The 126428-nt window shown below is 52.7% G+C and overlaps 5 protein-coding genes, 1 long non-coding RNA gene and 1 pseudogene across 7 annotated transcripts; 1 reads left to right on the top strand and 6 right to left on the bottom strand.

Annotated features, from left to right (window-relative positions):
• Nucleotides 1–7272: 7272 nt before the first annotated feature.
• On the bottom strand, nt 7273–7944 carry LOC130255445 (uncharacterized). The gene is made up of 4 exons (XR_008840935.1): nt 7765–7944; nt 7568–7672; nt 7435–7470; nt 7273–7315 (listed from the first exon to the last, which is right to left on the bottom strand). It is a non-coding gene; the product is annotated as an uncharacterized LOC130255445 (long non-coding RNA).
• Nucleotides 7945–8293: 349 nt separating this feature from the next.
• LOC130255593 (class II histocompatibility antigen, B-L beta chain-like) lies at nt 8294–11729 on the bottom strand. The gene is made up of 5 exons (XM_056496477.1): nt 11600–11729; nt 10856–11125; nt 9947–10225; nt 9213–9392; nt 8294–8427 (listed from the first exon to the last, which is right to left on the bottom strand). Exons 1-5 carry the CDS (start codon nt 11673–11675, stop codon nt 8294–8296), a joined length of 939 nt encoding a protein of 312 aa, XP_056352452.1. The 5' UTR covers nt 11676–11729.
• An 11335-nt stretch (nt 11730–23064) lies between these two features.
• On the top strand, nt 23065–95755 carry LOC130255591 (zinc finger protein 883-like). Its single transcript, XM_056496475.1, has 6 exons — nt 23065–23101; nt 24124–24179; nt 36454–36943; nt 73969–74437; nt 91012–91020; nt 95127–95755. The coding sequence occupies exons 1-6, from the start codon at nt 23065–23067 to the stop codon at nt 95581–95583; spliced, it is 1518 nt and encodes a 505-aa protein (XP_056352450.1). The 3' UTR covers nt 95584–95755.
• Nucleotides 53223–54658, bottom strand: LOC130255444 (class I histocompatibility antigen, F10 alpha chain-like). 2 transcript variants are annotated; one of them, XM_056496130.1, is made up of 5 exons: nt 54484–54658; nt 54287–54391; nt 54153–54188; nt 54002–54033; nt 53223–53475 (listed from the first exon to the last, which is right to left on the bottom strand). In XM_056496130.1, the coding sequence occupies exons 1-4, from the start codon at nt 54653–54655 to the stop codon at nt 54008–54010; spliced, it is 339 nt and encodes a 112-aa protein (XP_056352105.1). In that variant the 5' UTR covers nt 54656–54658; the 3' UTR covers nt 53223–53475; nt 54002–54007. The 2 variants fall into 2 exon arrangements, with proteins under 2 accessions (XP_056352105.1, XP_056352106.1); XM_056496131.1 differs by having other exon boundaries at nt 53223–53472.
• Nucleotides 55725–58472, bottom strand: LOC130255442 (class II histocompatibility antigen, B-L beta chain-like). Its single transcript, XM_056496127.1, has 5 exons — nt 58337–58472; nt 57592–57861; nt 56683–56961; nt 56002–56108; nt 55725–55901 (listed from the first exon to the last, which is right to left on the bottom strand). The coding sequence occupies exons 1-5, from the start codon at nt 58410–58412 to the stop codon at nt 55893–55895; spliced, it is 741 nt and encodes a 246-aa protein (XP_056352102.1). The 5' UTR covers nt 58413–58472; the 3' UTR covers nt 55725–55892.
• A 13135-nt stretch (nt 95756–108890) lies between the features above and the next one.
• LOC130255443 (class I histocompatibility antigen, F10 alpha chain-like) lies at nt 108891–109564 on the bottom strand. Its single transcript, XM_056496128.1, has 4 exons — nt 109391–109564; nt 109194–109298; nt 109060–109095; nt 108891–108940 (listed from the first exon to the last, which is right to left on the bottom strand). The coding sequence occupies exons 1-4, from the start codon at nt 109560–109562 to the stop codon at nt 108915–108917; spliced, it is 339 nt and encodes a 112-aa protein (XP_056352103.1). The 5' UTR covers nt 109563–109564; the 3' UTR covers nt 108891–108914.
• Nucleotides 109565–110795: 1231 nt separating this feature from the next.
• Nucleotides 110796–113360, bottom strand: LOC130255590 (class II histocompatibility antigen, B-L beta chain-like; annotated as a pseudogene).
• Between the last annotated feature and the right edge of the window lie 13068 nt (nt 113361–126428).

Below are 126428 nucleotides of genomic sequence, written 5' to 3'. Positions count from 1 at the left end.
GGGATGGGATGGGATGGGATGGGATGGGATGGGATGGGATGGGATGGGGCCAAGCTGGCTGTGAGCACCAGCCCCGCAGCCTTGGCTGCCAGCTCTGCTCTGTGATGGATTTCTACCCTGCCAAGATCCAGATGAGGTGATTCCAGGGCCAGCAGGAGCTCTCAGGGCATGTGGTGGCCACCGACCTGGTCCCCAGTGGGGCTGGACCCACCAGCTCCTGGTGCTGCTGGAAACACCAACCCCTCAGCGTGGGGTCACCTCCAGCTGCCAGGTGGAGCACGTCAGCCTGGAGCAGCTCCTCAGCTGGCACTGGGGCATGGCCTGGATCCCACAGTACAGGAGGGAGGGGGGGAGGCACTGGGGGGCTGGGAGAGGGATTGGGGGGTGCTGGGAGTAACTGGGAGGGAGTTTGACACAGCCTGGTTCAAACTGGGAGAGGGGTTCAGGGGTCTGGAAGGGCTGAGAAAGGGTTGTATGCATGTTGGGGAGAGTGGGATGGGGTTTGAGGGGTCCTGGTGGGCACTGGGAGGGAGTTTGGGGGTGCTGGGTGTAACTGGGAGGGATTTGAGTGAGCCTGGAGCGGATGGAAAAACACCAGGGATTGGAGATCAGGGGTTGGAATGAGGTTGGTTGTGCTGGGAAGAGACTGGGGGGATCTTGGTGACTCCTGGTGGTGCTGGGAAGGGACTGGGAGAGGGTTTGGGGGTCCTGGGGTAGTAGGGAGCAACGGGGAAGGGGTTATGGAATCCTGAGAGAGACAGGAGTGTCTTTGGTGGGTCCTGGGGAGGCTGGGAAGAGATTGGGAGGAGCTTTGGAGGCTCCTGGCTGGGCTGGAGATGAGTGGGAGGGTGCTTGGAGGGGCTTGGAGTGTCTGTGAGAGGTTTTGGGGGGTCCTGCCCTGTGGACTCCCAGAGGTGCTGCTGGACGCTGCCCGCAGCCAGGTGCTGATGGGTGTTGGGCATTGTTTTCCTGGTGCTCGGGCTCGGCTTCCACCTGTGCAAGAAGGTGAGGGGGGTCCCAGAGCATGTGTGCTCCCCCTGGGGCCCCCAGCTCGGTGTCACTCACCTTCCTATGCCCAGAGAGCTCCTGAATCAACAATGGCTGCAGCCTCTTCCCGTGGCCTCAAATCCAGCCGGGATCCCCGGCTCTGTCCCCGCGCTGATTTTGGAGGAGGTCGAGTGTCCCCTCCAGCCCAACTGTCACTCTGCCCCCGCCCAGCTGCTCCCAGTGCTCCCAATAAAGCTTCCCAGTGCGCCCCGGTCCCGTTTATTGTGGGGCGGGACTGGGGAGGGACTTGGGGGGGACCCCGCGGGGGGATCGTGGTTGCGCGGGGAGGGCGGGGTCCAGGTGGGGAACACTGGGTGCTGCGGGTCTGCCCGGCAACCGGGGAGTCATCACTGCTGCTCTCCCTGATTGGCTGAAACTTCTCCATCGCATTGTCTGATTGGCTGAGGAGAGGCCCGGGAGTTGAGAGAAGGGACAGGAGAGATTCCACCCCGAGCACCGAACGGGAACAACAGACCCAGCCTGGGCACAGGAAGGGAATTTATTATCAACCAAAACACAGCAGGACAAGGAGAAAGGAGAGAAATCTCTCCAACCCTTTCCCCCCACCCAACACAGATTACCACGGCCACGGATCACCAGGGCTCTGCCCAACAGGGGTCACTGGGGATCATCCAACACCGATCCTCCCATGGGGGATGGAGCTGGAGCAGAGCACGAAGCTCTTCCCACACTCGGGGCACTCACAGGGCTTCCCCTAGTGATGGCTCCGTTGGTGTCGGGTCAAGTGAGAGCTGTGTGAGAAGCTCTTCCCACACTCAGGACACTCGAAGGGCCTCTCCCTGGTGTGGATGCGCTGGTGGCTCCTCAGTTGAGAGCTCAGCCCAAAGCTCTGCCCACATTCCAAGCAGGTGTAGGGCTGTTCTCCAGTGTGGATCACCTGGTGCTACATCAGGCAGTGGCTGTCTCTGAATCCCTTCCCACATTTCCCACACTCATAGGGCTTCTCCCCAGTGTGGATCCTCTGGTGCTGGATCAGATGGCAGCTCCAGCTGAAACCCTTCCCACATTCCAAGCACTTGTGGGGCTTCTCCCCTCCATGAGGCTTCTCCACCAGCTCTGAGCTCTGCCTGCATCTCCAGCTGCCTTCCCGGCTCAGGTAGAGTCCTTCCTCTTCATTGCAGCTCCCTGGGCTGGGTTTGCAGCCCCTCCTTGGGAGGGATCTCCAGGGCTTTTCCTCTTCCTCCATCTGCGCACGCCTTGGGAATGAAAACTCCTGGTTTGGAAGAAAAAAAACAAGAGGAGAGGGCCTTGGGCTGGGGGTTCCTCCTCGCCCAAGTGCAACTCAGGAAGACATTGGGCATCTTGCATGTATAAGAACATCCCAAACACCAAGATTCAGCCCAAAAATTCTCCAAAAATCACAACACAGATGAAAAACCCACCAAAAAACAAGATATGGCCAAAAACCCCTCCAAAATATAAAAATTCAGCACCTAGAAGAAAAAACAAAAAACACCAACATTTAGCCCAATAAAGCTCAGAAACACCAAGATTGACCCCTGTGAAAATCCTGGATCCCCCTCTCTGGTCACCTGCTGCATGTGATGGGGACAACGCTCCTGGGCTTGGGCAGAGGCTGCAGGTACAGGGAGGGATGGAACTTTGTGCCCCTTCCTGTTTCTGTTCCTCCTCCTCCTGTGTCCCTACCCTTCCTCACATTCATCTTCCTCCTCCTATTCCTCCTTCTCCTGCACAATCCCACCTGTTCCTCCCACGTGAACGGTTTGACCATTTGCATTGGGATTTTTTCTGTATATATCTGTGCGGTTCTTAGTGATGGCAAAATTTCGGTATGGGTTTTTCAATGTTCACATTTAGGATGGATTTTGCAAAACTGGAAGAGCCTTAAAGGTGACACTTGAACAGATAAAAAGTTAATAGAGTATTGTTAATAAGAAAAAAAAAAGCAGATTGTGGGGCAGCCACATATGAATCATCCAATGGCTGCTCTACAAGAGAAGCAGGGTTCCAGACAGCCAGGAGAGGAGCTTTAGAAATGCAAATTAACACTGCTGGGGCAAAGTGTGGGCAAGCCACCAGGGTCTCCTTGCCTGGCGGGGGAATTGGGCTGATTCCCTCTGGCCCTCACCCCAAGCTCTGCCTGCCTGCACAGATGGAATTTGCACAGCTAAAGGCAGAGCCCAGAGTGAGGATACCTGACTGCAACAGAAACTGGTTAAGCTGCAAAGGGAAACAGCAAACAGAGAATTTTGTGAAAACTTTATTAAAAAAACTGCGGAGGAATCATCCCTCTCCCCACTCCAACATGTGCTCTCACTGTCTAGGTTATATAGGGTGTATTAGAGCACTGGGGTGTTTTTGCTAGTCCAGAGAAATCAGTTGGGAACCCAAGTAATTGATGATTTAATTAGAGAAAACTGGTCAATTGATGCAGCCCTGGATGGAAGGAGCTCCCAAAAATGTGGAAAAGATGAACAAACACCACAACAAATCCCAACAAATCCTACAACACCATGGACCAGTCCCTGGGAACCCTAAGAAATACATATCAGAGACAGAAAATTCACCCATAATTTGAGTGGCATAATTAGGTTAAAAAACTAAATATTATTATAATTATTACTACTATGATTTATATTCATGATACTATAACTACTGTTGCTATTATTATTAATGCTGTTATTGTTATTATTATTAATAATAATAATATTATGTACTATAGAACGTATTATCAGTCCTTGAAATAATAATCAATTCGAGAGCACCAGCTCATATTATTGTTATTGTTATTGTTATTGTTATTGATATTTTTATTGTTATTGTTATTGTTATTTACTAAATATTTACTATTTACTAAAATTTACTATTGTTATTGTTATTGTATTTTACTAAAGAACGTATTATCAGTCCTTGAAATAATAATCAATTCGAGAGCACCAGCTCCTGACTTTCCTGCCGACCAATCCAGAGAAAGGAAGAACAAGACATTTCACCATGGGATGGAATCAGATTATCTTTCAACAGAAGGAGGAGAAGTTTGTGGAAAATTAAATGACTCAAACTGCTGTTTGCAAATAAGTGATAACTCTAAAGCGGTGAAACAGATAACAAAGGAAATAAGAAATTTGTTCATATTCTGGTCCAAATGTACAGAGGATGGGAATGGGAAACATTTTCGTGGTTCCCTGGTGGGCCATGACCACAAACAAATGCTGTTCCTCCTCTGATGTGCTTCAGCAACTCTCATCTTTTTCCCATGCACGACACCTTGCTGAGTGCAGCTCATTCAGCAGCTGAGCAAGGGGATGCAGGTGGCAGCCAGGCCTGATCCAGAAACGGCTACAAAGGACAGGGAGTGAGGGCACTGAGAATAATCCCAAAACCGAAGAGGAACCAGGAGTGGACTCATGGCAACAGACTTAAAGGCCCAAAAAAAACCCCTGAAGAATAAACTATAATACCCAGAGTGGGGGGGGATGAAATTGGCTCCCAAGCAGAGACTGAGAGATAACCAAAGAAATAGGAAGACGTCCAAAAAGAGGGAGAAGCTTCCACCAGCCAGCTCAAAGATTGTTTTAACAACACTTTGAGAAGGGGTTTGAACCATATCAGTTCTTAATGTAATTGTCCTGTTTTAATGGATGGAAATTACAAACATCTCTTGAGGGGAAGTACACAGGGAACCATAAGAGGTGCTGGGGTGGTTTCCTTAGGAACCAACAAGTGGAGTCAGACAAGAAATAGAGGGCAAGGCTGGGTTGGCCCCTGTGCTCACCACTGAGAAGATTGTACAGCCCTGCTGTGGGCAGCAGCCCCGTAGGCATGGTAAGGTGGGGGCAAAAAGGCCATACCACACTTCCATCATTCCTCATTGGTGTTTAAATACACCTGCTATGGGCAGTAACCCCATCAGCATGTTAGACGGCCATAGCAGTGCTCTGTGATTCCCTTTTGTCCATTGTGAAGAAGTGGGCTAAAAGAAAATCTTAGATTTTACTATTCCCACTGTCCCCAACCACCTGAACAGATGCTAGTATGATAAAACTCAATTTTGAAAACTACGAGTGAATTATCAGAATAAAACAAAAAAGTGATCGTTTGAGCCACATGAATTAGGAACAGGAAAGGAGAGGATGGCTATAGATCAGTAATGCAATGGTTGGCCCCCACAACTAAAGAATGAACAGTGTGTGTATGTTCAAGATAAGTTTTGTGGATGTATAATGATGTTATTGCAATATATCCTCCCACAGTCCTCTTTCCCCCCTCCCTTGTATTGTTGTCAGACGTGGCTTAGGCAGTCGGGGCATTTGGGCAGGGCCGGCTTGTTCCTACACCTGCCCTGCAGCCAAGCTGTGAGAAAGTCTCCAGCCATGGACAGAGAAGGAGCTCAGCGACAGGACTTTGGGAGGGCCCGGGGGCACAAAAGGCAGAACATCCATTCTGTAGGTGAGCACGTGGGGGTTTAGTCCTGTGCTCCCTGCGCTGATATTTCTCCTTATTCAGACTTTTGTTGTACTTTCATCCTAGAGCTTAATAAACCTCTAAAATTTTTAAATGGGAGCATCGTTTCTCACACGTTGCACTTCCGAGTAGGAGGTGCAGCTGGAAGGAGGGAGGGGTGGGGGAAAGCTGGTCTTAAGGGTCTTCGTTTACTTCCTATTATCCTTTTTTGAGTTTTTTAGAATTTTCTGCCAGAAATTTTCCCGTCCTTCAGTCATCCAGAGGGGTTTGGGGCCGTTTTCCCGTTTTGGGGGAAATCAAAGCCATGCACTGATGCTCCATATTAGGGGTAGGAGAAGTGAGGCTCAAGGGCTTCCCGCTGAGCCGGAGCCAGCGAACACGCAGGGCTGGGAAAGGCGTGCCGGGAGCTGCGGAGAACTTGGTTTGTGTTTCCAGGCCAATCCCGCCTCGGGCCCGGGCCCGTTCCAGGTTGTTCCTCATCTCCGGCTTTCCCCTCACACAGCCCGGGGGCCCTGAGAGCGCGGGCCGAGGCTGCTTCCGGGTGCGCAGCCCGCCCCTCGCTGCCATTGGCTGATTCTGCCGTCACTCCTCGTTCCCGCGCGCTGATTGGGCAGAGCGGGACAAGCCCGGCCCCGGTGCTGCCGCCCGGAGCGGGATGCAGCCGAACCCTCCTGGGGACACCTCGGACATGGGATGCAGAGCGGGAAATGAACACGGGGCGTGGAGTCAGGCGTGGCTGGCAAGTCCCCATTCCAGTTCTTTTGTCCCCATGCTGCTCCTGGTGTCCGCATCGTACTCCTGTTGTCCCTATTTCCATTCCTGCTGTTCCCATCTCTGTCCCTGCTGTCCCCATGCCATCCTGGTGCCCCCATCCCTGCTCACAGTTTCCCCATCCCCGTGCCCAGTGTCCCCACCCCCATTCCTGGCTCCCAGAGAAGAACTGCCAGCCACTGGTAGAGTGAACCCGGATTTAATGCCCCAAGCAGGATTTATTTCCCAAAGCAGGATAATTGCACATCAGAACTAAAGCATCGGGAATATTTGTGGTTCTTGGCGTTAAAGCACTGGAAAATGAGAAACTGATCTGTTAGCAGGAGCTGTGGGTGGGTGGGAGCAGCGGGGGTGAGTTCTGCTAGCAGCTCTCGGCTTTCCCAGGAAGAGGGAAGGACCAGATCCAACTCCATGGATTGCTCAGGCGGTGATTGCTGCTGGGATGAGAGAGAGTCACGGTGTCATCCTGTCCCTGTCCCCATCCCACATGACGGACCTGGGTGGAGCCCATGGAGAGCGGGAGCTGCTCCAGATCCCACCTGATCCTGCCCACTCCTGCTCTATCCATCCCACCCATTTCTGCTCTGGTATTCCAACCTGATCCTGCCCCAATCCTGCTGCAATCCTGCTCCATGCAGCCCAACAAATCCTGCTCTGGAATCCCACCCTGATCCTGCCTCATCCATCCAACACCAATCCTGCCCCGTCCACTCATCCATCATGCATCCATCCATCCATAATCCATCAATCACGCATCCAGCATCCATCATCCAACCATCATCCATCCATCACTAGTTATCCATCCATCCATCCATCCATCCATCCATCCATCCATCCATCCATCCATCCATCCATCCATCCCAACTGATCCTGCTCCAGAATCCAGCCCCGATCCCATGCCACAATTCCATCTGGTCCTGCTCTGCACTCCTGCTCTTATCTGGAATCCCTCCCTGATCCTAATCTGTCCATTCTGCCCCAATCCCCCTCTGGAATCCCACCCTGATCCCGCTCTGTACCTCTATTCAAGCCTTTTTCCCCACATCATTTCCTTCAAAAAGAGAAGATCCATGAGTTTCCAGCACGGATCACACACCAGGATTAACCCCAGGATCCATCCTGGGATCCACACGGAGGAGATCCAGAGCTGGATCTGCCACTGGTACTCACCAGCTGCCATGCTATATTTATTCCTGTCCCCCCTCCCTGTGGAAAAACAGTGGAATCAGCGTTGGTGGCACAGGGTTCCCAGACGGTGCTGGGTGGATCCGTGCCCCTTCCCAACCCCCATCCCGTGTGTTACCGGATTGGCGCCTCCAGACGACGAATCCAATGAGGGCAGTGAGGATGATGATGGCAGCGATGGACACAGCGACCACCACGGTGAAATTCCCGCCTGATGTCGGCTCTGGGAAACATGGGATGGTGAGGAGGAGGAGGGGAATCCCCATTTGGGAATCCCAAATCCCCAATTCCCACATTCCACCTTCCCAGCCTCACCCCAAGGGAAGATCCCGGGCTCCGACATTCCGGGATGCTCCACCCGGCACCGGTACTGCTCCCGCTCCTCCGGCCGCGCCTCGATCCTGGCCCAGGTGTGGAAGGTGCCGTCGCTGTTGGGAACGACCCCGCCCTACTCCGTCTCCTGACCCCGGATTTCATCCCCCTTCATCCATATGAATTTTGTGGCCGGAAGACACCTCCTACATTCCAGGAGGAATTCTAAGGGAAGCCCTGTGAGTGCCCCGAGTGTGGGAAGAGCTTCGTGCTCTGCTCCAGCTCCATCCCCCATAGGAGGATCGGTGTTGGATGATCCCCAGGGACCCCCGGGGGGCCGAGACCCGCTGACCCCATTCCGGGCGATCCCCGCTGGCTGCGGGAAGGACTCGCAGAGTTTTCTCTCCTCTCTCCTTGTCCCGCTAGGATTTGCTCGGTGCTGAATTCCCTGGCCGTGCCCGGGCCGGCTCTGTGGGGGCCGTGCCAGAGTTTGCTGAGGGATCTCTCTTTGCTGAGGGATCTCTCCCGGTCCTTATCCCCAGCCAGGAACCCTCGGTTCCATTTTCTGTCCCCTGTGCGGCTGCCGGGGGCAGGGACAGAGCGGCTTTGGGGGGTTCCTGGCATCGGGCGAGCCCTCGCCATGGGCACCGCTGAGATCTCGCGTACCTGGGGACACATTTCTGGGCACAGCTGAGCTCTCACCTGCCCAAATCCCCAAACTCCTTGGAAAAAAAGAAATTTGGGAATGCCAACGTCCCCAAATTTTGAGTCCCTGGGTTTGGGTTTTTGTAGAGCAGCAAAATCCTCGAAAAAAAACCACAATGGATTTGGAAACTCACATTTCCCCAAATCTTTTGTACAGCGGATTTTGGACACTCCCAGACCCCGGAATCAAGGGAAAACAGGATTGTGGGAACTCTCACTCACTAAAAATCCTGAATAAACGGGATTTGGGCACCCCCAGAGTCCCAAAATCCTAGGGGAAAGGAATTTAGGAATGTCCAGACACCCGAAGTTTTGGTATAATGGGCTTTGGACATTTCCAGCCCCCCAAAATTTCTTAAAAGAGTGAGGTTTAGGAAATCCCAGACCACCAATTCCCACCAATTGTGGGAAATGAGGAATTTGGCCACAGCCACCCCTAAAATCTCAGAAAAGGAGAAACCTCAGCCCCACCACTAAAAAATTGGGCAATGACCTTTCACCAAAAATCCCTCAAAACCCCCAAAATAACCCAATAAACAGAGCCAGATCCAACTCGGAAGCCTTATTAGGAACACTGGGAGCAGCCGGGCGGGGGCAGAGTGACAGCAGGGCTTGGGGTACACACGACCCCCCCAAAATCAGCGCGGGGACAGAGCGGGGGATGCTGGCTGGGCCTGAGGCCAGGGGGAGGGGCTGCAGCCCCTGCTGGGTCAGGAGCTCTGTGGGCAGAGAAAAGGGGGTGACACCGAGCTGGGGGACCCGCGGGGAGCGCACACGCTCCGGGACAGGGGGGACACGACCCCCGGCACCCCCCCGAACCTTCTTGCTCAGATAGAAGCCGAGCCCCAGCGCCAGGAAGACCGAGCCCAACACGAAGGCCCCGATCCCCGTCAGCACCTTGCTGCGGGCGGCGTCCGGCGCAATCTCTGGGGGTCCGCAGGGCTCAGCGCCCCCCAAAACCTCACAGGGACACCCCGAGCACCCCCCCAGCACCGTCCCGATCGTCCCCAGCCCACCAGGACCCCCTGAAGCCTCCTAGTCCCTACCCAGCCTCCCCAGAACCCACCAAAGCCCGTCCTGTCCCTCTCAGGATCCCACAGAACCTCCCAGTTGCCCCCTCGCCTCTGCCCCAGGACCCCCAAACCTTGTCCCAGTCCCTTCTCAGCCCCACCGGGATTCACCCAGACCCCTCCCAGTCTCATCCCAAGCCCTGCTTTCCCATCCCAAATCTCCTTCCAGCCCCTCCAGGCTCACTCAGATCCCTCCCTGTAACACCCAGCACCTCCAAACTCCCTCCCAGTGCCCACCAGCACCCCCGCAACCCCGTCCCACCTTCCCCAGCATCCTTCCCGGCCCTTCCCAGCCCTTCCACACGCCCGAGCCCCTCTCCTAGTTTCAACCAGGCTCTCTCCAATTCCCTCCTAATTACTCCCAGCACATCCCAGTGCCTCTGGCAGCCCCCCCAGTGCCTCCCCCGTACCCCAGTGCCGGCTGAGGGGGCGCTCCAGGCTGACGTGCTCCACCTGGCACGTGTAGGTGACCCCGCGCCAGGGGTGGGTTTCCAGCAGCACCAGCTGGTAGGTCCAGTCGCCGTTGGCCGCCACGTCGGTGGCCACCACGTGCTCCGAGAGCTCCTGCTGGCCCTGGAACCACCTCACCTGGATCTCGGCAGGACAGAAATCCATCACGGAGCAGAGCAGGCGGCCGGGGCCGGGCTGGGAGCTCGAGGGCATCAGCGAGATGGATACGCTGGGGGGCACTGGGAGAGAGTGGGGACACAGTGGGATCAAAGGGGGGATCTGGGAGAGAGAGGGGAGGGGTGGTGTGGAACTGAGAGGGGCAGGGAATGGAGTGGGAGTCACTGGGAATGAACTGGGAGGGACAGAGAATGGACAAGGAGAGACTTGCTGGGAGCGATCGGAGGGGACTGAGGGACACTCGGAGAGAGGGTGGTGGTCCGGGTATGAACTGAAAAGAAATTGTGATCAGACTGGGAATGGACTTTGAATGAGCTGAGAAGGAATGGGAAGGACTGGGGCCGAACTGGGATGAACTGGAAATGAAGCGCACGGCACTGGGAGGCCGAGTGCAGAGCGGGGCACCCAGCTCTGCGGATCTGCCTGGCAACAGATGAGTCATCACAGAGACGTGCTCTGATTGGCTGAAAAGTGTCATCTCCAACCACGCGTGACACGGATGCGCTTGGGGAAACCGAGATGGACTGGGATGGACTGTCAGAAACTTTCGGGTCACTGAGAGGGACAGGATGCCCAGGGGAAGAGCCCAGGGACGGCTGCGGGCTCTGGGGTGATTCTCAGGGAGGTTTTGAGGGGCTCCAGGGTCATTGCCAGGGCAGGGCCCGAGGGGACACGCTCTGCTCCACGCTCACCTCTGCGCTCCACGAGGAAGCGGGATGAGATCTTGTAGTTGCGCCTGCAGTACGTGTCCACCTCAGTCCGTCTTCTCTCCATCCATTCCGCGTCGCTGTTCCTGGTCCGGGCACGTATCTTCCCGTGGGGGGTTAACCCCACATACACCCCGACGTCGCTGTCGAACCGCACGAGTTCCTCCCGGTTGTAGAAGTCTCTCACCACCAACCTCACTTTCTCCGTGTCGTTAATGAAGTAACACTCGCCCTTAAGCATATGCTGGAAAACTCCTGTGTGTGCAGGACACAGGTCAGAGGATGACCCCGCACACCCCCCAAAAACTCCCCCTAATTTTGGTGGCCACCCCTGATCCCCATCCCTCACCCCCTGTGCCCCACGGCCGCCATGGGACGCTCCTGCGTGCGCTCCCACTTCCTATTTTCCACCCTTCCCCCATTTCCCATTTTACATACTGCCTCCTCTAGCCACAAGCCGCTTCCCAGATGAGTTTTGGATCACATTCCCTCCCATTTCCCCTTTCCCACCCGTTTCCCACCATCCTCCCGCTATGTTTTGGGATCCCACCCTCCCCTTTTCCCCAATTTCCCACCCTCTCCCACCCGTTCTTCACCTTCCCCCAACCCTCAGCCCCTCCCTCTCTTCCTTTGGGGGGTCCCCTTCTCCTCCTCCCCTTTCCATTTCGGGCTCCCCCCGCCCCCTTTTCTCCCTTCTCCCCCCGTCCCACCGCCTTCGCCCCCGCTCACCCGGGAGCTCCGCGCCCGCCCCAGGGGGGGCTCCCAGTGCCACCAGTGCGGCCGCAGCTGCCGCCACTCGCCCCATGGCCGGCGCCGGGCAGGAGCCGCAGCCCCAAAGCCGCCGCTGGGGCTGCGCTGGGAGCCCCAGGCCGGGGCGGGGCCGCTCATGAGCGCCGCGCTCTCATTGGCTGAGAGCATTTTGGGGACCCGTTTTGCGCGGGCTCTGCCCGGGAGGTGATGACGCAATATCGCTCCGCGCTCTCATTGGCTGCAGCGCGCTCCGCCTGCTCTGCCATTGGCTGAGGCGTTTCCGGACGCTGCGGCCCCGGGTGGGGATTTTTGGGGAGGGGGAACCTTGGGGCGCTGGGCAGGTGGGAGCGGGGATGGAGAGACACGGACTGCGCTCATCCCGGCACAGAAAATGCAGTTTATTTCACAGCTTTTCGGTATTTACAGGTTACCCAATTTTCTACTCGCAGCTCTGTAATTCTCCGGGGATTCTGTGTCCCTAAAAACCCCGAACCACCAGGATTCATCCCAGAAAACTCTCCCGGCGTTCTTCCTCTCTGATCTCCCCACTTTGGGGTTATGGGTGTCCCCCTTCCCTGGGCTCCTGGGACTTCTCCTCCTCTCCAGTGTCCCGCTCAGCGACGATCTTACGGGATTTGGGATCCCAGGGGTCCCCCTTATGCAGGCACCCCCCCTCTCCAGGCTGCCGGGGGTCCCCCAGCTCCGTGATCCCCCCTCTCCCCTCACCCTATCCCGGGGCTCTCCCCGTTCCCCTCCCCCGCTCTGACGGGGGAACCCCAAGCCCGACGTCCCCTCTTACACAGAGACCTCAAAACATCCCCCAAAGGGCATTTGCGGCTCAGCTTTGGGCTCTAGCAGGATCCAAAAATACCCCTCCCCTAACTGAAACCTTCCCAGGGACCCCCAAGTATATTTGGGGCTCCATTCCGGAAGCTGCGAGCTCCAAACACCCCCGAAGGAAAAATCCACGCTCAGGGACCCCCGGAGAGATTTGGGCAGATCTTCCCCTCCCCGCTCAGCTATGGGGTGTGGGGAGGGGGAGATGCTGGGGGGTCGGGGCCGCGGGTTTGAGGGAGGATGTGGACAGGGGGAATCGCGTGGCTCTGGAGCTGCTGCTGCTCTTCCTCCTCCTCTTCCTCTCGGTTCCTCCTTTCTCCCGCTGCTGTTCCGTTCTAATCTCGCCACCTCCTCTTCCTCCTCCATCCCTTCTCCCGCTCTCACCCTTGGATCCCCCCCCGTTTTCCCAACGCCGTCGCATTCCCCGCCCCGCCCCCTAAATCCCTCCCCAGTGCCCCCCAATAAACGGAATGGGATCCAACTGGGAAGCTTTATTGGGAACACTGGGAGCAGCCGGGCGGGGGCAGAGTGACTGCAGGGCTGGGGGGAACAAACGACCTGCCCCATAATCGGCGCGGGGACGGAGCGGGGGGTCCCGGCCGGGCCCGAGGCCGCGGGGAGGGGCTGCAGCCACTGCTGGGTCAGGAGCTCTGTGGGCAGAGGAAAGGGGGTGACACCGGGCTGGGGGCCTCAGGAGAAACACAAACGCTCTCGGACCCTTCCTTCTTGCGCAGGTAGAAGCCGAGCCCCAGCGCCAGGAAGACGAAACCTGACACTTAGCCCCTGATCCCCATCAACTCCTTGCTGCAGGATCTGGCATTCGGGGATCCGCAGGGGTCAGGACGCCCCAAAACCTCTCACAGACATTCCAAGCCCCTCCAAGCACCCTCCCAATCTCCTCCAGCCCACCCAGAACCCCCTAAAACCTCCTCCCAATCTCTATCCAGCCTCTTCAGGACCCACCAAAGCCATTCCTGTCCCTCTCAGGGTACCATAACCCCCTCCTATTTGCCCCCCACAACCCCAGGACCCCCCAACCCTCTCCTAGTCCCTTCCCAGCCCCACCAGGACTCACTAAGACCCTCCCAGTCTCTTACCAGGACAACCAACCTCATTCCAACCCTGCTTTCCAATCCCTGATCTTTTTTCATCCACTCCAGGCTCACTCAAACTCCATTCCAGTTCTACCCAGCACCCCCAATCTCTCTCCCAATTCCCACCAGAACCCCATCCTACCCTCCCCAGCATCCTTCAATCCCCTTTTCAGCCATTCTAGACCTCTGACTTGTACTCCCAGTTTAAACCAGGCTATCTCAAACTCCCTCCCAGTTACTCCCAGCACACCAAAATCCCTCTCCCAGCCCCTCGCGTGCCTCCCCCACTCCCTCCACACTGCAGGGTCCAGGCTGTGCCCCAGTGCCGGCTCAGGGGGTGCTCCAGGCTGACGTGCTCCACCTGGCAGCTGGAGATGACCCCAGCACCTGGGGAGGTTTCCAGCAGCACCAGGAGCTGGTAGAAATCCAGTTTCTATTGGATACGAGGTCGGTGGCCACCACATGCACTGAGAATTCCTGCTGGCCCTGGAATCACCTCAGCTGGATCTGGGCAGGGTAGAAATCCATCATAGAGCAGAGCTGGCAGTCAGGGCTGGGCTGGGAGCTCGAGGGCTACAGTAAGATGGACACACTGGATGACACTGGGAGAGATGGGAGAGGGCTGGTGTGCCTCTGAGAAGGACTGGGAATGAAACTGGAGAGAGTGAGAGAACACTGGGAGGGAGTGGATTGGAATGGGGCAATGGGAGAGACGGTGGAGTTGGGATTGGAGTGGAAAGCACTTGGCATGGACTGGAGGGACTGAGGATGGGGTACTGGGAGTGAGGGGTGAGATTTGGAGGGGCACTGGGAGGGCACTGGGAGAGAGGGTGGAGGTCTGAGAGTTGACTCTGAATGGAATGGCTGTGGACTGAGAGGAAGTGGGAGGGACTCTGGTGCCACTAGGAAGGATTGTGAGGACACTGGGAGAGACTGGGATGGATTGGGAGAGCCACCAGAGCCATTTGGGGTGAGGGGGCAGGAGGCCACAGGGATGGGTATCTTAGTTTGAGAGACGATTTAAAAGAGAGCACTGTGGAGTGAGTGTTATTTCCTCTGCAGGGCTCCAATTGTCTCTTCCCACCAATAGGAGATTAATATTAATAGCTGAAAGTGAAAAAACTCCAACAATTTATTAACAAACAATAACCCACAAGGCAAGAAAAAAACAGGAAATAACTTTTAGATATTAAATTGTTAGACCTTACCCCCCACACACCTGGGACAAAAGACCCAAAATGCCAGAGAAAAGAGAAATCCCCGCTCAGAAGACACGGTACAGGTGGCACCGGCTTCTCCCCAAGAGGAAAAACCATCCAGGGGCGATCCCGAAGGAGATGAAAGCCCCGGGCTCGCCCGGCCCTGAACTCCTCCCCAGCTGGGCTCTGCGGGCACGGTCCCGGCAGCCGAAGCAGCGGGGCTGAAGCCTCGGGCTGTTTTCTCTCCCGGCTCAGCCCGGCTCACAGCGGCTTTGGGCTGCAGCAGCACCGCTCTGCTCCTGCTTGCACGGAGCCCCCGGGCTCCAACAGAGCAGCTGCTCCGTTCAGCTCCAGGCACAGCAAGGCTCGGCACTGCAGCCTCTGCGAGCCAAGAAAAGGGAGAAAAATACTTCGTCTGTCTGCGACAAAAGCGCTCTTCAACCAATGTTGTCCTGTTCCATCAGGAGAAGAAGAAAACCTCGGCCTAAGGCTGTGGGAAAACCCTTCGTAGTCAAAAAAAGCAAAAGGCTCACTCCCAAGATCCCCCTGTTCAGTTATGTAGATTGTTACTAGAGAGTTCTCAGGTCTCTTTGTAACTATTGGTTACTTTTCACTGCAGAAATTATAATATTGTTTATCGCTCTTTCCCATTGGATCTCTCCCTCAGACCCTGCCTTAATCCCTCCCTGCACCCAAGAGTATAAGTATCCCTGATGTACCCTGGACCCTGCTTTTTTACAGCTCAGGTCCTAGGACAGTGGACACCTTCCTGTTTTTGTTTTCACCTCATTAAAGTTCCTTGTCTGAACAATCAGATCAAAGCGTTCTCTCTCCATAAAAGTCCCCACAACCGTTTCCCGGAGAAGCCACTGGTCACACTGTCCAGGCTTGGACCAGGGGATTTGAAGCCGAGTGAAAACGCCACGGTGCACAGAGAGAGCCGCGGAAAACCCGAGCAGCGAGGCTTCAAAACCCACACACAGAGAACAAGGAGACTCTCCCTGCCCCGGCCCCACACACATCCTGTCCTGGGCTCCCGGGGTTAAGATACAAAACCATTCCTTGGGCACAAAGCAGAGCATCATGGAATGTACCGTCACAGTAACTCGCTCCAAGAGAATCGTGTATACAATAATCACATGTATCTATCCATCTATAAAGGCAGGTACTGAACTCTGGATCCAGCAAATAGGACAGGAGTGGAGAGGCTGAACGGACACCAGGAGAGATGTGGAACGTACGGACAGAACAAACCCTCCAAGGGCATTAAACCGATTCCCAGCTTTTCCATGTTTCAAGGACTTTGCTGGATTTGAATGAACTGACATCTCACCGTGAAAACCAGACACTGCTGCTGGAGTCAAAATCTACACTTATCACATCTCAGTTTTAAAAATACATTGAATAAAAAACTCCATTACCCAAAACCTTCCCCAGCCTATCCCTCCTCACACATTACAAAATAAAATGGAACTCCTTCTAAAGGGCAAAGCATAAAGTAAAATGAACCATTGTCTCAATCTCTTTTCCTGGTTCCTCTTCGGTTTTGGGATTATTCTCAGTGCCCTCACTGCCTGTCCTTTGTAGCCGTTTCTGGATCAGGCCTGGCTGCCACCTGCAACCCCTTGCTCAGCTGCTGAATGAGCTGCACTCAGCAAGGTGTCGTGCATGGGAAAAAGATGAGAGTTGCTGCAGCACATCAGAGGAGGAACAGCATTTGTTTGTGGTCATGGCCCGCCAGGGAACCACAAAAATGTTTCCCATTCCCATCCTCTACATTTGGACCAGAATATGAGCAAATTTCTTATTTCCTTTGTTATCTGTTTCACCGCTTTAGAGTTATCACCTATTTGCAAACAGCAGTTTGAGTCATTTAATTTTCCACAAACTTCTCCTCCTTCTGTTGAAAGATAATCTGATTCCATCTCATGGTGAAATGTCTTGTTCTTCCTTTCCCTGGATTGGTCGGCAGGAAAGTCAGGAGCTGCTGCTCTCGAATTGATTATTATTTCAAGGACTGATAATACATTCTTTAGTACATACTACTACTACTACTACTACTACTACTACTACTACTACTAGCTGGTGCTGTCGAATTGATTATTATTTCAAGGACTGATAATACGTTCTATAGTACATAATATTATTATAATTATTATTATTATTATTATTATTATTATTAATAATAATAATAATAATAATAATAATAATAATAATAATAATAATAGCATCAATAATAATAACAGTAGAAATAGTATAATGAATATAAATCATAGTAGTAATAATTATAATAATATTTAGTTTTTTAACCTAATTATGCCACTCAAATTATGGGTGAATTTTCTGTCTCCTGATATGTATTTCATATGGTTCCCAGGGACTGGTCCATGGTGTTGTAGGATTTGTTGTGGTGTTTGTTCATCTTTTCCACATTTTTGGGAGCTCCTTCCATCCAGGGCTGCATCAATTGACCAGTTTTATCTAATTAAATCAATTACTTGGGTTCCCAACTGATTTCTCTGGACTAGCAAAAACACCCCAGTGCTCTAATACACCCTATATAACCTAGACAGTGAGAGCACATGTTGGAGTGGGGAGAGGGATGATTCCCCCCCAGTTTTTTTAGTAAAGTTTTCACAACATTCTCTGTTTGCTGTTTCCCTTTGCAGCTTAACCAGTTTCTGTTGCAGTCAGGTATCCTCACTCTGGGCTCTGCCTCTAGCTGTGCAAATTCCATCTGTGCAGGCAGGCAGAGCTTGGGGTGAGGGCCAGAGGGAATCAGCCCAATTCCCCCGCCAGGCAAGGAGATCCTGGTGGCTTGCCCACACTTTGCCCCAGCAGTGTTAATTTGCATTTCTAAAGCTCCTCTCGTGGCTGTCTGGAACCCTGCTTCTCTTGTAGAGCAGCCATTGCATGACTCATATGTGGCTACCCCACAATCTGCTTTTTTTTTTCTTATTAACAATACTCTATTAACTTTTTATCTGTTCAAGTGTCACCTTTAAGGCTCTTCCAGCTTTGCAAAATCCATCCTAAATGTGGACATTGAAAAACCCATACCGAAATTTTGCCATCATTAAGAACCGCACAGATATATACAGAAAAAATCCCAATGCAAATGGTCAAACCGTTCACGTGGGAGGAAAGGGTGGGATTGTGCAGAAGAAGGAGGAATAGGAGGAGGAAGATGAATGTGAGGATGGGTAGGGACACAGGAGGAGGAGGAACAGAAACAGGAAGGGGCACAAAGTTCCATCCCTCCCTGTACCTGCAGCCTCTGCCCAAGCCCAGGAGCGTTGTCCCCATCACATGCAGCAGGTGACCAGAGAGGGGGATCCAGGATTTTCACAGGGGTCAATCTTGGTGTTTCTGAGCTTTATTGGGCTAAATGTTGGTGTTTTTTGTTTTTTCTTCTAGGTGCAGAATTTTTGTATTCTGGAGGGGGTTTTGGCCAAATCTTGTTTTTTGGTGGGTTTTTCATCTGTGTTGTGATTTTTGGAGAATTTTTGGGCTGAATCTTGGTGTTTGGGATGTTCTTATACATGCAAGACGCCCAATGTCTTCCTGAGTTGCACTTGGGCAAATAAGAACCCCCAGCCCAAGGCCCTCTCCTCTTGTTTTTTTTTTTTTTTCCAAACCAGGAGTTTTCATTCCCAAGGCGAGGGCAGATGGAGGAAGAGGAAAAGCCCTGGAGATCCCTCCCAAGGAGGGGCTGCAAACCCAGCCCAGGGAGCTGCAATGAGGAGGAAAGACCCTCCCTGAGCCGGGAAGGCGGCCGGAGATCCAGGCAGAGCTCAGAGCTGGTGGAGAAGCCTCATGGAGGGGAGAAGCCCCACAAGTGCTTGGAATGTGGGAAGGGTTTCAGCTGGAGCTGCCATCTGATCCAGCACCAGAGGATCCACACTGGGGAGAAGCCCTATGAGTGTGGGAAATGAGGGAAGGGATTCAGAGACAGCCACTGCCTGATGTAGCACCAGGTGATCCACACTTGGGAACAGCCCAACACCTGCTTGGAATGTGGGCAGAGCTTTGGGCTGAGCTCTCAACTGAGGAGCCACCGGCGCATCCACACTGGGGAGAGGCCCTACGAGTGTCCTGAGTGTGGGAAGAGCTTCTCACACAGCTCAACCTTGACCCGACACCAACGGAGCCATCACTAGGGGAAGCCCTGTGAGTGCCCCGAGTGTGGGAAGAGCTTCGTGCTCTGCTCCAGCTCCATCCCCCATAGGAGGATCGGTGTTGGATGATCCCCAGTGACCCCTGTTGGGCAGAGCCCTGGTGATCCGTGGCCGTGGTAATCTGTGTTGGGTGGGGGGAAAGGGTTGGAGAGATTTCTCTCCTTTCTCCTTGTCCTGCTGTGTTTTGGTTGATAATAAATTCCCTCCCTGTGCCCAGGCTGGGTCTGTTGTTCCCGTTCGGTGTTCGGGACGGGATCTCTCCTGTCCCTTCTCTCAACTCCCGGGCCTCTCCTCAGCCAATCAGACAATGCGATGGAGAAGATTCAGCCAATCAGGGAGAGCAGCAGTGATGACTCCCCGGTTGCCGGGCAGACCCGCAGCACCCAGTGTTCCCCACCTGGACCCCGCCCTCCCCGCGCAACCACGATCCCCCCGCGGGGTCCCCCCAAGTCCCTCCCCAGTCCCGCCCCACAATAAACGGGACCGGGGCGCACTGGGAAGCTTTATTGGGAACACTGGGAGCAGCTGGGCGGGGGCAGAGTGACAGTTGGGCTGGAGGGGGCACTCGACCTCCTCCAAAATCAGCGCGGGGACAGAGTCGGGGATCCCGGCTGGATTTGAGGCCACGGGAAGAGGCTGCAGCCATTGTTGATTCAGGAGCTCTCTGGGCATAGGAAGGTGAGTGACACCGAGCTGGGGGCCCCAGGGGGAGCACACATGCTCTGGGACCCCCCTCACCTTCTTGCACAGGTGGAAGCTGAGCCCGAGCACCAGGAAAACAAAGCCCAACACCCATCAGCACCTGGCTGCGGGCAGCGTCCAGCAGCACCTCTGGGAGTCCACAGGGCAGGACCCCCCAAAACCTCTCACAGACATTCCAAGCCCCTCCAAGCACCCTCCCATTCATCTCCAGCCCAGCCAGGAGCCTCCAAAGCTCCTCCCAATCTCTTCCCAGCCTCCCCAGGACCCACCAAAGACACTCCTGTCTCTCTCAGGATTCCATAACCCCTTCCCCGTTGCTCCCTACTACCCCAGGACCCCCAAACCCTCTCCCAGTCCCTTCCCAGCACCACCAGGAGTCACCAAGATCCCCCCAGTCTCTTCCCAGCACAACCAACCTCATTCCAACCCCTGATCTCCAATCTCTGGTGTTTTTCCATCCGCTCCAGGCTCACTCAAATCCCTCCCAGTTACACCCAGCACCCCCAAACTCCCTCCCAGTGCCCACCAGGACCCCTCGAACCCCATCCCACTCTCCCCAACATGCATACAACCCTTTCTCAGCCCTTCCAGACCCCTGAACCCCTCTCCCAGTTTGAACCAGGCTGTGTCAAACTCCCTCCCAGTTACTCCCAGCACCCCCCAATCCCTCTCCCAGCCCCCCAGTGCCTCCCCCCCTCCCTCCTGTACTGTGGGATCCAGGCCATGTCCCAGTGCCAGCTGAGGAGCTGCTCCAGGCTGACGTGCTCCACCTGGCAGCTGGAGGTGACCCCACGCTGAGGGGTTGGTGTTTCCAGCAGCACCAGGAGCTGGTGGGTCCAGCCCCACTGCGGACCAGGTCGGTGGCCACCACATGCCCTGAGAGCTCCTGCTGGCCCTGGAATCACCTCATCTGGATCTTGGCAGGGTAGAAATCCATCACAGAGCATAGCTGGCAGCCAAGGCCGCAGGGCTGGTGCTCACAGCCAGCTTGGCCCCATCCCATCCCATCCCATCCCATCCCATCCCATCCCATCCCATCCCATCCCATCCCATCCCATCCCATCCCATCCCAGCCCCTGCGGACATGCTCCCCCTGCATCTCCCCTGGGGCCCTGCCACACGGACACCTCGGCACTGAGCGCTGCCTCGGGGTGCTCTGTCTTTTGCAGGAAACTCTGGTGCTGTGGGTGACTGTCCAGGTGCCCGAGTGGCACCACACAATGGTCTCTTATTCTGCCCGTGTGTTCGTGGCTCTGCTCTTCCAAATTTTTGGCACCACAGAGCAGATGCCACAGGATGCTGAGAACTTCTGGACAGCGTGCTGGGAGGAGCACCACCTTCCCAGCAACCCCAACAGGTGCCAGTCGCCCTGTCCTTCCCATGCCCTTGTGGCCAGGGCCAGAGCTCCCAGCGTGACCTGGCCTTTGCTCTGCACACAGGTTTGCAGTGCAGACCATGAAGGCTCTGCTCTGCCGCCTGGGCCGCGATGAAATGCTGGTGGCTCTGGAGCGCAGGCAGGTCTGGGACACCCTGCTCTGTGCTGACACCAAGCACTGTGCAGTGGGGCTGCTGGCCAGGTGAGACCCCCTTCTCCCCGCTGCCAGCATTGGTGCCCTGAGCCCAGAGTGCCCCACACAGTCCCCGTGGTTGTGGCCGAGAGCCTTGGCACCGAGGGACGGCCGAGCAGACTGGAAAAGGCTGGGAGAGGAGGAATCCCAGGAGCAGCCGCCTCCCCAAGGGCCCACGTTCCCTCGCAGGGTGCTGGGCAAAGGTCATTCTCCTCTGTGAGTCAGTCCTGGCAGAGCTTTGCCCGCCCGGCTCAGAACCTCAGTGCCTTTCTCCCCTGCCAGGGAGATGCGCCGTGGCTTGAGCCCCTTGTGTTCCTGCATCGCCACGCACCTGCTCAACCTGCCCATCTGGGGGCAGCCTCGCTGGGATCTGCCGGCGCTGGCGTTCTTTGTGGAGCTGAGCCTGAGGGCCAGCGCTGCCTGGCTGAGCTGCCTTCCAGCTCTCTGGCCTCTGGGAGCCGCAGCCGCCTGACACGGTGCGCACCCGGTGCCGCTGCCTGGGCCCGGCCCTGGGCGGTTCCGCGCTCCTGCCGGCCGGGTCCCTGTCACTGCCCTGTGCCTTTCAGGTCCTGCAGTGTCTGCACTTGAGCAAACACGGGCACAGTGCCCTGTCGGTCATGTCCAGGCAGCTGCCGAGCGAGAGCAGGGACAGGCTGTGCCTGGAGCTCAGAGGCCTCGTGGTGCTCAGCAAGGAGCCCTCGCTGGTGAGAAGGCGGCAGTGGCTGAAGCTGCACTGGCAGCTTGGGGCTGGGCAACACAGCCCCTTGCACTTGCCTGGGATTCGGCAGCTGAGGCAGCTGCTCCCAGCTCTCCTGCCTCCTGCTTCAGCTGCCCGAGTGCCTTGGCACAGGCCTCTGGCCTCTGGGCCCTGAGGCAGCTGGGTGGGGGTGCAGGGTCAGGTCCCTGTTGGTGCTGCAGCCCTCCAGGGCTTCACAGCACAGCCTTGTGTTGCACACAGAGCGGAGGAATATGCGGCCTGTATCAACACCTGGTGGAGCAGCTGGCTGATCCAGATCGAGAGATGGTTGGGATGACCCTCTCTGTGCTCGCCCATATGCTCCAGGGGAAAGACCTCAAGATACCCAGCGCCAGCACCCCGAAGCTGGCTGAGCCACTCCTGCCACACCTTGAGAACGTAAGGCTCTGTGCCCACGGGCACTGGACACTGCCCGGAAACTTTGTGCCCTGGGCAGTTTTGGGCCTTTGCCCTCCTGAGCTTGGACTAGTCAGTGCTGAGCTCTTCTCCTTTCCTCCAGGACAACAGCCATGTGCAGCTGCTCTCCATCCAGCTCTTCTGCAAGGTGATGGAGCTGGTAGTGGAAGAGGGGAAAAGGCTCTCACGAGAACTGTGAGCCAGAGCCTGCTCCCACTCTTCTTGCGCTGGCACGACGAGCACGGGTGCCTGGCGAAGGTGAGGTTTTGTGCCGTGCTGCTGCATCCCTGGCAGGGGCTCGGCTGCTCCTGCTCTGGCGCCTCGCGGGCTCCAGCCTCGCCCTGCCCTTGGCACAGGGACGCGGGTCCCGTGCCCCGGGCTCTGGTGACACCTCTGGCTCTCTGCTGCTCTCCAGGCCTCTGGCGAAACCCTGCTTCGTGCGGCACGCCTCCTGAGGAGGAGGGATCTCGAGGAGCTGCTGACCCAGGAGCGGCGCACGAAGGTCACAAAGTGCCTGGTAAGGCTGGCCTGGAAGCCCCAGCTGCAGACTGGAGAAGCCCCCTGGCCCCGGAGGTCAGCGTGCGGGGCCGGCAGCTGTGGCCCTGCCCAGCGCCGCAGCCAGAGCAGCCACAGCCTGCGCCCCACACGGGGGCTGCTCCCTTCGCTGGGGCTGCACGGGCTCTGTGCTGCCAGGGCTTGCTGGAACACTCCTGATGGGAGAGAAGGAGGAGCTGCAGGCCCTCAGTGAGGGTGAGTGAGAGCAGCCGCCCTCGGGGCAGCGGGGGCCGCCAGGGGCAGCTGCAGGTGCCGGGCACGGAGCTGCAATCGCTGCCCGGGGTGCGGAGGGCTCTGCTCCCTGTGCGGACGAGGGGCCGCGTGGGCAGAGCACGGAGAGCTCTCAGGGACACAGGGGGATCCGTGGCCATGTCTTGGTTTGAAGGACAGGTGTCTGCCGATAAAGGCAAAAGCTTTTTTTTGAAATGGAGAATGTAAACCCCCTTCTTCTAAATTATTATTTTAATTTTGAAATTAAGGGGCTTTCATGCAAAGATATGGGAATTAGGAATAACCGTTACTAGGAAAATTAAAATAGAAATGCAGTATTACAAAGAACAATTCCAACCCTGACAGAGTCAGAATACAATCTGACACCCTGTCAGTCAGGGTGTTGGTAGAAGTCTAATTAAATGGTGGCTACAGTTTTCCTGCCTTGGTAGATGTGCTTCAGTTGAAGCAGTGGTTCTGTAGAAAGGTGCAGTTTTCTTTTGAAGGTTTAGGGATGATGTGGAAAGATCCGGTTTTCCTCTGGAATTCAGTGGAAAGACGGTATCTTGGCCAAATTTCAGGTTTCTTATCGACGTAGGAAAGACTTGGCTCCTCCCCCTCATGGGAGGGTTTCCCAACGGGATATTGTGACTTTATTAGTCATACAGTGGAACTTAGTGGCTTATCAGCAGATGATATGTTCCTGGAAGGAGGATGGGTTGTAGAAAAGATGATTGCCCCACCTGCTCTTAAAGATGGCCCATTAGCAGATAGTATGTGCCACAGAGATAAGGAATCACTACTCCACCCGGCTTTAACAGAGGGTGATAGAATACACATTTCTGGCCACATCAACCCAACACAGGTCAGCACCTTCCAGCCCGTGCCCTGGTCTCCCGCTCCCTCCTGGCCATGGCAGGAGCCGGGTGGGATGGCCCTGGCAGGAAAGTTTCCTTGGATTCCCGCAATCCGGCCTCTGACTATGGCTCTGTTCCTCTCTCTTCTAGCCCTTCAGGCCCTGAGGGAAGACGAGAGCCCCTCCTTCATGAGCCAGGTTATCCAGGTTGCATCTGACAGAAGATCTGCCGAACTTCATCTGCTGGATCAGAAGAACCAGTGTCCTTCAGCGACCTTCCCATTGAAGATGGGACCAGCTGCAGAGCAGAGGGGACCCGCTGGAGCTCCAGGCACAGCTCTTGCTGGTCACAGCTGAGCCTGTGGCAAGCTCCACGAGCTCCTGCCATCTCCCTTCCTGCTGGCAGCTCCCTCCCTCCATTCCTCAGGCCCTGCCCATCCCCTGTTTTGCCTCCCAGCTCACCCCTTTGCTTCGCCTTCCCTTCATAAAGTTTGGTTTGTTCACTTTACCCACGTCTCTGTGGAGCCTGAGCGGCGCCAAACCTGAGCCCTGGGACACACAGGGCCCTGCTGCCATTCTCTTCTGTGCTGTGCTCTGTGCACGGACAGAGAGGAACAATGGCAGCTCATGCTGCAAAGCTCCCTGTCCAGCAGGTCCTCTTGCACAACACCGTGGGGTTAAAGGCTGTGCTGAGCACGCTGAACGGGACAAGGAGCCTGGCTTTTAGAAGAGCCAGCTTGAGTATGCTCTGAGCCCAGCCTTGAGGGATTCCCTGGCAAGAATCCACGGAGGGCAAAGGAGCTTGCAATGCTGGAAGTGTTCACAAAGAGCTTCCTGAAAGCACAGCAATGCTCCATCCCCACACAGGGACGGGAAGAGGGCAGAACCAGAGGCCATTGTGCACTAGCAGTGAGCTCTGGGTGTGCTAAAAGCAAATGAAGCAGCAGCAGCAGCAGTGGCAGAGTGGCTGAGACTCAGAGCGCGACCGTGCACACACTGGGTGAGGTTCTGGGGGTCCTGGTCTCCCCACAAGTGAGGAATGGCAGCCCCTGCCTCAGACCCAGTCAGAAACCCAAGCAAGTGAGACCAGAGGCAGGGGACTGTCACAACAGCCAGAGCTGCACTCACTTTGCCACTGCGGCCCCGTGCCCAGGACTGGTCACGCTCCTGGAACAGGAGGCTTTAGATGTGGCTCAAGCAGTGGCTCCATGGCCTTTTGGCTCTCAGATTGCGTTTGAAGCAGGCAAGGAGGAGGGAAAGGTCTTTTGCATAGGATAAAAAGGATTTATTACGTTGAAGAATCTGTGGAGCAAAAACAAAAATGGCAAAGGTGCAATAACTTAAATATGGGGGAGGTTCAAAGGGAAGGTAAAAATTCTTAGAAATTGGAGAAATTCTGAGGAGGGATTAAGAGTAGGGTTAACAAAGGCACTGTCCAGTGAGGGAGGTAGGGCGGAAAACTGGGTCATAGGGACTAATGAGACCTGGATTTTAGGGGATTTTTAAAGAAGAATTCCAAGCAGGGGGTTGGCACAAAGCAGGATTGACAGGTAATTCAGGACAGATTGACACGGTGGGTAGAGGGTATAATTTTGGACTAAACCATTAACTTGGGCAATAACAGAACACACCATTAACAAGAAGCAGACTACAACAGGTGTCTGTGCAAGCTGGGGATCCTCATGCTTAGGAGGGAGGGAAGTATCTTTTTTGGAGGGGTTTCCACCTCACTGTCTCCAAAATCTTGGTCTTTGCCCCAGTTCATCAGCATTTGGCTGTGCAAGACACCCTTGGGCAACAGGAAATCGAAATCCTGGAATCACTGAGGTTGGATGTAGTAGTTTTGGTTTACTAATTTGAAATTTTTTTGTTGTGAGACAGAATTAGGAGGAAGATAAAAAACAGGTTTAACTTTAAATGCTCTAAAGAGAAACCTTATTCCTAAAAACTATAAGAAAAAATGTAGAATAAAACTTTAGACTACTTTTTTAATACGAAAAATGTACAAAAAACTCAGTTAGTTTACCATCTTTGAAACAGTTTTTTACTAACTTACTTGAAAGAAGAGACGTTTTTCAGTCTAAGAAGATACCTTCACAAGAAAGTTTTCTTTCAGTTTTGATATTACAGTGGTTAGCCGCCGGGAAAATGGAAATCTGATTACTATCTAAAAACCGTTTTTCAGACTAACAGTTTTCCTCATAACTTTTACTGAGGATTATATTAACTTATGAGGCACACTTTAAGGATTATATAAATTTAAACAAAAATTTACTTTATTTTTGAGAACAGAAGGCTTTTTTTCTTTTTTTTTTTTTTTCGGGAGGGAACAACTGTGGCTTTTTCATTATTTAAACATAGGGGACTACAGCAATTTTAACATTTGTTTACTTTAATATTAATGCCTTTGTTTATATTGGCCGTTAGAACAGTCATATTCATTTCATAAAATTTTTATGCCTTATAGAGGAAACAAGAATTTTCCCCCATAGTTTAAAAAAAGAGAGAAATTTTACTGCAGGACTTTTCTTCTTTCTTTATTTGGGATTTGACTTTTCTTTTTGTTTGATTTCAGTGTTTTTATATTGTTTCTGTGTGTATTACTATTTTGTTTTTGTTTTATTTAGGAGAGAGAATAAAGTATCTGTAAAGTTTTATTCTGGGCACTGTAAGAATTAATACCTTGCCCGGGCAGCAGAGTTTTTTGTGATTTTTTCCAGGTGGAGCAGTCAGAGTTATTTACAATAAAGAGCCTTTCAAGGCCACGCTGGGGGCTGGGTGAGGACTGCAGGGTTTAGTCAGAGAAGCGGTGATGAGTTTCTGGTTCATGGCTGTTCTCCAGCACCCGCTGCACTCAATCCCAGCCGCGGGCCGGGGGTTCTTCCTCCACCCTGCCCACAGACAAGGCTGTGCGGCCTCGCCAGAACGGGGCTCAGCTGTTTCTCCCCCAGGCCGCGGGGGCAGCGGGGCGGGCCCGGCCGTTCGGAGCCGCTCCGGGCCGGGGCAGGGCAGGGCTCTGCCGAGGGGCAGGGATGTCAGCAACGGGCCTTTCCTTTCCTTTCCCTGGATATCGGGGGCCCGGCAGCTTCCTGAGCTCTGAGTCAGAGCCCGCCTGCCCCTGCCCGGCCCGGGCCGCGAGGAGGGGGCCTGGGCTGATGTGACTTTGTGAGAGGCTGCAAGGGAAAGAGAACTTGCCCGAGGCTTTTTATGTGTGTATTATAGATGCATAAACTTCCTTATTGCTGTAACAATGTGTCAATGCGTCAATATTAAAAATCCAACACTGACTGGTTCTTGTCAGATAAAAGGGAGACTGCCCAGATCTTGACAGGTAAAAAATTTCAGGAAATCTTTACAAATCACCACATAGAAAAAGACCTCCAAGACTATTCAGTATTCCTGGATGCCTACAGGAGACAGGACTGAACACAAAAGATTTGCCAGGGTTGAAAGTCAACAAATCCATTCTCCCCAAGGAATTCCCAATGTCGGTTTGCGTTCTGATGGAGGTTCCTGTCCCTGTGTTCATCCAGGTGCCCACAGGGAGACAGGATGATGCAGAGCTCCTCCCACCAGGTGTCTTCCCAACACAGATCACCAGGACCAAGGATCATCAGGGCTCTGCCCAACGAGGTCACTGGGGATCATCCAACACTGATCCTCCCATGGGGGATGGAGCTGGAGCAGAGCACAAAGCTCTTCCCACACTCGGGGCACTCACAGGGCTTCCCTTAGTGGTGGCTTCGTTGGTGTCGGGTCAAGGTTGAGCTGTGTGAGAAGCTCTTCCCACACTCAGGACACTCGTAGGGCCTCTCCCAAGTGTGGATGTGCCGGTGGGCACTGAGGGTGGAGTTGTGCTTGAATCCCTTCCCACAGTTGGGGCAGTGGAAGGGCCTCTCCTCTGTGTGAATCCGCTCATGTAGGAGGAGATGGGAGCTGGTCTGAAACCTCTTCCCATACTCAGGACACTCACAGGGCCTCTCCCCAGTGTGGATTAGCTGGTGTTTTCTCAGATTGGAGCTGACCCCAAAGCTTTTCCCACATTCCAAGCAGGTGTAGGGCTGTTCCCAAGTGTGGATCACCTGGTGCTGCATCAGGTGGGAGATGTTCCTGAAGCTCTGCCCACATTTCCCACACTCATAGGGCTTCTCCCCAGTGTGGATCCTCTGGTGCTGGACCAGATGGCAGCTCCAGCTGAAACCCTTCCCACATTCCAAGCACTTGTGGGGCTTCTCCCCTCCATGAGGCTTCTCCACCAGCTCTGAGCTCTGCCTGGATCTCCGGCCGCCTTCCCGGCTCAGGGAGGGTCTTCCCTCCTCATTGCAGCTCCCTGGGCTGGGTTTGCAGCCCCTCCTTGGGAGGGATCTCCGGGGCTTTTCCTCCTTCTCCATCCACCCACACCTTGGGAATGAAAAATCCTGGTTTGAGGGAAAAAACAAGAGGAGAGGGCCTTGGTCTGGGGGTTCTTATTTGCCCAAGTTCAACTTGGGCTTCTTGTGTCTGTAGGAACCCCCAAAACACCAAGATTCAGCCCAAAAATCCTCCAAATATCAAGACACAGATGAAAAAGCCCCGCAAACAGAGAGATTTAGCCATAATCCCCTCCAAAATATAAAGATTCAGCCCCTGCAAAAAACCAAAGCAACAATGCTTAGGCCAATAAAACTCAGAAACACCAAGATTGACCTATGTAAAAATCAGAGATCCCCCTCCCCTGTAACCTGCTGCATGTGTGGGAAGCAATGCACATGGGACTGGGGGAGAGGCTATAGACACAGGGAGGGGTGGAACCTTGTGCTGATTCCCATTTCTGCTCCTCCTTCTCCTGTGTCCCTGCCCTTCCCACATTTGTCTTCCTCCTACTATTGCTCTTCCTCCTGCACATCCCACCTTCTCCTCCCACATGCATCGTTTGACCATTTTGTTCTTCAACCCTGCTTCTCCTTCCCTTCTGCTGCTACCCCCAAACCCAGCACCCACTGCCGGCTCCCTCTTCCCCCCAAACCCACAGCATCCCAGCGCAGGGGCAGGGATGGAGCTGGGACAGCTCGGGCTGGGGCAGCGCTGGGCTCTCGGCCGCTCCCGCTGCACTCGGTCCCCACTGCAGCCGCTCCCAACACGACAGCGCGGGGGGGCCCGGCCTTGGCGCTGCCCCCTCCCACCTCCCCAAATTCCCCTCGGGGGACGCTGGGCCCGGGGGGGCGCAGGTGGGGTCCAGGTGGGGAACGCTGGGAGCTGCGGCTCTGCCTGGACCCCCATGGAAGGAAGACGAGGAAAGTGTCTTTACAAACAGATGCTGGGAATCCCCTTGGACATAGGGCCAGGGACGGGTACATAAGGAAGTGACCGCAGAAGCCATCGGGTTCAGAAAATGTTGTTAATTGACCACACAGACTGCTGCTCAGCCAACGTCCTGATAAATTCATAAACTCTCAGAAGGAGAACAAAGACCTAACAGAGCCATGAATATCGTTAGCTATACAAAAGTGGGGTGCATATTAAGGGGAGGATGCAGTGGGTGCATTGAGAAGTCTGTACCTCTCAAGTACTTCAGCCAAGTAGAAGAAGCCTCTGTGAAATGGCTGAATGCTCAGGCTAAAAAGCATCTTTCAGTACTTACTTGGGGGAAAAAAAACCACATATAGAAGGGAAAAGGTTAAATATTTGCCACATGTATTGACTGAAGGTTTGTTCTGTATTAACCCAGAGAAGGACCTGGGAATCTCACAAGTAACGTTACCCAGCAATAAAATGGAGCTGAGACAATTCTGAGAACTAATAAGGAATTGCAGGACCTGGATTGAGGATTCTCTGTTTGAGCCAGAACACTGTATGAGTTTTTAAACCCAGACAGCCTCAATGTTGTGGTATGGATTCAAGAAACAGCATAACTTCAGAAAATTAAATAAAACCAAAATGTTTGGTGCCCCAGTCATGGCTCTTCCAGACTCAGAAAAGAAATTGGAATTGTGTGTGTGTTATGGTACTGTCCTGGCTGAAGGGCAGGTGTCTGCCGATAAAGGCAGAAGTTTTCCTTTGAAATAGCGACTTTAATTCCACTCCCCCCAAGTATTATAATTGTTTGAATCAAAGACTCTGAGGCAGAGATAAGGGGGTAGGAATAACAGCCCTTTTACTAATATCTCTAACCGTACAAGCAGAAACAACAGCAGTTGTTAAAATTACCAACAAAACAGAACAGATTACTCGGTTCCAGTCCTTTCTTTAGCTGTGGGCACACTCTCTCTCAGCAGGAGCAGAGGTGGGAGGAGGTGGCAGCGGCCACACCAGTCTCGGGTGGGAGCGGCTGGAGCGGGCAGCTCTTCGCTCACCGTTTGGGTTCTGGTGCTCAGCTGTGTCCGCAGAGGCAGGAGGCTGCAGGGGGCAGATGCAGGGCAGGTGATCGCAGAGGGTCTGGCTCTCCTGCGTTCCACCGCGTGGCTCCAGACCGGGGGATCCTCCTCCGAGCTCCCGGAAGCACGAGTGCCCGTCTCCAAGCCGATCCCACCTACCCCTTTTGTCTAGAGTCCTTAGAAGGGCCTGGGTGTAACCCGGCCAGTTCCATTGGCATGATAATGGGAAAAATTCTTTAAATTGACACAGTAATAGAAAAACACTCAACCCCCAACATGTACATATTATATTATTGCTTTTGGTAAATATTAAAAGTAATGCTACACGCATAATGTTGGAAAACTTGCTGTATTAATAAAATTTCATTTAGTTTTGCTATTAACCAAACTTATAAATAGTACAGCTATAAATATATTTTTCTTGGACTATAACATGGTGAGGTAAAAAGCTTTTGTTCATGTAATTAAGTCCGAGAATGGTAGAAAAGATAATCAAGAAATGTTTCACATTCTTGGATTATGGGACACCAGACCTCCAGGGAAGGAAAAAAATGTTGGTTTACAGGTTGGAGGGAATGTGTTTGAGCAATGCATGAAAGACCAATGAATATGCAAGAGGTCGATGCATTTAAGGAAGTGCTTTCTGAGTTAGGTAGGCTCTTGTCTAGAGGCCAAGTACCCTGTGGGTATAACTTTTTACTTTATTCTTTGTCTCTTTTTGTGCCTTTTATTAAACCTTTAAATACTTACAAGGAGAGTCCATCTCGCTTTTAAAAAGTGGATGTTAACCAGGGCCATTCCAAAGGGATTCTTGTGATAAAATGTTTAACCCAGAGTGGCCAGAGTGGCCTCATTGTCTGCAGAATTGTGCAGCCACAGCTTTAATGGGACCTGAGGCACAAAAACTGATGGCAGGAGGATCTCCTGGTGTTCAAGTTCTGGCACCAAGTTAAAGCTTTGATAACCAAAAGAGCCTCTGCATGGATGAGCAGTGCTCAGTTATTACAGAATGAAACTTGTTCAGTGGCAGAGGAGGATTTAGAATTGAGGACAGGGGAAGGGTTTAACCCAGCCTCCTGTTTGAACAGCCTGCACAGGGGCTGGGAACAAACCCATGGCTGCACTCAAGTGACAGAGCTCCAGAGCCAGGCTGGGAGAGATTGAGAAGACATTCCCTGGCCTGAGGGACAAAATGTGTTCATGGATGGGTCTGCAAGGGCAGGAGAAGGGAAAAGAGTTCCAAGACACGCTGTGATTAAGGAAAGGGAATTAGAGCAAGACTTACACTCTGCCTAAGGAGTGCAGAGAAGCACCACTGGTGGCCAAGTGCCGTGGCCCATCCCAAGTGTCCCTGAGCACAGAAACAGCCCCAGCACAGCTCAGCACGGGGGGACCCCTCACCCTGGGCTCAGGGGCTCTCAAGCCCCGCAGATTTGCACTTCCCGGCTGCAGCACCAGCATGGGAGGCCCCACTGAGCCTGCACTGAAGGCAACGCAGCAGCAGCCAGGGCTCCACAGCGGGGGAAGCCCCTGGGGCTGCCCACACATCCTCTGCTCAAATCCTCTGCCTGGGCACCCTCCTTTGGCATCTCCAGCCACTGGGGCCAATCCCTGCTGCCACTGCTGCAGCTTCGCTGCTTTCTGTGCCTGCACTGCCACAGCTGCTGGGGAACACACCGGCACAATTCCACTCTGGCTCTCCATTACACTCACACACTGGCCTGCCTGGGATTCGATTGCTGGAAAATACACAAAATCTAAAAAAAAAAAAAAAACCAACCAAATCTTAATTCTGGACTCGAGCTTGGTTTGCCTTTGCATTGAGGAAAGGAATTTCGAAGGGTTTTTTTAAGGAATGTTATAGCATTCAACAGAGATGAGTTTAACATCCCAACAAACTGGGAGTAGCCCAAAAGACACCCACAAATGTAACGACCATTAACAAAACATCAACGGCCATTAGCAAACATCAAGGAACACCCACCCCAGACACAGCCCCGGACAGTGCTGGAGACACCTGGTCTGGAAAAGGCTGAGAAGGAAATCCAGGAGTGGGACCAAATTAACATCAGAAGGACAGAATCAGAGGCAAAGAAATCCGGGTCCTATAGTAAACTAGATACTAAAATCTACACAATTTGGAAGGAATGAACATCAATCCAATGTATTTCATTGGATTCTGACTGTATGAAATTTCGGAAAAATCCAGTGCAATTCCCGTGTCATGGAATGATTTTCTCTGCACACCCGGGCTATGTGTGGAAGAAATTATTTCTGTTGCACATCTTCGCAAGAATCAAATAATGTCTTGACTCTCTAACACTAAAGATGTCAATTAAAAAGCAGATTGTGGGGGCCATATGTGAGTCATGCAATGGCTGCTGTGCAAGAGAAACATGGGTTCCAGTTAGCCAGGGGAGGAGCAAGAATCAAATAATGTCTTGACTCTCTAACACTAAAGATGTCAATTAAAAAGCAGATTGTGGGGGCCATATGTGAGTCATGCAATGGCTGCTGTGCAAGAGAAACATGGGTTCCAGTTAGCCAGGGGAGGAGCTTTAGAAATGCAAATTAACACTGCTGGGGCAAAAACATCCATTTATCATTGGAATTACAGAATTAGGTTACAAGGACAGGCAGTGAGGTCACTGAGAATGTCAGGAAAATTAATCCAAAAACACCAGAAGTTTATGTCCAAAAAGGAGACAGAAGAGTTCTGCTTTGCTTTATTTGAATAAAGGGAGAGGCCATGGGCCATTCCTCTGTGATCTCTCAGATTTTTGGAGGACGCAGCCTCCTTTTTACCCTATTTTCCCGGCCGTATTTCTCTATCTCCTTTTCCATTCACTGAGATACTTGAGAGGTACAGACATCCCGCAACGCCTCACACACATGATTCCCTTCTAATTATAACCCCCCCTTTTAATTCTTAATTCTTAAAGAAGTCACAGCTTTTCCCCATTGCTTTTTTCTTCTTTCAATATCCTGTTTCACTTATCAGCAAACCTACACTATGTTTGTAAAGGCAATTGTCTTTTTCCATTCATCAATCAGTGGAATCCATCCCATTGTTTCTTTTATCCCTCAATGCTGGTCTTATCTACCAGCAGATCCACAGCTCATTTGTAAAAACAAAGCCAACATTCCTTTCAAGAATAATCCCAAAACCAAAGAGGATTCAGGAAAAGAGATTGAGTCAATAGTAATTAAAACATTGCAAACGCAATTCTTGAGAAAATGAGGAGGGAGTGAAAGCAGGAAGACTAATATCGTGGGAGGGGTGCACATTAAAGGGGACATGCAGTAGGTGGATCAGGAAATCTGAACCTTCCAGGTACCTCAGCCAGGGCAAAGGGAGAGGCAGATGCAGATGGGACAATGAGGACAAAAATGAGGCTATGTTTTAGAGACATATTCAAAGTTTTTAACACAGTTCCTCCCCCATCTCACCTTTTTCAACCGAGTGCAGTTGTCCCAGTCCTGATAATTTTTTACTTTGTTAAAATTTCTTTTACAGAAGTAAACCTTATAAAAGACATCGTATTGATTCTAACAATTGCTAAAGCCAACACTGTAATATATTTATCACAGTGGCCTTGAGCTTAGAGCCAGGCTTGGGCTAGGGAGTGCAACAGGGGCTGCCATAGGGCTTAGGTGCAAGAATAGTGTTGGCCTTAGGGCAGGAACTGGGGCTGAGTTTGGGAGTTCAAGCTAAAGCTGGCATTGGACTGTGGGCTGGTGCCCAAAGCTGCACTTAGGGCTTGAGACTGCCATGGAGGCTGGGCTTAGAGTTGCAATTGGGTTGGCTTTGGGTTTAGGGCTAAACGTGGCATTTGGTTTAGGGCTGAGCATTTGGCAAGGGGCTGGAATTGGGGCTGGGCTTTAGATTAGAGCTGGAATTGGGGTTAAGGCTAAATGTGCCATTTGCCTTAGGCCTGGCCTTGAGATTGGCTCTGAGGCTGCAGCAGTCTGGCACTGGGATGAGGTTTAATCCGGGAGGGTGAGTGTGTCTCACCATGGAGCTCAGGATCAGGGTGAGCTTTGGGACCGAGCGCACGCCCAGACGGACAGGGGAGATGTCGCTGCAGGATGTCCCTGGCATTGTCACAGCCCTGCTCAGGCACCACCAAAAGGCAGCAGGGGCTGGCTGGTCCACATCCAAGTGCTCCCAGCACCCAGAATATCCCTCTGTCCAGTCTGTTCAGCTGTCCTGGACATGCTCCCTCCAGGCTCTTTGTCACCTCCTTGACCCAGAGCATGGGATATTGAGTGGCTGCACACAAGTGGCTCCAGGACACTTCCTGCTGGGACACTTGCCTCTGGGAACATCTTCTTGTACATGGCTGGGCTCCCCTTTATACTTCCAGGCATTTCCTGCCCATCTGCATCCTCAGGGATGAGGCTGTTTGTCTCACAGCCGTGGCTCTGAGGGAGCAGGGACGCCTGTGCAAAGGGCTGCCTCCCTCTCACCGAGGCTCTGCCAGGGGTGAAGGCTCTTGCAGAAATATCCCAAGGCTGCAGATCTTCCTCATCCTGCTCCTCCACTGCTGGTACCACAGAGTTCCCTGCACATAGGAACACCACCTTTTCCTCTGGAGGATCCTGTTCCAGCACAGCACCGAGGGTCTTCTGCTGTGGAACCACCACAGCATCCTTAAAACCGTGGGCTGGGAAGTGACAGCTCCTGGCAATGGCTGCTGTGTGTCTGGCTGGAGGGAACCCTATTCTGCAACGGCCTTGGCTTCCACTTTTGCTTTCTGGATTTTCCTGGCCAATCTGCATGCTCAGGAAGGAGCAGGTTACGGTGACACCTGTAGGGAAAAAACCAGAGGATGTGGAATAAAAAGAGAAGGCACACCATTGAGTCGAGGCAGGAGAAATATAAAAAGGTTTCTAAAATGGAGTCAGTAGCAGATGTAAGGTGGTGTAGTGGTTTTGATTTGTCAATTTCCATACACTCATTTCCTGCTGTGAGATGGGATTAGGAGCAAAAGCAAGGCAGGCTTAAAACTTAGAGAGTGTAAAGGAAACTTTTATTAACAACCTAAAAGAATAATAAAATTCAGAAGAAAACCTTTTCTTAGGTCTCAATACAGGATGTGACCAAAAGTCCGCATTTTATCAGCATCTGTTGAATCCAGGTGGGGCAGTGTTCCTTATCTCTGTGGGAGATATTATCTGCTAATGAGTCATCTGTTGAAAACAGGTGCAGCAGTAATATTTATCTTTTCCACAACCCATCCTTCCTCCAGGGATATATCATCTGCTAATGGGCCATTGAGTTCCACTGCATGACTGATAAAATTACATCATCCCATTGGGAAATGCTCCAGCCAGGGGAGGAGCCGAGCCTTTCCTACCTGGATAAAAACTGAGATGATGAACACCAAAGCAGCCTTTTTCCCCTGGATTCCAGAGGAAAACCAGACCATTCCACATCATCACTGGAGCTTCAGAGGAAAACTGCATCCTTCTACAGGATCACTGCTTCAGCTGAAGCACATCTGCCACTCCAGGAGGACTGCAGCCACCATTTAACGGGACTGCTACCAACACCCTGACTGACAGAGTGTCAGGTTGTGTTCTGACTTGGTGAGTGTTTTGGGTTTCTTCTTTGCACTTTGTAATACTGTATTTCTATTTTAATTATCCTAGTAAAGTACTGTTCTTCCTATTCCTGTCTCTTTGCCTTTGAGCCCCTTACATTCAAAATTATAATAATTTTGAGGGAGGGGGCTTACGTAATCCCTTTTAAAGAGACAGTCCTACCTTTCTTAGCAGACCCCAGCATTTCAAACCCAGACAGGCAGATTTTGGGTCTGAATCTTAGTGTTTGGGAGCTTTATACAGATGCAAGTTGCCCAAAGATTTCCTGAGTTGAACTTGGGCAAGGAGGGATTCCCAGTCCATGGAGCTCTCTTCTTGTTTTTTTTTTTTCCCCAAACCAGGATTTTTCATTCCCAAGGCGTGCAAAGACAGAGCAGGAGGAAAAGCCCCAGAAATCCCTCATGAGGAGAGGGAAACCCAGCCCAGGGAACTGCGAGGAAGAAAGACCCTCCCTGAGCCGGGAAGGCGGCCGGAGATGCAGGCAGAGCTCAGAGCTGGTGGAGAAGCCTCATGGAGGGGAGAAGCCCCACAAATGCTTGGAATGTGGGAAGGGTTTCAGCTGGAGCTGGCATCTGATCCGGCACCAGATGATCCACACTGGGGAGAGGCCCTATGATTGTGGGAAATGTGGGAAGAGCTTTACAACTATTTCTTATCTGCTGCAGCACCAGGTCGTCCACACTGGGGAACGGCCCTACACCTGCTTGGAATGTAGGGAGACCTTTAGGTGGATGTCTGGCCTGAATAGACACCAGCGCATCCACAATGGGGAGAAGCCCTATGAGTGTCCTGTGTGTGATAAGAGGTTTCACACCAGCTTCGAATGCCTCCTACATGAGCGGATTCACAGAGAGGAGAGGCCCTTCCGCTGCCCCGACTGCGGGAAGGGATTCAAGCACAACTGCACTCTCAGCAGACACCGGCGTATCCACACTGGGGAGAGGCCCTACGAGTGTCCTGAGTGTGGGAAGAGCTTCTCTAGGAGCTGTCACTTGACCCGACACCAACGGAGGCTCCACTAAGGGAAGCCCTGTGAGTTCCCCGAGTGTGGGAAGAGCTTCGTGCTCTGCTCCAGCTCCATCCCCCATGGGAGGATCGGTGTTGGATGATCCCCAGTGGCTCGTTGGGCAGAGCCCTGGTGATCCGTGGTCCTGGTGATCCCCGTTGGGTGGGGGAAGGTGTTGGAGAGATTTCTCTCCCTTCTCCTTGTCCTGCTGTGTTTTGGTTGGTAATAAATTCCCTTCCTGTGCCCAGGCTGGGTCTGTTGTTCCCGTTCGGTGCTCGGGACGGGATCTCTCCTGTCCCTTCTCTCAACTCCCGGGCCTCTCCTCAGCCAATCAGACAATGCGATGGAGAAGATTCAGCCAATCAGGGAGAGCAGCAGTGATGACTCCCCGGTTGCCGGGCAGACCCGCAGCACCCAGTGTTCCCCACCTGGACCCCGCCCTCCCCGCGCAACCACGATCCCCCCGCGGGGTCCCCCCAAGTCCCTCCCCAGTCCCGCCCCACAATAAACGGGACCGGGGTTGTGCGCTGTCGCTCTATAAGAGGGGCGGCACCCGCAGCTGCCAGAGAAGCCGCGATGGGACGCGCCGGAGCCACGAGTGACGGTGACGGGCTGACGCTTGCGCTTGTCCTGCTGCTGGCCACTGTGGCTGCCTGCTGGCCCTTGGCCGCTGGAAGCCACGGGGGCGGCAGACAGGGAGAGCAAAGCGCAGCAGGCGCCCCGCGGTGCGGCCCAGAGGCTCCGGAGGGAGCCTGGGGCCCCTGTGGCTCCCGAGCCCTGCAGGCCTCGGGCGGGCCCTGGCAAGCGGCCACGTGCTCCCGCCAGCCCCCTGGGCAGCCCCTGCAGCTGCGGCCCCTTGGTGGCCGTGGCCCAGGAGCTGCAGGATCTGATGCGGCTGCTCTGGGATGTGGCAGGAGTTGTGGAGGGAACTGTAGGAGCTGGTGAAGCGGGGCCACCTGCCCCGCTGTGGCTCGTCCGGCTCCACGGAAGCCCCCATCCCTTGGAGAGGCCTCGCTCCACCCCAGGGAGAGCCTCAACCCTGCAAGGATGGCACAGCAGCGGAGAGCCGCCATCCATGCAGGGGCCTCAGGCTGTCAGAGAGCCTCCATCCTGCCAGGAGCCTCTGCTATCTCTGACAGCCTCCATCCCTGGCAGAGGCTCAGTGAGACCTGTCAGGCTGCGGAAGGTGCAGAGCCCGTGGAAAGGTCTCCCAGCTCCCTTGGACTCACGGGCATAAGCCTGACCATCGATGTGGCCAGGGAAAGCCCAGAAGTCCAAATGGGAGCCCAGCCTGGTGCAGAGGAGCCTTGTCAGGAGCAGCTGGGGGAGCAGCAAGTGTGCTGGAGCCGGCTGTTGCTGGCCCACAGCAGCCAGGACGCTGTGCCAGTTGTGCCAGCTGGCAACAGCCCCAGCATGCTGGTGGAGCCGACCCTCTAGACACCAAGAGGGTTCCTCCATCTTCAGGAAGCTGGCCCAAGACAGCCCTCGAGCAGCACGAAGGCCTCTCTAACAGCAGGTGAGATCTGGCCAGGAGCTGTGTGAGGCTGCTCCGGGGCTCTTGAGGGGCATCCCCAGGCCAGGCCAGAGCCCCTGAGAGCAGCCTAGTCCCTGGGCGCCTCCAGTGCCTCTGATGCCAAAGGCTTCAGAGGCTTCAAAAAGCGCTGTGTGCTTTGCAGCTGCTCCTGAGCGGGCGCGGGCTCAGCAGCGAGCCGGGGCATGGCGGGCCTGGCGATGCCACGGACCGGTGGTGGGGCCGGGCAGGGGGCACCTGCCGAGCATCCCCTGGGGCCGGGCAGGAAGCCCAAGCAGCAGGGAGGCTGCCCGGAGGGGCGCTGGGGCATCCCAGGCAGGGGCAGGGCAGCAGCCACAGGGCAGCATCAGGCCCGCTGCAGGCATTGTCTCCTCCTCACAGCCCGACGGCACCCGTGTTCCCATGGAGATCGTGCTCATGGAGAAGGTGGGCTCTGGCTGCCGCTCCATCATCCAGCTCCTCGACTGGTTTGAGCTGCCAGACAGCTTCCTGCTGGTCATGGAGCGCCCGGAGGCATCTCGGGATCTCCTGCAGCTCCTGCTGGAGCACGGTTCCTGAGCGAGGAGGTGGCGCGCTGGCTTTTCCGCCAGGTGCTGGAGGCCGTGTGGCACTGCAGCGCCTGCGGCGTCCTGCACCGCGACATCAAGCCGGAGAACCCCCTCGTGGAGCCGGAGAGCGGCGAGCTGAAGCTCCTCGACTTCGGCTGCGGCACCTTCCTTCAGGAGCGCGCCTTCCCACGATTTGCCGGTGAGCCCCCAGCCCGGGCCCTGCTCCCAGCGCCAGGCACTGCACGGCCCCATTCCCTCCTGCCTCGGGGCTGCGGCCTCCAGCCGGCTGCCGGCTCGTGGGGCGCGGCATCTGCCCCGTGCCGAAGGGCAGCCGGCAGCCGGCCCCGCCGACAGACAGGGGGCTGCAAAAACCGGGATCCGGCCCCTCGGTCTGCCTGGCCCGCAAGGCCGTGGGCTGCTCCGCTGGCTTTCTTTGCCTTGCAGAACGGTGTCTTGCCTTTGGCCAGTTGCCCGGGGGACGTGGGGTGGCTCCGGGGGCAGCGGGAGCCGCCGGCGCAGCCCCTGCCTCAGCCAGGAGCCGGCGCCGGGCTCTGCAAGGCAGCGGCTGCGCCCGGACAGCGCCGCCCGTCTCCCCCAGGAACACGCGTGTACAGCCCACCCGAGCGGATCGGCCTCGGCTGCTACCACGGCCATTCGGCCACCGTCTGGTCCCTGGGCGTGCTGCTGTACGAAATGGTCTGCGGGAGCCTCCCCTTCTGGGACGACCGCGCCATCGTGTCGGGGCAGCTCTTCTTCAGGCGCCAGGTCTCTCCCGGTCGGTGTCCGGCCCCAGGAAGGCAGCGGTGGCAGGTGGCGGCGCACGGCAGCCGGGCTGGCCTTCACGCAGCTCGGCGGGACGGCGCTGTGCCCTCAAGGGCCGGCCGCAGGAGGCGGCCCGTGCCGACGGGCCGGGCGCGGCACGCGTGGCTGAGGGGGATGGCCGTGTCCCGCCGCGCCGCGTCCCGCTCGGGGCACAGGGGCTCTGGTGCTGCGGGCGCCGGGGCGGCAGCCGGGCAGGAGCCTGCTGCCCGTGACCGGCGCTTCCTGGCTTCTCTCCCCAGAGTGCGAACTGCCCGCTGGTGCTTGTCCAAGCACCCCGCGGACAGGACAGAGCTGGAGCAGATCTTCCGGCACCCTTGGGTGTGGGATGGGCGTTTTTGATGCCTCGCCGGAGCCTGTGCAGCACCCAGTGACCACGTCCCACGCAGGACCCCAAAAATAAAAGAAGCACAAACCTATTGTGGGCTGTAAACTCTGGTCCTTATCAGCAGCCTCAGCTGAAGAAATCTCTTGGCAAAAGGGGTCATCCGAGTGCTCCCTTCAGCCTTCTTCAAGCTCTCCATACCTTCCTTCGGCATGGGAATTTTGTGTCTTCCAGCACCGGAGGGCTGGGACGGGCTTTAACAAGCCGAGAAACGCAACAGTGAAACAGCCGCTGACCTTTCGAGCTCAAGCGGCGCCTGGCGTCTCCTGAAGGGAAACAATGGGTGCATTCCGAGGGCCAGCGGGTGGCAGGGGCACAGACCTTGCTCTGCTGGCAAAGCTGGGAGAAGAACCAGAAGCACCAAAAGGTCATTTCCCGTTGAGCCCTGATGAAATCTTCCTCTTTCTTTCCCTCCATTGAGCAGCAGGCAAACGTAGGCCAGGCCTCGTGGCTCATGGCAGAGCCTTTTTCCTCCCCAGGGAGCCTCCTCACAGAAAGGGGGGAGCCCCCACAGCCCAGGACTCACCAGCTCAGCCCCCAGAGCCCCCCGCGCCCTGAGCCAAGTGGGGATTGGCGCCCATCCCGGCCACAGCCACAACAGATCCATCGAGGTTCACACCTCTGACAAGAGGAAAAGGGCCAGCAAAACCTCCGCTCGGGCCATGAGGAGAGCAGACTTCAGGCTGCAAGGTCCCAGGGAAAATGTTTTTAAAGGTGCTGGGGTCCATCAGTGCTGGTCCCTTTTGAAACATGTTGTGTGACGACCTGGTTCAAGTCCGGCACGGCGGCCCTAACCCAGAGCCACTCGGTCCATCAGCTCCAGGACACCAATGTGGTGGACAGCAAATGGCGTTTATTGAGGGGTTGCAAGGGTCTTTATAGCTTGGGCAGTCAGTGTCATTTCCTCTAGCTCACGTCCGGCTGTGAGCTCAGGTCCGGAGCAGAGGGTCTGACTGTGAGGGGGGGCGGTTCTATCTAACCGTACAGCCCGGTGTCTTCCGCACGCCTGTCCCTAACTCTCCACAGAAACGTCACCTCCTAAGGGCACAGGAGCCAGCGATTCCCAGATGCTGGAAGCCAAGGAGGTGAGGCACAAGGCTGGCTTGCCTGAACAGGTAACTTCTCTGGGAAAGAGAAGGGAAAAGGAAGCTGTGTGCCCTGTGGAATCCAGGTCAGGAGAAGAATACACAGTTGCTTCTTGCCACTGTAGGGAGAAATCTGTTACGCTGAAAGCTCAACTTGAGACGTAGGCAGCCAGAAATAAAAAGAGGGGGGACACAATAAAAAGAGTGTTTTCAAACACATTAATGGGAAAAGCAATGTGGAAAGAAAATCATCCCCTTCCAGGAAGTGGGTGGTCACTTCACAAACAGGGACAGAGACACAGTACAGGTGTTTCATGCATTCTTTGCCTTTGTTTCATGTGTTCTTTGCCTCTGTCTCCAACACTCATCCCTGCCTTTGATGCCTTAAGTTTTAGCTTTCCTATTTTTCAAGTTCTGCACTGCCTTCGTCTGAACATCATATCAAGTTCTCTTCCACAGTTTCATTAGACAAAACAATCCTTTTCTAGCCTGAGAACCAAGGACACCGTTGCAGCTTCAGCCCAAATAGTTTATTTTTCCTCTGCTTTTGAATAATGAGAGATAAGACTGTAATGAGAAAGACTGTTCACAATCTGACAGAAAACAAGATGTCTGTACAGCTAAAAAAGTTCGGGCTTCTGGTATTTGCTGGACGAAGGAAAAAAAAAGAAAAAAAAAAAAAAAAAGGAAAAATCCAACCAGCCAACCAACCAAAAAAACCCCACAGAACTGTGTTGGTTCCCTGGGCTGGGAGGCCTCCCCGGCTCCTCAGAGCTCTTTTGCCTCCCCGAGCCCTGTCCCGCTCGGCTTCCTCGGCGCGGTGCAATCCCTCCTCCTCACCCCCTCCCTCCCCCTCCTTCTCCCCCGGCGCTCGCTGCAGAGCAGCCGAGCAGCTCTGAGTGCTGGAGCTGAGCTGCACTGTTCCCAGACTGTCTGAGAGACGCATTGAAATACGTTTGTTAAAGTCAACCTTGTCCTTTTAGTGATTTGTGATTTTAGTAGGACTGACTAGAGTGATTTAGAGCTACCTGTGTGTATGTGACATGGCAAGATTTAGCTTTTAACAGAAATGTTGATAAAATTCACCATATAGAATTGCACTAACTTGATACTGAGTTTTTTGTTAGGTTATGATTTAGAGACTTATATACGTAAAAATATTTATTGAGATGTTTTACTCGGATGCTAGTAGAAGATCAATTAATTTTCGTGCCCAGACTGCAGAGCAGTTATCTAGGTTCTGTAACTTTGAATTTTATCTCCCACAGTTATTTAAAGCTTAGCTGTAATTGGTACATGGAATTCCACAGCATAGCCAGATGATACTGTGTTATTTTGTTTGCTTGCTTTTTATCTGGCAGCTTTAATAAGATAATTTCATCATGTATTTTGCTATAGTTTTGTTTTAACTTGTACAATATAGTGTATTTCAGAACACCTGGAGACAGCTGAGTGAAAGGCTTTAGAGAAATCTTACTAATTCGGATTTACAGACCAAGTGAGATCCTTTGGTCTTGGCACAGCGCCCAGATAATTATGAACAAAAAGTAAAGCCTAAGATAAACCCAGGCAGTTCACTGAATTGTGAGGCTCTGTAGGAGTTGATATATTCATTGCAGACAGAGTGACTATTTTGACAAATCTAATATGTAAGGTTATGGTCCCATAGGGGAGAATTTAGGTGCCCTTTTAGTAGGAAGATCTGGTAGTACTATTCAGGGTATTAATGTCCATTTAGGTGTTATTAATTCTGATTATTTGGAACAAATTTATGCCATGGTATTGGTTAGTGACCCTATTGTTATAGCTGGCTAAATGTTCCGTTCTAAATGTCAGCCAGACAAAATATATTCTTTTATTGTGCTGTTTTTCTGAAGATTAATATGAAATGAATAGAAAAGGAACCTGTATTGTTCAACTGACACCTTTTGTGAGTTGTGTTCCAATTGTAGTGGACTGGAGTCGTGGCACAGGAGGTTTTGGGATATGCAGGACCATCTCTGGTATTTTGGACTTAAGAAATGATAGAACATCATCTGGAACAACAGTGCATTGTCACAGCCAAGGGACATCGTCCAGAGACTATAATTATCACAGCTTTGATTGACACAGGAGCAGATGTGACTGTCATTTCACTGCTTTTTTGGCCTTGGTCATGGCCCCTCACTGGAGCAGATTTTGGAGTTGTAGGATTGGGTGATGTGACTGTAGGTGGTCTGTCTGCTGTTGTAATGAATGTGAAACATGCTGAGGGCCAACAAGCTGACATCAGGCCTTGTGTTACCAATGCTCTGTATAATTTATGGGGACAAGATTGTTTATCTCAATGGGGTGTAGAAATCACTGTGGGCTTTTAGCAAGGGCCACTGTGCTGTAGGATCCTGAATGATGGTTGTGACCTTGGCATGGTTTACAGATAAGCCTGCCTGGGCCCTCCCTATTGAAAAGCTTACTGCCCTGCAAAAATTTAGTAGCAGAACAGCTGCAAGCTGAGTATATTGAAGAATTCCTCAGCCCATGGAATACCCTAGGTTTTGTGATAAAAGGAAGTCAGGGAAATGGAGATTTTTGCAGAGTTTATGGCAGATAAATGCTGTGATGGCCAAAATGGGAGCTTTGCAAGCAGGTCTCCTAACATCCACTATGATTCTACAGAGATGGAAAATAGTTATCATTGAAATAAAATATTGTCTTTTTATTATTCCATTGACTGAACAAGAGAAAGAAAACTTGCTTTTACTGTGCCCTCTTTAAATCATGCTGAACCTAGGAAATCATTGCATGGATGATATCTTCTTGGCATCTGAAGATGAACAACAATTGTCAGCTCTTGAGCAATGTGCTGTCACAATTTTGGGAACTATTGGTTTAATTATTGTCCCAGAGAATGTACAGAAACAAATGCCTTGGAAATATTTGGGGTTGATAATGGCCAATACTCAGATTATGTCTCAACTTGTCAAATTGGACACTAAAGTTAAAGCTGTTATTGATGTATAAAAATTGGTTGGTGCAATAGGTTGGATTAGGCCATATTTAGGGATAATTAATCATTAACTATTACCTTTATTTGAATTGCTATCAGGGACTACTTTCTTTACTGATAAGATATATTTGACTGCTGCAGCAGAAAAGGCTTTAGAAGAAACTGGACTGGCTTTGACGTGTAAATCTGTTAACAGGATAGATCCTTGTGTTGGAGTGTTATTATTTACCTTAAAAGATCATGAAGTGCCATGTGGAATATTGGGTCAATGGAATGATGAGTGGGGAGATACATTGCTTATTTTGGAGCGGATATTTTTATCTTTCACATCCTGGAAAACAGCTCCAGGGCTTTATGAACTTTTTGCAGACATTATCATCAAAGGTTGCAGACGTTGTCATGAGATTTTAGGCCATGATCCTCTAACTGTTGTGATAGCTGGACAGCAATGATACTTTGAACGGTGTTTTCAAAAGCCTTATGAATTGTAATCTGCTTTGTTTTATTTTACAGGCTAAATAACATATCATTAGCTTTCTCACCCTATTTTGACTTTAACCAGGGATATTAGCTTTCAGGGGAAAAATTTATCATTTTTTCCTTGTCCTGATTGTCAGATGACTCATATTTCAAAATATTACGGTACTAATCCCAGGGGTCTACTCCCTTTGCAAGAATGGCAAACTGATGTTACAAGAATGCCTGAATTTGCTCATTTAAAGTATATTCATACTATGGTTGATACTTTTTCTCATGCTATAGTTGCATCAGCATTTGCAGGTGAAACAGCTCAAGATGCTATTCATCATTTTTGTCATGCTTTTTCTATTTTAGGTGTTCCCTTGCATATAAAAATGAATAATGGTCCAGCATATTATTTCACAGAAATTGCAAATATTTTTTCATGTCTGTGGGATTGAACACTCTATGAGTATCACCCATACCCTGGCAGGCCAAGCAATTATTGAAAATGCTCATGGTGAAGTGCCAAATTCAAAAGCAAAAATGGGGGAATGTAAAGGGGAAGCACCTCACATGAGATTGGACAAAGCTGTTTATGTCTTAAACTTCTTGTGTCCTTTGCCTGATTCACAGATGTATCCTATATTTCATGATTTTTCTTCTTTAAATTCTAAACAGCCGAATTTTCATAAGGATGTTAAGGTATGGGTTAAGGATTTCATTACTGGAATATGGGCTGGCCCAGTGCAATTAATAACATGGGGGAGAGGGTATGCTTGTGTTTTGGCAGAGGATGGCCCTCGTTGGGTTGCTGCTCGCTGTGTTAAGCCGTACTTGGAGCACACCAGAAGGAGCAGGATGGATGATTCCACAGCCAAAGCAGAACGTGTGGGAGACACCGACCATCAGGTGGATTGAAGTGTGGACTCTGAAAGAACACCGTGGGAAGGTGATCACTCAGGGCAAGTAAAGGGGGACATCTGACTCAGGCTGAAAACACAAATTTAAATTGGTGGATGTTACCTTTACTTTGGGTTTTGTTCTCCTCCACAGAGAGGTTGGCAGGACTGAGTGATGTGTCTCACACCATTTCCTTTCACACAGCATTTACTACCCCAAAAGACAGGAACTCAATGTACCTAGGGGAAAGGTATTGCTTTTGTATAAGGGTGTTGAATTAGTAGCTGAAAGCCCACACTTTAAGCAACTAGGTTTGCTTGCATTATGATAACAGCAGTCAGTTGTAAAGTGGATGCTGCTTAGCTCTAATTGGTGACTGGACAGATGACTTGGTCTTTTGGCCACAAAATGTAACTCTATGTGGAAGAAAATTTATTGAACTAAGAGTGAAGGTGTCATTCTGCCACAAATGTGTCATCAAGGGATTGTGAAGTCTGTAACTCTATTTGAAAGTTCATTTTCTATGTGTCTTCTTAATGTAATTTTTATTGATAATGCAAAGTTATGGATGCTGGGATTCTGAGAGTATGTATTGTATGGATTTACCAGATTGCAATGAGTCAGTTTATGGGAATATTTTAATTTTGAAGATGAGAATAATTAAATGGTTTCCTTGATAGTTGAGGTATTGCTTTGTCTCCCAGCTGTCTGCTTGGATTTCTGCAAGTGCCCTGCAAAATCCTTAGTAGCTGCACTCTTGGTTTAAATAAAAAAAAGGGGGCGGGGGGGGGGGGGGTTGGATTATGGAAGGGGATTACAGCTGGTCTGTGAGCCAGAGAAAGGTAATTAATAAGGTTTACTTCTGAAAGTAGTTTGGCCATTGGTATGGAGACTGAGAAGAGAAGAATAAAATAAGCAAGAAGAAATAAACCTGCAGCTGGGAAAAGTATTTTGAGAAAAGTTTTGTGAGAAACAGAGGTGGAGATGGTTTTACACCAATGAACTTTGTGTTGATCTACTGTAACCAATGAATAAAATGTAAACTTTGTAGAGTGTATGAAAGACAGCATGCTGTTCTAGTAAACAGATTTTACCCTTCTGAAATGCAGTGCATCCTTTCATGTGTCACATCCGCCCCCACAGCGACACCCCAGTCCATCCCAGTCTCTCCCAGTGCTCCCCCACCTGTGCATCTCGGCCTCCTCAGAGCCTCCCCAGGCCCTCCCAGTGTCCTCACAGTCCTTTCAGTCTCACCAGTCTCTCCTAATATCTCTCAGTCCACAGCCATTCCACTCCCAATCCACTCCCAGTCCTTCTAACTCCACTCCCAGACCTCCACCCTCTCCCCCAGTGCCCCTCCAGTCCCTCCCAAGTCCCTTTCAGTCCAATCCCAGACTGACATCCCCTCTCCCAGTACCCTGATCCAATCCACTCCCTCCCAGTGTTCTCCCACTCTCTCCAGTTTCATGCCCAGTCCCTCTCAGTGCCACACCCCTCTCCCATCACTCCCAGTTCCCCTCAGCTGATCCCAGTGTATCCTCACTCTCTCCCAGTGTCCCCCAGTGTGTCCATCTCACTGTGGCCCTCGAGCTCCCAGCCCAGCCCTGGCTGCCTGCTCTGCTCTGTGATGGATTTCTACCCTGCCCAGATCCAGCTGAGGTGGTTCCAGGGCCAGCAGGAACTCTCAGGGCATGTAGTGGCCACCGACCTGGTCCCCAGTGGGGACTGGATTCTTTCAAGCTCCTGGTGCTGCTGGAAACCCTCCCCAGGTGTGGGGGTCACCTCCGGCTGCCAGGTGGAGCACGTCAGCCTGGAGCACCCCCCTGAGCCTGCACTGGGGCACAGCCTGGACCCTGCAGTGCAAGGGCAGTGTGGAGGTACTGGGGGGGCAGGGAGAGGGACTGGGATGTCCTGGGAGTAAGTAGGAGCAAGTTTGAGAGAACCTGGTTTAAACTGGGAGAGGGGTTTCAGAGTTTAGAATGACTGACAAGGGGTTTGAAGGATGCTGAGGAGGGTGTGATGGGGTTCAGTCGGTCCTGATGGGCACTGGGAGGGAGTTTGGGGGTGCTGGGTGTAACAGAGTGGGATTTGAGCGAGCTTGGAGGGGCTGGAAAAAGATCAGGGATTGGAAAGCAGGGTTGGAATGAGGTTGCTTCTGCTAGGAAGAGACTGGAAGGAGTCTTGAGTCACGGAGAGGCTGGGAAGGGACTGGGAGAGGGTTTGGGAGTCCTGGGGTTGTGGGGGGCAACTGGGAGGGGACTGTGGGATCCTGAGAGGGACAGGAAAGGCTTTGGTGGGTCCCGGGGAGGCTGGTACAAGAATGGGAGGAGGTTTCAGGGGGTCCTCGGTGGGTTGGTGGAGATTGGAGAGGTGCTTAGAGGGGCTTGGGCTGTCTGTGAAGGGATCTGGAGGATCCAGACCCTGCGGAACCCAATGATGTTGCCGCCGGACGCCGGGTGCAGCAAAGTGCTGACCGGGATCGGGGTCTTCATGTTTGGCTTCGTCTTCCTGGCGCTGGAGCTCGGAATCTATGCAAGAAGGTGACGGAGAAGCCGGGAGCGTGTGCGCTCCCCCTGGGGCCACCAACCCAGTGTCACCCCCTTTTCTCTGCCCACAGAGCTCCTGATCCAGCAGTGGCTGCAGCCCCTCCCCGTGGCCGCAGGCCCGGCCAGGACCCCCCGTTGTGTCCCCGTGCTGATTTGGGGGGGGGATTGTGTGTACCCCCAGCCCTGCTGTCACTCTGCCCCCGCCCAGCTGCTCCCAGTGTTCCCAATAAAGCTTCCCAGTGCGCCCCGGTCCCGTTTATTGTGGGGCGGGACTGGGGAGGGACTTGGGGGGACCCCGCGGGGGGATCGTGGTTGCGCGGGGAGGGCGGGGTCCAGGTGGGGAACACTGGGTGCTGCGGGTCTGCCCGGCAACCGGGGAGTCATCACTGCTGCTCTCCCTGATTGGCTGAATCTTCTCCATCGCATTGTCTGATTGGCTGAGGAGAGGCCCGGGAGTTGAGAGAAGGGACAGGAGAGATCCCGTCCCGAGCACCGAACGGGAACAACAAACCCAGCCTGGACACAGGAAGGGAATTTATTACCAACCAAATCACAGCAGGACAAGGAGAAGGGAGAGAAATCTCTCCAACACCTTCCCCCACCCAACGGGGATCACCAGGACCACGGATCACCAGGGCTCTGCTCAACAGGGGTCACTGGGGATCATCCAACACCGATCCTCCCATGGGGGATGGAGCTGGAGCAGAGCACGAAGCTCTTCCCACACTCGGGGAAGAGCTCAAAGGGCTTCCCTTAGTGATGGCTCCGTTGGTGTCGGGTCAAGTGAGAGCTGTGTGAGAAGCTCTTCCCACACTCAGGACACTCGAAGGGCCTCTCCCCGGTGTGGATGCGCTGGTGGCTCCTCAGTTGAGAGCTCAGCCCAAAGCTCTGCCCACATTCCAAGCAGGCTGTTCTCCAGTGTGGATCACCTGGTGCTACATCAGGTAGTGGCTGTCTCTGAATCCCTTCCCACATTTCCCACACTCATAGGGCTTCTCCCCAGTGTGGATCCTCTGGTGCTGGATCAGATGGCAGCTCCAGCTGAAACCCTTCCCACATTCCAAGCACTTGTGGGGCTTCTCCCCTCCATGAGGCTTCTCCACCAGCTCTGAGCTCTGCCTGCATCTCCAGCTGCCTTCCCGGCTCAGGGAGGGTCTTTCCACCTCATTGCAGCTCCCTGGGCTGGGTTGCAGCCCCTCCTTGGGAGGAATCTCCAGGGCTTTTCCTCTTCCTCCATCTGCGCACGCCTTGGGAATGAAAACTCCTGGTTTGGAAGAAAAAAAACAAGAGGAGAGGGCCTTGGGCTGGGGGTTCCTCCTCGCCCAAGTGCAACTCAGGAAGACATTGGGCATCTTGCATGTATAAGAACATCCCAAACACCAAGATTCAGCCCAAAAATTCTCCAAAAATCACAACACAGATGAAAAACCCACCAAAAAACAAGATTTGGCCAAAACCCCCTCCAGAATACAAAAATTCTGCACCTAGAAGAAAAAACAAAAAACACCAACATTTAGCCCAATAAAGCTCAGAAACACCAAGATTGACCCCTGTGAAAATCCTGGATCCCCCTCTCTGGTCACCTGCTGCATGTGATGGGGACAACGCTCCTGGGCTTGGGCAGAGGCTGCAGGTACAGGGAGGGATGGAACTTTGTGCTCCTTCCTGTTTCTGTTCCTCCTCCTCCTGTGTCCCTACCCATCCTCACATTCATCTTCCTCCTCCTATTCCTCCTTCTCCTGCACAATCCCACCTGTTCCTCCCACGTGAACGGTTTGACCATTTGCATTGGGATTTTTTCTGTATATATCTGTGCAGTTCTTAGTGATGGCAAAATTTCGGTATGGGTTTTTCAATGTCCACATTTAGGATGGATTTTGCAAAGCTGGAAGAGCCTTAAAGGTGACACTTGAACAGATAAAAAGTTAATAGAGTATTGTTAATAAGAAAAAAAAAAAGCAGATTGTGGGGCAGCCACATATGAATCATCCAATGGCTGCTCTACAAGAGAAGCAGGGTTCCAGACAGCCAGGAGAGGAGCTTTAGAAATGCAAATTAACACTGCTGGGGCAAAGTGTGGGCAAGCCACCAGGGTCTCCTTGCCTGGCGGGGGAATTGGGCTGATTCCCTCTGGCCCTCACCCCAAGCTCTGCCTGCCTGCACAGATGGAATTTGCACAGCTAAAGGCAGAGCCCAGAGTGAGGATACCTGACTGCAACAGAAACTGGTTAAGCTGCAAAGGGAAACAGCAAACAGAGAATGTTGTGAAAACTTTACTAAAAAAACTGGGGGGGAATCATCCCTCTCCCCACTCCAACATGTGCTGTCACTGTCTAGGTTATATAGGGTGTATTAGAGCACTGGGGTGTTTTTGCTAGTCCAGAGAAATCAGTTGGGAACCCAAGTAATTGATTTAATTAGATAAAACTGGTCAATTGATGCAGCCCTGGATGGAAGGAGCTCCCAAAAATGTGGAAAAGATGAACAAACACCACAACAAATCCCAACAAATCCTACAACACCCTGGACCAGTCCCCGGGAACCCTAAGAAATACATATCAGGAGACAGAAAATTCACCCATAATTTGAGTGGCATAATTAGGTTAAAAAACTAAATATTATTATAATTATTACTACTATGATTTATATTCATGATACTATTACTACTGTTGCTATTATTATTAATGCTGTTATTATTATTATTAATAATAATATTATGTACTATAGAACGTATTATCAGTCCTTGAAATAATAATCAATTCGAGAGCACCAGCTCATAATATTGTTATTGTTATTGTTATTGTTATTGTTATTGTTATTGTTATTGTTATTGTTATTGTTATTGTTATTGTTATTGTATTTTACTAAAGAACGTATAATCAGTCCTTGAAATAATAATCAATTCGAGAGCACCAGCTCCTGACTTTCCTGCCGACCAATCCAGGGAAAGGAAGAACAAGACATTTCACCATGGGATGGAATCAGATTATCTTTCAACAGAAGGAGGAGAAGTTTGTGGAAAATTAAATGACTCAAACTGCTGTTTGCAAATAGGTGATAACTCTAAAGCGGTGAAACAGATAACAAAGGAAATAAGAAATTTGTTCATATTCTGGTCCAAATGTACAGAGGATGGGAATGGGAAACATTTTCGTGGTTCCCTGGTGGGCCATGACCACAAACAAATGCTGTTCCTCCTCTGATGTGCTGCAGCAACTCTCATCTTTTCCCCATGCACGACACCTTGCTGAGTGCAGCTCATTCAGCAGCTGAGCAAGGGGCTGCAGGTGGCAGCCAGGCCTGATCCAGAAACGGCTACAAAGGACAGGGAGTGAGGGCACTGAGAATAATCCCAAAACCGAAGAGGAACCAGGAGTGGACTCATGGCAACAGAATTAAAGGCCCAAAAAAAACCCCTGAAGAATAAACTATAATACCCAGAGTGGGGGGGATGAAATTGGCTCTCAAGCAGAGACTGAGAGATAACCAAAGAAATAGGAAGATGTCCAAAAAGAGGGAGAAGCTTCCACCAGCCGGCTCAAAGATTGTTTTAACAACACTTTGGGAAGGGGTTTGAACCATATCAGTTCTTAATGTAATTGTCCTGTTTTAATGGATGGAAATTACAAACATCTCTTGAGGGGAAGTACACAGGGAACCATAAGAGGTGCTGGGGTGGTTTCCTTAGGAACCAACAAGTGGAGTCAGACAAGAAATAGAGGGCAAGGCTGGGTTGGCCCCTGTGCTCACCACTGAGAAGATTGTACAGCCCTGCTGTGGGCAGCAGCCCCGTAGGCATGGTAAGGTGGGGGCAAAAAGGCCATACCACACTTCCATTCCATTGGTGTTTAACAGGTAAAATACACCTGCTATGGGCAGTAACCCCATCAGCATGTTAGACGGCCATAGCAGCGCTCTGTGATCCCCTTTTGTCCATTGTGAAGAAGTGGGCTAAAAGAAAATCTTAGATTTTTCTATTCCCACTGTCCCCAACCACCTGAACAGATGCTAGTATGATAAAACTCAATTTTGAAAACTACGAGTGAATTATCAGAATAAAACAAAAAAGTGATCGTTTGAGCCAAATGAATTAGGAACAGGAAAGGAGAGGATGGCTATAGATCAGTAATGCAATGGTTGGCCCCCACAACTAAAGAATGAACAGTGTGTGTATGTTCAAGATAAGTTTTGTGGATGTTTAATGATGTTATTGCAATATATCCTCCCACAGTCCTCTTTCCCCCCTCCCTTCTACTATTGTCAGACGTGGCTTAGGCAGTCGGGGCATTTGGGCAGGGCCGGCTTGTTCCTAATCCACTAATCCAGAGGGTTTTGGGGCCGTTTTCCCGTTTGGGGGGAAATCAAAGCCATGCACTGATGCTCCATCTTAGGGAGTAGGAGAAGTGAGGCTCAAGGGCTTCCCGCTGAGCCGGAGCCAGCGAACACGCAGGGCTGGGAAAGGCGTGCCGGGAGCTGCGGAGAACTTTGTTTGTGTTTCCAGGCCAATCCCGCCTCGGGCCCGGGCCCGTTCCAGGCTGTTCCTCATCTCCGGCTTTCCCCTCACACAGCCCGGGGGCCCTGAGAGCGCGGGCCGAGGCTGCTGCCGGGTGCGCAGCCCGCCCCTCGCTGCCATTGGCTGATTCTGCCGTCACTCCTCGTTCCCGCGAGCTGATTGGGCAGAGCGGGGACAAGCCCGGCCCCGGTGCTGCCGCCCGGAGCGGGATGCAGCCGAACCCTCCTGGGAGCACCTCGGACATGGGATGCAGAGCGGGAAATGAATCCTGGGGCGTAGAGTCAGGCGTGGCTGGCAAGTCCCCATTCCAGTTCTTTTGTCCCCATGCTGCTCCTGGTGTCCGCATCGTACTCCTGTTGTCCCTATTTCCATTCCTGCTGTTCCCATCTCTGTCCCTGCTGTCCCCATGCCATCCTGGTGCCCCCATCCCTGCTCACAGTTTCCCCATTCCCGTGCCCAGCGTCCCCACCCCCATTCCTGGCTCCCAGAGAAGAACTGCCAGCCACTGGAAGAGTGAACCCGGATTTAATGCCCCAAGCAGGATTTATTTCCCAAAGCAGGATAATTGCACATCAGAACTAAAGCATCGGGAATATTTGTGGTTCTTGGCTTTAAAACACTGGAAAATGCGAAATTGATCTGTTAGCAGGAGCTGTGGGTGGGTGGGAGAAGTGGGGTGAGTTCTGCTGGCAGCTCTCAGCTTTCCCAGGAAGAGGGATGGGCCAGATCAAACTCCATGGATCGCTCAGGCAGTGATTGCTGCTGGGATGAGAGAGAGTCACGGTGTCATCCTGTCCCTGTCCCCATCCCACATGATGGACCTGGGTGGAGCCCATGGAGAGCGGGAGCTGCTCCAGATCCCACCTGATCCTGCCCACTCCTGCTCCATCCATCCCACCCATTTCTGCTCTGGTATTCCAACCTGATCCTGCCCCAATCCTGCTGCAATCCTGCTCCATGCAGCCCAACAAATCCTGCTCTGGAATTCCACCCTGATCCTGCCTCATCCATCCAACACCAATCCTGCCCCGTCCACTCATCCATCATGCATCCATCCATCCATAATCCATCAATCATGCATCCAGCATCCATCATCCAACCATCATCCATCATCAATCCATCCATCCATCCATCCATCCATCCCAACTGATCCTGCTCCAGAATCCAGCCCCGATCCCATGCCACAATTCCATCTGGTCCTGCTCTAATCTGGAATCCCTCCCTGATCCTAATCTGTCCATTCTGCCCCAATCCCCCTCTGGAATCCCACCCTGATCCCGCTCTGTACCTCTATTCAAGCCTTTTTCCCCACATCATTTCCTTCAAAAAGAGAAGATCCATGAGTTTCCAGCACGGATCACACACCAGGATTAACCCCAGGATCCATCCTGGGATCCACACGGTGGAGATCCAGAGCTGGATCTGCCACTGGTACTCACCAGCTGCCATGCTATATTTATTCCTGTCCCCCCTCCCTGTGGAAAAACAGTGGAATCAGCGTTGGTGGCACAGGGTTCCCAGAACGCTGCTGGGTGGATCCGTGCCCCTTCCCAACCCCCATCCCGTGTGTTACCGGATTGGCGCCTCCAGACGACGAATCCAATGAGGGCAGTGAGGATGATGATGGCAGCGATGGACACGGCGACCACCACAGTGAAATTCCCGCCAGATGTCGGCTCTGGGAAACATGGGATGGTGAGGAGGGGGAGTGGAATCTCAATTTGGGAAACCCAAATCCCCAATTCCCACATTCCACATTCCCAGCTTCACCCCAAGCGAAGATCCCGGGCTCCGACATTCCGGGATGCTCCACCCGGCACCGGTACTGCTCCCGCTCCTCCGGCCGCGCCTCGATCCTGGCCCAGGTGTGGAAGGTGCCGTCGCTGTTGGGAACGACCCCGCCCCACTCCGTCTCCTGATCCCGGATTTCATCCCCCTTCATCCATATGAATTTTGTGGCCGGAAGACACTTCCTACATTCCAGGAGGAATTCTAAGGGAAGCCCTGTGAGTGCCCCGAGTGTGGGAAGAGCTTCGTGCTCTGCTCCAGCTCCATCCCCCATAGGAGGATCGGTGTTGGATGATCCCCAGGGACCCCCGGGGGGCCGAGCCCCGCTGACCCCATTCCGGGCGATCCCCGCTGGCTGCGGGAAGGACTCGCAGAGTTTTCTCTCCCCTCTCCTTGTCCCGCTGGGATTTGCTCGGTGCTGAATTCCCTGGCCGTGCCCGGGCCGGCTCTGTGGGGGCCGTGCCAGAGTTTGCTGAGGGATCTCTCTTTGCTGAGGGATCTCTCCCGGTCCTTATCCCCAGCCAGGAACCCTCGGTTCCATTTTCTGTCCCCTGTGCGGCTGCCGGGGGCAGGGACAGAGCGGCTTTGGGGGGTTCCTGGCATCGGGCGAGCCCTCGCCATGGGCACCGCTGAGATCTCGTGTACCTGGGGACACATTTCTGGGCACACCTGAGCTCCCACCTGCCCAGCGCCCCAAACTCCTTGGAAAAAAAGAAATTTGGGAATGCCTACGTCCCCAGATTTTGAGTCCCTGGGTTTGGGTTTTCGTAGAGCAGCAAAATCCTCAAAAAAAAAAAAAACCAAAACGGATTTGGAAACTCACATTTCCCCAAATCTTCTGTACAGGGGATTTTGGACACTCCCAGACCCTGGAATCAATGATAAACAGGATTGTGGGAACTCTCACTAACTAAAAATCCTGAATAAACGGGATTTGGGCACCCCTAGAGTCCCAAAATCCTAGGGGAAAGGAATTTAGGAATGTCCAGACACACAAAGTTTTGGTATAATGGGCTATGGACATTTCCAGCCCCCTAAAATTTCTTAAAGAGTGAGGTTTAGGAAATCCCAGACCACCAAAATTATGGGAAATGAGGAATTTGGCCACAGCCACCCCTAAAATCTCAGAAAAGGAGAAACCTCAGCCCCACCACTAAAAAATTGGGCAATGACCTTTCACCAAAAATCCCTCAAAACCTCCCAAAATAACCCAATAAACAGAGCCAGATCCAACTCGGAAGCTTTATTGGGAACACTGGGAGCAGCTGGGCGGGGGCAGAGTGACAGCAGGGCTTGGGGGACACACGACCCCCCCAAAATCAGCGCGGGGACAGAGCGGGGGATCCTGTCTGGGCCTGAGGCCAGGGGGAGGGGCTGCAGCCACTGCTGGGTCAGGAGCTCTGTGGGGAGAGAAAAGGGGGTGACACCGAGCTGGGGGCCCCGGGGGGAGCGCACACGCTCCGGGACAGGGGGAACACGACACCCGGCACCCTCCTGAACCTTCTTGCTCAGGTAGAATCCGAGCCCCAGCGCCAGGAAGACCGAGCCCAACACGAAGGCCCCGATCCCCGTCAGCACCTTGCTGCGGGCGGCGTCCGGCGCAATCTCTGGGGGTCAGCAGGGCTCAGCGCCCCCCAAAACCTCACAGGGACACCCCGAGCACCCCCCAGCACCGTCCCGATCGTCCCCAGCCCACCAGGACCCCCTGAAACCTCCTAGTCCCTACCCAGCCTCCCCACAACCCACCAAAGCCCGTCCTGTCCCTCTCAGGATCCCACAGAACCTCCCAGTTGCCCCCTCGCCTCTGCCCCAGGACCCCCAAACCTTGTCCCAGGACCCCCAAACCTTGTCCCAATCCCTTCTCAGCCCCACCAGGATTCACCCAGACCCCTCCCAGTCTCATCCCAAGCCCCGTTTTCCCATCCCCAATCTCCTTCCAGCTCCTCCAGGCTCACTCAGATCCTTCCCTGTTACACCCAGCACCTCCAAACTCCCTCCCAGTGCCCACCAGCACCCCCGCAACCCCGTCCCACCTTCCCCAGCATCCTTCCCGGCCCTTCCCAGCCCTTCCACACGCCCAAGCCCCTCTCCTAGTTTCAACCAGGCTCTCTCCAATTCCCTCCTAATTACTCCCAGCACATCCCAGTGCCTCTGGCAGCCCCCCCAGTGCCTCCCCCGTACCCCAGTGCCGGCTGAGGGGGCGCTCCAGGCTGACGTGCTCCACCTGGCACGTGTAGGTGACCCCGCGCCAGGGGTGGGTTTCCAGCAGCACCAGCTGGTAGGTCCAGTCGCCGTTGGCCGCCACGTCGGTGGCCACCACGTGCTCCGAGAGCTCCTGCTGGCCCTGGAACCACCTCACCTGGATCTCGGCAGGACAGAAATCCATCACGGAGCAGAGCAGGCGGCCGGGGCCGGGCTGGGAGCTCGAGGGCATCAGCGAGATGGATACGCTGGGGGGCACTGGGAGAGAGTGGGGACACACTGGGATCAACGGGGGGATCTGGGAGAGAGAGGGGAGGGGTGGTGTGGCACTGAGAGGGGCAGGGAATGGAGTGGGAGTCACTGGGAATGAACTGGGAGGGACAGAGAATGGACAAGGAGAGACTTGCTGGGAGCGATCGGAGGGGATTGAGGGACACTCGGAGAGAGGGTGGTGGTCCGGGAGTGAACTGAAAAGAAATTGTGATCAGACTGGGAATGGACTTTGAATGAGCTGAGAAGGAATGGGAAGGACTGGGGCTGCACTGGGATGAACTGGGAATGAAGCGCACGGCACTGGGAGGCCGAGTGCAGAGCGGGGCACCCAGCTCTGCGGATCTGCCTGGCAACAGATGAGTCATCACAGAGACGTGCTCTGATTGGCTGAAAAGTGTCATCTCCAACCACGCGTGACACGGATGCGCTTGGGGAAACCGAGATGGACTGGGATGGACTGTCAGAAACTTTCGGGTCACTGAGAGGGACAGGATGCCCAGGGGAAGAGCCCAGGGACGGCTGCGGGCTCTGGGGTGATTCTCAGGGAGGTTTTGAGGGGCTCCAGGGTCATTGCCAGGGCAGGGCCCGAGGGGACACGCTCTGCTCCACGCTCACCTATGCGCTCCACGAGGAAGCGGGATGAGATCTTGTAGTTGCGCCTGCAGTACGTGTCCACCTCAGTCCGTCTTCTCTCCATCCATTCCGCGTCGCTGTTCCTGGTCCGGGCACGTATCTCCCCGTGGGGGGTTAACCCCACATACACCCCGACGTCGCTGTCGAACCGCACGAGTTCCTCCCGGTTGTAGAAGCATCTCACCACCAACCTCACTTTCTCCGTGCCGTTAATGAAGTAACACTCGCCCTTAAGCATATGCTGGAAAACTCCTGTGTGTGCAGGACACAGGTCAGAGGATGACCCCGCACACCCCCCAAAAACTCCCCCTAATTTTGGTGGCCACCCCTGATCCCCATCCCTCACCCCCTGTGCCCCACGGCCGCCATGGGACGCTCCTGCGTGCGCTCCCACTTCCTATTTTCCACCCTTCCCCCATTTCCCATTTTACATACTGCCTCCTCTAGCCACAAGCCGCTTCCCAGATGAGTTTTGGATCACATTCCCTCCCATTTCCCCTTTCCCACCCGTTTCCCACCATCCTCCCGCTATGTTTTGGGATCCCACCCTCCCCTTTTCCCCAATTTCCCACCCTCTCCCACCCGTTCTTCACCTTCCCCCAACCCTCAGCCCCTCCCTCTCTTCCTTTGGGGGGGTCCCCTCCTCCTCCTCCCCTTTCCATTTCGGGCTCCCCCCGCCCCCTTTTCTCCCTTCTCCCCCCGTCCCACCGCCTTCGCCCCCGCTCACCCGGGAGCTCCGCGCCCGCCCCAGGGGTGGCTCCCAGTGCCACCAGTGCGGCCGCAGCTGCCGCCACTCGCCCCATGGCCGGCGCCGGGCAGGAGCCGCAGCCCCAAAGCCGCCGCTGGGGCTGCGCTGGGAGCCCCAGGCCGGGGCGGGGCCGCTCATGAGCGCCGCGCTCTCATTGGCTGAGAGCATTTTGGGGACCCGTTTTGCGCGGGCTCTGCCCGGGAGGTGATGACGCAATATCGCTCCGCGCTCTCATTGGCTGCAGCGCGCTCCGCCTGCTCTGCCATTGGCTGAGGCGTTTCCGGACGCTGCGGCCCCGGGTGGGGATTTTTGGGGAGGGGGAACCTTGGGGCGCTGGGCAGGTGGGAGCGGGGATGGAGAGACACGGACTGCGCTCATCCCGGCACAGAAAATGCAGTTTATTTCACAGCTTTTCGGTATTTACAGGTTACCCAATTTTCTACTCGCAGCTCTGTAATTCTCCGGGGATTCTGTGTCCCTAAAAACCCCGAACCACCAGGATTCATCCCAGAAAACTCTCCCGGCGTTCTTCCTCTCTGATCTCCCCACTTTGGGGTTATGGGTGTCCCCCTTCCCTGGGCTCCTGGGACTTCTCCTCCTCTCCAGTGTCCCGCTTAGCGACGATCCTACGGGATTTGGGATCCCAGGAGTCCCCCTTATGCAGGCACCCCCCCTCTCCAGACTGCCAGGGGTCCCCCAGCTCCGTGATTCCCCCTCTCCCCTCACCCTATCCCGGGGCTCTCCCCGTTCCCCTCCCCCGCTCTGACGGGGGAACCCCAAGCCCGATGTCCCCTCTTACACAGAGACCTCAAAACATCCCCCAAAGGGCATTTGCGGCTCAGCTTTGGGCTCCAGCAGGATCCAAAAATACCCCTCCCCTAATTGAAACCTTCCCAGGGACCCCCAAGTATATTTGGGGCTCCATTCCGGAAGCTGCGAGCTCCAAACACCCCCGAAGGAAAAATCCACGCTCAGGGACCCCCGGAGAGATTTGGGCAGAGCTCCCCCTCCTCGCTGAGCTATGGGGTGTGGGGAGGGGGCGATGCTGTGGAGTCGGGGCCGCGGGTTTGAGGGAGGATGTGGGCAGGGGGAATCGCGTGGCTCTGGAGCTGCTGCTGCTCTTCCTCCTCCTCTTCCTCTCGGTTCCTCCTTTCTTCCGCTGCTCTTCCGTTCTAATCTCGCCACCTCCTCCTCCTCTTCCTCCTCCATCCCTTCTCCCGCTCTCACCCTTGCATCCCCCCCCCCGTTTTCCCAACGCCGTCGCATTCCCCGCCCCGCCCCCTAAATCCCTCCCCAGTGCCCCCCAATAAACGGAATGGGATCCAACTGGGAAGCTTTATTGGGAACACTGGGAGCAGCCAGGCGGGGGTAGAGTGACTGCAGGGCTGGGGGAACAAACGACCTGCCCCATAATCGGCGCGGGGACGGAGCGGGGGGTCCCGGCCGGGCCCGAGGCCGGGGGAGGGGCTGCAGCCACTGCTGGGTCAGGAGCTCTGTGGGCAGAGGAAAGGGGGGTGACACCGGGCTGGGGGCCTCAGGAGGAACACAAACGCTCTCGGACCCCTCCTTCTTGCACAGGTAGAAGCCGAGCCCCAGCGCCAGGAAGATGAAACCTGACACGTAGCCCCTGATCCCCATCAACTCCTTGCTGCAGGATCTGGCATTCGGGGATCCGCAGGGGTCAGGACGCCCCAAAACCTCTCACAGACATTCCAAGCCCCTCTAAGCACCCTCCCAATCTCCTCCAGCCCACCCAGAACCCCCTAAAACCTCCTCCCAATCTCTTCCCAGCCTCTTCAGGACCCACCAAAGCCATTCCTGTCCCTCTCAGGGTCCCATAACCCCCTCCTATTTGCCCCCCACAGCCCCAGGACCCCCAAACCTTCTCCTAGTCCCTTCCCAGCCCCACCAGGACTCACTAAGACCCTCCCAATCTCTTACCAGGACAACCAACCTCATTCCAACCCTGCTTTCCAATCCCTGATCTTTTTTCATCCACTCCAGGCTCACTCAAACTCCATTCCAGTTCTACCCAGCACCCCCAATCTCTCTCCCAATTCCCACCACAACCCCATCCCACCCTCCCCAGCATCCTTCAATCCCCTTTTCAGCCATTCTAGACCTCTGACTTGTACTCCCAGTTTAAACCAGGCTATCTCAAACTCCCTCCCAGTTACTCCCAGCACACCAAAATCCCTCTCCCAGCCCCCCGAGTGCCTCCCTCACTCCCTCCACACTGCAGGGTCCAGGCTGTGCCCCAGTGCCGGCTCAGGGGGTGCTCCAGGCTGGCACCTGGCAGCTGGAGATGACCCCAGCACCTGGGGAGGGTTTCCAGCAGCACCAGGAGCTGGTCGAAATCCAGTTTCTATTGGATACGAGGTCGGTGGCCACCATAGGCACTGAGAGTTCCTGCTGGCCCTGGAATCACCTCAGCTGGATCTGGGCAGGGTAGAAATCCATCATAGAGCAGAGCTGGCAGCCAGGGCTGGGCTGGGAGCTCGAGGGCTACAGTAAGATGGACACACTGGGTGACTGGGAGAGATGGGAGTGGGCTGGTGTGCCTCTGAGAGGGACTGGGAATGAAACTGGAGAGAGTGAGAGAACACTGGGAGAGAGTGGATTGGAATGGGGCAATGGGAGAGACGGTGGAGTTGGGATTGGAGTGGAAAGCACTTGCCGTGGACTGGGAGGGACTGGATGGAGCACTGGGAGTGAGGGGTGAGATTTGGAGGGGCACTGGGAGGGCACTGGGAGAGAGGGTGGAGGTCTGAGAGTTGACTCTGAATGGAATGGCTGTGGACTGAGAGGAAGTGGGAGGGACTCTGGTGCCACTGGGAAGGATTGTGAGGACACTGGGAGAGACTAGGATGGACTGGGAGAGCCACCAGAGCCATTTGGGGTGAGGGGGCAGGAGGCCACAGGGATGGGTATCTTAGTTTGAGAGACGATTTAAAAGAGAGCACTGTGGAGTGAGTGTTATTTCCTCTGCAGGGTTCCAATTGTCTCTTCCCACCGATAGGAGATTAATATTAATAGCTGAAAGTGAAAAAACTCCAACAATTTATTAACAAACAATAACCCACAAGGCAAGAAAAAAACAGGAAATAACTTTTAGATATTAAATTGTTAGACCTTACCCCCCACACACCTGGGACAAAAGACCCAAAATGCCAGAGAAAAGAGAAATCCCCGCTCAGAAGACACGGTACAGGTGGCACCGGCTTCTCCCCAAGAGGAAAAACCATCCAGGGGCGATCCCGAAGGAGATGAAAGCCCCGGGCTCGCCCGGCCCTGAACTCCTCCCCAGCTGGGCTCTGCGGGCACGGTCCCGGCAGCCGAAGCAGCGGGGCTGAAGCCTCGGGCTGTTTTCTCTCCCGGCTCAGCCCGGCTCACAGCGGCTTTGGGCTGCAGCAGCACCGCTCTGCTCCTGCTTGCACGGAGCCCCCGGGCTCCAACAGAGCAGCTGCTCCGTTCAGCTCCAGGCACAGCAAGGCTCGGCACTGCAGCCTCTGCGAGCCAAGAAAAGGGAGAAAAATACTTCGTCTGTCTGCGACAAAAGCGCTCTTCAACCAATGTTGTCCTGTTCCATCAGGAGAAGAAGAAAACCTCGGCCTAAGGCTGTGGGAAAACCCTTCGTAGTCAAAAAAAGCAAAAGGCTCACTCCCAAGATCCCCCTGTTCAGTTATGTAGATTGTTACTAGAGAGTTCTCAGGTCTCTTTGTAACTATTGGTTACTTTTCACTGCAGAAATTATAATATTGTTTATCGCTCTTTCCCATTGGATCTCTCCCTCAGACCCTGCCTTAATCCCTCCCTGCACCCAAGAGTATAAGTATCCCTGATGTACCCTGGACCCTGCTTTTTTACAGCTCAGGTCCTAGGACAGTGGACACCTTCCTGTTTTTGTTTTCACCTCATTAAAGTTCCTTGTCTGAACAATCAGATCAAAGCGTTCTCTCTCCATAAAAGTCCCCACAACCGTTTCCCGGAGAAGCCACTGGTCACACTGTCCAGGCTTGGACCAGGGGATTTGAAGCCGAGTGAAAACGCCACGGTGCACAGAGAGAGCCGCGGAAAACCCGAGCAGCGAGGCTTCAAAACCCACACACAGAGAACAAGGAGACTCTCCCTGCCCCGGCCCCACACACATCCTGTCCTGGGCTCCCGGGGTTAAGATACAAAACCATTCCTTGGGCACAAAGCAGAGCATCATGGAATGTACCGTCACAGTAACTCGCTCCAAGAGAATCGTGTATACAATAATCACATGTATCTATCCATCTATAAAGGCAGGTACTGAACTCTGGATCCAGCAAATAGGACAGGAGTGGAGAGGCTGAACGGACACCAGGGGAGATGTGGAACGTACGGACAGAACAAACCCTCCAAGGGCATTAAACCGATTCCCAGCTTTTCCATGTTTCAAGGACTTTGACTGCTGGATTTGAATGAACTGACATCTCACCGTGAAAACCAGACACTGCTGCTGGAGTCAAAATCTACACTTATCACATCTCAGTTTTAAAAATACATGGAATAAAAAACTCCATTACCCAAAACCATCCCCAGCCTATCCCTCCTCACACATTACAAAATAAAATGGAACTCCTTCTAAAGGGCAAAGCATAAAGTAAAATGAACACTGAAAATGTTCCCTTAATAAAAAGTCATGTTGAGAAAATACAAAATAATGAAGTGTGTCTAGAAAAACCAGCTGTAATTTCTCGGGTATTTGGCTCAGTGTCAGCTCAGAGCCGGGCTCTGTTTCCCAGGTGCCCAAGTCCCCGGGCCAGCTCTGAGCAGCCTCTCCCGGCTTTCCAGCCCGGCTTTTCCCGGCTCTGCCCCGGGCAGGCACTCGGTGTTTCCGTGGTGCCCCTGCCCCGCTCAGCTCCCCGTGCCCTGCAAAGGCGCCCAGGCTGCTCTCCGTGCCCCTGGGTGTCACTGAGCGAGGCAGTGACGAGCCCCGGGGCCCAGGCAGAGCCCTGAGGGACACCCCTCGTCCCCGGCCTCCCGCAGGACACGGAGCCACTGCCCACAAGGCCCTGGCACGTCTGTTCGGCCAATTCCTCCTGCCCCGGCCAGCCCGGGCTGCAGCCCCAGGGCTCTGCAGGGCGGGGCTGGGGCTGTCGCCTGGGTCCGTGGCCAAAGCCTCCCGGGGCTCTGGGCACGGCAGGGGCTACAAGGCCACGAGTCCGGGGCTGCTCCGTGCCGCTTCCAGGCTGTCCCTCTGCTGCTGGGTGCCGGGTGTGGCCCTTTGTGACACGGGGGTGGTGTCAGGGCCCTCGGTGATGCGGGACATTGTGGTGCTGTCATGAATGACAGTGTTTGAGATAGCTTAAAAATCAGTGGCAAGGGCATGAACGAAAGTCAGATTTAATATTACGTGACAAAGCACAACAAATTTATTGACGAGATTCACTCTACTGCCTACAGGAGAGCTAAGGCACAGCAAGGGAAAAGAAGCAACTACAAAACCAAACAAAATCCGGGCAACCAAACAGAAATGAACTGAGAACTCTCTAGCGGAGTTTGGTGGGTGTGTGCTGTGTTCAGGTGCATGGGACAAAGGACAGTGCGGGCAGGGATTAGAAGGAACACGGCCTAAAAACTTAACAACACTGAGCAGCACTTTAACTTCTACCATAATTTGAAATTTAAGTTATACCTTAGGCCTAGAAATTCAACAGAGGAATAACACTTAACAGCATTTAATCTATCTTATAAAATCCAAGTTCTACTTAGCAACTTAAGAGAAAAACAACACTTAGCTTATGAATTACATTTAACAGCTTAGGAAAAGATCAACAGCAGCATTTAGGTACATTCATAACTATAACTGAACCTTGCTTACAAGCCTAACTTAGATATCCAATGTACTTCTACATCTAGGAAAGCAGTATTTCTCCCAGATTTGCTATAGGATATGTAGAGAGGCACGCACACAGACAGGAACACTCAGTGCAAGCAAGGTACCTGTGAAAAATTCCCCTCAGAGCTCAGTGAAATCCCCACTTCAGATGTTTTTGCATCTCCTGCTGGGTGAAGGATCGGGCCTTGAGGAGTGAGGGGATCAGACCAGGACACATCATGTTTCCATGATCCTCCAGGCACAGCAAAGCCGAGGGTTTGCTGGCTCTGAGAGGCCCCCTCAGAGGGACACTGCTGGTCACAGCCCACGGTGGCCAAGGAGAGCTCAAAGGTCTCCTTTGGGATTTCTTTTGATGAGGTCACAAGAGAGTGGGCTCCAGTCATAATGATGTTTCATCCCAGCCACAGTTTAGGTTGGCACTTGCTCTAGAAGTGGGGGAATGCATCACCACACCGGGATCTCAGGGGTGCCCATGGCCTGGGTGATATTGGCCCGATGCCAGACACTTACCAAAGCCACTCTGACCCTGTCCCTCCAGCTTCAACAGGGGAGAGTGTGGAGAGTTAGGGAAAAGAGGAAAAAGCGTGCGGAAGAAATCGGGATGTACGGTTAGATAGGGAACCCCCTCTCCCTCAGAGATCCGCTGCTCCGGACCTGAGCTCACAGCCGGACGTGAGCTAGAGGAAATGACCCCTACTATCTAGGCTATAAAGACCCTTGCAACCCCTCAATAAATGCTATTTTCTGTCCACCACATTGGTGTCCTGGAGCTGATGGACCGAGTGACCCTGGGTTAGGGCCGCCGTGCTGGACTTGGACCAGGCCTCCAGGCAACAGGAGAGAAAATTGAATCAAGAGATCCTGGATCATGTTAAGATGGGGAGAGATCCTCACCAAACAGCAAAACAGGAGCAACAGACCCTGCCTGGGCACAGCAAGTGAGTTTATTACCAACCAAATCACAGCAGGACAAGGAGAACAGTAAGAAATCAATCCAAACCCCATCCCCACACCCAACGGGGATCACCAGGACCACGGATCACCAGGGCTCTGCCCAACAGGGGTCACTGGGAATCATCCAACACCGATCCTCCCATGGGGGATGGAGCTGGAGCAGAGCACGAAGCTCTTCCCACACTCGGGGCACTCACAGGGCTTCCCTTAGTGGTGGCTCCGTTGGTGTCGGGTCAAGGTTGAGTTGTGTGAGAAGCTCTTCCCACACTCAGGACACTCGAAGGGCCTCTCCCCAGTGTGGATGTGCTGGTGGCTCCTCAGTTGAGAGCTCAGCCCAAAGCTCTGCCCACATTCCAAGCAGGCTGTTCCCAAGTGTGGATCACCTGGTGCTGCATCAGGTGGGAGATGTTCCTGAAGCTCTGCCCACATTTCCCACACTCATAGGGCTTCTCCCCAGTGTGGATCCTCTGGTGCTGGATCAGATGGCAGCTCCAGCTGAAACCCTTCCCACATTCCAAGCACTTGTGGGGCTTCTCCCCTCCATGAGGCTTCTCCACCAGCTCTGAGCTCTGCCTGGATCTCCAGCTGCCTTCCTGGCTCAGGGAGGGTCTTTCCTCCTCATTGCAGCTCCCTGGGCTGGGTTTGCAGCCCCTCCTTGGGAGGAATCTCCAGGGCTTTTCCTCCTTCTCCATCCACCCACACCTTGGGAATGAAAATCCTGGTTTGAGGGAAAAAAACAAGAGGAGAGGGCCTTGGTCTGGGGGTTCTTATTTGCCCAAGTTCAACTGAGGAAGACACTGGGCATCTTGTGTCTGTAGGAACCCCCAAAACACCAAGATTCAGCCCAAAAATCCTCCAAATATCAAGACACAGATGAAAAAGCCCCGCAAACGGAGAGATTTAGCCATAATCCCCTCCAAAATATAAAGATTCAGCCCCTGCAAAAAACCAAAGCAACAATGCTTAGGCCAATAAAACTCAGAAACACCAAGATTGACCTATGTAAAAATCAGAGATCCCCCTCCCCTGTAACCTGCTGCATGTGTGGGAAGCAATGCATATGGGACTGGGGGAGAGGCTATAGACACAGGGAGGGGTGGAACCTTGTGCTGATTCCCATTTCTGCTCCTCCTTCTCCTGTGTCCCTGCCCTTCCCACATTTGTCTTCCTCCTACTATTGCTCTTCCTCCTGCACAATCCCACCTTCTCCTCCCACATGCATCGTTTGACCATTTTGTTCTTCAACCCTGCTTCTCCTTCCCTTCTCCTGCTACCCCCAAACCCAGCACCCACTGCCGGCTCCCTCTTCCCCCCAAACCCACAGCATCCCAGCGCAGGGGCAGGGATGGAGCTGGGACAGCTCGGGCTGGGGCAGCGCTGGGCTCTCGGCCGCTCCCGCCGCACTCGGTCCCCACTGCAGCCGCTCCCAACACGACAGCGCGGGGGGGCCCGGCCTTGGCGCTGCCCCCCTCCCACCTCCCCAAATTCCCCTCGGGGGACGCTGGGCCCGGGGGGGCGCAGGTGGGGTCCAGGTGGGGAACGCTGGGAGCTGCGGCTCTGCCTGGACCCCCATGGAAGGAAGACGAGGAAAGTGTCTTTACAAACAGATGCTGGGAATCCCCTTGGACATAGGGCCAGGGACGGGTACATAAGGAAGTGACCGCAGAAGCCATCGGGTTCAGAAAATGTTGTTAATTGACCACACAGACTGCTGCTCAGCCAACGTCCTGATAAATTCATAAACTCTCGGAAGGAGAACAAAGACGTAACAGAGCCATGAATATGGTTAGCTATACAAAAGTGGGGTGCATATTAAGGGGGGGATGCAGTGGGTGCATTGAGAAGTCTGTACCTCTCAAGTACTTCAGCCAAGTAGAAGAAGCCTCTGTGAAATGGCTGAATGCTCAGGCTAAAAAGCATCTTTCAGTACCTGGGGAAAAAAAGCACAAATAGAAGGGAAAAGGTTAAATATTTGCCACATGTATTGACTGAAGGTTTGTGCTGTATTGACCCAGAGAAGGACCTGGGAATCTCACAAATAACGTTACCCAGCAATAAAATGGAGCTGAGACAATTCTGAGAACTAATAAGGAATTGCAGGACCTGGATTGAGGATTCTCTGTTTGAGCCAGAACACTGTATGAGTTTTTAAACCCAGACAGCCTCAATGTTGTGGTATGGATTCAAGAAACAGCATAACTTCAGAAAATTAAAACCAAAATGTTTGGTGCCCCAGTCATGGCTCTTCCAGACTCAGAAAAGAAATTGGAATTGTGTGAGTGTTATGGTACTGTCCTGGTTGAAGGGCAGGTGTCTGCCGATAAAGGCAGAAATTTTCCTTTGAAACAGAGACCTTAATTCCACTCCCCCCAAGTATTATAATTGTTTGAATCAAGGACTCTGAGGCAGAGATAAGGGGGTAGGAATAACAGCCCTTTTACTAATATCTCTAACCGTACAAGCAGAAACAACAGCAGTTGTTAAAATTACCAACAAAACGGAACAGATTACTCGGTTCCAGTCCTTTCTTTAGCTGTGGGCACACTCTCTCTCAGCAGGAGCAGAGGTGGGAGGAGGTGGCAGCGGCCACACCAGTCTCGGGTGGGAGCGGCTGGAGCGGGCAGCTCCTCGCTCACCGTTTGGGTTCTGGTGCTCAGCTGTGTCCGCAGAGGCAGGAGGCTGCAGGGGGCAGATGCAGGGCAGGTGATCGCAGAGGGTCTGGCTCTCCTGCGTTCCGCCGCGTGGCTCCAGACCGGGAGATCCTCCTCCAAGCTCCCGGAAGCACGAGTGCCCGTCTCCAAGCCGATCCCACCTACCCCTTTTGTCTAGAGTCCTTAGAAGGGCCTGGGTGTAACCCTGCCAGTTCCATTGGCATGATAATGGGAAAAATTCTTTAAATTGACACAGTAATAGAAAAACACTCAACCCCCAACATGTACATATTATATTATTGCTTTTGGTAAATATTAAAATTAATGCTACACGCATAATGTTGGAAAACTTGCTGTATTAAAATTTCTTTTAGTTTTGCTATTAACCAAACTTATAAATAGTACAGCTATAAATATATTTTTCTTGGGCTATAACATGGTGAGGTAAAAAGCTTTTGTTCATGTAATTAATTAAGTCCGAGAATGGTAGAAAAGATAATCAGGAAATTTTTTACATTCTTGGATTATGGGACACCAGACCTCCAGGGAAGGAAAAAAATGTTGGTTTACAGGTTGGAGGGAATGTGTTTGAGCAATGCATGAAAGACCAATGAATATGCAAGAGGTTGATGCATTAAGGAAGTGCTTTCTGAGTTAGGTAGGCTCTTGTTTGGAGGCCAAGTACCCTGTGGGTATAACTTTTTGCTTTATTGTTTGTCTCTTACTGCCTTTTATTAAACCTTTAAATACTTACAAGGAGAGTCCATCTCGCTTTTAAAAAGTGGATGTTAACCAGGGCCATTCCAAAGGGATTCTTGTGATAAAATATTTAACCCAGTGGCCAGAGTGGCCTCACTGTCTGCAGAATTATGCAGCCACAGCTTTAATGGGACCTGAGGCACAAAAACTGATGGCAGGAGGATCTCCTGGTGTTCAAGTTCTGGCACCAAGTTAAAGCTTTGATAACCAAAAAAGCCTCTACATGGATGAGCAGTGCTCAGTGATTACAGAATGAAACTTGTTCAGTGGCACAGGAGGATTTAGAATTGAGGACAGGGGAAGGGTTTAACCCAGCCTCCTGTTTGAACAGCCTGCACAGGGGCTGGGAACAAACCCATGGCTGCACTCAAGTGACAGAGCTCCAGAGCCAGGCTGGGAGAGATTGAGAAGACATTCCCTGGCCTGAGGGACAAAATGTGTTCATGGATGGGTCTGCAAGGGCAGGAGAAGGGAAAAGAGTTCCAAGACACGCTGTGATTAAGGAAAGGGAATTAGAGCAAGACTTACACTCTGCCTAAGGAGTGCAGAGAAGCACCACTGGTGGCCAAGTGCCGTGGCCCATCCCAAGTGTCCCTGAGCACAGAAACAGCCCCAGCACAGCTCAGCACGGGGGGACCCCTCACCCTGGGCTCAGGGGCTCTCAAGCCCCGCAGATTTGCACTTCCCGGCTGCAGCACCAGCATGGGAGGCCCCACTGAGCCTGCACTGAAGGCAACGCAGCAGCAGCCAGGGCTCCACAGCGGGGGAAGCCCTTGGGGCTGCCCACACATCCTCTGCTCAAATCCTCTGCCTGGGCACCCTCCTTTGGCATCTCCAGCCACTGGGGCCAATCCCTGCTGCCACTGCTGTAGCTTCGCTGCTTTCTGTGCCTGCACTGCCACAGCTGCTGGGGAACACACCGGCACAATTCCACTCTGGCTCTCCATTACACTCACACACTGGCCTGCCTGGGATTCGATTGCTGGAAAATACACAAAATCTAAAAAAAAAAAAAAAAAAAAAAAAAAACCAAATCTTAATTCTGGACTCGAGCTTGGTTTGCCTTTGCATTGGGGAAAGGAATTTCGAAGGGTTTTTTTAAGGAATGTTATAGCATTCAACAGAGATCAGTTTAACATCCCAACAAACTGGGAGTAGCCCAAAAGACACCCACAAATGTAACGACCATTAACAAAACATCAACGGCCATTAGCAAACATCAAGGAACACCCACCCCAGACACAGCCCCGGACAGTGCTGGAGACACCTGGTCTGGAAAAGGCTGAGAAGGAAATCCAGGAGTGGGACCAAATTAACATCAGAAGGACAGAATCAGAGGCAAAGAAATCCGGGTCCTATAGTAAACTAGATACTAAGAACTACACAACTTGGAAGGAATGAACATCAATCCAATGTATTTCAATGGACTCAGACTGTATGAAATTTCGGAAAAATCCAGTGCAATTCCCGTGTCATGGAATGATTTTCTCTGCACACCCGGGCTATGTGTGGAAGAAATTATTTCTGTTGCACATCTTCGCAAGAATCAAATAATGTCTTGACTCTCTAACACTAAAGATGTCAATTAAAAAGCAGATTGTGGGGGGGCCATATGTGAGTCATGCAATGGCTGCTGTGCAAGAGAAACATGGGTTCCAGTTAGCCAGGGGAGGAGCAAGAATCAAATAATGTCTTGACTCTCTAACACTAAAGATGTCAATTAAAAAGCAGATTGTGGGGGCCATATGTGAGTCATGCAATGGCTGCTGTGCAAGAGAAACATGGGTTCCAGTTAGCCAGGGGAGGAGCTTTAGAAATGCAAATTAACACTGCTGGGGCAAAAACATCCATTTATCATTGGAATTACAGAATTAGGTTACAAGGACAGGCAGTGAGGTCACTGAGAATGTCAGGAAAATTAATCCAAAAACACCAGAAGTTTATGTCCAAAAAGGAGACAGAAGAGTTCTGCTTTGCTTTATTTGAATAAAGGGAGAGGCCATGGGCCATTCCTCTGTGATCTCTCAGATTTTTGGAGGACGCAGCCTCCTTTTTACCCTATTTTCCCGGCCGTATTTCTCTATCTCCTTTTCCATTCACTGAGATACTTGAGAGGTACAGACATCCCGCAACGCCTCACACACATGATTCCCTTCTAATTATAACCCCCCCTTTTAATTCTTAATTCTTAAAGAAGTCACAGCTTTTCCCCATTGCTTTTTTTCTTCTTTCAATATCCTGTTTCACTTATCAGCAAACCTACACTATGTTTGTAAAGGCAATTGTCTTTTTCCATTCATCAATCAGTGGAATCCATCCCATTGTTTCTTTTATCCCTCAATGCTGGTCTTCTCTACCAGCAGATCCACAGCTCATTTGTAAAGACAAATCCAACATTCCTTTCAAGAATAATCCCAAAACCAAAGAGGATTCAGGAAAAGAGATTGAGTCAATAGTAATTAGAACATTGCAAACGCAATTCTTGAGAAAATGAGGAGGGAGTGAAAGCAGGAAGACTAATATCGTGGGAGGGGTGCACATTAAAGGGGACATGCAGTAGGTGGATCAGGAAATCTGAACCTTCCAGGTACCTCAGCCAGGGCAAAGGGAGAGGCAGATGCAGATGGGACAATGAGGACAAAAATGAGGCTATGTTTTAGAGACATATTCAAAGTTTTTAACACAGTTCCTCCCCCATCTCACCTTTTTCAACCGAGTGCAGTTGTCCCAGTCCTGATAATTTTTTACTTTGTTAAAATTTCTTTTACAGAAGTAAACCTTATAAAAGACATCGTATTGATTCTAACAATTGCTAAAGCCAACACTGTAATATATTTATCACAGTGGCCTTGAGCTTAGAGCCAGGCTTGGGCTAGGGAGTGCAACAGGGGCTGCCATAGGGCTTAGGTGCAAGAATAGTGTTGGCCTTAGGGCAGGAACTGGGGCTGAGTTTGGGAGTTCAAGCTAAAGCTGGCATTGGACTGTGGGCTGGTGCCCAAAGCTGCACTTAGGGCTTGAGACTGCCATGGAGGCTGGGCTTAGAGTTGCAATTGGGTTGGCTTTGGGTTTAGGGCTAAACGTGGCATTTGGTTTAGGGCTGAGCATTTGGCAAGGGGCTGGAATTGGGGCTGGGCTTTAGATTAGAGCTGGAATTGGGGTTAAGGCTAAATGTGCCATTTGCCTTAGGCCTGGCCTTGATGTTGGCTCTGGGGCTGCAGCAGTCTGGCACTGGGATGAGGTTTAATCCGGGAGGGTGAGTGTGTCTCACCATGGAGCTCAGGATCAGGGTGAGCTTTGGGACCGAGCGCACGCCCAGACGGACAGGGGAGATGTCGCTGCAGGATGTCCCTGGCATTGTCACAGCCCTGCTCAGGCACCACCAAAAGGCAGCAGGGGCTGGCTGGTCCACATCCAAGTGCTCCCAGCACCCAGAATATCCCTCTGTCCAGTCTGTTCAGCTGTCCTGGACATGCTCCCTCCAGGCTCTTTGTCACCTCCTTGACCCAGAGCATGGGATATTGAGTGGCTGCACACAAGTGGCTCCAGGACACTTCCTGCTGGGACACTTGCCTCTGGGAACAGCTTCTTGTACATGGCTGGGCTCCCCTTTATACTTCCAGGCATTTCCTGCCCATCTGCATCCTCAGGGATGAGGCTGTTTGTCTCACAGCCGTGGCTCTGAGGGAGCAGGGACGCCTGTGCAAAGGGCTACCTCCCTCTGCATTCTGGCACCTCTCACCGAGGCTCTGCCAGGGGTGAAGGCTCTTGCAGAAATATCCCAAGGCTGCAGATCTTCCTCATCCTGCTCCTCCACTGCTGGTACCACAGAGTTCCCTGCACATAGGAACACCACCTTTTCCTCTGGAGGATCCTGTTCCAGCACAGCACCGAGGGTCTTCTGCTGTGGAACCACCACAGCATCCTTAAAACTGTGGGCTGGGAAGTGACAGCTCCTGGCAATGGCTGCTGTGTGTCTGGCTGGAGGGAACCCTATTCTGCAACGGCCTTGGCCTCCACTTTTTCTTTCTGGATTTTCCTGGCCAATCTGCATGCTCAGGAAGGAGCAGGTTACGGTGACACCTGTAGGGAAAAAAACAGAGGATGTGGAATAAAAGGAGAAGGCACACCATTGAGTCGAGGCAGGAGAAATATAAAAAGGTTTCTAAAATGGAGTCAGTAGCAGATGTAAGGTGGTGTAGTGGTTTTGATTTGTCAATTTCCATACACTCATTTCCTGCTGTGAGATGGGATTAGGAGCAAAAGCAAGGCAGGCTTAAAACTTAGAGAGTGTAAAGGAAACTTTTATTAACAACCTAAAAGAATAATAAAATTCAGAAGAAAACCTTTTCTTAGGTCTCAATACAGGATGTGACCAAAAGTCCGCATTTTATCAGCATCTGTTGAATCCAGGTGGGGCAGTGTTCCTTATCTCTGTGGGAGATATTATCTGCTAATGAGCCATCTGTTGAAAACAGGTGCAGCAGTAATATTTATCTTTTCCACAACCCATCCTTCCTCCAGGGATATATCATCTGCTAATGGACCATTGAGTTCCACTGCATGACTGATAAAATTACATCATCCCATTGGGAAATGCTCCAGCCAGGGGAGGAGCCGAGCCTTTCCTACCTGGATAAAAACTGAGATGATGAACACCAAAGCAGCCTTTTTCCCCTGGATTCCAGAGGAAAACCAGACCATTCCACATCATCACTGGAGCTTCAGAGGAAAACTGCATCCTTCTACAGGATCACTGCTTCAGCTGAAGCACATCTGCCACTCCAGGAGGACTGCAGCCACCATTTAACGGGACTGCTACCAACACCCTGACTGTCGGAGTGTCAGGTTGTGTTCTGACTTGGTGAGTGTTTTGGGTTTCTTCTTTACTCTTTGTAATACTGTATTTCAATTTTAATTTCCTAGTAAAGAACTCTTATCCCCATATTCCCATAAGGGAGCTGAGAGCCCCTTAAATTCAAAATTATAATAATTTGGTAATTGAGGGTTTACGTTCTCCTTTCCAAAGAGGGACACCAACTTTCTTAGTAGACGCCTGCCTTTCAAACCCAGACAGGAGGATTTTGGGTCAGAATCTTGGTGTTTGGGAGGATCTTACAGATAAGAGATGCCCAATGACTTTCTAGATTAACTTGGGCAAGGAGCAAACCCCAGTCCATGGAGCTCACTTATTTTTTTTCCCTCAAACCAGGATTTGTCATTCCTAAGGCGTGGGCGGATGGTGGAGGAGGAAAAGCCCCGGGGATCCCTCATGAGGAGCTACAAAGCCAGCCCAGGGAGCTGCAATGAGGAGGAAAGACCCTCCCTGAGCCGGGAAGGCGGCCGGAGATGCAGGCAGAGCTCAGAGCTGGTGGAGAAGCCTCATGGAGGGGAGAAGCCCCACAAGTGCTTGGAATGTGGGAAGGGTTTCCGCTGGAGCTGCCATCTGATCCAGCACCAGAGGATCCACACTGGGGAGAAGCCCTATGAGTGTGGGAAATGTGGGCAGAGCTTCAGGAACATCTCCCACCTGCTGCAGCACCAGGTGGTCCACACAGGGGAACGGCCCTACACCTGCTTGGAATGTGGGAAAAGCTTTGGGGTCAGCTCCAATCTGAGAAAACACCAGCGGATCCACACCGGGGAGAGGCCCTACCACTGTCCTGTGTGTGATAAGAGGTTTCACACCAGCTCCGAATGCCTCAGACATGAGCGGATTCACAGAGAGGAGAGGCCCTTCCGCTGCCCCGACTGCGGGAAGGGATTCAAGCACAACTCCACCCTCAGTGCCCACCGGCGCATCCACACTGGGGAGAGGCCCTACGAGTGTCCTGAGTGTGGGAAGAGCTTCACACAGAGCGCTCACTTGACCCGACACCAACGGAGGCTCCACTAAGGGAGCCCTGTGAGCTCTGCCCCGAGTGTGGGAAGAGCTTCGTGCTCTGCTCCAGCTCCATCCCCCATGGGAGGATCGGTGTTGGATGATCCCCAGTGACCCCTGTTGGGCAGAGCCCTGGTGATCCGTGGCCGTGGTGATCCCCGTTGGGTGGGGAAAGGTGTTGGAGAGATTTCTCTCCCTTCTCCTTGTCCTGCTGTGTTTTGGTTGGTAATAAATTCCCTCCCTGTGTCCAGGCTGGGTCTGTTGTTCCCGTTCGGTGCTCGGGACGGGATCTCTCCTGTCCCTTCCCTCAACTCCCGGGCCTCTCCTCAGCCAATCAGACAATGCGATGGAGAAGTTTCAGCCAATCAGGGAGAGCAGCAGTGATGACTCCCCGGTTGCCGGGCAGACCCGCAGCACCCAGTGTTCCCCACCTGGACCCCGCCCTCCCCGCGCAACCACGATCCCCCCGCGGGGCCCCCCCAAGTCCCTCCCCAGTCCCGCCCCACAATAAACGGGACCGGGGCGCACTGGGAAGCTTTATTGGGAACACTGGGAGCAGCTGGGCGGGGGCAGAGTGACAGCAGGGCTCGGGATATACACAATCCCCTCCCCCAAATCAGCACGGGGACGGAGCGGGGGGTCCTGGCTTGACCTGAGGCCACGGGGAGGGGCTGCAGCCACTGCTGGGTCAGGAGCTCTGTGGGCAGAGAAAAGGGGGTGACACTGGGTTGGTGGCCCCAGGGGGAGCACACACGCTCCCGGCTTCTCCGTCACCTTCTTGCATAGATTCCGAGCCCCAGCGCCAGGAAGACGAAGACCAACATGAAGACCCCGATCCCGGTCAGCACTTTGCTGCACCCGGCGTCCGGCGGCAACATCATTGGGTTCCGCAGGGTCCGGATCCTCCAGATCCCTTCACAGACAGCCCAAGCCCCTCTAAGCACCTCTCCAATCACCCCCAACCCACCGAGGACCCCCCTGAAACCTCCTCCCATTCTTGTACCAGCCTCCCCGGGACCCACCAAAGCCTTTCCTGTCCCTCTCAGGATCTCACAGCTCCCTCCCAGTTGCCCCCCACAACCCCAGGACTCCCAAACCCTCTCCCAGTCCCTTCCCAGCCTCTCCGTGACTCAAGACTCCTTCCAGTCTCTTCCTAGCAGAAGCAACCTCATTCCAACCCTACTTTCCAATCCTTGATCTTTTTCCAGCCCCTCCAAGCTCACTCAAATCCCACTCTGTTACACCCAGCACCCCCAAACTCCCTCCCAGTGCCCATCAGGACCGGCTGAACCCCATCACACCCTCCTCAGCATCCTTCAAACCCCTTGTCAGTCATTCTAAACTCTGAAACCCCTCTCCCAGTTTAAACCAGGTTCTCTCAAACTTGCTCCTACTTACTCCCAGGACATCTCAGTCCCTCTCCCTGCCCCCCCAGTACCTCCACACTGCCCTTGCACTGCAGGGTCCAGGCTGTGCCCCAGTGCAGGCTCAGGGGGTGCTCCAGGCTGATGTGCTCCACCTGGCAGCTGGAGGTGACCCCCACACCTGGGGAGGGTTTCCAGCAGCACCAGGAGCTTGAAAGAATCCAGTCCCCACTGGGGACCAGGTCGGTGGCCACTACATGCCCTGAGAGTTCCTGCTGGCCCTGGAACCACCTCAGCTGGATCTGGGCAGGGTAGAAATCCATCACAGAGCAGAGCAGGCAGCCAGGGCTGGGCTGGGAGCTCGAGGGCCACAGTGAGATGGACACACTGGGGGGCACTGGGAGAGAGTGAGGATACACTGGGATCAGCTGAGGGGAACTGGGAGTGATGGGAGAAGGGTGTGGCACTGAGAGGGAGTGGGCATGAAACTGGAGAGAGTGGGAGAACACTGGGAGGGAGTGGATTGGATCAGGGTACTGGGAGAGGGGATGTCAGTCTGGGATTGGACTGAAAGGGACTTGGGAGGGACTGGAGATGCACTGGGGGAGAGGGTGGAGGTCTGGGAGTGGAGTTAGAAGGACTGGGAGTGGATTGGGAATGGAATGGCTGTGGACTGAGAGGAATTAGGAGAGACTGGTGAGACTGAAAGGACTGTGAGGACACTGGGAGGGCCTGGGGAGGCCCTGAGGAGGCCGAGATGCACAGGTGGGGGAGCACTGGGAGAGACTGGGATGGACTGGGGTGTCGCTGTGGGGGCGGATGTGACACATGAAAGGATGCACTGCATTTCAGAAGGGTAAAATCTGTTTACTAGAACAGCATGCTGTCTTTCATACACTCTACAAAGTTTACATTTTATTCATTGGTTACAGTAGATCAACACAAAGTTCATTGGTGTAAAACCATCTCCACCTCTGTTTCTCACAAAACTTTTCTCAAAATACTTTTCCCAGCTGCAGGTTTATTTCTTCTTGCTTATTTTATTCTTCTCTTCTCAGTCTCCATACCAATGGCCAAACTACTTTCAGAAGTAAACCTTATTAATTACCTTTCTCTGGCTCACAGACCAGCTGTAATCCCCTTCCATAATCCAACCCCCCCCCCCCGCCCCCTTTTTTTTATTTAAACCAAGAGTGCAGCTACTAAGGATTTTGCAGGGCACTTGCAGAAATCCAAGCAGACAGCTGGGAGACAAAGCAATACCTCAACTATCAAGGAAACCATTTAATTATTCTCATCTTCAAAATTAAAATATTCCCATAAACTGACTCATTGCAATCTGGTAAATCCATACAATACATACTCTCAGAATCCCAGCATCCATAACTTTGCATTATCAATAAAAATTACATTAAGAAGACACATAGAAAATGAACTTTCAAATAGAGTTACAGACTTCACAATCCCTTGATGACACATTTGTGGCAGAATGACACCTTCACTTTTAGTTCAATAAATTTTCTTCCACATAGAGTTACATTTTGTGGCCAAAAGACCAAGTCATCTGTCCAGTCACCAATTAGAGCTAAGCAGCATCCACTTTACAACTGACTGCTGTTATCATAATGCAAGCAAACCTAGTTGCTTAAAGTGTGGGCTTTCAGCTACTAATTCAACACCCTTTTACAAAAGAAATACCTTTCCCCTAGGTACATTGAGTTCCTGTCTTTTGGGGTAGTAAATGCTGTGTGAAAGGAAATGGTGCGAGACACATCACTCAGTCCTGCCAACCTCTCTGTGGAGGAGAACAAAACCCAAAGTAAAGGTAACATCCACCAATTTAAATTTGTGTTTTCAGCCTGAGTCAGATGTCCCCCTTTACTTGCCCTGAGTGATCACCTTCACACGGTGTTCTTTCAGAGTCCACACTTCAATCCACCTGATGGTCGGTGTCTCCCACACGTTCTGCTTTGGCTGTGGAATCATCCATCCTGCTCCTTCTGGTGTGCTCCAAGTACGGCTTAACACAGCGAGCAGCAACCCAACGAGGGCCATCCTCTGCCAAAACACAAGCATACCCTCTCCCCCATGTTATTAATTGCACTGGGCCAGCCCATATTCCAGTAATGAAATCCTTAACCCATACCTTAACATCCTTATGAAAATTCGGCTGTTTAGAATTTAAAGAAGAAAAATCATGAAATATAGGATACATCTGTGAATCAGGCAAAGGACACAAGAAGTTTAAGACATAAACAGCTTTGTCCAATCTCATGTGAGGTGCTTCCCCTTTACATTCCCCCATTTTTGCTTTTGAATTTGGCACTTCACCATGAGCATTTTCAATAATTGCTTGGCCTGCCAGGGTATGGGTGATACTCATAGAGTGTTCAATCCCACAGACATGAAAAAATATTTGCAATTTCTGTGAAATAATATGCTGGACCATTATTCATTTTTATATGCAAGGGAACACCTAAAATAGAAAAAGCATGACAAAAATGATGAATAGCATCTTGAGCTGTTTCACCTGCAAATGCTGATGCAACTATAGCATGAGAAAAAGTATCAACCATAGTATGAATATACTTTAAATGAGCAAATTCAGGCATTCTTGTAACATCAGTTTGCCATTCTTGCAAAGGGAGTAGACCCCTGGGATTAGTACCGTAATATTTTGAAATATGAGTCATCTGACAATCAGGACAAGAAAAAAATGATAGATTTTTCCCCTGAAAGCTAATATCCCTGGTTAAAGTCAAAATAGGGTGAGAAAGCTAATGATATGTTATTTAGCCTGTAAAATAAAACAAAGCAGATTACAATTCATAAGGCTTTTGAAAACACCGTTCAAAGTATCATTGCTGTTCAGCTATCACAACAGTTAGAGGATCATGGCCTAAAATCTCATGACAACGTCTGCGACCTTTGATGATAATGTCTGCAAAAAGTTCATAAAGCCCTGGAGCTGTTTTCCAGGATGTGAAAGATAAAAATATCCACTCCAAAATAAGCAATGTATCTCCCCACTCATCATTCCATTGACCCAATATTCCACATGGCACTTCATGATCTTTTAAGGTAAATAATAACACTCCAACACAAGGATCTATCCTGTTAACAGATTTACACGTCAAAGCCAGTCCAGTTTCTTCTAAAGCCTTTTCTGCTGCAGCAGTCAAATATATCTTATCAGTAAAGAAAGTAGTCCCTGATAGCAATTCAAATAAAGGTAATAGTTAATGATTAATTATCCCTAAATATGGCCTAATCCAACCTATTGCACCAACCAATTTTTATACATCAATAACAGCTTTAACTTTAGTGTCCAATTTGACAAGTTGAGACATAATCTGAGTATTGGCCATTATCAACCCCAAATATTTCCAAGGCATTTGTTTCTGTACATTCTCTGGGACAATAATTAAACCAATAGTTTCCAAAATTGTGTCAGCACATTGCTCAAGAGCTGACAATTGTTGTTCATCTTCAGATGCCAAGAAGATATCATCCATGCAATGATTTCCTAGGTTCAGCATGATTTAAAGAGGGCACAGTAAAAGCAAGTTTTCTTTCTCTTGTTCAGTCAATGGAATAATAAAAAGACAATATTTTATTTCAATGATAACTATTTTCCATCTCTGTAGAATCATTGTGGATGTTAGGAGACCTGCTTGCAAAGCTCCCATTTTGGCCATCACAGCATTTATCTGCCATAAACTCTGCAAAAATCTCCATTTCCCTGACTTCTTTTTATCACAAAACCTAGGGTATTCCATGGGCTGAGGAATTCTTCAATATACTCAGCTTGCAGCTGTTCTGCTACTAAATTTTTGCAGGGCAGTAAGCTTTTCAATAGGGAGGGCCCAGGCAGGCTTATCTGTAAACCATGCCAAGGTCACAACCATCATTCAGGATCCTACAGCACAGTGGCCCTTGCTAAAAGCCCACAGTGATTTCTACACCCCATTGAGATAAACAATCTTGTCCCCATAAATTATACAGAGCATTGGTAACACAAGGCCTGATGTCAGCTTGTTGGCCCTCAGCATGTTTCACATTCATTACAACAGCAGACAGACCATCTACAGTCACATCACCCAATCCTACAACTCCAAAATCTGCTCCAGTGAGGGATCATGACCAAGGCCAAAAAAGCAGTGAAATGACAGTCACATCTGCTCCTGTGTCAATCAAAGCTCTGATAATTATAGTCTCTGGATGATGTCCCTTGGCTGTGACAATGCACTGTTGTTCCAGATGATGTTCTGTCATTTCTTAAGTCCAAAATACCAGAGATGGTCCTGCATATCCCAAAACCTCCTGTGCCACGACTCCAGTCCACTACAATTGGAACACAACTCACAAAAGGTGTCAGTTGAACAATACAGGTTCCTTTTCTATTCATTTCATATTAATCTTCAGAAAAACAGCACAATAAAAGAATATATTTTGTCTGGCAGACATTTAGAACGGAACATTTAGCCAGCTATAACAATAGGGTCACTAACCAATACCATGGCATAAATTTGTTCCAAATAATCAGAATTAATAACACCTAAATGGACATTAATACCCTGAATAGTACTACCAGATCTTCCTACTAAAAGAGCACCTAAATTCTCCCCTATGGGACCATAACCTTACATATTAGATTTGTCAAAATACTCACTATGTCTGCAATGAATATATCAACTCCTACAGAGCCTCACAATTCAGTGAACTGCCTGGGTTTATCTTAGGCTTTACTTTTTGTTCATAATTATCTGGGCGCTGTGCCAAGACCAAAGGATTTCGCTTGGTCTGTAAATCCGAATTAGTAAGATTTCTCTAAAGCCTTTCACTCAGCTGTCTCCAGGTGTTCTGAAATACACTATATTGTACAAGTTAAAACAAAACTATAGCAAAATACATGATGAAATTATCTTATTAAAGCTGCCAGGTAAAAAGCAAGCAAACAAAATAACACAGTATCATCTGGCTATGCTGTGGAATTCCATGTACCAATTACAGCTAAGCTTCAAATAACTGTGGGAGATAAAATTCAAGGTTACAGAACCTAGATAACTGCTCTGCAGTCTGGGCACGAAAATTAATTGATCTTCTACTAGCATCCAAGTAAAACATCTCAATAAATATTTTTACGTATATAAGTCTCTAACTCATAACCTAGCAAAAAACCCAGTATCAAGTTAGTGCAATTCTATATGGTGAATTTTATCAACATTTCTGTTAAAAGCTAAATCTTGCCATGTCACATACACACAGGTAGCTCTAAATCACTCTAGTCAGTCCTACTAAAATCACAAATCACTAAAAGGACAAGGTTGACTTTAACAAACGTATTTCAATGCGTCTCTCAGACAGTCTGGGAACAGTGCAGCTCAGCTCCAGCACTCAGAGCTGCTCGGCTGCTCTGCAGCGAGCGCCGGGGGAGAAGGAGGGGGAGGGAGAGGGTGAGGAGGAGGGATTGCACCGCGCCGAGGAAGCCGAGCGGGGCAGGGCTCGGGGAGGCAAAAGAGCTCTGAGGAGCCGGGGGGGCCTCCCAGCCCAGGGAACCAACACAGTTCTGTGGGGCTTTTTTGGTTGGTTGGCTGGTTGGATTTTTCCTTTTTTTTTTTTTTTCTTTTTTTTTCATTCGTCCAGCAAATACCAGAAGCCCGAACTTTTTTAGCTGTACAGACATCTTGTTTTCTGTCAGATTGTGAACAGTCCTTCTCATTACAGTCTTATCTCTCATTATTCAAAAGCAGAGGAAAAATAAACTATTTGGGCTGAAGCTGCAACGGTGTCCTTGGTTCTCAGGCTAGAAAATGATTGTTTTGTCTAATGAAACTGTGGAAGAGAACTTGATATGATGTTCAGACGAAGGCAGTGCAGAACTTGAAAAATAGGAAAGCTAAAACTTAAGGCATCAAAGGCAGGGATGAGTGTTGGAGACAGAGGCAAAGAACACATGAAACAAAGGCAAAGAATGCATGAAACACCTGTACTGTGTCTCTGTCCCTGTTTGTGAAGTGACCACCCACTTCCTGGAAGGGGATGATTTTCTTTCCACATTCCTTTTCCCATTAATGTGTTTGAAAACACTCTTTTTATTGTGTCCCCCCTCTTTTTATTTCTGGCTGCCTACATCTCAAGTTGAGCTTTCAGCGTAACAGATTTCTCCCTACAGTGGCAAGAAGCAACTGTGTATTCTTCTCCTGACCTGGATTCCACAGGGCACACAGCTTCCTTTTCCCTTCTCTTTCCCAGAGAAGTTACCTGTTCAGGCAAGCCAGCCTTGTGCCTCACCTCCTTGGCTTCCAGCATCTGGGAATCGCTGGCTCCTGTGCCCTTAGGAGGTGACGTTTCTGTGGAGAGTTAGGGACAGGCGTGCGGAAGACACCGGGCTGTACGGTTAGATAGAACCGCCCCCCACTCACAGTCAGACCCTCTGCTCCGGACCTGAGCTCACAGCCGGACGTGAGCTAGAGGAAATGACACTGACTGCCCAAGCTATAAAGACCCTTGTGACCCCTCAATAAACGCCATTTGCTGTCCACCACATTGGTGTCCTGGAGCTGATGGACCGAGTGGCTCTGGGTTAGGGCCGCCGTGCCGGACTTGAACCAGGTCGTCATGCAACATGTTTCAAAAGGGACCAGCACTGATGGACCCCAGCACCTTCAAAAACATTTTCCCTGGGACCTTGCAGCCTGAAGTCTGCTCTCCTCATGGCCCGAGCGGAGGTTTTGCTGGCCCTTTTCCTCTTGTCAGAGGTGTGAACCTCGATGGATCTGTTGTGGCTGTGGCCGGGATGGGCGCCAATCCCCACTTGGCTCAGGGCGCGGGGGGCTCAGGGGGCAGCCTGGCTCTGGGGGCTGAGCTGGTGAGTCCTGGGCTGTGGGGGCTCCCCCCTTTCTGTGAGGAGGCTCCCTGGGGAGGAAAAAGGCTCTGCCATGAGCCACGAGGCCTGGCCTACGTTTGCCTGCTGCTCAATGGAGGGAAAGAAAGAGGAAGATTTCATCAGGGCTCAACGGGAAATGACCTTTTGGTGCTTCTGGTTCTTCTCCCAGCTTTGCTAGCAGAGCAAGGTCTGTGCCCCTGCCACCCGCTGGCCCTCGGAATGCACCCATTGTTTCCCTTCAGGAGACGCCAGGCGCCGCTTGAGCTCGAAAGGTCAGCGGCTGTTTCACTGTTGCGTTTCTCGGCTTGTTAAAGCCCGTCCTAGCCCTCCGGTGCTGGAAGACACAAAATTCCCATGCCGAAGGAAAGGTATGGAGAGCTTGAAGAAGGCTGAAGGGAGCACTCGGATGACCCCTTTTGCCAAGAGATTTCTTCAGCTGAGGCTGCTGATAAGGACCAGAGTTTACAGCCTGCAATAGGTTTGTGCTTCTTTTATTTTTGGGGTCCTGCGTGGGACGTGGTCACTGGGTGCTGCACAGGCTCCGGCGAGGCATCAAAAACGCCCATCCCACACCCAAGGGTGCCGGAAGATCTGCTCCAGCTCTGTCCTGTCCGCGGGGTGCTTGGACAAACACCAGCGGGCAGTTCGCACTCTGGGGAGAGAAGCCAGGAAGCGCCGGTCACGGGCAGCAGGCTCCTGCCCGGCTGCCGCCCCGGCGCCCGCAGCACCAGAGCCCCTGTGCCCCGTGCGGGACACGGCCACCCCCCTCAGCCACGCGTGCCGCGCCCGGCCCGTCGGCACGGGCCGCCTCCTGCGGCCGGCCCTTGAGGGCACAGCGCCGTCCCGCCGAGCTGCGTGAGGGCCAGCCCGGCTGCCGTGCGCCGCCACCTGCCACCGCTGCCTTCCTGGGGCCGGACACCGACCGGGAGAGACCTGGCGCCTGAAGAAGAGCTGCCCCGACACGATGGCGCGGTCGTCCCAGAAGGGGAGGCTCCCGCAGACCATTTCGTACAGCAGCACGCCCAGGGACCAGACGGTGGCCGAATGGCCGTGGTAGCAGCCGAGGCCGATCCGCTCGGGTGGGCTGTACACGCGTGTTCCTGGGGGAGACGGGCGGCGCTGTCCGGGCGCAGCCGCTCCCTTGCAGAGCCCGGCGCCGGCTCCTGGCTGAGGCAGGGGCTGCGCCGGCGGCTCCCACTGCCCCCGGAGCCACCCCACGTCCCCCGGGCAACTGGCCAAAGGCAAGACACCGTTCTGCAAGGCAAAGAAAGCCAGCGGAGCAGCCCACGGCCTTGCGGGCCAGGCAGACCGAGGGGCCGGATCCCGGTTTTTGCAGCCCCCTGTCTGTCGGCGGGGCCGGCTGCCGTCTGCCCTTCGGCACGGGGCAGATGCCGCGCCCCACGAGCCGGCAGCCGGCTGGAGGCCGCAGCCCCGAGGCCAGGAGGGAATGGGGCCGTGCAGTGCCTGGCGCTGGGAGCAGGGCCCGGGCTGGGGGCTCACCGGCAAATCGTGGGAAGGCGCGCTCCTGGAGGAAGGTGCCGCAGCCGAAGTCGAGGAGCTTCAGCTCGCCGCTCTCCGGCTCCACGAGGGGGTTCTCCGGCTTGATGTCGCGGTGCAGGACGCCGCAGGCGCTGCAGTGCCACACGGCCTCCAGCACCTGGCGGAAAAGCCAGCGCGCCACCTCCTCGCTCAGGAACCGTGCTCCAGCAGGAGCTGCAGGAGATCCCGAGATGCCTCCGGGCGCTCCATGACCAGCAGGAAGCTGTCTGGCAGCTCAAACCAGTCGAGGAGCTGGATGATGGAGCGGCAGCCAGAGCCCACCTTCTCCATGAGCACGATCTCCATGGGAACACGGGTGCCGTCGGGCTGTGAGGAGGAGACAATGCCTGCAGCGGGCCTGATGCTGCCCTGTGGCTGCTGCCCTGCCCCTGCCTGGGATGCCCCAGCGCCCCTCCGGGCAGCCTCCCTGCTGCTTGGGCTTCCTGCCCGGCCCCAGGGGATGCTCGGCAGGTGCCCCCTGCCCGGCCCCACCACCGGTCCGTGGCATCGCCAGGCCCGCCATGCCCCGGCTCGCTGCTGAGCCCACGCCCGCTCAGGAGCAGCTGCAAAGCACACAGCGCTTTTTGAAGCCTCTGAAGCCTTTGGCATCAGAGGCACTGGAGGCGCCCAGGGACTAGGCTGCTCTCAGGGGCTCTGGCCTGGCCTGGGGATGCCCCTCAAGAGCCCCGGAGCAGCCTCACACAGCTCCTGGCCAGATCTCACCTGCTGTTAGAGAGGCCTTCGTGCTGCTCGAGGGCTGTCTTGGGGCAGCTTCCTGAAGATGGAGGAACCCTCTTGGTGTCTAGAGGGTCGGCTCCACCAGCAGGCTGGGGCTGTTGCCAGCTGGCACAACTGGCACAGCGTCCTGGCTGCTGTGGGCCAGCAACAGCCGGCTCCAGCACACTTGCTGCTCCCCCAGCTGCTCCTGACAAGGCTCCTCTGCACCAGGCTGGGCTCCCATTTGGACTTCTGGGCTTTCCCTGGCCACATCGATGGTCAGGCTTACGCCCGTGAGTCCAAGGGAGCTGGGAGACCTTTCCACGGGCTCTGCACCTTCCGCAGCCTGACAGGTCTCACTGAGCCTCTGCCAGGGATGGAGGCTGTCAGAGATAGCAGAGGCTCCTGGCAGGATGGAGGCTCTCTGACAGCCTGAGGCCCCTGCATGGATGGCGGCTCTCCGCTGCTGTGCCATCCTTGCAGGGTTGAGGCTCTCCCTGGGGACAGGTGGCCCCACTTCACCAGCTCCTACAGTTCCCTCCACAACTCCTGCCACATCCCAGAGCAGCCGCATCAGATCCTGCAGCTCCTGGGCCACGGCCACCAAGGGGCCGCAGCTGCAGGGCTGCCCAGGGGGCTGGCGGGAGCACGTGGCCGCTTGCCAGGGCCCGCCCGAGGCCTGCAGGGCTCGGGAGCCACAGGGGCCCCAGGCTCCCTCCGGAGCCTCTGGGCCGCACCGCGGGGCGCCTGCTGCGCTTTGCTCTCCCTGTCTGCCGCCCCCGTGGCTTCCAGCGGCCAAGGGCCAGCAGGCAGCCACAGTGGCCAGCAGCAGGACAAGCGCAAGCGTCAGCCCGTCACCGTCACTCGTGGCTCCGGCGCGTCCCATCGCGGCTTCTCTGGCAGCTGCGGGTGCCGCCCCTCTTATAGAGCGACAGCGCACAACCCCGGTCCCGTTTATTGTGGGGCGGGACTGGGGAGGGACTTGGGGGGACCCCGCGGGGGGATCGTGGTTGCGCGGGGAGGGCGGGGTCCAGGTGGGGAACACTGGGTGCTGCGGGTCTGCCCGGCAACCGGGGAGTCATCACTGCTGCTCTCCCTGATTGGCTGAATCTTCACCATCGCATTGTCTGATTGGCTGAGGAGAGGCCCGGGAGTTGAGAGAAGGGACAGGAGAGATCCCGTCCCGAGCACCGAACGGGAACAACAGACCCAGCCTGGACACAGGAAGGGAATTTATTACCAACCAAAACACAGCAGGACAAGGAGAAGGGAGAGAAATCTCTCCAACACCTTCCCCCACCCAACGGGAATCACCAGGAGCACGGATCACCAGGGCTCTGCCCAACGAGCCACTGGGGATCATCCAACACCGATCCTCCCATGGGGGATGGAGCTGGAGCAGAGCACGAAGCTCTTCCCACACTCGGGGAAGAGCTCACAGGGCTTCCCTTAGTGGAGCCTCCGTTGGTGTCGGGTCAAGTGACAGCTCCTAGAGAAGCTCTTCCAACACTCAGGACACTCGTAGGGCCTCTCCCCAGTGTGGATACGCCGGTGTCTGATGAGAGTGGAGTTGTGCTTGAATCCCTTCCCGCAGTCGGGGCAGCGGAAGGGCCTCTCCTCTGTGTGAATCCGCTCATGTAGGAGGCATTCGGAGCTGGTGTGAAACCTCTTATCACACACAGGACACTCATAGGGCTTCTCCCCATTGTGGATGCGCTGGTGTCTAATCAGGCTAGACATCCACCTAAAGGTCTCCCTACATTCCAAGCAGGTGTAGGGCCGTTCCCCAGTGTGGACGACCTGGTGCTGCAGCAGATAAGAAATAGTTGTAAAGCTCTTCCCACATTTCCCACACTCATAGGGCCTCTGCCCAGTGTGGATCCTCTGGTGCTGGATCAGATTGCTCCTCCGGCTGAAACCCTTCCCACATTCCAAGCACTTGTGGGGCTTCTCCCCTCCATGAGGCTTCTCCACCAGCTCTGAGCTCTGCCTGCATCTCCGGCCGCCTTCCTGGCTCAGGGAGGGTCTTTCTTCCTCGCAGTTCCCTGGGCTGGGTTTCCCTCTCCTCATGAGGGATTTCTGGGGCTTTTCCTCCTGCTCTGTCTTTGCACGCCTTGGGAATGAAAAATCCTGGTTTGGGAAAAAAAAAAAAACAAGAAGAGAGCTCCATGGACTGGGAATCCCTCCTTTCCCAAGTTCAACTCAGGAAATCTTTGGGCAACTTGCATCTGTATAAAGCTCCCAAAACACTAAGATTCAGACCCAAAATCTGCCTGTCTGGGTTTGAAATGCTGGGGTCTGCTAAGAAAGGTAGGAGTGTCTCTTTAAAAGGGATTACGTAAGCCCCCTCCCTCAAAATTATTATAATTTTGAATGTAAGGGGCTCAAAGGCAAAGAGACAGGAATAGGAAGAACAGTACTTTACTAGGATAATTAAAATAGAAATACAGTATTACAAAGTGCAAAGAAGAAACCCAAAACACTCACCAAGTCAGAACACAACCTGACACTCCGTCAGTCAGGGTGTTGGTAGCAGTCCCGTTAAATGGTGGCTGCAGTCCTCCTGGAGTGGCAGATGTGCTTCAGCTGAAGCAGTGATCCTGTAGAAGGATGCAGTTTTCCTCTGAAGCTCCAGTGATGATGTGGAATGGTCTGGTTTTCCTCTGGAATCCAGGGGAAAAAGGCTGCTTTGGTGTTCATCATCTCAGTTTTTATCCAGGTAGGAAAGGCTCGGCTCCTCCCCTGGCTGGAGCATTTCCCAATGGGATGATGTAATTTTATCAGTCATGCAGTGGAACTCAATGGCCCATTAGCAGATGATATATCCCTGGAGGAAGGATGGGTTGTGGAAAAGATAAATATTACTGCTGCACCTGTTTTCAACAGATGGCTCATTAGCAGATAATATCTCCCACAGAGATAAGGAACACTGCCCCACCTGGATTCAACAGATGCTGATAAAATGCGGACTTTTGGTCACATCCTGTATTGAGACCTAAGAAAAGGTTTTCTTCTGAATTTTATTATTCTTTTAGGTTGTTAATAAAAGTTTCCTTTACACTCTCTAAGTTTTAAGCCTGCCTTGCTTTTGCTCCTAATCCCATCTCACAGCAGGAAATGAGTGTATGGAAATTGACAAATCAAAACCACTACACCACCTTACATCTGCTACTGACTCCATTTTAGAAACCTTTTTATATTTCTCCTGCCTCGACTCAATGGTGTGCCTTCTCCTTTTATTCCACATCCTCTGTTTTTTTCCCTACAGGTGTCACCGTAACCTGCTCCTTCCTGAGCATGCAGATTGGCCAGGAAAATCCAGAAAGCAAAAGTGGAAGCCAAGGCCGTTGCAGAATAGGGTTCCCATCAGCCAGACACACAGCAGCCATTGCCAGGAGCTGTCACTTCCCAGCCCACGGTTTTAAGGATGCTGTGGTGGTTCCACAGCAGAAGACCCTCGGTGCTGTGCTGGAACAGGATCCTCCAGAGGAAAAGGTGGTGTTCCTATGTGCAGAGAACTCTGTGGTACCAGCAGTGGAGGAGCAGGATGAGGAAGATCTGCAGCCTTGGGATATTTCTGCAAGAGCCTTCACCCCTGGCAGAGCCTCGGTGAGAGGTGCCAGAATGCAGAGGGAGGCAGCCCTTTGCACAGGCGTCCCTGCTCCCTCAGAGCCACGGCTGTGAGACAAACAGCCTCATCCCTGAGGATGCAGATGGGCAGGAAATGCCTGGAAGTATAAAGGGGAGCCCAGCCATGTACAAGAAGCTGTTCCCAGAGGCAAGTGTCCCAGCAGGAAGTGTCCTGGAGCCACTTGTGTGCAGCCACTCAATATCCCATGCTCTGGATCAAGGAGGTGACAAAGAGCCTGGAGGGAGCATGTCCAGGACAGCTGAACAGACTGGACAGAGGGATATTCTGGGTGCTGGGAGCACTTGGATGTGGGACCAGCCAGCCCCTGCTGCCTTTTGGTGGTGCCTGAGCAGGGCTGTGACAATGCCAGGGACATCCTGCAGCGACATCTCCCCTGTCCGTCTGGGCGTGCGCTCGGTCCCAAAGCTCACCCTGATCCTGAGCTCCATGGTGAGACACACTCACCCTCCCGGATTAAACCTCATCCCAGTGCCAGACTGCTGCAGCCCCAGAGCCAACATCAAGGCCAGGCCTAAGGCAAATGGCACATTTAGCCTTAACCCCAATTCCAGCTCTAATCTAAAGCCCAGCCCCAATTCCAGCCCCTTGCCAAATGCTCAGCCCTAAACCAAATGCCACGTTTAGCCCTAAACCCAAAGCCAACCCAATTGCAACTCTAAGCCCAGCCTCCATGGCAGTCTCAAGCCCTAAGTGCAGCTTTGGGCACCAGCCCACAGTCCAATGCCAGCTTTAGCTTGAACTCCCAAACTCAGCCCCAGTTCCTGCCCTAAGGCCAACACTATTCTTGCACCTAAGCCCTATGGCAGCCCCTGTTGCACTCCCTAGCCCAAGCCTGGCTCTAAGCTCAAGGCCACTGTGATAAATATATTACAGTGTTGGCTTTAGCAATTGTTAGAATCAATACGATGTCTTTTATAAGGTTTACTTCTGTAAAAGAAATTTTAACAAAGTAAAAAGTTATCAGGACTGGGACAACTGCACTCGGTTGAAAAAGGTGAGATGGGGGAGGAACTGTGTTAAAAACTTTGAATATGTCTCTAAAACATAGCCTCATTTTTGTCCTCATTGTCCCATCTGCATCTGCCTCTCCCTTTGCCCTGGCTGAGGTACCTGGAAGGTTCAGATTTCCTGATCCACCTACTGCATGTCCCCTTTAATGTGCACCCCTCCCACGATATTAGTCTTCCTGCTTTCACTCCCTCCTCATTTTCTCAAGAATTGCGTTTGCAATGTTTTAATTACTATTGACTCAATCTCTTTTCCTGAATCCTCTTTGGTTTTGGGATTATTCTTGAAAGGAATGTTGGATTTGTCTTTACAAATGAGCTGTGGATCTGCTGGTAGAGAAGACCAGCATTGAGGGATAAAAGAAACAATGGGATGGATTCCACTGATTGATGAATGGAAAAAGACAATTGCCTTTACAAACATAGTGTAGGTTTGCTGATAAGTGAAACAGGATATTGAAAGAAGAAAAAAGCAATGGGGAAAAGCTGTGACTTCTTTAAGAATTAAGAATTAAAAGGGGGGGTTATAATTAGAAGGGAATCATGTGTGTGAGGCGTTGCGGGATGTCTGTACCTCTCAAGTATCTCAGTGAATGGAAAAGGAGATAGAGAAATACGGCCGGGAAAATAGGGTAAAAAGGAGGCTGCGTCCTCCAAAAATCTGAGAGATCACAGAGGAATGGCCCATGGCCTCTCCCTTTATTCAAATAAAGCAAAGCAGAACTCTTCTGTCTCCTTTTTGGACATAAACTTCTGGTGTTTTTGGATTAATTTTCCTGACATTCTCAGTGACCTCACTGCCTGTCCTTGTAACCTAATTCTGTAATTCCAATGATAAATGGATGTTTTTGCCCCAGCAGTGTTAATTTGCATTTCTAAAGCTCCTCCCCTGGCTAACTGGAACCCATGTTTCTCTTGCACAGCAGCCATTGCATGACTCACATATGGCCCCCACAATCTGCTTTTTAATTGACATCTTTAGTGTTAGAGAGTCAAGACATTATTTGATTCTTGCGAAGATGTGCAACAGAAATAATTTCTTCCACACATAGTCCGGGTGTGCAGAGAAAATCATTCCATGACACGGGAATTGCACTGGATTTTTCCGAAATTTCATACAGTCAGAATCCAAAGAAATACATTGGATTGATGTTCATTCCTTCCAAGTTGTGTAGTTCTTAGTATCTAATTTACTATAGGACCCGGATTTCTTTGCCTCTGATTCTGTCCTTCTGATGTTAATTTGGTCCCACTCCTGGATTTCCTTCTCAGCCTTTTCCAGACCAGGTGTCTCCAGCACTGTCCGGGGCTGTGTCTGGGGTGGGTGTTCCTTGATGTTTGCTAATGGCCGTTGATGTTTTGTTAATGGTCGTTACATTTGTGGGTGTCTTTTGGGCTATTCCCAGTTTGTTGGGATGTTAAACTGATCTCTGTTGAATGCTATAACATTCCTTAAAAAAACCCTTCGAAATTCCTTTCCCCAATGCAAAGGCAAACCAAGCCCGAGTCCAGAATTAAGATTTTTTTTTTTTTTTTTTTTTTTTTTTTAGATTTTGTGTATTTTCCAGCAATCGAATCCCAGGCAGGCCAGTGTGTGAGTGTAATGGAGAGCCAGAGTGGAATTGTGCCGGTGTGTTCCCCAGCAGCTGTGGCAGTGCAGGCACAGAAAGCAGCGAAGCTGCAGCAGTGGCAGCAGGGATTGGCCCCAGTGGCTGGAGATGCCGAAGGAGGGTGCCCAGGCAGAGGATTTGAGCAGAGGATGTGTGGGCAGCCCCAGGGGCTTCCCCCGCTGTGGAGCCCTGGCTGCTGCTGCGTTGCCTTCAGTGCAGGCTCAGTGGGGCCTCCCATGCTGGTGCTGCAGCCGGGAAGTGCAAATCTGCGGGGCTTGAGAGCCCCTGAGCCCAGGGTGAGGGGTCCCCCCGTGCTGAGCTGTGCTGGGGCTGTTTCTGTGCTCAGGGACACTTGGGATGGGCCACGGCACTTGGCCACCAGTGGTGCTTCTCTGCACTCCTTAGGCAGAGTGTAAGTCTTGCTCTAATTCCCTTTCCTTAATCACAGCGTGTCTTGGAACTCTTTTCCCTTCTCCTGCCCTTGCAGACCCATCCATGAACACATTTTGTCCCTCAGGCCAGGGAATGTCTTCTCAATCTCTCCCAGCCTGGCTCTGGAGCTCTGTCACTTGAATGCAGCCATGGGTTTGTTCCCAGCCCCTGTGCAGGCTGTTCAAACAGGAGGCTGGGTTAAACCCTTCCCCTGTCCTCAATTCTAAATCCTCCTGTGCCACTGAACAAGTTTCATTCTGTAATCTCCAAGTACTGCTCATCCATGTAGAGGCTCTTTTGGTTATCGAAGCTTTAACTTGGTGCCAGAACTTGAACACCAGGAGATCCTCCTGCCATCAGTTTTTGTGCCTCAGGTCCCATTAAAGCTGTGGCTGCATAATTCTACAGACAATGAGGCCACTCTGGCCAATCTGGGTTAAACATTTAATCACAAGAATCCCTTTGGAATGGCCCTGTTTAACATCCACTTTTTAAAAGCAAGATGGACTCTCCTTGTAAGTATTTAAAGGTTTAATAAAAGGCAATAAGAGACAAACAATAAAGCAAAAAGTTATACCCACAGGGTACTTGGCCTCTAGACAAGAGCCTACCTAACTCAGAAAGCACTTCCTTAATGCATCAACCTCTTGCATATTCATCGGTCTTTCATGCATTGTTCAAACACATTCCCTCCAACCTGTAAACCAACATTTTTTTCCTTCCCTGGAGGTCTGGTGTCCCATAATCCAAGAATGTGAAACATTTCTTGATTATCTTTTCTACCATTCTCGGACTTAATTAATTACATGAACAAAAGCTTTTTATCTCACCATGTTATAGTCCAAGAAAAATATATTTATAGCTGTACTATTTATAAGTTTGGTTAATAGCAAAGCTAAAAGAAATTTTATTAATACAGCAAGTTTTCCAACATTATGCGTGTAGCATTACTTTTAATATTTACCAAAAGCAATAATATAATATGTACATGTTGGGGGTTGAGTGTTTTTCTATTACTGTGTCACTTTAAAGAATTTTTCCCATTATCATGCCAATGGAACTGGCAGGGTTACACCCAGGCCCTTCTAAGGACTCTAGACAAAAGGGGTAGGTGGGATCGGCTTGGAGACGGGCACTCGTGCTTCCGGGACCTCGGAGGAGGATCCCCCGGTCTGGAGCCACGCGGCGGAACGCAGGAGAGCCAGACCCTCTGCGATCACCTGCCCTGCATCTGCCCCCTGCAGCCTCCTGCCTCTGCGGACACAGCTGAGCACCAGAACCCAAACGGTGAGCGAGGAGCTGCCCGCTCCAGCCGCTCCCACCCGAGACTGGTGTGGCCGCTGCCACCTCCTCCCACCTCTGCTCCTGCTGAGAGAGAGTGTGCCCACAGCTAAAGAAAGGACTGGAACCGAGTAATCTGTTCTGTTTTGTTGGTAATTTTAACAACTGCTGTTGTTTCTGCTTGTACGGTTAGAGATATTAGTAAAAGGGCTGTTATTCCTACCCCCTTATCTCTGCCTCAGAGTCTTTGATTCAAACAATTATAATACTTGGGGGGAGTGGAATTAAAGTCTCTATTTCAAAGGAAAACTTCTGCCTTTATCGGCAGACACCTGCCCTTCAGCCAGGACAGTACTATAACACTCACATAATTCCAATTTCTTTTCTGAGTCTGGAAGAGCCATGACTGGGGCACCAAACATTTTGGTTTTATTTAATTTTCTGAAGTTATGCTGTTTCTTGAATCCATACCACAACATTGAGGCTGTCTGGGTTTAAAAACTCATACAATGTTCTGGCTCAAACAGAGAATCCTCAATCCAGCTCCTGCAATTCCTTATTAGTTCTCAGAATTGTCTCAGCTCCATTGCTGGGTAACGTTACTTGTGAGATTCCCAGGTCCTTCTCTGGGTCAATACAGAACAAACCTTCAGTCAATACATGTGGCAAATATTTAACCTTTTCCCTTCTATATGTGTTTTTTTTTCCCCCAAGTAAGTACTGAAAGATGCTTTTTAGCCTGAGCATTCAGCCATTTCACAGAGGCTTCTTCTACTTGGCTGAAGTACTTGAGAGGTACAGACTTCTCAATGCACCCACTGCATCCCCCCCTTAATATGCACCCCACTTTTGTATAGCTAACCATATTCATGGCTCTGTTAGGTCTTTGTTCTCCTTCTGAGAGTTTATGAATTTATCAGGACGTTGGCTGAGCAGCAGTCTGTGTGGTCAATTAACAACATTTTCTGAACCCGATGGCTTCTGCGGTCACTTCCTTATGTACCCGTCCCTGGCCCTATGTCCAAGGGGATTCCCAGCATCTGTTTGTAAAGACACTTTCCTCGTCTTCCTTCCATGGGGGTCCAGGCAGAGCCGCAGCTCCCAGCGTTCCCCACCTGGACCCCACCTGCGCCCCCCCCGGGCCCAGCGCCCCCCGAGGGGAATTTGGGGAGGTGGGAGGGGGCAGCGCCAAGGCCGGGCCCCCCCACGCTGTCGTGTTGGGAGCGGCTGCAGTGGGGACCGAGTGCGGGAGGGAGCAGCCGAGAGCCCAGCGCTGCCCCAGCCCGAGCTGCCCCAGCCCGAGCTGCCCCAGCTCCATCCCTGCCCCTGCGCTGGGATGCTGTGGGTTTGGGGGGAAGAGGGAGCCGGCAGTGGGTGCTGGGTTTGGGGGTAGCAGGAGAAGGGAAGGAGAAGCAGGGTTGAAGAACAAAATGGTCAAACGATGCATGTGGGAGGAGAAGGTGGGATTGTGCAGGAGGAAGAGCAATAGTAGGAGGAAGACAAATGTGGGAAGGGCAGGGACACAGGAGAAGGAGGAGCAGAAATGGGAATCAGCACAAGGTTCCACCCCTCCTTGTGTCTACAGCCTCTCCCCCAGTCCCATGTGCATTGCTTCCCACACATGCAGCAGGTTACAGGGGAGTGGGATCTATGATTTTTACATAGGTCAATCTTGGTGTTTCTGAGTTTTACTGGCCTAAGCATTGTTGCTTTGGTTTTTTACAGGGGCTGAATCTTTATATTTTGGAGGGGATTATGGCTAAATCTCTCCGTTTGCGGGGCTTTTTCATCTGTGTCTTGATATTTGGAGGATTTTTGGGCTGGTGTTTTGGGGGTTCCTACAGACACAAGATGCCCAATGTCTTCCTGAGTTGAACTTGGGCAAATAAGAACCCCCAGACCAAGGCCCTCTTCTCTTGTTTTTTCCCTCAAACCAGGATTTTTCATTCCCAAGGTGTGGGTGGATGGAGAAGGAGGAAAAGCCCCGGAGATCCCTCCCAAGGAGGGGCTGCAAACCCAGCCCAGGGAGCTGAAATGAGGAGGGAAGACCCTCCCTGAGCCAGGAAGGCAGCTGGAGATGCAGGCAGAGCTCAGAGCTGGTGGAGAAGCCTCATGGAGGGGAGAAGCCCCACAAGTGCTTGGAATGTGGGAAGGGTTTCAGCTGGAGGTGCCATCTGATCCAGCACCAGAGGATCCACACTGGGGAGAAGCCCTATGAGTGTGGGAAATGTGGGCAGAGCTTCAGGAACATCTCCCACCTGATGCAGCACCAGGTGATCCACACTTGGGAACAGCCCTACACCTGCTTGGAATGTGGGAAAAGCTTTGGGGTCAGCTCCAATCTGAGAAAACACCAGCACATCCACACTGGGGAGAGGCCCTGTGAGTGTCCTGAGTATGGGAAGAGGTTTCAGACCAGCTCCCATCTCCTCCTACATGAGCGGATTCACACAGAGGAGAGGCCCTTCCACTGCGCCAACTGTGGGAAGGGATTCAAGCACAACTCCACCCTCAGTGCCCACCGGCACATCCACACTGGGGAGAGGCCCTACGAGTGTCCTGAGTGTGGGAAGAGCTTCTCACACAGCTCAACCTTGACCCGACACCAACGAAGCCACCACTAAGGGAAGCCCTGTGAGTGCCCCAAGTGTGGGAAGAGCTTTGTGCTCTGCTCCAGCTCCATCCCCCATGGGAGGATCAGTGTTGGATGATCCCCAGTGACCCCGTTGGGCAGAGCCCTGATGATCCTTGGTCCTGGTGATCTGTGTTGGGAAGACACCTGGTGGGAGGAGCTCTGCATCATCCTGTCTCCCTGTGGGCACCTGGATGAACACAGGGACAGGAACATCCATCAGGACGCAAACTGACATTGGGAATTCCTTGGGGAGAATGGATTTGTTGACTTTCAACCCTGGCAAATCTTTTGTGTTCAGTCCTGTCTCCTGTAGGCATCCAGGAATACTGAATAGTCTTGGAGGTCTTTTTCTATGTGGTGATTTGTAAAGATTTCCTGAAATTTTTTACCTGTCAAGATCTGGGCAGTCTCCCTTTTATCTGACAAGAACAAGTCAGTGTTGGATTTTTAATATTGACACATTGACACATTGTTACAGCAATAAGGAAGTTTATGCATCTGTAATACACACATAAAGACAAAAAGCCCCGGGCAAGTTCTCTTTCCCTTGCAGCCTCTCACAAAGTCACACCAGCCCAGGCCCCCTCCTCGCGGCCCGGGCCGGGCAGGGGCAGGCGGGCTCTGACTCAGAGCTCAGGAAGCTGCCGGGCCCCCGATATCCAGGGAAAGGAAAGGAAAGGCCCGTTGCTGACATCCCTGCCCCTCGGCAGAGCCCTGCCCTGCCCCGGCCCGGAGCGGCTCCGAACGGCCGGGCCCGCCCCGCTGCCCCCGCGGCCTGGGGGAGAAACAGCTGAGCCCCGTTCTGGCGAGGCCGCACAGCCTTGTCTGTGGGCAGGGTGGAGGAAGAACCCCCGGCCCGCGGCTGGGATTGAGTGCAGCGGGTGCTGGAGAACAGCCATGAACCAGAAACTCATCACCGCTTCTCTGACTAAACCCTGCAGTCCTCACCCAGCCCCCAGCGTGGCCTTGAAAGGCTCTTTATTGTAAATAACTCTGACTGCTCCACCTGGAAAAAATCACAAAAAACTCTGCTGCCCAGGCAAGGTATTAATTCTTACAGTGCCCAGAATAAAACTTTACAGATACTTTATTCTCTCTCCTAAATAAAACAAAAACAAAATAGTAATACACACAGAAACAATATAAAAACACTGAAATCAAACAAAAAGAAAAGTCAAATCCCAAATAAAGAAAGGAGAAAAGTCCTGCAGTAAAATTTCTCTCTTTTTTTAAACTATGGGGAAAAATTCTTGTTTCCTCTATAAGGCATAAAAATTTTATGAAATGAATATGACTGTTCTAACGGCCAATATAAACAAAGGCATTAATATTAAAGTAAACAAATGTTAAAATTGCTGTAGTCCCCTATGTGTAAATAATGAAAAAGCCACAGTTGTTTCCCCCAAAAAAAGAAAAAGAAAAAAGCCTTCTGTTCTCAAAATTAAAGTAAGATTTTGTTTAAATTTATATAATCCTTAAAGTGTGCCTCATAAGTTAATATAATCCTCAGTAAAAGTTATGAGGAAAACTGTTAGTCTTTTAGATAGTAATCAGATTTCCATTTTCCCGGCGGCTAACCACTGTAATATCAAAACTGAAAGAAAACTTTCTTGTGAAGGTATCTTCTTAGACTGAAAAATGTCTCTTCTTTCAAGTAAGTTAGTAAAAAACTGTTTCAAAGATGGTAAACTAACTGAGTTTTTTGTACATTTTTCGTATTAAAAAAGTAGTCTAAAGTTTTATTCTACAATTTTTTCTTATAGTTTTTAGGAATAAGGTTTCTCTTTAGAGCATTCAAAGTTAAACCTGTTTTTTATCTTCCTCCTAATTCTGTCTCACAACAAAAAAATTTCAAATTAGTAAACCAAAACTGCTACATCCAACCTCAGTGATTCCAGGATTTCGATTTCCTGTTGCCCAAGGGTGTCTTGCACAGCCAAATGCTGATGAACTGGGGCAAAGACCAAGATTTTGGAGACAGTGAGGTGGAAACCCCTCCAAAAAAGATACTTCCCTCCCTCCTAAGCATGAGGATCCCCAGCTTGCACAGACACCTGTTGTAGTCTGCTTCTTGTTAATGGTGTGTTCTGTTATTGCCCAAGTTAATGGTTCAGTCCTCTACCCACCGTGTCAATCTGTCCTGAATTACCTGTCAATCCTGCTTTGTGCCAACCCCCTGCTTGGAATTCCTCTTTAAAAATCCCCTAAAATCCAGGTCTCATTAGTCCATATGACCCAGTTTTCCCCCCTACCTCCCTCATTGGACAGTGCCTTTGTTAAACCCTACTCTTAATCCCTCCTCAAAATTTCTCCAATTTGCTAAGAATTTTTACCTTCCCTTTGAACCTCCCCCATATTTAAGTTATTGCACCTTTGCCATTTTTGTTTTTGCTCCACAGATTCTTCAACGTAATAAATCCTTTTTATCCTATGCAAAAGACCTTTCCCCCCCTCCTTGCCTGCTTCAAACGCAATCTGAGAGCCAAAAGGCCATGGAGCCACTGCTCGAGCCACATCTAAAGCCTCCTGTTCCAGGAGCGTGACCAGTCCTGGGCACGGGGCTGCAGTGGCAAAGTGAGTGCAGCTCTGGCTGTTGTGACAGTCCCCTGCCTCTGGTCTCACTTGCTTGGGTTTCTGACTGGGTCTGAGGCAGGGGCTGCCATTCCTCGCGTGTGGGGAGACCAGAACCCCCAGAACCTCACCCAGCGTGCAGGCACTGCCTGGCAGCGCTCCCTCCACTGGCACGGTCGCGCTCTGAGTCTCAGCCACTCTGCCACTGCTGCTGCTGCTGCTTCATTTGCTTTTAGCACACCCAGAGCTCACTGCTAGGGCACGATGGCCTCTTCCCGTCCCTGTGTGGGGATGGAGCATTGCTGTGCTTTCAGGAAGCTCTTTGTGAACAATTCCAGCATTGCAAGCTCCTTTGCCCTCCGTGGATGCTTGCCAGGGAATCCCTCAAGGCTGGGCTCAGAGCATACTCAAGCTGGCTCTTCTAAAACCCAGGCTCCTTGTCCCCTTCAGCGTGCTCAGCACAGCCTTTAACCCCACGGTGTTGTGCAAGAGGACCTGCAGGACAGGGAGCTTTGCAGCATGAGCTGCCCTTTTTCCTCTCTGTCCGTGCACAGAGCACAGCACAGAAGAGAATGGCAGCAGGGCCCTGTGTGTCCCAGGGCTCAGGTTTGGCACCACTCAGGCTCCACAGAGACGTGGGTAAAGTGAACAAACCAAACTTTATGAAGGAAAGGCGAAGCAAAGGGGTGAGCTGGGAGGCAAAACAGGGGATGGGCAGGGCCTGAGGAATGGAGGGAGGGAGCTGCCAGCAGGGAGGGAGATGGCAGGAGCTCGTGGAGCTTCCACAGGCTCAGCTGTGACCAGCAAGAGCTGTGCCTGGAGCTCCAGCGGGTCCCCTCTGCTCTGCAGCTGGTCCCATCTTCAATGGGAAGGTCGCTGAAGGACACTGGTTCTTCTGATCCAGCAGATGAAGTTCGGCAGATCTTCTGTCAGATGCAACCTGGATAACCTGGCTCATGAAGGAGGGGCTCTCGTCTTCCCTCAGGGCCTGAAGGGCTAGAAGAGAGAGGAACAGAGCCACAGTCAGAGGCCGGATTGCGGGAATCCAAGGAAACTTTCCTGCCAGGGCCATCCCACCCGGCTCCTGCCATGGCCACGAGGGAGAGGGAGACCAGGGCACGGGCTGGAAGGTGCTGACCTGTGTTGGGTTGATGTGGCCAGAAATGTGTATTCTATCACCCTCTGTTAAAGCCGGGTGGAGTAGTGATTCCTTATCTCTGTGGCACATACTATCTGTTAATGGGCCATCTTTAAGAGCAGGTGGGGCAATCATCTTTTCTACAACCCATCCTCCCTCCAGGAACATATCATCTGCTGATAAGCCACTAAGTTCCACTGTATGACTAATAAAGTCACAATATCCCCTTGGGAAATGCTCCAGTCAGGGGGAGGAGCCAAGATTTTCCTACGTAGATAAAAAACCTGAAATTTGGACAACAAGATACTGTCTTTCCACTGAATTCCAGAGGAAAACCGGATCTTTCCACATCATCCCTAAACCTTCAAAAGAAAACTGCACCTTTCTACAGAACCACTGCTTCAACTGAAGCACATCTACCAAGGCAGGAAAACTGTAGCCACCATTTAATTAGACTTCTACCAACACCCTGACTGACAGGGTGTCAGATTGTATTCTGACTCTGTCAGGGTTGGAATTGTTCTTTGTAATACTGCGTTTCTATTTTAATTTTCCTGGTAACTGTTATTCCTAATTCCCATATCTTTGCATGAAAGCCCCTTAATTTCAAAATTAAAATAATAATTTAGAAGAAGGGGGTTTACATTCTCCATTTCAAAAAAAAGCTTCTGCCTTTATCGGCAGACACCTGTCCTTCAAACCAAGACATGGCCACGGATCCCCCTGTGTCCCTGAGAGCTCTCCGTGCTCTGCCCACGCGGCCCCTCGTCCGCACAGGGAGCAGAGCCCTCCGCAGCCCGGGCAGCGATTGCAGCTCCGTGCCCGGCACCTGCAGCTGCCCCTGGCGGCCCCCGCTGCCCCGAGGGCGGCTGCTCTCACTCACCCTCACTGAGGGCCTGCAGCTCCTCCTTCTCTCCCATCAGGAGTGTTCCAGCAAGCCCTGGCAGCACAGAGCCCGTGCAGCCTCAGCGAAGGGAGCAGCCCCCGTGTGGGGCGCAGGCTGTGGCTGCTCTGGCTGCGGCGCTGGGCAGGGCCACAGCTGCCGGCCCCGCACGCTGAGCTCCGGGGCCAGGGGGCTTCTCCAGTCTGCAGCTGGGGCTTCCAGGCCAGCCTTACCAGGCACTTTGTGACCTTCGTGCAGCAGCTCCTCGAGATCCCTCCTCCTCAGGAGGCGTGCCGCACAAAGCAGAGGCCTGGAGAGCAGCAGAGAGCCGGAGGCGGCACCAGAGCCCGGGGCACGGGACCCGCGTCCCTGTGCCAAGGGCAGGGCGAGGCTGGAGCCCGCGAGGCGCCAGGGCAGGAGCAGCAGAGCCCCTGCCAGGGATGCAGCAGCACGGCACAAAACCTCACCTTCGCCAGGCGCCCGTGCTCGTCGTGCCAGCGCAAGAAGAGTGGGAGCAGGCTCTGGCTCACAGTTCTCGTGAGAGCCTTTTCCCCTCTTCCACTACCAGCTCCATCACCTTGCAGAAGAGCTGGATGGAGAGCAGCTGCACATGGCTGTTGTCCTGGAGGAAAGGAGAAGAGCTCAGCACTGACTAGTCCAAGCTCAGGAGGGCAAAGGCCCAAAACTGCCCAGGGCACAAAGTTTCCGGGCAGTGTCCAGTGCCCGTGGGCACAGAGCCTTATGTTCTCAAAGTGTGGCAGGAGTGGCTCAGCCAGCTTCGGGGTGCTGGCGCTGGGTATCTTGAGGTCTTTCCCCTGGAGCATATGGGCGAGCACAGAGAGGGTCATCCCCACCATCTCTCCATCTGGATCAGCCAGCTGCTCCACCAGGTGTTGATACAGGCCGCATATTCCTCCGCTCTGTGTGCAACACAAGGCTGTGCTGTGAAGCCCTGGAGGGCTGCAGAACCAACAGGGCCCTGACCCTGCACCCCCACCCAGCTGCCTCAGGGCCCAGAGGCCAGAGGCCTGTGCCAAGGCACTCGGGCAGCTGAAGCAGGAGGCAGGAGAGCTGGGAGCAGCTGCCTCAGCTGCCGAATCCCAGGCAAGTGCAAAGGGCTGTGTTGCCCAGCCCAAGCTGCCAGTGCAGCTTCAGCCACTGCCGCTTTCTCACCAGCGAGGGCTCCTTGCTGAGCACCACGAGGCCTCTGAGCTCCAGTCACAGCCTGTCCCTGCTCTCGCTCGGCAGCTGCCTGGACATGACCGACAGGGCACTGTGCCCGTGTTTGCTCAAGTGCAGACACTGCAGGACCTGAAAGGCACAGGGCAGTGACAGGGACCCGGCCGGCAGGAGCGCGGAACCTCCCAGGGCCGGGCCCAGGCAGCGGCACCGGGTGCGCACCGTGTCAGGCGGCTGCGGCTCCCAGAGGCCAGAGAGCTGGAAGGCAGCTCAGCCAGGCAGCGCTGGCCCTCAGGCTCAGCTCCACAAAGGACGCCAGGGCCGGCAGATTCCAGCGAGGCTGCCCCCAGATGGGCAGGCTGAGCAGGTGCGTGGCGATGCAGGAACACAAGGGGCTCAAGCCACGGCGCATCTCCCTGGCAGGGGAGAAAGGCACTGAGGTTCTGAGCCGGGCGGGCAAAGCTCTGCCAGGACTGACTCACAGAAGAGAGTGACCTTTGCCCAGCACCCTGCGAGGGGACGTGGGCCCCTGGGGAGGCGGCTGCTCCTGGGATTCCTCCTCTCCCAGCCTTTTCCAGTCTGCTTGGCCGTCCCTCGGTGCCAAGGTTTTCGGCCACAACCACGGGGAATGTGTGGGGCACTCTGGGCTCAGGGCACCAATGCTGGCAGCGGGGAGAAGGGGGTCTCACCTGGCCAGCAGCCCCACTGCGCAGTGCTGGGTGTCAGCACAGAGCAGGGTGTCCCAGACCCGCTTGCGCTCCAGAGCCACCAGCATTTCATCGCGGCCCAGGCAGCAGAGCAGAGCCTTCATGGTCTGCACTGCAAACCTGTGTGCAGAGCAAAGGCCAGGTCCCCAGTGGGGCTGGACCCACCAGCTCCTGGTGCTGCTGGAAACACCAACCCCTCAGCGTGGGGTCACCTCCAGCTGCCAGGTGGAGCACGTCAGCCTGGAGCACCCCCTCAGCTGGCACTGGGGCATGGCCTGGATCCCACAGTACAGGAGGGAGGGGGGGAGGCACTGGGGGGCTGGGAGAGGGATTGGGGGGTGCTGGGAGTAACTGGGAGGGAGTTTGACACAGCCTGGTTCAAACTGGAAGAGGGGTTCAGGGGTCTGGAAGGGCTGAGAAAGGGTTGTATGCATGTTGGGGAGAGTGGGATGGGGTTTGAGGGGTCCTGGTGGGCACTGGGAGGGAGTTTGGGGGTGCTGGGTGTAACTGGGAGGGATTTGAGTGAGCCTGGAGGGGATGGAAAAACACCAGGGATTGGAAAGTAGGGGTTGGAATGAGGTTGGTTGTGCTGGGAAGAGACTGGGGGGATCTTGGTGACTCCTGGTGGTGCTGGGATGGGACTGGGAGAGGTTTTGGGGGTCCTGGGGTAGTAGGGAGCAACGGGGAAGGGGTTATGGGATCCTGAGAGAGACAGGAGTGTCTTTGGTGGGTCCTGGGGAGGCTGGGAAGAGATTGGGAGGAGCTTTGGGGGCTCCTGGGTGGGCTGGAGATGAATGGGAGGGTGCTTGGAGGGGCTTGGAGCGTCTGTGAGAGGTTTTGTGGGGTCCTGCCCTGTGGACTCCCAGAGGTGCTGCTGGACGCTGCCCGCAGCCAGGTGCTGATGGGTGTTGGGCTTTGTTTTCCTGGTGCTCGGGCTCGGCTTCCACCTGTGCAAGAAGGTGAGGTGGGTCCCAGAGCATGTGTGCTCCCCCTGGGGCCCCCAGCTCGGTGTCACTCACCTTCCTATGCCCAGAGAGCTCCTGAATCAACAATGGCTGCAGCCTCTTACCGTGGCCTCAAATCCAGCCGGGATCCCCGGCTCTGTCCCCGCGCTGATTTCGGAGCAGGTCGAGTGCCCCCTCCAGCCCTGCTGTCACTCTGCCCCCGCCCAGCTGCTCCCAGTGTTCCCAATAAAGCTTCCCAGTGCGCCCCGGTCCCGTTTATTGTGGGGCGGGACTGGGGATGGACTTGGGGGGACCCCGCGGGGGGATCGTGGTTGCGCGGGGAGGGCGGGGTCCAGGTGGGGAACACTGGGTGCTGCGGGTCTGCCCGGCAACCGGGGAGTCATCACTGCTGCTCTTTTTGATTGGCTGAAACTTCTCCATCGCATTGTCTGATTGGCTGAGGAGAGGCCCGGGAGTTGAGAGAAGGGACAGGAGGGATCCCGTCCCGAGCACCGAACGGGAACAACAGACCCAGCCTGGGCACAGGAAGGGAATTTATTACCAACCAAATCACAGCAGGACAAGGAGAAAGGAGAGAAATCTCTCCAACCCCATCCCCACACCCAACGGGGATCACCAGGACCACGGATCACCAGGGCTCTGCCCAACAGGGGTCACTGGGGATCATCCAACACCGATCCTCCCATGGGGGATGGAGCTGGAGCAGAGCACGAAGCTCTTCCCACACTCGGGGCACTCACAGGGCTTCCCCTAGTGATGGCTCCGTTGGTGTCGGGTCAAGTGAGAGCTGTGTGAGAAGCTCTTCCCACACTCAGGACACTCGAAGGGCCTCTCCCCGGTGTGGATGCGCTGGTGGCTCCTCAGTGAGAGCTCAGCCCAAAGCTCTGCCCACATTCCAAGCAGGCTGTTCTCCAGTGTGGATCACCTGGTGCTACATCAGGTAGTGGCTGTCTCTGAATCCCTTCCCACATTTCCCACACTCATAGGGCTTCTCCCCAGTGTGGATCCTCTGGTGCTGGATCAGATGGCACCTCCAGCTGAAACTCTTCCCATATTCCAAGCACTTGTGGGGCTTCTCCCCTCCATGAGGCTTCTCCACCAGCTCTGAGCTCTGCCTGCATCTCCAGCTGCCTTCCCGGCTCAGGGAGAGTCCTTCCTCTTCATTGCAGGTCCCTGGGCTGGGTTTTCAGCCCCTCCTTGGGAGGAATCTCCAGGGCTTTTCCTCTTCCTCCATCTGCGCATGCCTTGGGAATGAAAACTCCTGGTTTGGAAGAAAAAAAACAAGAGGAGAGGGCCTTGGGCTGGGGGTTCCTCCTCGCCCAAGTGCAACTCAGGAAGACATTGGGCATCTTGCATGTATAAGAACATCCCAAACACCAAGATTCAGCCCAAAAATTCTAAAAAAATCACAACACAGATGAAAAACCCACCAAAAAACAAGATTTGGCCAAAACCCCCTCCAGAATACAAAAATTCTGCACCTAGAAGAAAAAACAAAAAAACACCAACATTTAGCCCAATAAAGCTCAGAAACACCAAGATTGACCCCTGTGAAAATCATGGATCCCCCTCTCTGGTCACCTGCTGCATGTGATGGGGACAACGCTCCTGGGCTTGGTCAGAGGCTGCAGGTACAGGGAGGGATGGAACTTTGTGCTCCTTCCTGTTTCTGTTCCTCCTCCTCCTGTGTCCCTACCCATCCTCACATTCATCTTCCTCCTCCTATTCCTCCTTCTTCTGCACAATCCCACCTTTTCCTCCCACATGAACGGTTTGACCATTTGCATTGGGGTTTTTTTCTGTATATATCTGTGCGGTTCTTAGTGATGGCAAAATTTCGGTATGGGTTTTTCAATGTTCACATTTAGGATGGATTTTGCAAAGCTGGAAGAGCCTTAAAGGTGACACTTGAACAGATAAAAAGTTAATAGAGTATTGTTAATAAGAAAAAAAAAAAGCAGATTGTGGGGCAGCCACATATGAATCATCCAATGGCTGCTCTACAAGAGAAGCAGGGTTCCAGACAGCCACGAGAGGAGCTTTAGAAATGCAAATTAACACTGCTGGGGCAAAGTGTGGGCAAGCCACCAGGGTCTCCTTGCCTGGGGGAGGAATTGGGCTGATTCCCTCTGGCCCTCACCCCAAGCTCTGCCTGCCTGCACAGATGGAATTTGCACAGCTAAAGGCAGAGCCCAGAGTGAGGATACCTGACTGCAACAGAAACTGGTTAAGCTGCAAAGGGAAACAGCAAACAGAGAATGTTGTGAAAACTTTACTAAAAAAACTGGGGGGGAATCATCCCTCTCCTCACTCCAACATGTGCTGTCACTGTCTAGGTTATATAGGGTGTATTAGAGCACTGGGGTGTTTTTGCTAGTCCAGAGAAATCAGTTGGGAATCCAAGTAATTGATGATTTAATTAGAGAAAACTGGTCAATTGATGCAGCCCTGGATGGAAGGAGCTCCCAAAAATGTGGAAAAGATGAACAAACACCACAACAAATCCCAACAAATCCTACAACACCATGGACCAGTCCCTGGGAACCCTAAGAAATACATATCAGGAGACAGAAAATTCACCCATAATTTGAGTGGCATAATTAGGTTAAAAAACTAAATATTATTATAATTATTACTACTATGATTTATATTCATGATACTATTACTACTGTTGCTATTATTATTAATGCTGTTAGTATTATTATTAATAATAATATTATGTACTATAGAACGTATTATCAGTCCTTGAAATAATAATCAATTCGAGAGCACCAGCTCATAATATTGTTATTGTTATTGTTATTGTTATTCTTATTGTTTTGTTATTGTTATTGTTATTGTTATTGTTATTGTTATTGTTATTGTTATTGTTATTGTTATTATTATGTACTAAAGAACGTATAATCAGTCCTTGAAATAATAATCAATTCGAGAGCACCAGCTCCTGACTTTCCTGCCGACCAATCCAGGGAAAGGAAGAACAAGACATTTCACCATGGGATGGAATCAGATTATCTTTCAACAGAAGGAGGAGAAGTTTGTGGAAAATTAAATGACTCAAACTGCTGTTTGCAAATAGGTGATAACTCTAAAGCGGTGAAACAGATAACAAAGGAAATAAGAAATTTGTTCATATTCTGGTCCAAATGTACAGAGGATGGGAATGGGAAACATTTTCGTGGTTCCCTGGTGGGCCATGACCACAAACAAATGCTGCTCCTCCTCTGATGTGCTGCAGCAACTCTCATCTTTTCCCCATGCACGACACCTTGCTGAGTGCAGCTCATTCAGCAGCTGAGCAAGGGGCTGCAGGTGGCAGCCAGGCCTGATCCAGAAACGGCTACAAAGGACAGGGAGTGAGGGCACTGAGAATAATCCCAAAACCGAAGAGGAACCAGGAGTGGACTCATGGCAACAGAATTAAAGGCCCAAAAAAAACCCCTGAAGAATAAACTATAATACCCAGAGTGGGGGGGATGAAATTGGCTCTCAAGCAGAGACTGAGAGATAACCAAAGAAATAGGAAGATGTCCAAAAAGAGGGAGAAGCTTCCACCAGCCGGCTCAAAGATTGTTTTAACAACACTTTGGGAAGGGGTTTGAACCATATCAGTTCTTAATGTAATTGTCCTGTTTTAATGGATGGAAATTACAAACATCTCTTGAGGGGAAGTACACAGGGAACCATAAGAGGTGCTGGGGTGGTTTCTTTAGGAACCAACAAGTGGAGTCAGACAAGAAATAGAGGGCAAGGCTGGGTTGGCCCCTGTGTTCACCACTGAGAAGATTGTACAGCCCTGCTGTGGGCAGCAGCCCCGTAGGCATGGTAAGGTGGGGGCAAAAAGGCCATACCACACTTCTATCATTCCTCATTGGTGTTTAACAGGTAAAATACACCTGCTATGGGCAGTAACCCCATCAGCATGGTAGATGGCCATAGCAGCGCTCTGTGATCCCCTTTTGTCCATTTTGAAGAAGTGGGCTAAAAGAATATCTTAGATTTTTCTATTCCCACTGTCCCCAACCACCTGAACAGATGCTAGTATGATAAAACTCAATTTTGAAAACTACGAGTGAATTATCAGAATAAAACAAAAAAGTGATCGTTTGAGCCAAATGAATTAGGAACAGGAAAGGAGAGGATGGCTATAGATCAGTAATGCAATGGTTGGCCCCCACAACTAAAGAATGAACAGTGTGTGTATGTTCAAGATAAGTTTTGTGGATGTATAATGATGTTATTGCAATATATCCTCCCACAGTCCTCTTTCCCCCCTCCCTTCTACTATTGTCAGACGTGGCTTAGGCAGTCGGGGCATTTGGGCAGGGCCGGCTTGTTCCTAATCCACTAATCCAGAGGGTTTTGGGGCCGTTTTCCCGTTTTGGGGGAAATCAAAGCCATGCACTGATGCTCCATATTAGGGAGTAGGAGAAGTGAGGCTCAAGGGCTTCCCGCTGAGCCGGAGCCAGCGAACACGCAGGGCTGGGAAAGGCGTGCCGGGAGCTGCGGAGAACTTTGTTTGTGTTTCCAGGCCAATCCCGCCTCGGGCCCGGGCCCGTTCCAGGCTGTTCCTCATCTCCGGCTTTCCCCTCACACAGCCCGGGGGCCCTGAGAGCGCGGGCCGAGGCTGCTGCCGGGTGCGCAGCCCGCCCCTCGCTGCCATTGGCTGATTCTGCCGTCACTCCTCGTTCCCGCGAGCTGATTGGGCAGAGCGGGGACAAGCCCGGCCCCGGTGCTGCCGCCCGGAGCGGGATGCAGCCGAACCCTCCTGGGGACACCTCGGACATGGGATGCAGAGCGGGAAATGAATCCTGGGGCGTAGAGTCAGGCGTGGCTGGCAAGTCCCCATTCCAGATCTTTTGTCTCCATGCTGCTCCTGGTGTCCGCATCGTACTCCTGTTGTCCCTATTTCCATTCCTGCTGTTCCCATCTCTGTCCCTGCTGTCCCCATGCCATCCTGGTGCCCCCATCCCTGCTCACAGTTTCCCCATTCCCGTGCCCAGCGTCCCCACCCCCATTCCTGGCTCCCAGAGAAGAACTGCCAGCCACTGGAAGAGTGAACCCGGATTTAATGCCCCAAGCAGGATTTATTTCCCAAAGCAGGATAATTGCACATCAGAACTAAAGCATCGGGAATATTTGTGGTTCTTGGCTTTAAAACACTGGAAAATGCGAAATTGATCTGTTAGCAGGAGCTGTGGGTGGGTGGGAGAAGCTGGGGTGAGTTCTGCTGGCAGCTCTCAGCTTTCCCAGGAAGAGGGATGGGCCAGATCAAACTCCATGGATCGCTCAGGCAGTGATTGCTGCTGGGATGAGAGAGAGTCACGGTGTCATCCTGTCCCTGTCCCCATCCCACATGATGGACCTGGGTGGAGCCCATGGAGAGCGGGAGCTGCTCCAGATCCCACCTGATCCTGCCCACTCCTGCTCCATCCATCCCACCCATTTCTGCTCTGGTATTCCAACCTGATCCTGCCCCAATCCTGCTGCAATCCTGCTCCATGCAGCCCAACAAATCCTGCTCTGGAATTCCACCCTGATCCTGCCTCATCCATCCAACACCAATCCTGCCCCGTCCACTCATCCATCATGCATCCATCCATCCATAATCCATCAATCATGCATCCAGCATCCATCATCCAACCATCATCCATCCATCACTAGTTATCCATCCATCCATCCATCCATCCATCCATCCATCCATCCATCCATCCAACTGATCCTGCTCCAGAATCCAGCCCCGATCCCATGCCACAATTCCATCTGGTCCTGCTCTGCACTCCTGCTCTAATCTGGAATCCCTCCCTGATCCTAATCTGTCCATTCTGCCCCAATCCCCCTCTGGAATCCCACCCTGATCCCGCTCTGTACCTCTATTCAAGCCTTTTTCCCCACATCATTTCCTTCAAAAAGAGAAGATCCATGAGTTTCCAGCACGGATCACACACCAGGATTAACCCCAGGATCCATCCTGGGATCCACACGGTGGAGATCCAGAGCTGGATCTGCCACTGGTACTCACCAGCTGCCATGCTATATTTATTCCTGTCCCCCCTCCCTGTGGAAAAACAGTGGAATCAGCGTTGGTGGCACAGGGTTCCCAGAACGCTGCTGGGTGGATCCGTGCCCCTTCCCAACCCCCATCCCGTGTGTTACCGGATTGGCGCCTCCAGACGACGAATCCAATGAGGGCAGTGAGGATGATGATGGCAGCGATGGACACGGCGACCACCACAGTGAAATTCCCGCCAGATGTCGGCTCTGGGAAACATGGGATGGTGAGGAGGGGGAGTGGAATCTCAATTTGGGAAACCCAAATCCCCAATTCCCACATTCCACATTCCCAGCTTCACCCCAAGCGAAGATCCCGGGCTCCGACATTCCGGGATGCTCCACCCGGCACCGGTACTGCTCCCGCTCCTCCGGCCGCGCCTCGATCCTGGCCCAGGTGTGGAAGGTGCCGTCGCTGTTGGGAACGACCCCGCCCCACTCCGTCTCCTGATCCCGGATTTCATCCCCCTTCATCCATATGAATTTTGTGGCCGGAAGACACTTCCTACATTCCAGGAGGAATTCTAAGGGAAGCCCTGTGAGTGCCCCGAGTGTGGGAAGAGCTTCGTCCTCTGCTCCAGCTCCATCCCCCATGGGAGGATCGGTGTTGGATGATCCCCAGGGACCCCCGGGGGGCCGAGCCCCGCTGACCCCATTCCGGGCGATCCCCGCTGGCTGCGGGAAGGACTCGCAGAGTTTTCTCTCCCCTCTCCTTGTCCCGCTGGGATTTGCTCGGTGCTGAATTCCCTGGCCGTGCCCGGGCCGGCTCTGTGGGGGCCGTGCCAGAGTTTGCTGAGGGATCTCTCTTTGCTGAGGGATCTCTCCCGGTCCTTATCCCCAGCCAGGAACCCTCGGTTCCATTTTCCGTCCCCTGTGCGGCTGCCGGGGGCAGGGACAGAGCGGCTTTGGGGGGTTCCTGGCATCGGGCGAGCCCTCGCCATGGGCACCGCTGAGATCTCGTGTACCTGGGGACACATTTCTGGGCACACCTGAGCTCCCACCTGCCCAAATCCTCAAACTCCTTGGAAAAAAAGAAATTTGGGAATGCCTACGTCCCCAGATTTTGAGTCCCTGGGTTTGGGTTTTCGTAGAGCAGCAAAATCCTCAAAAAAAAAAACCAAAACGGATTTGGAAACTCACATTTCCCCAAATCTTCTGTACAGGGGATTTTGGACACTCCCAGACCCTGGAATCAATGATAAACAGGATTGTGGGAACTCTCACTAACTAAAAATCCTGAATAAACGGGATTTGGGCACCCCTAGAGTCCCAAAATCCTAGGGGAAAGGAATTTAGGAATGTCTAGACACACGAAGTTTTGGTATAATGGGCTTTGGACATTTCCACCCCCTAAAATTTCTTAAAGAGTGAGGTTTAGGAAATCCCAGACCACCAAAATTATGGGAAATGAGAAATTTGGCCACAGCCACCCCTAAAATCTCAGAAAAGGAGAAACCTCAGCCCCACCACTAAAAAATTGGGCAATGACCTTTCACCAAAAATCCCTCAAAACCTCCCAAAATAACCCAATAAACAGAGCCAGATCCAACTCGGAAGCCTTATTGGGAGCACTGGGAGCAGCTGGGCGGGGGCAGAGTGACAGCAGGGCTTGGGGGACACACGACCCCCCCAAAATCAGCGCGGGGACAGAGTGGGGGATCCTGGCTGGCCCTGAGGCCAGGGGGAGGGGCTGCAGCCCCTGCTGGGTCAGGAGCTCTGTGGGGAGAGAAAAGGGGGGTGACACCGAGCTGGGGGCCCCGGGGGGAGCGCACATGCTCCGGGACAGGGGGAACACGACACCCGGCACCCCCCCGAACCTTCTTGCTCAGATAGAAGTCGAGCCCCAGCGCCAGGAAGACCGAGCCCAACACGAAGGCCCCGATCCCCGTCAGCACCTTGCTGCGGGCGGCGTCCGGCGCAATCTCTGGGGGTCCGCAGGGCTCAGCGCCCCCCAAAACCTCACAGGGACACCCCGAGCACCCCCCAGCACCGTCCTGATCGTCCCCAGCCCACCAGGACCCCCTGAAACCTCCTAGTCCCTACCCAGCCTCCCCACAACCCACCAAAGCCTGTCCTGTCCCTCTCAGGATCCCACAGAACCTCCCAGTTGCCCCCTCGCCTCTGCCCCAGGACCCCCAAACCTTGTCCCAGTCCCTTCTCAGCCCCACCAGGATTCACCCAGACCCCTCCCAGTCTCATCCCAAGCCCCGTTTTCCCATCCCCAATCTCCTTCCAGCTCCTCCAGGCTCACTCAGATCCTTCCCTGTTACACCCAGCACCTCCAAACTCCCTCCCAGTGCCCACCAGCACCCCCGCAACCCCGTCCCACCTTCCCCAGCATCCTTCCCGGCCCTTCCCAGCCCTTCCACACGCCCAAGCCCCTCTCCTAGTTTCAACCAGGCTCTCTCCAATTCCCTCCTAATTACTCCCAGCACATCCCAGTGCCTCTGGCAGCCCCCCCAGTGCCTCCCCCGTACCCCAGTGCCGGCTCAGGGGGTGCTCCAGGCTGACGTGCTCCACCTGGCACGTGCAGGTGACCCCGCGCCAGGGGTGGGTTTCCAGCAGCACCAGTTTTCCAGCAGCTGGTAGGTCCAGTCGCCGTTGGCCGCCACGTCGGTGGCCACCACGTGCTCCGAGAGCTCCTGCTGGCCCTGGAACCACCTCACCTGGATCTCGGCAGGACAGAAATCCATCACGGAGCAGAGCAGGCGGCCGGGGCCGGGCTGGGAGCTCGAGGGCATCAGCGAGATGGATACGCTGGGGGGCACTGGGAGAGAGTGGGGACACACTGGGATCAACGGGGGGATCTGGGAGAGAGAGGGGAGGGGTGGTGTGGCACTGAGAGGGGCAGGGAATGGAGTGGGAGTCACTGGGAATGAACTGGGAGGGACAGAGAATGGACAAGGAGAGACTTGCTGGGAGCGATCGGAGGGGATTGAGGGACACTCGGAGAGAGGGTGGTGGTCCGGGAGTGAACTGAAAAGAAATTGTGATCAGACTGGGAATGGACTTTGAATGAGCTGAGAAGGAATGGGAAGGACTGGGGCTGCACTGGGATGAACTGGGAATGAAGCGCACGGCACTGGGAGGCCGAGTGCAGAGCGGGGCACCCAGCTCTGCGGATCTGCCTGGCAACAGATGAGTCATCACAGAGACGTGCTCTGATTGGCTGAAAAGTGTCATCTCCAACCACGCGTGACACGGATGCGCTTGGGGAAACCGAGATGGACTGGGATGGACTGTCAGAAACTTTCGGGTCACTGAGAGGGACAGGATGCCCAGGGGAAGAGCCCAGGGACGGCTGCGGGCTCTGGGGTGATTCTCAGGGAGGTTTTGAGGGGCTCCAGGGTCATTGCCAGGGCAGGGCCCGAGGGGACACGCTCTGCTCCACGCTCACCTATGCGCTCCACGAGGAAGCGGGATGAGATCTTGTAGTTGCGCCTGCAGTACGTGTCCACCTCAGTCCGTCTTCTCTCCATCCATTCCGCGTCGCTGTTCCTGGTCCGGGCACGTATCTCCCCGTGGGGGGTTAACCCCACATACACCCCGACGTCGCTGTCGAACCGCACGAGTTCCTCCCGGTTGTAGAAGCATCTCACCACCAACCTCACTTTCTCCGTGTCGTTAATGAAGTAACACTCGCCCTTAAGCATATGCTGGAAAACTCCTGTGTGTGCAGGACACAGGTCAGAGGATGACCCCGCACACCCCCCAAAAACTCCCCCTAATTTTGGTGGCCACCCCTGATCCCCATCCCTCACCCCCTGTGCCCCACGGCCGCCATGGGACGCTCCTGCGTGCGCTCCCACTTCCTATTTTCCACCCTTCCCCCATTTCCCATTTTACATACTGCCTCCTCTAGCCACAAGCCGCTTCCCAGATGAGTTTTGGATCACATTCCCTCCCATTTCCCCTTTCCCACCCGTTTCCCACCATCCTCCCGCTATGTTTTGGGACCCCATCCTCCCCTTTTCCCCAATTTCCCACCCTCTCCCACCCGTTCTTCACCTTCCCCCAACCCTCAGCCCCTCCCTCTCTTCCTTTGGGGGGGTCCCCTCCTCCTCCTCCCCTTTCCATTTCGGGCTCCCCCCGCCCCCTTTTCTCCCTTCTCCCCCCGTCCCACCGCCTTCGCCCCCGCTCACCCGGGAGCTCCGCGCCCGCCCCAGGGGGGGCTCCCAGTGCCACCAGTGCGGCCGCAGCTGCCGCCACTCGCCCCATGGCCGGCGCCGGGCAGGAGCCGCAGCCCCAAAGCCGCCGCTGGGGCTGCGCTGGGAGCCCCAGGCCGGGGCGGGGCCGCTCATGAGCGCCGCGCTCTCATTGGCTGAGAGCATTTTGGGGACCCGTTTTGCGCGGGCTCTGCCCGGGAGGTGATGACGCAATATCGCTCCGCGCTCTCATTGGCTGCAGCGCGCTCCGCCTGCTCTGCCATTGGCTGAGGCGTTTCCGGACGCTGCGGGCCCCGGGTGGGGATTTTTGGGGAGGGGGAACCTTGGGGCGCTGGGCAGGTGGGAGCGGGGATGGAGAGACACGGACTGCGCTCATCCCGGCACAGAAAATGCAGTTTATTTCACAGCTTTTCGGTATTTACAGGTTACCCAATTTTCTACTCGCAGCTCTGTAATTCTCCGGGGATTCTGTGTCCCTAAAAACCCCGAACCACCAGGATTCATCCCAGAAAACTCTCCCGGCGTTCTTCCTCTCTGATCTCCCCACTTTGGGGTTATGGGTGTCCCCCTTCCCTGGGCTCCTGGGACTTCTCCTCCTCTCCAGTGTCCCGCTTAGCGACGATCCTACGGGATTTGGGATCCCAGGAGTCCCCCTTATGCAGGCACCCCCCCTCTCCAGACTGCCAGGGGTCCCCCAGCTCCGTGATTCCCCCTCTCCCCTCACCCTATCCCGGGGCTCTCCCCGTTCCCCTCCCCCGCTCTGACGGGGGAACCCCAAGCCCGATGTCCCCTCTTACACAGAGACCTCAAAACATCCCCCAAAGGGCATTTGCGGCTCAGCTTTGGGCTCCAGCAGGATCCAAAAATACCCCTCCCCTAATTGAAACCTTCCCAGGGACCCCCAAGTATATTTGGGGCTCCATTCCGGAAGCTGCGAGCTCCAAACACCCCCGAAGGAAAAATCCACGCTCAGGGACCCCCGGAGAGATTTGGGCAGAGCTCCCCCTCCTCGCTGAGCTATGGGGTGTGGGGAGGGGGCGATGCTGTGGAGTCGGGGCCGCGGGTTTGAGGGAGGATGTGGGCAGGGGGAATCGCGTGGCTCTGGAGCTGCTGCTGCTCTTCCTCCTCCTCTTCCTCTCGGTTCCTCCTTTCTTCCGCTGCTCTTCCGTTCTAATCTCGCCACCTCCTCCTCCTCTTCCTCCTCCATCCCTTCTCCCGCTCTCACCCTTGCATCCCCCCCCGTTTTCCCAACGCCGTCGCATTCCCCGCCCCGCCCCCTAAATCCCTCCCCAGTGCCCCCCAATAAACGGAATGGGATCCAACTGGGAAGCTTTATTGGGAACACTGGGAGCAGCCAGGCGGGGGTAGAGTGACTGCAGGGCTGGGGGAACAAACGACCTGCCCCATAATCGGCGCGGGGACGGAGCGGGGGGGTCCCGGCCGGGCCCGAGGCCGGGGGGGAGGGGCTGCAGCCACTGCTGGGTCAGGAGCTCTGTGGGCAGAGGAAAGGGGGTGACACCGGGCTGGGGGCCTCAGGAGGAACACAAACGCTCTCGGACCCCTCCTTCTTGCACAGGTAGAAGCCGAGCCCCCAGCGCCAGGAAGATGAAACCTGACACGTAGCCCCTGATCCCCATCAACTCCTTGCTGCAGGATCTGGCATTCGGGGATCCGCAGGGGTCAGGACGCCCCAAAACCTCTCACAGACATTCCAAGCCCCTCTAAGCACCCTCCCAATCTCCTCCAGCCCACCCAGAACCCCCTAAAACCTCCTCCCAATCTCTTCCCAGCCTCTTCAGGACCCACCAAAGCCATTCCTGTCCCTCTCAGGGTCCCATAACCCCCTCCTATTTGCCCCCCACAGCCCCAGGACCCCCAAACCTTCTCCTAGTCCCTTCCCAGCCCCACCAGGACTCACTAAGACCCTCCCAATCTCTTACCAGGACAACCAACCTCATTCCAACCCTGCTTTCCAATCCCTGATCTTTTTTCATCCACTCCAGGCTCACTCAAACTCCATTCCAGTTCTACCCAGCACCCCCAATCTCTCTCCCAATTCCCACCACAACCCCATCCCACCCTCCCCAGCATCCTTCAATCCCCTTTTCAGCCATTCTAGATCTCTGACTTGTACTCCCAGTTTAAACCAGGCTATCTCAAACTCCCTCCCAGTTACTCCCAGCACACCAAAATCCCTCTCCCAGCCCCCCGAGTGCCTCCCTCACTCCCTCCACACTGCAGGGTCCAGGCTGTGCCCCAGTGCCGACTCAGGGGGTGCTCCAGGCTGGCACCTGGCAGCTGGAGATGACCCCAGCACCTGGGGAGGGTTTCCAGCAGCACCAGGAGCTGGTCGAAATCCAGTTTCTATTGGATACGAGGTCGGTGGCCACCATAGGCACTGAGAGTTCCTGCTGGCCCTGGAATCACCTCAGCTGGATCTGGGCAGGGTAGAAATCCATCACAGAGCAGAGCTGGCAGCCAGGGCTGGGCTGGGAGCTCGAGGGCTACAGTAAGATGGACACACTGGGTGACTGGGAGAGATGGGAGTGGGCTGGTGTGCCTCTGAGAGGGACTGGGAATGAAACTGGAGAGAGCGAGAGAACACTGGGAGAGAGTGGATTGGAATGGGGCAATGGGAGAGACGGTGGAGTTGGGATTGGAGTGGAAAGCACTTGCCGTGGACTGGGAGGGACTGGATGGAGCACTGGGAGTGAGGGGTGAGATTTGGAGGGGCACTGGGAGGGCACTGGGAGAGAGGGTGGAGGTCTGAGAGTTGACTCTGAATGGAATGGCTGTGGACTGAGAGGAAGTGGGAGGGACTCTGGTGCCACTGGGAAGGATTGTGAAGACACTGGGAGAGACTAGGATGGACTGGGAGAGCCACCAGAGCCATTTGGGGTGAGGGGGCAGGAGGCCACAGGGATGGGTATCTTAGTTTGAGAGACGATTTAAAAGAGAGCACTGTGGAGTGAGTGTTATTTCCTCTGCAGGGTTCCAATTGTCTCTTCCCACCGATAGGAGATTAATATTAATAGCTGAAAGTGAAAAAACTCCAACAATTTATTAACAAACAATAACCCACAAGGCAAGAAAAAAACAGGAAATAACTTTTAGATATTAAATTGTTAGACCTTACCCCCCACACACCTGGGACAAAAGACCCAAAATGCCAGAGAAAAGAGAAATCCCCGCTCAGGACACACGGTACAGGTGGCACCGGCTTCTCCCCAAGAGGAAAAACCATCCAGGGGCGATCCCGAAGGAGATGAAAGCCCCGGGCTCGCCCGGCCCTGAACTCCTCCCCAGCTGGGCTCTGCGGGCACGGTCCCGGCAGCCGAAGCAGCGGGGCTGAAGCCTCGGGCTGTTTTCTCTCCCGGCTCAGCCCGGCTCACAGCGGCTTTGGGCTGCAGCAGCACCGCTCTGCTCCTGCTTGCACGGAGCCCCCGGGCTCCAACAGAGCAGCTGCTCCGTTCAACTCCAGGCACAGCAAGGCTCGGCACTGCAGCCTCTGCGAGCCGAGGAAAGGGGGAAAAATACTTCGTCTGTCTGCGACAAAAGCGCTCTTCAGCCAATGTTGTCCTGTTCCATCAGGAGAAGAAGAAAACCTCGGCCTAAGGCTGTGGGAAAACCCTTCGTAGTCAAAAAAAGCAAAAGGCTCACTCCCAAGATCCCCCTGTTCAGTTAATGTAGATTGTTACTAGAGAGTTCTCAGGTCTCTTTGTAACTATTGGTTACTTTTCACTGCAGAAATTATAATATTGTTTATCGCTCTTTCCCATTGGATCTCTCCCTCAGACCCTGCCTTAATCCCTCCCTGCACCCAAGAGTATAAGTATCCCTGATGTACCCTGGACCCTGCTTTTTTACAGCTCAGGTCCTAGGACAGTGGACACCTTCCTGTTTTTGTTTTCACCTCATTAAAGTTCCTTGTCTGAACAATCAGATCAAAGCGTTCTCTCTCCATAAAAGTCCCCACAACCGTTTCCCGGAGAAGCCACTGGTCACACTGTCCAGGCTTGGACCAGGGGATTTGAAGCCGAGTGAAAACGCCACGGTGCACAGAGAGAGCCGCGGAAAACCCGAGCAGCGAGGCTTCAAAACCCACACACAGAGAACAAGGAGACTCTCCCTGCCCCGGCCCCACACACATCCTGTCCTGGGCTCCCGGGGTTAAGATACAAAACCATTCCTTGGGCACAAAGCAGAGCATCATGGAATGTACCGTCACAGTAACTCGCTCCAAGAGAATCGTGTATACAATAATCACATGTATCTATCCATCTATAAAGGCAGGTACTGAACTCTGGATCCAGCAAATAGGACAGGAGTGGAGAGGCTGAACGGACACCAGGGGAGATGTGGAACGTACGGACAGAACAAACCCTCCAAGGGCATTAAACCGATTCCCAGCTTTTCCATGTTTCAAGGACTTTGACTGCTGGATTTGAATGAACTGACATCTCACCGTGAAAACCAGACACTGCTGCTGGAGTCAAAATCTACACTTATCACATCTCAGTTTTAAAAATACATGGAATAAAAAACTCCATTACCCAAAACCATCCCCAGCCTATCCCTCCTCACACATTACAAAATAAAATGGAACTCCTTCTAAAGGGCAAAGCATAAAGTAAAATGAACATTGAAAATGTTCCCTTAATAAAAAGTCATGTTGAGAAAATACAAAATAATGAAGTGTGTCTAGAAAAACCAGCTGTAATTTCTCGGGTATTTGGCTCAGTGTCAGCTCAGAGCCGGGCTCTGTTTCCCAGGTGCCCAAGTCCCCGGGCCAGCTCTGAGCAGCCTCTCCCGGCTTTCCAGCCCGGCTTTCCCCGGCTCTGCCCCGGGCAGGCACTCGGTGTTTCCGTGGTGCCCCTGCCCCACTCAGCTCCCCGTGCCCTGCAAAGGCGCCCAGGCTGCTCTCCGTGCCCCTGGGTGTCACTGAGCGAGGCAGTGACGAGCCCCGGGGCCCAGGCAGAGCCCTGAGGGACACCCCTCGTCCCCGGCCTCCCGCAGGACACGGAGCCACTGCCCACAAGGCCCTGGCACGTCTGTTCGGCCAATTCCTCCTGCCCCGGCCAGCCCGGGCTGCAGCCCCAGGGCTCTGCAGGGCGGGGCTGGGGCTGTCGCCTGGGTCCGTGGCCAAAGCCTCCCGGGGCTCTGGGCACGGCAGGGGCTACAAGGCCACGAGTCCGGGGCTGCTCCGTGCCGCTCCAGGCTGTCCCTCTGCTGCTGGGTGCCGGGTGTGGCCCTTTGTGACACGGGGGTGGTGTCAGGGCCCTCGGTGATGCGGGACATTGTGGTGCTGTCATGAATGACAGTGTTTGAGATAGCTTAAAAATCAGTGGCAAGGGCATGAACGAAAGTCAGATTTAATATTACGTGACAAAGCACAACAAATTTATTGACGAGATTCACTCTACTGCCTACAGGAGAGCTAAGGCACAGCAAGGGAAAAGAAGCAACTACAAAACCAAACAAAATCCGGGCAACCAAAACAGAAATGAACTGAGAACTCTCTAGCGGAGTTTGGTGGGTGTGTGCTGTGTTCAGGTGCATGGGACAAAGGACAGTGCGGGCAGGGATTAGAAGGAACACGGCCTAAAAACTTAACAACACTGAGCAGCACTTTAACTTCTACCATAATTTGAAATTTAAGTTATACCTTAGGCCTAGAAATTCAACAGAGGAATAACACTTAACAGCATTTAATCTATCTTATAAAATCCAAGTTCTACTTAGCAACTTAAGAGAAAAACAACACTTAGCTTATGAATTACATTTAACAGCTTAGGAAAAGATCAACAGCAGCATTTAGGTACATTCATAACTATAACTGAACCTTGCTTACAAGCCTAACTTAGATATCCAATGTACTTCTACATCTAGGAAAGCAGTATTTCTCCCAGATTTGCTATAGGATATGTAGAGAGGCACGCACACAGACAGGAACACTCAGTGCAAGCAAGGTACCTGTGAAAAATTCCCCTCAGAGCTCAGTGAAATCCCCACTTCAGATGTTTTTGCATCTCCTGCTGGGTGAAGGATCGGGCCTTGAGGAGTGAGGGGATCAAACCAGGACACATCATGTTTCCATGATCCTCCAGGCACAGCAAAGCCGAGGGTTTGCTGGCTCTGAGAGGCCCCCTCAGAGGGACACTGCTGGTCACAGCCCACGGTGGCCAAGGAGAGCTCAAAGGTCTCCTTTGGGATTTCTTTTGATGAGGTCACAAGAGAGTGGGCTCCAGTCATAATGATGTTTCATCCCAGCCACAGTTTAGGTTGGCACTTGCTCTAGAAGTGGGGGAATGCATCACCACACCGGGATCTCAGGGGTGCCCATGGCCTGGGTGATATTGGCCCGATGCCAGACACTTACCAAAGCCACTCTGACCCTGTCCCTCCAGCTTCAACAGGGGAGAGTGTGGAGAGTTAGGGAAAAGAGGAAAAAGCGTGCGGAAGAAATCGGGATGTACGGTTAGATAGCCTCTCCCTCAGAGATCCGCTGCTCCGGACCTGAGCTCACAGCCGGACGTGAGCTAGAGGAAATGACCCCTACTATCTAGGCTATAAAGACCCTTGCAACCCCTCAATAAATGCTATTTTCTGTCCACCACATTGGTGTCCTGGAGCTGATGGACCGAGTGACCCTGGGTTAGGGCCGCCGTGCTGGACTTGGACCAGGCCTCCAGGCAACAGGAGAGAAAATTGAATCAAGAGATCCTGGATCATGTTAAGATGGGGAGAGATCCTCACCAAACAGCAAAACAGGAGCAACAGACCCTGCCTGGGCACAGCAAGTGAGTTTATTACCAACCAAATCACAGCAGGACAAGGAGAACAGTAAGAAATCAATCCAAACCCCATCCCCACACCCAACGGGGATCACCAGGACCACGGATCACCAGGGCTCTGCCCAACAGGGGTCACTGGGAATCATCCAACACCGATCCTCCCATGGGGGATGGAGCTGGAGCAGAGCACGAAGCTCTTCCCACACTCGGGGCACTCACAGGGCTTCCCTTAGTGGTGGCTCCGTTGGTGTCGGGTCAAGGTTGAGTTGTGTGAGAAGCTCTTCCCACACTCAGGACACTCGAAGGGCCTCTCCCCAGTGTGGATGTGCTGGTGGCTCCTCAGTTGAGAGCTCAGCCCAAAGCTCTGCCCACATTCCAAGCAGGCTGTTCCCAAGTGTGGATCACCTGGTGCTGCATCAGGTGGGAGATGTTCCTGAAGCTCTGCCCACATTTCCCACACTCATAGGGCTTCTCCCCAGTGTGGATCCTCTGGTGCTGGATCAGATGGCACCTCCAGCTGAAACCCTTCCCACATTCCAAGCACTTGTGGGGCTTCTCCCCTCCATGAGGCTTCTCCACCAGCTCTGAGCTCTGCCTGGATCTCCAGCTGCCTTCCCGGCTCAGGGAGGGTCTTTCCTCCTCATTGCAGCTCCCTGGGCTGGGTTTGCAGCCCCTCCTTGGGAGGAATCTCCAGGGCTTTTCCTCCTTCTCCATCCACCCACACCTTGGGAATGAAAATCCTGGTTTGAGGGAAAAAACAAGAGGAGAGGGCCTTGGTCTGGGGGTTCTTATTTGCCCAAGTTCAACTGAGGAAGACACTGGGCATCTTGTGTCTGTAGGAACCCCCAAAACACCAAGATTCAGCCCAAAAATCCTCCAAATATCAAGACACAGATGAAAAAGCCCCGCAAACAGAGAGATTTAGCCATAATCCCCTCCAAAATATAAAGATTCAGCCCCTGCAAAAAACCAAAGCAACAATGCTTAGGCCAATAAAACTCAGAAACACCAAGATTGACCTATGTAAAAATCAGAGATCCCCCTCCCCTGTAACCTGCTGCATGTGTGGGAAGCAATGCACATGGGACTGAGGGAGAGGCTATAGACACAGGGAGGGGTGGAACCTTGTGCTGATTCCCATTTCTGCTCCTCCTTCTCCTGTGTCCCTGCCCTTCCCACATTTGTCTTCCTCCTACTATTGCTCTTCCTCCTGCACAATCCCACCTTCTCCTCCCACATGCATCGTTTGACCATTTTGTTCTTCAACCCTGCTTCTCCTTCCCTTCTGCTGCTACCCCCAAACCCAGCACCCACTGCCGGCTCCCTCTCCCCCAAACCCACAGCATCCCAGCGCAGGGGCAGGGATGGAGCTGGGGCAGCTCGGGCTGGGGCAGCGCTGGGCTCTCGGCCGCTCCCGCCGCACTCGGTCCCCACTGCAGCCGCTCCCAACACGACAGCGCGGGGGGGGCCTGGCCTTGGCGCTGCCCCCTCCCACCTCCCCAAATTCCCCTCGGGGGGCGCTGGGCCCGGGGGGGCGCAGGTGGGGTCCAGGTGGGGAACGCTGGGAGCTGCGGCTCTGCCTGGACCCCCATGGAAGGAAGACGAGGAAAGTGTCTTTACAAACAGATGCTGGGAATCCCCTTGGACATAGGGCCAGGGACGGGTACATAAGGAAGTGACCGCAGAAGCCATCGGGTTCAGAAAATGTTGTTAATTGACCACACAGACTGCTGCTCAGCCAACGTCCTGATAAATTCATGAACTCTCAGAAGGAGAACAAAGACCTAACAGAGCCATGAATATCGTTAGCTATACAAAACTGGGGTGCATATTAAGGGGGGGATGCAGTGGGTGCATTGAGAAGTCTGTACCTCTCAAGTACTTCAGCCAAGTAGAAGAAGCCTCTGTGAAATGGCTGAATGCTCAGGCTAAAAAGCATCTTTCAGTACTTGGGGGAAAAAAAGCACAAATAGAAGGGAAAAGGTTAAATATTTGCCACATGTATTGACTGAAGGTTTGTGCTGTATTGACCCAGAGAAGGACCTGGGAATCTCACAAGTAACGTTACCCAGCAATAAAATGGAGCTGAGACAATTCTGAGAACTAATAAGGAATTGCAAGAGCTGGATTGAGGATTCTCTGTTTGAGCCAGAACATTGTATGAGTTTTTAAACCCAGACAGCCTCAATGTTGTGGTATGGATTCAAGAAACAGCATAACTTCAGAAAATTAAATAAAACCAAAATGTTTGGTGCCCCAGTCATGGCTCTTCCAGACTCAGAAAAGAAATTGGAATTATGTGAGTGTTATAGTACTGTCCTGGCTGAAGGGCAGGTGTCTGCCGATAAAGGCAGAAGTTTTCCTTTGAAATAGAGACTTTAATTCCACTCCCCCCAAGTATTATAATTGTTTGAATCAAAGACTCTGAGGCAGAGATAAGGGGGTAGGAATAACAGCCCTTTTACTAATATCTCTAACCGTACAAGCAGAAACAACAGCAGTTGTTAAAATTACCAACAAAACAGAACAGATTACTCGGTTCCAGTCCTTTCTTTAGCTGTGGGCACACTCTCTCTCAGCAGGAGCAGAGGTGGGAGGAGGTGGCAGCGGCCACACCAGTCTCGGGTGGGAGCGGCTGGAGCGGGCAGCTCCTCGCTCACCGTTTGGGTTCTGGTGCTCAGCTGTGTCCGCAGAGGCAGGAGGCTGCAGGGGGCAGATGCAGGGCAGGTGATCGCAGAGGGTCTGGCTCTCCTGCGTTCCGCCGCGTGGCTCCAGACCGGGAGATACTCCTCCGAGCTCCCGGAAGCACGAGTGCCCCTCTCCAAGCCGATCCCACCTACCCCTTTTGTCTAGAGTCCTTAGAAGGGCCTGGGTGTAACCCGGCCAGCTCCATTGGCATGATAATGGGAAAAATTCTTTAAATTGACACAGTAATAGAAAAACACTCAACCCCCAACATGTACATATTATATTATTGCTTTTGGTAAATATTAAAATTAATGCTACACGCATAATGTTGGAAAACTTGCTGTATTAATAAAATTTCATTTAGTTTTGCTATTAACCAAACTTATAAATAGTACAGCTATAAATATATTTTTCTTGGACTATAACATGGTGAGATAAAAAGCTTTTGTTCATGTAATTAATTAAGTCCGAGAATGGTAGAAAAGATAATCAAGAAATGTTTCACATTCTTGGATTATGGGACACCAGACCTCCAGGGAAGGAAAAAAATGTTGGTTTACAGGTTGGAGGGAATGTGTTTGAACAATGCATGAAAGACCGATGAATATGCAAGAGGTTGATGCATTAAGGAAGTGCTTTCTGAGTTAGGTAGGCTCTTGTCTAGAGGCCAAGTACCCTGTGGGTATAACTTTTTGCTTTATTGTTTGTCTCTTATTGCCTTTTATTAAACCTTTAAATACTTACAAGGAGAGTCCATCTTGCTTTTAAAAAGTGGATGTTAAACAGGGCCATTCCAAAGGGATTCTTGTGATTAAATGTTTAACCCAGATTGGCCAGAGTGGCCTCATTGTCTGTAGAATTATGCAGCCACAGCTTTAATGGGACCTGAGGCACAAAAACTGATGGCAGGAGGATCTCCTGGTGTTCAAGTTCTGGCACCAAGTTAAAGCTTCGATAACCAAAAGAGCCTCTACATGGATGAGCAGTACTTGGAGATTACAGAATGAAACTTGTTCAGTGGCACAGGAGGATTTAGAATTGAGGACAGGGGAAGGGTTTAACCCAGCCTCCTGTTTGAACAGCCTGCACAGGGGCTGGGAACAAACCCATGGCTGCATTCAAGTGACAGAGCTCCAGAGCCAGGCTGGGAGAGATTGAGAAGACATTCCCTGGCCTGAGGGACAAAATGTGTTCATGGATGGGTCTGCAAGGGCAGGAGAAGGGAAAAGAGTTCCAAGACACGCTGTGATTAAGGAAAGGGAATTAGAGCAAGACTTACACTCTGCCTAAGGAGTGCAGAGAAGCACCACTGGTGGCCAAGTGCCGTGGCCCATCCCAAGTGTCCCTGAGCACAGAAACAGCCCCAGCACAGCTCAGCACGGGGGGACCCCTCACCCTGGGCTCAGGGGCTCTCAAGCCCCGCAGATTTGCACTTCCCGGCTGCAGCACCAGCATGGGAGGCCCCACTGAGCCTGCACTGAAGGCAACGCAGCAGCAGCCAGGGCTCCACAGCGGGGGAAGCCCCTGGGGCTGCCCACACATCCTCTGCTCAAATCCTCTGCCTGGGCACCCTCCTTCGGCATCTCCAGCCACTGGGGCCAATCCCTGCTGCCACTGCTGCAGCTTCGCTGCTTTCTGTGCCTGCACTGCCACAGCTGCTGGGGAACACACCGGCACAATTCCACTCTGGCTCTCCATTACACTCACACACTGGCCTGCCTGGGATTCGATTGCTGGAAAATACACAAAATCTAAAAAAAAAAAAAAAAAAAAAAAAAAATCTTAATTCTGGACTCGGGCTTGGTTTGCCTTTGCATTGGGGAAAGGAATTTCGAAGGGTTTTTTTAAGGAATGTTATAGCATTCAACAGAGATCAGTTTAACATCCCAACAAACTGGGAATAGCCCAAAAGACACCCACAAATGTAACGACCATTAACAAAACATCAACGGCCATTAGCAAACATCAAGGAACACCCACCCCAGACACAGCCCCGGACAGTGCTGGAGACACCTGGTCTGGAAAAGGCTGAGAAGGAAATCCAGGAGTGGGACCAAATTAACATCAGAAGGACAGAATCAGAGGCAAAGAAATTCGGGTCCTATAGTAAATTAGATACTAAGAACTACACAACTTGGAAGGAATGAACATCAATCCAATGTATTTCTTTGGATTCTGACTGTATGAAATTTCGGAAAAATCCAGTGCAATTCCCGTGTCATGGAATGATTTTCTCTGCACACCCGGGCTATGTGTGGAAGAAATTATTTCTGTTGCACATCTTCGCAAGAATCAAATAATGTCTTGACTCTCTAACACTAAAGATGTCAATTAAAAAGCAGATTGTGGGGGCCATATGTGAGTCATGCAATGGCTGCTGTGCAAGAGAAACATGGGTTCCAGTTAGCCAGGGGAGGAGCTTTAGAAATGCAAATTAACACTGCTGGGGCAAAAACATCCATTTATCATTGGAATTACAGAATTAGGTTACAAGGACAGGCAGTGAGGTCACTGAGAATGTCAGGAAAATTAATCCAAAAACACCAGAAGTTTATGTCCAAAAAGGAGACAGAAGAGTTCTGCTTTGCTTTATTTGAATAAAGGGAGAGGCCATGGGCCATTCCTCTGTGATCTCTCAGATTTTTGGAGGACGCAGCCTCCTTTTTACCCTATTTTCCCGGCCGTATTTCTCTATCTCCTTTTCCATTCACTGAGATACTTGAGAGGTACAGACATCCCGCAACGCCTCACACACATGATTCCCTTCTAATTATAACCCCCCCTTTTAATTCTTAATTCTTAAAGAAGTCACAGCTTTTCCCCATTGCTTTTTTCTTCTTTCAATATCCTGTTTCACTTATCAGCAAACCTACACTATGTTTGTAAAGGCAATTGTCTTTTTCCATTCATCAATCAGTGGAATCCATCCCATTGTTTCTTTTATCCCTCAATGCTGGTCTTCTCTACCAGCAGATCCACAGCTCATTTGTAAAGACAAATCCAACATTCCTTTCAAGAATAATCCCAAAACCATCTAGGATTCAGGAAAAGAGATTGAGTCAATAGTAATTAAAACGTTGCAAACGCAATTCTTGAGAAAATGAGGAGGGAGTGAAAGCAGGAAGACTAATATCGTGGGAGGGGTGCACATTAAAGGGGACATGCAGTAGGTGGATCAGGAAATCTGAACCTTCCAGGTACCTCAGCCAGGGCAAAGGGAGAGGCAGATGCAGATGGGACAATGAGGACAAAAATGAGGCTATGTTTTAGAGACATATTCAAAGTTTTTAACACAGTTCCTCCCCCATCTCACCTTTTTCAACCGAGTGCAGTTGTCCCAGTCCTGATAACTTTTTACTTTGTTAAAATTTCTTTTACAGAAGTAAACCTTATAAAAGACATCGTATTGATTCTAACAATTGCTAAAGCCAACACTGTAATATATTTATCACAGTGGCCTTGAGCTTAGAGCCAGGCTTGGGCTAGGGAGTGCAACAGGGGCTGCCATAGGGCTTAGGTGCAAGAATAGTGTTGGCCTTAGGGCAGGAACTGGGGCTGAGTTTGGGAGTTCAAGCTAAAGCTGGCATTGGACTGTGGGCTGGTGCCCAAAGCTGCACTTAGGGCTTGAGACTGCCATGGAGGCTGGGCTTAGAGTTGCAATTGGGTTGGCTTTGGGTTTAGGGCTAAACGTG

The sequence above is a fragment of the Oenanthe melanoleuca genome, chromosome 7 (genome assembly GCF_029582105.1).
Source record: "Oenanthe melanoleuca isolate GR-GAL-2019-014 chromosome 7, OMel1.0, whole genome shotgun sequence".
NCBI lineage: Eukaryota > Metazoa > Chordata > Aves > Passeriformes > Muscicapidae > Oenanthe > Oenanthe melanoleuca.
Note: the sequence above shows the minus strand (reverse complement) of the source record. Positions and strands in the feature narration are given on the sequence as shown.

What these genes read in the sequence shown, in the direction of transcription:
- LOC130255442 (XM_056496127.1), bottom strand. Translation starts at nt 58,412, where the DNA reads ATGGGGCGAGTGGCGGCAGCTGCGGCCGCACTGGTGGCACTGGGAGCC. An exon ending in CTTCCTCGTGGAGCGCATAG is followed by an intron (nt 56,962 to 57,591) that starts GTGAGCGTGGAG and finishes ACTCTCTCCCAG; the next exon opens with TGCCCCCCAGCGTATCCATC. An exon ending in CCCCCTCAGCCGGCACTGGG is followed by an intron (nt 56,109 to 56,682) that starts GTACGGGGGAGG and finishes GCTGACCCCCAG; the next exon opens with AGATTGCGCCGGACGCCGCC.
- LOC130255444 (XM_056496130.1), bottom strand. Translation starts at nt 54,655, where the DNA reads ATGAAGGGGGATGAAATCCGGGATCAGGAGACGGAGTGGGGCGGGGTC. An exon ending in GCCCGGGATCTTCGCTTGGG is followed by an intron (nt 54,392 to 54,483) that starts GTGAAGCTGGGA and finishes CATGTTTCCCAG; the next exon opens with AGCCGACATCTGGCGGGAAT. An exon ending in TAAATATAGCATGGCAGCTG is followed by an intron (nt 54,034 to 54,152) that starts GTGAGTACCAGT and finishes CTCTTTTTGAAG; the next exon opens with GAAATGATGTGGGGAAAAAG.
- LOC130255593 (XM_056496477.1), bottom strand. Translation starts at nt 11,675, where the DNA reads ATGGGGCGAGTGGCGGCAGCTGCGGCCGCACTGGTGGCACTGGGAGCC. An exon ending in CTTCCTCGTGGAGCGCAGAG is followed by an intron (nt 10,226 to 10,855) that starts GTGAGCGTGGAG and finishes ACTCTCTCCCAG; the next exon opens with TGCCCCCCAGCGTATCCATC. An exon ending in CCCGCGGGTCCCCCAGCTCG is followed by an intron (nt 8,428 to 9,212) that starts GTGTCACCCCCT and finishes ATGTGTCCCCAG; the next exon opens with GTACGCGAGATCTCAGCGGT.
- LOC130255443 (XM_056496128.1), bottom strand. Translation starts at nt 109,562, where the DNA reads ATGAAGGGGGATGAAATCCGGGATCAGGAGACGGAGTGGGGCGGGGTC. An exon ending in GCCCGGGATCTTCGCTTGGG is followed by an intron (nt 109,299 to 109,390) that starts GTGAAGCTGGGA and finishes CATGTTTCCCAG; the next exon opens with AGCCGACATCTGGCGGGAAT. An exon ending in TAAATATAGCATGGCAGCTG is followed by an intron (nt 108,941 to 109,059) that starts GTGAGTACCAGT and finishes CTCTTTTTGAAG; the next exon opens with GAAATGATGTGGGGAAAAAG.
- LOC130255591 (XM_056496475.1), top strand. Translation starts at nt 23,065, where the DNA reads ATGGGAGAGAAGGAGGAGCTGCAGGCCCTCAGTGAGG. An exon ending in GCTGCAGGCCCTCAGTGAGG is followed by an intron (nt 23,102 to 24,123) that starts GTGAGTGAGAGC and finishes TCTCTCTTCTAG; the next exon opens with CCCTTCAGGCCCTGAGGGAA. An exon ending in CTTGACCCGACACCAACGGA is followed by an intron (nt 36,944 to 73,968) that starts GGCTCCACTAAG and finishes TGGTGGAGAAGC; the next exon opens with CTCATGGAGGGGAGAAGCCC.